Source organism: Rhinolophus ferrumequinum, chromosome 20 (genome assembly GCF_004115265.2).
Source record: "Rhinolophus ferrumequinum isolate MPI-CBG mRhiFer1 chromosome 20, mRhiFer1_v1.p, whole genome shotgun sequence".
Lineage (NCBI taxonomy): Eukaryota > Metazoa > Chordata > Mammalia > Chiroptera > Rhinolophidae > Rhinolophus > Rhinolophus ferrumequinum.
The window spans coordinates 425,567-532,791 of NC_046303.1; the positions used below are offsets into that span (position 1 = coordinate 425,567).

Consider the following 107,225-nt stretch of genomic DNA (forward strand, 5'->3'; position numbering starts at 1 on the left):
CTATCGAAATTACTGCTGTCAAATTGAAAAGCAGCTTGTTGGAACATACTCGGTGTGTACAGTGAGGGAAATCTGTCAGGCTGTAGGCTTGGGGAGGGTCCTGGGGCTACTGGGCTGTTGAGAAAGTAATGACCTGTTAAAGGTTTATAGTAAAGCTTAGTATGTGCAATTGACAGAATTGAATCTTGGTGAAAGGCCAGGTAGGGAAGGGACCTGGTGCTGTGGAGTGAGGGTATCTGGCTCTGTCTTAGTAACCTTGAAACCCCAGACCCCCTGGTGTCCAATCTGCCTTTGGGTTAGGGCCCCTCCCCGTAGTCTGAGCTGTGGAGACCCACTGCTCATGGTGATTTTCGAGGTCTGACATCCTCTCCGTGGTGCAAATGTGACCTGCCTGAGCTGGAAAACCTAGTTGAGATGAGGGCCCCTTGTGAGCTTTATTTCCTTTCAAGTGCAGTGTGCAAAATGCAGTGCTGGTATTAGTTGTGCAAAGAACAGCAACACCTCTGCTGCTCCCCTCCAGCAAGCTGATCCCCATTTGGGGGCTCCATTGTCCCAACCATCCTGTTGTGTAGATGTGTGAGGTTGATGCACTTGCCCAGCCATGCCTCCCTGAATTTCAGTCCTAAGTTGACTCGTTCTCTGGGTGATGGGGAGGACTGAAGAGAGACGCTGGTGACAATGCCCAGAGGACGTTTCATCAGCCTGACCTTTGTTCCCTTTGATAAACTAGTCCTAGCTGTGAGCTAGGAGATCAGACTAATCCTAGGTCTGATTATTGCTTTTATTGATCCAACAAATGTCGGGGGCACCATGCTGGGGACAAAGAACGATGAGGAACCGTGGAGGGAGGTTCCTGCCTCAGCTTCTGGAGGTGCAGGCAGACCAGGTGCTGGGAGTTGGCAGCTAGTCCTATGGTGTCAGCACATGTCATGTGGCCTAGTTAAAGGCACCAAAGGTCTAACAAGCAAAAGGCTTGAACAAGACCTGCATATGCAAAACATGGTTTCCAGTACCCTGTTCGCCCTTCATTGCTGCTTAGAGGCTGTTGCCAGGGCCCTAGGGAATACCCATAGGAAGTTCCGCACTGTGTGGTGCTTTGCCTGTCGTGTTCTTTCAGAACCGAGTGCAGTATTAGTCACATCTCACAGTGGGCACTTGGCTTCATGGGGTTGCCCAGTTAGGAGTGTGGACCCCAGGGTTTTGTCCCGTTTGTTCATGAGTCCCAGTGCTTTGGCTAGTCCCTGGCCCAGAGGAGACGCAAATATGTAAGTGAACAGCGTGGAACTTGAACGTAGATCCTGTTGCATTTCTCCCAATTTATGAACTTATTTTCATACATAAAGAAGCACGTATGTATTGGTTATCTACTGCTCTGATTATCCCCAAACTTGACATGCAGCAGTTACGTTGTGTGGGTTTTGGGAAATTTAGGACCCCACGAAGCCTATATGGATGCAGGTGCAGCCCTCCTGATAGCTGCCCTCAACCTCAGACCTGGATTTGGGCAAACTGCAGTTTTTCTTTGGCGACCTTGTGTCCCTTAATTGGTGAAAGCTTTAGTAGGACAAGGCTGTTGAAGAAATGTTACGGGTAGACTTGCTGGACGGAGGGGTGCCATAGACCTTCACTTTGTAAAGAAGGCAGGACCTGGAAAGCACAAGAGCCAAGTACATGACCGAGGTCGGCCTGCAGGTTCCTCTACCCTGACATTTCCAGGATCACCATTTCAAGTTTCCAGATGGGAGCTCTTTTTTCCCCCTTAATTAGATGTATTTATTGATAAATCACCTATATTATGAGGGGAACATCTCATAATGTTACTCAAGTTCCAATAAAGTTCAAAAATAATCTGAACAAGATGATGATTAGCAGCAGTGAGGCTGGTAAGAGGAAATGGGTGAATGGGTCAAAAGGCACAAAGTCCCGGGGCCGGCCCAGTGGCTCAGGTGGTTAGAGCGCCCATGCTCCTAACTGAAGGCTGCTGGTTCGATTCCCACATGGGCCAGTGGGCTCTCAACTACAAGTTTGCCAGTTCGATTCCTCAAGTCCTGCAAGGGATGGTGGGCAGCTCCCCCAGCAACTAAGATTGAACACGGCACCTTGAGCTGAGCTGCCTCCCGGATGGCTCAGCTGGTTTGAGCGCGGGCTCTCAACCACAAGGTTGCCGGTTCGACTCCTGCAAGGGTTGGTGGGCTGCGCCCCCTGCAACTAGCAACGGCAACTGGACCTGGAGCTGAGCTGCGCCCTCCACAACTAAGATTGAAAGGACAACAACTTGACTTGGAAAAAACTCCTGGAAGTACACACTGTTCCCCAATAAAGTCCTGTTCCCTTTCCCCAATAACATCTTAAAAAAAAAAAAAAAAGCACGCAAAAAGTCCCAGTGATAAAGCCTGGTGACTCCAGTTAATAATACAGTATTAGATATTTGAAAGTGCTAAGATCCCTCCTTACCCTCAATTCCAAAAATGCTGCAAAACTCACACTCTGGAGCATTTGAGATCTGACTCCCCAGAATGTCTTCAGTTTGGGTCAAATAAACTTGTAAAAATTCTCAAGGAAAAAAAAAGTCGCCAAGGGATTTTTAAAAAGTTCTCATCACAAGAAAAACAATTCTGTAACTAGGGTGATGGGTGTTAACTAGACTTACTGTGATCATTTTGCAATACATACAAACACTAAACCCTGACGACGTACTCCTGAAACTAATATGTTGTATGGCACTTACACCTTAAGGAAAAAGAACCAAGCGATAAATTCAACCACAGGCACCAAAGCAGTAGTGTTATTTCACACTCCCACTTCAAATCCCTCTTCAGTTGTCGTAACTCATTGACACATCACTCTTCATTCTCAAGACTTTGACACGTTGCTGCCGTGCACTGCACTTTTCCCAGATGCACCCCACTCTCCCAGGCCTGGTGCAAGTCCCTTCAGTTTGTTAAAAACATCCTCTCCTCTGAGGGGCCACGCCACACATTTGTGTCATGCCATTTAATACAAGTCTGGAATAATTGAACAAATTTTAGATGTAAAGTAATTAGGCTGGATCTGTTAAACCTTCTAAAGGAAAGCTTTCTTTTAGAGATACCTATTAGAGAAGAAATGATGTGATGGCTGGGACAGGCTTCAAAATAAGCGAGTGGGGAGGGCATAGATGAAGCAAGATGGACCTATTTGTGGGGGTGAGGCCCAGAGCATACGGCTCATTGCTCAGCTTTTTTCATTAGAAAACAGAATCCCGGGGACACAGTAGGTAGTCAGATCACTACCAAAAGAAAATCGATATTTGAAGCAATTATTTAGACAACTCCAGTAAAGAACCTTATTCTGTGTTAGTGCCTTCTCCCCTATTGCTACTTTGGCTTCTGAGAACTACTAAAAGTTCACACAAGGATAATTGTGGGTCCTCTCAATATAGAAACTTCTTCAAAATATGTGCCAAGATAATTCAATCAGAATCTGAAATTTTCTTCCTGTCCTGCCTTGTAAAGCAAAGAGCAAAAGTTCTTTATAGAATTCCAGATGCAGAAAGAATGACAGAGTAGCCCCAGTGGGCAGTTCCCAATGGAATCCTGGATCTAGACCATAATGACTAATGATGGCTAAAACTCTCGGGAAAAGCCGACCAGAGAACTTCACAGTGGATGGAGTGGGCTGGCAGCATCCAAACCCACCACCCTTCCTAACATTACATGATGAGAGACAGGCAGGAATTAGGAGCTCCCTGACATGACAACAGTAGGAAATACGTAAAAAGCAACCCCTCTAGAGCTATCTATAGAGTTTACAGGAAATACAGGGAACAGAAAAAAAATTTAAATACCATTAGGATACATTCAGTAAAATCCACACTTGCAGACAATTCTATAGGACAGGTAACTCAGTTTCTTCAAAAATTAAATTACCAAAAAAAAAAAAAAAAGATAGTGAAGAGACACCTATAGACGAAAAAGAAACTTAAGAATTATCAGCAAAACGTAAGATGTAAATCTTGTCTGGATCCTGGTTCAAAGAAACCAACTACAAAAAATACTGAGACAATCAGGGAAATTTGCAGACCAGCTGGATATTTCATATCATAAAATGTGTTGCCTTAAGACAATGATATTGTGGTTACGGTCTAAAATTGCCCATCTTGAGAGAGACATGCTAAAACTGGCAGACATGGAAATAATCATGCCTGGAACAGGATTCAAACCAATCCACTGGGAGGCGGGCTCAGGTGGGGACACAAGTAAAACTGACCACAGGGTAACTGTTGCAGTTGGAGGATGAGCACACAGGGGTTCATTATACTATTCTCTTTATTTTTCTGTATCTTTGAAAATTTCCATAATAAAATAAGTTTTAAAAATGAGTTTTGTTTTGATAGGGTTGTAGTATAAAACATTAAAACTTTTTTTTAATGAAGATTTCCAGGCAGAAAAATATAATTTTCTGATGGACCATTAACTGGTACATTAACTTAAATTTTACAACAGTTACTTAGAAACTGACAAAGAAAAATAATTTTAAAAATATTATACAAACTACTGAATGTTACTGTTATCAATAAAAGACCACTGAAAGTTGGAATTTTAAGCCCAAAACAGAAAACTGATCAATTTAACTTCAATTCTAGGTAAGAGTATGGGCTCTTAGGTCAGGCAAATCTAGATTTGTATCCTAGCTCTGCCATTTTTTATGAGTTCCATGTTTTCTGGCAAACCATTTAATTTCTGTGAGCCTGATTTCACATCTCTGAAGTGCAGGCAAAATTTCTGGATCAGTAAAGCAATCAGTACAGAGCCTGCCATAAATTTGGTGCTCAGGAAATCAAATAATTCCATTATCCTATTTCATCAATTCTAAACACTTTTTCATATTCTAACATCTCTGAAATTGGGCTGCATCTCATTACGGATAGTATATCATGGTTTAACTAGCAATTTTTCTTTCTTTAGTGGTATGTAAAATAACGGTGCATACTACAAATGAATAACACCTAAGATTCAATATAATACGCTATCAATCATGGTAAAGCAATAGTCCCAATTTCTATTTTAAGATTATTCCGAATACATAACCGATTTGAAATTAAAAAAATTTCGAAGTATGAGCAAAATATCTCCAACACATCACGAACAGAATAGTTTTGAGACAAATTATTTTTGTAAAAAATGGTTTATCAATTCCATTTTTGTATAAAACGTGGGAGAAACCTAGCCAATGCACATATAACTGCTGCCACATGAAAAGGTCCTTTTATCAAACTTCGAGTCTAAGAACGTACAAATGTTTCTTTTATCATGTCTGTAGTAATTGTCTATGCTTTTCCACTTAGCTGTTTTTAAAATTCCACGTGTCCCCATCATTTCTTCTGCCCTAGTTACAGTACAGTGACAGGGAGGAAGAGCGTTGGTTAAAACCACTCTCTAAGCAGTTTTCTGCTGTCCCTTCTTCCCGATCAGAGACTTGTGGATGTGTGGGATCACACCTGCGGTGGAATAAACGGAGAGACAGTGTTATTACAAAAGCTTCGAGCCACCTGCGTCTTACTACTCCAGTGCCTCAAAGGACAAAGAGCAATGACACAAAGAACGACATTTACTTAAGTCCCCTTTAACATGCTGATCCTGTTTAAGCATCTACACCAAGGGAGTCCCGATCTCGGGGGCTGGGAACCCGTCTCCTCTGACACTGTATGTAAACTGATATGATTTTATGTGCTTTCTTGAAGAAGAGATTTCATAGCTTTCAAGAGATTTTTCCCAATGTGATCCACAAAGGATTAAGAGACACCAACTTACATCTCACTTTCACTGATCCCGACTCTTTCAGTGATCTCAGCCCTGATTTTCAAAGGCATCACATTAATCAATTTCTCAAGATCATTTTCAAACATAGGTTAAACGGCATGGGAATTATTTTAAGTATCATATATAAACTTTAGATAAAGGACTTGCTAAAATAAAAGTCAGCTTTGCATATGGAAAAGAGTCTTCATTCAGATGATAATAAAAAGAAGCCTAGAATTGTAAGAAAACAACACTTACAGAATTTAGGTTTCTAAGTTTCCTAGTTGGCTAATCAAATGCACTGGATCACTGACCGAATTACATGTTATTAATAGAATGCCCAACAACATCCAGGCTGAAGAGGTGGGAGTACGTACCGCCCCCAGCTATTGTGGCCTTGATAAGAGAGTCCAACTCCTCGTCACCACGGATGGCGAGCTGCAAGTGACGCGGAGTGATGCGCTTTACCTTGAGGTCCTTGGACGCATTACCTGCCAGCTCCAGCACCTGCAGAGCACCAGCGACAGAACACATCAAACCGAGGGTGAGGGGCTTAAGGATTTGGTGTAGACTCGCAATTATAGCCGAAAAGGTCTCTATAGACAGCATGTATACATAAAACACACAACAGATATATAGAAACCAACACATCTTTTTTCTTTTTCATATTCCTATAATGCTTTTATAGAACTCTTCATTTGGCCTTTTTATATTTATTCTTTGCAAGAGCTAGAAACTTGAGCAAAAAGCTACTTCTACAGAAAGAAGTAAGGACAAGGGAGAATACCATTCCTTAGTCAAGATTCTGAATGTGAACATCTGGAAACAGCACAAGTTTTAATATCTCCGTGTAGTCTATTTCTGTATAGCCCTTACGGGCTGGAATTTATTTCTTAGCACATGTAGGAAAGATTAAAAATTTAAAAATTTCTTTCTTATTCAGTTCTTTCTTATTCACTGGGCCCTATAACCTGTAGGTGATAAGCTAGAAGCTCTTTATTCCTTATTGGAAATTTTCAACTAGAGGAATTTCAAAGTCCCAGCTGGCCCTAAAAATGCATTTTTTATTCATTTTCCCCCTCCACAGAATACAGGGCATTATGAAACCTTTGATGGAAGTAATACAGAAATAACTCCACAGAGCCTCCTCACTGGAACAGCTGGCAGGAATCCTCAGGGGACACGCCTCACCAGCCACCACTCCCCACTCCGTTCACTGTCCCTGGGACTCTGAGCGGCCTCCACCAGCATCTTTTGAAAGCTCCCCAAGTGACCCTAGCATGTGGCCAAGATTGAAAAGTGTTTACCTCTACTCAGGACTAAATTATTTTCTTTACTTCTACTAATGACTAAAACCCCCAACTTAAATATCAGAAAATATGATGACTGCTTACATAGGTTTACTGTCTAACCGTAATCTAATAAACTATAATCAAAGTTCCCAAGAATAAAGAGAATGGGAGTTCAGATGGGACTTCAACATTCTGAGCCAGAAGACTATGCCTCCACGAGCGAACAAAACGCATACATCTCTGAAAAGTCTGCAGCTAAACAAAAGCTGGCAGAGGGCTGCTAAGGAACAACGGGGAAGCGTGGTTCTCAACTAGAACCATACGGCCACTGATGCAGAATCCCTGGTTCATGACAGCCAAGTTGAAACTATTGGTAATTCAACGTTAAATCTCCAAGGGGACACGAATGACCGGGTGAGGTGAGATCACAGCAATGACAGTTCACACACAGGTTGAAGCTAAATCATTGAGTCTAGCTCACAACCACCTCTCTCTCAAGTGAAAACGTCCTTTCTGTTTCTGCTAGGCTGGCGGTCTCCACTACTTCCCTGGCCTGGAAAATAGTTGCAGGAGTTTCATGGCTTCCCATTTGTTTTCAGGGGGCAGGGGCGGGGTTGGGATGGAGGAAGTGGTGGTCCATGACCCAACAATCAAGAACTCTTGCCCAATTAACTTATCTTCCTAAAGTGTGAAACTGAGCAAGATACAGTATTTTATGTATACAACCAAAATGATTAGGTCTTTTATCTAATTTCATTTTCTATTTGTGATTTTTAAAAAATGTATCATCACATTGGCAAACTTTATTTACCCCACCCCAATCTTCATTACCTAAAAGGTTATCACCTATTGATTTTATACATACTTCAGAGTTCACTTAATAAACAGTACAGTATTTAAATCACTTTACACTCCTTTGTCATGTCACTTAAAAATACTGATCGCCAGCCCTTGCTTAACTTGAAAGCCGAGCGGACTCTGGTACTGGGTAACAGGCTAAGACACACCTACAACTGCTACGGAAGAAACCAAGGAGCATAAGTGTGTTTTTTGTTTGAAACCCTCATTCCATGGTTTCAGCCACTTGTGGCCTAGGCACCTGCTGGGTTTCCATGCGTAACAGACCCCCCCACAGACCTCCGCAGTGAGGTACTCCAGGATCGCAGCGCTGTACACTGCAGCCGTGGCACCAACCCGTCCATGGCTCGTGGTGCGAGTCTTCAGATGTCTGTGGATGCGGCCCACGGGGAACTGAAAGAGAGGCCGTCTGAGTGGGAGCACAAAAGGATCTTAACATCGCACTGCGAAGTGTAATCAAAGGCGAATAATAGGAGTAACACATGAAATGACACAATGTGGTTACCCAGATTAGAAGCCAAACCCATCTGGCAGTTAACAGTTCCACGGGCCTGTGTGTGGTGTCCTACGCATCAGCCCCAAATCTTCATGCCTGCTTTTACCCTCGTGAGGAAGGACTGTAAGTTAAAAAGCCACGAACCTCCATAGGGTCTTGTGAATGCATTTCTGCATAATATGGAGTGTCCTTATAAAATGGAGACAAGCTATGCTGTGCAGTCACCAGCTGCAATGCCGCATGCCCCACTAATTGTCTGTTGTCTGGTTAACTCCTTCACACAACGGCTTCTGCGACTGTCAACCTCCACCACCTTCCTTCGGTCCCAACTCCATTCTTCTTTCCTCAGTTTCAAGAGGTGACCTGAGAAAAACCAACCCCATTCTCTCCTCGTGACTCTCTACTTCCTGAGAATAGGTCCTTTCTCATTTCCAAAGGATCCTAATCCCACTTGTGTCTGTGTCCTTGACTATCCTCGACCACCTTTCTAATGGACCCTCCTCATGCTGTTACCGGCTCCATCATTCCAACAGCTCCAATTACTTCCTTCCACTGGCTCCTTTCCTTCTGCACACTTCACTTAAGACTTCTCCACACGTCTACAGCAACTGCTGCCTTACAGTCTAGATATCTCCTTGCCAAAGGCAAAGTTTAAAAGCAAGTACTGAAACCCTTACTTTCTTGTCACCCACTTTCTCCAAAACTTGGCTTCTGTTTACCATCATCCTTGAAGGCCAGCAGTGACATTTTAATGACCGAATCTATCGGCCACTTCCAGATCGCATCCTTAGGAGAAAAGGCATGATTTTTTTGTTGTTTCTCCTCCTTCCCTAAGTAATTCCCAGCCCCCTAAAAGCAGGCTGCATGCCTTTCCCCAGTGCGTCCTCAGTGACTGCCGTGTTGTCTGACACATAGGACCCCAAACCATTTCTTCTTAGGTTGCAAAGATCAGAGTTCTAATACTAACTCTGAAGTCTCACTACTCCCGTCTTCTCTGTTTCTGACTCATTCTGTGTTTCTGAGCAGCCCGCCAATGTCCTTGTGTTCCTTTCTCATGCTCAACTTAGGAACTACCCATTTTACAGAAGTGGTTTTAAATCTCTAATTCTTTGGTCATCTCTCTTGGAAAGCTGGATTAAAATCTACAACTTTTGGACATTTTCACATGGCTGTTTTGGTGGAAGTTCGGAATGACTCCACTTGAATTCTTCCAGCTCCTAACTTGCCCCGATTACAGACGCCTCTGTCCCTTCGGTTCTAACTCTTACAGAAACCTTTGACTTTCCTTTCAACCCTATGCCTCTCCTCCCACTTTTTGGGAGCACATGCATGAGTCCAATTCCTTTCCATCCCACGTTAATTCAAGTATGTATTACCTATTCCTAAAATCACTGCAATAGCCTCCATCTATCTTCCATCTCCCACTTCAAATGAAGGACCCTTCAAATAAATTCTAATTGAGATTTACATGATGCTCTAAAACATAGAATGTACCCGTAAGTTCCTGTCCCCCTTCCTTCAGTGCCACCTAGATCAGGTCATCCTCTTGCTAAAAAATTTTCAACGACTCACCACTGCCAAGAGGATAAAACCAAAACCTTATAGTCTGGCCTTCAAACTTTCCTGTTTAAAGTGTCTCTTGTATGTAGAGAATATTTCTTACTCATCCAGAAAATTCTGAGTTTGTGGATTAAAGGTGCAATTTTTCAAATATATAAAGTTTGAAAATATTTAATGTTTCGAATATATCATCACTCAGTCTAAAACTGAAACTATGGGGGAAATATTCAGAGGACTAAATGGGGTTCGCTATTTTACCCCAAATTCTATCTCATCCTGAAAGTTAATGCACCACTATGAACACTTTCTTCAAAAGAAAAAGCACAGAATACTCATTTCAATGTGATACAATTTATAAAAGAACCAGGAACATAATTATAATCTAGAAATAAAAGATTTTAAGAGAGCAAAATTACCAAATTCATTATAAGATCTCTTCATAACTGTTCTCGCTTGGAAGAAGAGAATACAAATTAAAAGCCAACTGTTTTATGATCTAAATTTTGATCAATTAATCTCATTATTAAAAGTCAGTCATACAAGTACATTTTTGTAATTAATGAAACATCTATTGGTCCTGAATTACAACATTAAAGAAAATAACTGAATAATGAATTACAACATGGACACGTTACCTGTAGCCCAGCTCTCTGTGAGCGAGACACAGCCTTAGCCTTGGCCTTCCCACTGTCCTTTCCAGCTTTGCCTCCAGCCTACGTGAAGAAAAGCTCCAGATGAAAAGCTGAAAATGCTATTTCAAAATTATTCAGGAAACAAAATTTTTTCTAGTTTTACTTTAGGTAGTTAAAAAAATACAGGTGATCTCCTCCCTCAATTTTATACAAATTAATAATAAAGTAAATATACATACAATATACATGTTATATACCATTAATTTATATAAAAATGAGGTCAAACCTTAAATACTTATTTAAAATGAACTTTATAAAAATCTGAACATATTTTTCAAATTTCTGAATGAAGAATCTTAAGTCAATATAACTTTTATGCTACAAATATTTCAAATCAAATAATTTTTTAAAATGTCAACATGTAGGGGCAGCCGGTTAGCTCAGTTGGTTAGAGCGCGATGCTCGTCACCCCAGGGTTGCCGGTTTGATCCCCGCATGGGCCAGTGCGAGCTGCGCCCTCCACAACTAAATTGAAACAACTACTTGACTTGGAGCTGATGGGTTCTGGAAAAACACACTTAAAATTTAAAAAAAAAAAAAAAAAAAAGTCAACATATATCACTTCCACAGAAATATTCAAAACCTAGCTCTTCCAGGAGATAAAAAAGCATGTGGGGGGTAAAATAGCCCTCAAAAAATTAAACACAGAATTATCATATGATCCAGCAATTCCACTACTAGGCATATATTCAAAGAATTGAAAGCAAGGACTCATAGCATCATTATTCACAATAGCTCAAGGGTCCACTGATGTATAAATAGGTAAACAATATATGGTACACATACAATGGAATAGTATTCAGCTACACAAAGGAAACTCTGGCACATGTTACAATATGGATGAATCTTGAAGACATTGTGCTGAGTGAAATAAGCTAGACACAGGAGGAGGAATATTTAACTCTACTTGTATGAGGTACCTAGTCAAAATCATAGGGACAGAAAGCAGAATGGTGGTTGCCAGAGGCTGGGGAGAGGGGTGGAACGGAGAGTTACTGTTTAATGGGCAGAGTTTCAGATTGGGGAAAAATGAAAAAGTTCTGGAGATGACTGGCAGTGATGGCTACGTGTTAATGTATTTAATGCCATTAAACTGTACACTTAAAATGCTAAATTTTATGTTATGTATATTTTAGAATTAAGAACAGGCTTTCAAACTTATACTCAAGGGGTTAAACAAATACTTTAAATTGACAGAAAAATGGTATATAAATGCAATGAAAATACAGCAGGTCCTCGAATAACGCCAACGTTATTTGTTATAACATCAAAAGACTCTTGCTTATATCAATCAGCCAATGGTAAAATTGGTTTCATTATTTGTTATGCATTGTTTTGCTTAAAGCTGCGGAACCTATCCAACAACCATTGAGGACTTAACTGTATTATGCAGCCATTTCAACAAATGAGGTACAGATGTGTGCTGATAGAAACAATCCACAAAACACATTTCTTGGTGAAAAAGGCAAGGTATGTACAAAGGCAGTGAGCTCTTGTTTATGTAAAAATGGGGCATTACAGTATGTGTACACATACATTTCTGGAAGGTCACAATAGTTACAAAAAGTTATTTGCCTCTAGGGAGGGAATACAACGGATCTGAGAAGAGGGAAAACTAATGTTCTCTTTTGGATGGTTTAATTTTACCACTTAAGTTTATTATTTCTTCACTGTAAAAAAAGCTAGTTAAAGAAAGAAATTGGTTTACAAGATTGGCTAGCAGAGGGTCTAAGTCTATATTTCTGAAGCAGAGAATAAGCTTTGAAATGGCATATTCCCTTTGTAATGCTTTCCTTAACATTTTTAAGCGAAAAATCATCCGTGTATAGTCCTCCTAAATCCATGTCTAAGTTGATTTAATGTTTATCTCTGAAAACTGTATGAGGAAAAAAAAAAGGCTGTAGCAGGTATTAGAAGCAGGAAAAAGTTTAAGAACTAATTCATATCTCCTTCTTACACTTAACAACATAGCAAGAGAGACTGATTTAACAGAGAGAATTGAGGATCTCTAGATTTCTCCCAGAAAGCCTCGTATATTTTAATAATTTCTATCTATATTGCCAAACAAAAGATACTGCATAATATTTTGATTTCTGAGGTCAGCTCAAGGAACAATATATTCTCACTTATTACTCAGAGATTTTTCACCTCTATTTGCCCTCAAACAATACATTTAACAACCTCTCAACTGGTGCATGAGTCCAAAATTATAATAGCCGTCTCTCTATGACTGAATTATGAAATAAGAACTAGTTATCAAAAGCCACCAACTGCAAAACACTCCAGGCTTCCCAATTTACTCTTCTTAAGCAATTTTACCCTTACTGTTTCAATCCATCATATTCATTTTATCTATTTGCTTTTCAAGTAGACATGAAACCAGTTTTTAAAAACCTCAATACATTAAATATTTCCAAGATTTGGAGGCTGCAGGTACACTTCTCAACAAAATCAAAGTTTTATGGCATCAAATATGTGTGAATATAAAATTGTACAGTAAATGAATAATTATTCTTTTCATAAAGTCCTCACACTGTGTACCCTCCAACTTTTGCATTCATTTTATAATCTGATGACTGACTGAAAAACAAACCACAAACACTACAGCAGTTTTGACTCTAGAAACTGAATCGGGATGAACCTGGGTTGAGCATCTTGGTAGAAAACGCACCTGTGGAGAGAGCTGGAGTACATTTCATTCAGAAAAAGCTGAAAACTGTATACCACGAAGCCAGTTCCGCATTACTTTGACACAAGCTCACTTCCCGTCAAGTTTAAAACCTTAAAAGCCTGAATGACAACTCGGTGCCTCCAGCATTTTCAGCTGCTGGTAAAGGGACTCCCAATCTATAGCACCTCGCTGGAGATTAAACGCGCGACACCTTGGAAACGTGCAAGGACTGGGACAAGCAGCAGCAGCATGAGCCCACTTTGCAGATGGGACGTAATCTGTGGAGGGGCCTCAGCACAGGCGCCGCCGCGGCAGAGACCCAGCGCGACCGCGCAGTGACGGAGAACGTGCCCGGAAGGCAGCTCCTGCCCACGAGCAGCACCGGCCACGACACCCCTCCTCTCGACTTCACAACAGCCGAGTCCCGCCGTCCCGGACGCTCTTCACCGCGAGCTGCGTCTCGGCGCCAAACGACCCCTCAGGACTCGGACTTGCTCGCAGGGCAGCGAGGGGCGGCAGGCCGCCCGGCCTCGGCCCGCCTCAAGCCCGCTGCCCGCCCCGCCGCTCTCACCATGGTCACGGCCGCTCCCGCCCTCGCTGCCGCCGAGCCGCCGCCGCTCCCGCAGCACCGACCGCCGCCGCCGCCGCCGCCGCCGCCGCCGCCAGAGCCGGGACAATAAACGGGGCCCGCCTCGCACCGCCCCAGCCAATGGCTGCTTGCCTTGCTGGTTTGAACCCCGGCAGCCGCCCAATCACGCATCTACTTCTAGCCCGATCCCGCCCCCGGCACCGCCTCCCTAACGGCTGTTTGTTTTTGCACACGGCACGTGGGGCGGGGCCTCCGGCCCCAATACAGACGTGCCTGTGCGCGAGGTGGGGGGAGAGTTCACCGGCCGCTCTTCGCTTGTGTCCACGGCCCGAGTCTGACGAACGGAAGTGAGGGCGGAAGGCTTGCGGAAGTTAGCCAATGGGAACATCACCCGCGAGCAAGGCGGGCGGGCGGCTGGGAACGACTGCGGGATTAGCCAATCGGGGGGCGATTGGGTGGTTTTCCCGCGCGTACTCGGAGGCGGCTCTCCAGGTTCTGAAAACTGCTTGGAAGGAAGCGTTGTGGGCGTCGCTTTTCCCGGGGGATTGTCACAGACTCCCAGGACGTGGTGTTAGGCGCACTCCCGTCGCGGCGGGCACTGATTCCCGGGCCGGCGGCCCTTCTCAGCACCATCCCGCCGGCTTTACGTTAGCCGTGGGGACGCCCAGTAGTGGGGTCGGCGTCCCCGCGGCCGTTGCGACATTGAGGGACCAGCGCGAGGGCGGGCGTGTCCGCTCACGGCAGTTCCCGCAGGCTGTCCCAGGCCGGCCCAGGTTCTCCGGTCGTGTTGTCACCCGTTGCGGCCTTAAGCCATTCCTTCTTTTCACGGTGTCTTGGCGCCCACGGGCAGGCGGCCAGCCGACCGCACGGAGGTTTCCCCGGGCTGGCATTTCAGGAGTGTGTCCTCAGGTGGGCGGATCCTGTCCTAAAGTGTGAATGATCTGACACGTAGGAAGCACCGTGGGGACGTGAGACTAAGGAGAGCCAACTGGAGTTCGAGGAGACGAGGAGCTGAGCTTCTAAGTTTGGAAAACGGCGAGTGAAGGTGGAGACGAGCGTGAGGAAGGAGGGTCCAGGGAAATCGGAGGTGTGGAGCCATGCGCCCAGATTAACGGGAAACCCGAAAACGAGGGAGAAGAATTAGGAGTTAATAGCGTAAGCTGTTAATAACCGTGTTTCTCCCTGCTCCTCTTGTGCTTCCGGCCTCAGCGAATGAAGTCCAAGAGACCTGGGAACCATTCCTTCCACAAATCGCCGAGTGGCTCCTGTTCGCAGGCACTGCACTAGATAGTGGGGACTCGCGGGCTAGCAACACAGACATGTCCCTGCCCTTCCAACCCTTTACGGCAGGGGCAGGTGTCAATGTAGCAAGCGTGTGTGAATCAGTAGGTGCACATGCGAGAAGGGAAAGGACAGAGAGCAGCAGAGGGGATATAATGCAGATGGGGTGGGCGGTGTCCAGAAGGGGGAAGAAAGCAAATGTGAAGGCCCCTGAAGCGAGAAAGACTTTTCCGTGTGAAGGAACTGAAAGAAGGCTAGTGTGGCTGCTGTGATTTTCACCAGATCCCTCCCACGTCATCTATTTACTCTCTCAAGTCTGGCTTTTTCTTTTGGCCATGTCCATTGCCACTGCTTTAGGTTAGCCTTTGTCATTTCTCTCCTGCATCACTGCAAAAGCTTGTTCAACTAATGCGCTATCCTTGTCCTTCATTCTATCCTGCACTCTTTCTAAAATACAGTTCTTAGTGTATTTTCCTTAACCTCAGCAACTTTAGGACAAAATCCAAATCCTTAGCATGGCAGAGACCCTGTATTTTCTGGCCTCTGCACGTCTCCTGTTTTGTCTGTCACCCTCCCGCACCCTAAACTCCATCTTGTTTTGCACATGCTTTTACCTTTGCTTGAGACAGCCCTCAGTCTCAGCTTCTCCCTGGCTGACTTTCCGTCATCCTTCAAGTGGCAGCAAAGACATCACTTTCTTCAGATCGTCTTCCTTGGACATCCCTGACATGGACGAAGTGCCCCACAGCCCCAGTGTGTTTTGCTGTCATCCGTCCTTATCATGCTGAGTTGTGTTGGTTTCCTCAGTGCACAGAAGTCTTTTTTAGGTCATCACCCTTCGCTTGGTACAGTACCAGGTACCCTGTAAATATCACTTGGCGAATGAAAGGAATAATACTAATACTTTTTTTTCTAATCTCTCATTTAATTATAAATAGATTGCTTTCAAGTTTATAGACGAATTGAGAAAAAATTTAATTCCAATTAACTAACACTTTTTTCTTTAAAAAGCCACTTAGATAGTCAATATCATCTATGGAAAGACTTGAGTTTGAACCCAGACTCCTCAGCTTACTAGCTGTGTGATCTGGGCGAGGTATTTAATATTACCAAGGCTTTTGTCATTTGTAAAACTGAAAATAGCAGTACCTACTTTAGAAGTTTTGAGTGAGCACTCAATTCAGTAATATATGAAAAAGTACTTAGCACTGTACCGAGTATATAATAAATAGCCAATAAATGTTAGCTTCTTAACAGGAAAAAACTAAAGATCTACAAGAGACCCAGCTTGCTTCCTTGTAGAAATTGACAAGACCATCCCAATGTTCATATGGGAATGTAAGAGAACTAGAATAGCCAAAATAATCTTGAAAAAAGAATGAAGTTGAAGGACACACTTCTTGATTTCAAAACTTACTGCAAAGCTGCAGCCTTCATGATGGTGTACTGATTGGTATAAGGACAGACATACATCAATGGAGTAGATTAAGAGTCCAGAAATAACCCCATGCACTTGTGGTCAGTTCATATTTGACAATGATGTCAAGAAAATTCAATGAGGAAAGCAGTTTTCAACAAATGGTGTTTGAATCTCTCCTTAAAGAGAATTTGCATTCATTCATTCACATAGAAAACGAACTGGCAGGAAATAACATGAAGTGCTCCCTCAGAGTGTGGCCTTTGAAGGCTGAGGGGTAGTCACAGTGTAGAAATGCTGCATTGGAAACCCCAAGAGTCTCCGGAAACTTGTGCCTGTCCTAAGTCTTGTCCACAAAAGAGAAACTGAGCTGACAAAGGTCTGGGAGAGCTCAGCATTTGTATCCAAAAGAGACTCGTAGTTCCCACTAGAAAAGGTGTGGGTCAGATGAGGAGCTGCGCTGATGACTCACTTGCCTGAGCAATATTGCCAGCTGGGTTTTCCCTGCCAGAAAATTGACAGCTGCTGGACTAGAACATTCCACATTGCTGACAACAGCTTTCCCTCCCTCAGAAGACTATTTTCTGCCATTCTTCCTGAAAACCTAACGCATTTTCTCTTTTTATATTACTTATCCTAGAGGTGGGGACCCTGCCTTTATGTTCTGAACTATGCATTGCATGGGACACAGTATATATTCATGAAGCCTTTCTCTGAATTCTAAGCCACAGCTTCAAGGTCAGAAGCAGCTAGATGTGGATAGGATCAGGACTTTTTTTTACACAAAAAGAACTCACTGTAGGTCATATAACATAAAAAAAAAAAAACCAACAAATTTTCTTATTTCTAAACTGAACAATAGTTTCATAACACAAAAGCTAAGGGTACCTGGATCCCTGTACCCAGTTGAATGAGTTCTCAGAGTATCACTTCGTTTAGTGACTAATTTTAAATGCATGTTGTTTACCTGAAAGGGAAATACACAGAGTAGAACAGACCTGTGACGTGTAACGAGCGAAGGCTCCATTCATCAGAACTCATGAAAAAAGGACGTTTTCTCTGAATTCCAGAGGCCCCCCAAGTTTCTGTTTTATGACTAAAGAAGATGAATTTGCCTGATTGAATGGAACCTAAAATAATGAAGAATTAAATTACTTCTCAATTTAATTTTGACATAACAGTGGTTGGCTTTGTGGCACAGTTAGTAATAAGATATGTACATTAGAAAATACCAAAGGAAATAGCCATCAACGTCCCTAACATGACTTCCCTGTCATTTAACTTATTAAGCTAATACAAATTTTTCCCAATATAGTACATCAATACATACCTTAATGTGACAGCCACATAACACCGTTGAGATTTTTTAAATTATCAAAAGGTTTGAAACGGCTGCATGCTAGAGTGTTCAGTAGTGCTTACCTTGAGGGAGTGGGTTTGCAGTGCTTACCTTGAGGGAGAAAGAGCACATTCATTTTTCTTACGGTGATTCTCTACTGTTCACATTTGTTGAAATTTGTGCATTTTTATAATAAGAGAAAGTTTGGAGACTGTAACTGCCAAAAATGATACCTACCAATTATGAGAGGTACTGAATAAATGAGGCAAAGGACAGGACAGTTTTGAGGGTAGGAGTCTAGGGGTCCTTGGAGGACTTCCTGGTAGCCCTGAAAGTGAGAAGAGGGAGAGCCTGTGTGACAGTTTGTCTGGGCCAGTCTTGTACCCATAGGTCTCAGTCCATGCTTACAACCTCCGTTGTATAAATGACCCTTGGGAATCCTGAGCTCCAGTTGAATAAATGGACCATGGCTCATTCCTATTTATTAACTTGGCTGTTTCTTGATTTGACACCAGGATGGGGAAAAATAGCATATAAAATAGCATAAAAGGGATGATATTCAGGTCCACATGGCTCCATGTCACTGATTTCATATTGCCTGGTTCTAGTCCCCTCCTGCACTGACTTTGAACCATTTGTGCTCTGGCAGGGGAGACATGATTTTAACATGCAGAGGGTGCTGGCTGGGTCCCAGGCTTTTCACTCTGATAGAAGACCATAGCATCTAATGTCTTGGTCACTGATACAGATGCACCAAATCAGCAAGTTTATTTTCTTTTTTTTTTTTTTTTAACTTCAGGGATCTATTTTAATTTTGGTCTCAGATACCATATCCTGAGAACACTGATGAGTGTGTCCCCCAGTTTCTACATCTGGTGGCCTTTCTGCAGAAAGCATCAGAACTAATGCTGAGCTTTGCGGGGTACCCGTGGCGCTGTCACGTGTCGTCTCAGGCTCCTAGCATCGGAGTGCTATTCTCTCCGTGGCAGTATGGTGCAGCAGGTGGGAGAACAGGTTTGGATGTGTGCTCACTCTTGCCACTAGCTAGTCTGGAGACCTGAATTGGCCTCGCTGAGAGGTCTACACTGTATCACGGAAGTCGAAGTTACATCTTAGAATTTCAACAGTGCCCTCTCTCCTGAGGAGAAGGCCTGGGTCAGGAACAAAGTTGCCAACCAATTCTGTTGCTTGGATTGAGGTCTGCTTATTAGCTCCGGAGACTGGTTTACTCAAGTTCCACCAGAAACCTGTTTGTCGCCTCTCTTGAGGGAATCGTGGGCGGGGAGAAGGAACACCTACTGAACCTGGCCAGAGCCCAGCGCTCGTGCCCACCAGCTGCAAGAGCTCGGGGTACACAGCTCAGCGGTGGAAACTCACCCCTCCCAGACCCTAACGTGTGATGAGTGATGCCAGAGGGAGAACGGAAAGCACACACCAGGGCTCTGAGTGGATTCTCTCACCTGCGCTGGGCTCACTTCCTCCCTGGGGTCTGGTGAAGCGGCTTCTTAGGATTTGAGATTGCTTTTACTGAGGAAGGAGGTATGTCTAGCAAGTTTGAGCTGCAGCCCATCCTACACCTGGAGACCCAGGCTCACATGAACTAGAACATTTTAACCTCAAATATACCTCTGTCCAATGGACCATAGTTCCTCCTCGTTATCGTGGAAAGCTTTCTCCTATTCTCTCGACCCACTAAATTGTCAGTTCCATTTGGACCACGGGCCATATCTTCCACACCGAGTGCAACGCCTGGCACATAGCTATCCCATAACTGAATGAATTCACAAATGGCCAGCAGGCACGTGGTTGTTCCAAAGATTTCAGTGCTCACCACCAGGTGGCTCTCACCTCCCTCAGGCCCGGTGGCTTCTCCAGGAAACCACACTGTTGTAGGACCTTAGGGATTTTTTCGTGTTAAAGACACTTGCCCAGAGTCACACCATTAGTTTACGACAGAGTCGGGGATAGAATATAACTCACAAAATATTCAAACTCTGAAGTCATACTCTGATTCCTTGAGGTCTGGCTGCTGCACCCAGAACTTCATGCGCAGTGACAACTTCCCATCAAGCTGAAAAATTCGGCAGGACCAATGCGTCCGGTGAGTGCAGTTGGTGACAAGTGGGCTAACGTCCCCAGATCTTTCGTGATTTCTGCAGCGAGGTTCCAAATGGGTTCTCTACCACCAGCAGCAGCCGCATTTGGAACTCGCTAGAAATGCAGCTTTTCAGGCTCCACGCAGACCAGCGGGACCTGCTCAGTAACTGGGGTGGCTGTGTGAGCAAAGCCCCGGGAGGGCACTTGCACACAATGACGCCGATTCTTTTTAGGGTTTAAGTGGTGGTGAAGGAGCTGCAGGAACGCAGCCAGCGGGCAAAGGCCACGTGCTGCCATGTGTTCAAGGGGTCCCCCGTGGTCCTGCTTTTCCTCTAGCAGATTCCCAGCCCTTCCTGCCTTTCTCTTCCTTGCCTGGTTTCCCCAAAAATAAGACCTAGCTGGACAGTCAACTCTAATGCATCTTTTGGAGCAAAAAATTAATATAAGACCCGGTCTTATAGTATTATATTACATTATATTATATATTATATTATATATTACATTATATTATAAAGACCTGATCTTATAGTAAAATAAGACCCGGTCTTATATTAATTTTTGCTTCCAAAGATACATTAGAGCTGATTGTCCGGCTAGGTCTTATTTTCGGGAAAACACGGTACACACAAGACCCCCAGGCTCTCATCCCTGATTCACATGGGGCAGCTTAACAAGGTGAAACACATAGAACACTGTGTCCATGATTCTGACCCAGTTGGTCCGGGCAGTGCCTGGGCGGCCTAGTCCAGGCTCTCCAGGTGCTTCTGAGGCAGCACTGAGAACCCCGCCAGATGGCCAGAGTGGTCAGTCACGGGAGAGTCACTGTGTGGGGGGTGGGAGTCATTATTTCATAGCGAGAACCTCTAATGGAGAGAAAACACAGGCACAACTGAATGACTAATCTCATCTCCAGCCCATCCATCTTTAGAAAGGCGTGATGAATCGTCCGTCTAGTTCAGTGGTTCTGAGGCTGACCCCTGGAGGACCCCAAGACTCTCAGGGAGCCTTAACAGTGTAACTTGCCCTGTTCATGTTAATTCTCACTTTAGTTTCCAGACACTAAATGACATGATAGCATCACTGGCAATAGCGGTTGGAATGTATACCTATTTTGATCTTTAAAATGGTTTCATTTCTAATAGGATATGTATCAATTACATAACCCCAAAAGACAGAAAGCTCCTTGCGGGGGGGTCTTCAGTAAACTGAGTGTAAAGGGGCTTCTGAGATGAAGACTGGGGACCATGGCTGGCATCTACAGACACAACTTTATTTTTCCTGTAACACTGGTGTAAGACTGGCCCAATGTACTACCTAAGAAGTCAGTTATGATGATGAACCATGAGGGAAGTTTCTTCACACCCACTCAAAATGTAAGGCTGAAAAGCCAGTTGAATAGGAAGAAACTAAGGAAAGCGACAAGGGGCCTGTCTGGAAGTGAACCAAAGCATGAAGCTCATTTGCTGCTTTGATTTACTCCACAGACAGCTTACTAACTAGAAAATGGTTATGGGGACCCAGAGGTTCTAGAACGGGCTATCGTTCAGATGAAACGTGCAATGGCTCGGAAGTCATTTCAGTGGGAAGTCAGCCAATTCCAGGCCCACGTGAGCCTCAGCAGATGGTGTGTGGCCTTTCCCTCCCCACCCCCAGGTAATTCCTCAAGTTAGACACCAGCACAAGATGGTCTCTTTTCCGCATACTTTATTTGTTACAAACATACAATTTTTAAATATAGACTGTAAAACTCCATTTGCAAAAGTCTGCTATTGTAAGGAGTACACACCAGCAGTAAGGATTCTTAAACTTTCTCTGTGAGTTTTTTCTGTCAGTTTTGCTAGTTAGTGGTAAATACGGGACCGCCACTTAGAGACCTGTCTGAAGCTTCTGGCCGTATTCACATCGCTCTTCTGAAGAAGCCCTGCTCGTCTGGACACTGACCCACGTGAGCCGCACCCTCCACGCAGTGGGATCAACAGACCATGAGACTCTGCTTTCAACAGTCTCCAGGAAGTGTGATTCTGAATGGGTTTGTTTGAATTGCCCATGCAGCTGTTTGTTAAAGTGCATTCTTCTTTTAAAAATAGGAGGAATAATCTTTACTCTTTAACCAAGGTACTTAAAAAAATGAACTTTTTGGTCTCTCAGCAGATATTCCCAAACTGATCCTATCACTACAAATTTCAGTGTTCTATTTACAAATATTTATAGGGTTACAGGTGGAGGGGACCTTACAAAATTAAAGGTGCGGCTTCTCTTGAAGCAGAAATCAGTCCTACAAATTCACATATAGGACACACTTGGTTTACAACACAAGTATGTGGGTATTTACAGACCGAGACGACCCAAAACCGCTGTAAAGTAACCTCCAGCCCAAACTCTACTTGTCCACATACATCAGGAAACTGTCTCCTGCTACAGAGATCTGCTTTGACATCATTGAAATCACAGCTATGGGTTCACCACTGGGAGGACATAGACCCCCGCCCCCAGAGCAAAGCCTCAGTGTGAGGAAGCCCTGGGAGGTGGCTGGCGGGCAGGTTCCTACAGAATGGAAACTGTTAACTGGAAACACCTCAGGAGACGGGTGGATTTTAAAAAAAGATCATGGAAAAACATCTGCATGAAGGTGCAAAAGGAAGAATAAATCCCTATTACTTTTTCAAGAACTTTAGAAAAAAGAAGTCCAAATCCACTAATAATCTTATTATCCAAATATTGAAAATCGTTGAAAAAACTCAAATATACTTGCCTGCCACCATAACATGCAAAACTGTCGACTTTGTGAGTATGCTCTGCATTCATTTAAAACCAGTTTCTGGCCTGGCCCATCCATTAACTTCTAGGAATCCAGAGCTTCTGGACAGAGGTGACAGGTGGGCTGGGAGAAAAGGGTTTATGCTTCATATCTGAACATAGTTTATAAGGAAACGCCCAAATTCCTACATACAAATGTGCTTAGTGATACCGTAAAATCCTGTTTATCAGTTTTCTTAGGACTCTCCCTGCGGTTATGTGTCCCTGAAAAAGTAATTTTAAAATGGAAAAAATATACTACTTGCCATGCAATTTCCAAATATACAGACTTGTGAACCAGCCTGCTGCTGCGACAGGGTAAGACTGGGGATGAGTCTGTCTCTAAGAAGGAAGAGATAGTCTAACTTAGTTGTCTTGACAGACTTAGCTGTGGAAGTTATTGAAGGTAGGATAAAAAAGACAGACTGTCTTTTGCAATATGCTCATGGACAATAAACTTGGGCAGGTCTATCGCTTTCTCTCCAACAATCCACGTATCTTCATGCGAGAGATGTGCCCAGCCCTCTTCTCTACGTCGAGGGAGATTTTACATATGACACAGGCAAAGTGAGACTTGCTCCAAGACCCAAAGTCTCATGTTAACTACACCGACAGTCAGTCTTTCTTTTATCAAACCTTTTGTTAGAATCACCTGTAGAAAAAAATGGTAACATTTGAGCTTCAAATAAAGCGCTGGCCTCCCTTTACTGAGTCCTACTGAGCAGTGAAACTACGACATGGCAGTTGCTGTTGTTTTAACAGGGCGTTACCTCTCCCAACTGGAATGTCTAATTCAAGAGGCAGGAGTCAGATTTTCAAGTGAAAAGTAAAACAATAAAGGTGATTACACTGATGGCATATTTCCGATTTCATTAGGAAATATAAAATACATTCATAAAGGTCTTACGTGGATAGACATACGGGTATCAGTTGGAAATTACTTAAGTTTTCATGATGCAATTTTATTATTTTCTAAATTTAATTTTCAGTACTGGCAATTGGATCACATTTGTTGAAATGAGTCTGTTAAATCCATCGGTAATGAAACTAAGTTTTAAGACTGAGGACTGGGAATGGTGACTTTAACTAAACAGGAAAGCTAGCTGTATCAAGAGAACGCACCATTCAGGGGGCTGCTCCTGCGAGCTCTCGACACTCCTTGGGTCTGACATTTGAAAATTAATGACTGTTTTTCTAGATTAAAAATGGGAAATGAAGTTACAATCTGCCATTTCTACCTTATATTGGAATTTCAAACGGGGCATCAACATTTTTTGTTTTTAAGGTAAATGTGGTTCTTTTCTACAATCCCTTCCCCCTCCCCCATCCACCTGCCCCACCCACACACCCATTATCCAGTTTATTCAATGGGAATAGTGACTGTTCAGGAAGATAGCTAATTGGCTTACAAGATTCTAAAACCAACTTTGAAAACTGATCAGCTCATTCATTGACTCTAATTTCAGCACTGTTGACAAAAAAAAAAAAAAAAAAAAAAGTTGCCTTAAGGCTTGAGGGAAAGTAACTAACTACACTGTGAATGCAGCACTGTCACTCTCCAGCCACTGCAATGAGCCATACTCTTCCTACCAGTCAGAACAATCTTCACAAGCAGCTTATCTACGGGGCCCAAGGAACCACGATCCATGTCACAGATTCCACGTCTCTCATGATCAAAAAGTGCTTATCTTGAGAAAAATGTTAGGGTTAAAATGACAACATACAAAGTAAGATCACTCCACATGTTCTCAATGAAGTACAAAATGGGAAAGAAGCAAAAAATAGATGGGAGGCTCTGCTCTCTGAACAAGCCTCATGCACGTGACTCAGGGTGTACTAAAATGAAAACTGCTTTTTAAGAGTTACAGTGGGATTTTTACACCACTATATATATTCTACAACCTGAGCTTGAACACCAAAGCAGTGAACTTTGTACTTATCAGAGCAATTCTGATACTTCCTAAAAATAGAAGACAACTCAATTGGATTACTAACTCCAGGATCCAAACATTACATTTCCCCAATCAATAAGGAGACACATTAGACACTAAGAGTGCTGCAGACGACTCGGCAACGAGTCATTTTTAAAAAGTCCCTTCTCTCCTCCCCCTTCTCCCCGATCAAGGCCACGCTATTTGCAAATGAATATCTACTGAGAGATCGGTTGTACACTGGACAAAGTATCATAACCAGGTTCAAATGAAAACAGAATCTACAGTGAAGAATACTTATGTGCATGGCTTACACACTCAAGCTTCTGAATTTCGTTCACCTCAAGAACAAGGTAGACACAAATGAACTGTCACCTTTTAATACCTTGTGCAGATCATTCTACCACCTGTAAAGCCAGTCAAGGTCATTTAACAAAGCGTCCTCAGCAACTTGAGCGCCTGAGGTGCGCAGCCGTTTACAGACCACTCAATATGAGGGCACTACTATAACCGCCTCTCTTGCCCACAACCCTGCATTTTCAGATAAGACAGAATAATTGTTTTGATTTGAGAAAACTGAAGCTTGAATCTCTTAAAAGACCTGCAATTTACTGCAAAGTGATCAAGAGGTAACAAAGGAAGCAGGAAGTTAATGGCTGCCCACACTGGAAGCCTCTCAATCATTTTGCCGTAAATAATTATGGAAAGTGACCTGACAAGCAGCCGTGTGACTATCACAGCTCCAGTCATTGTACCACCTACACGCCTCCCACAGTAACATAGGGTGTCTGGGTTTTGGTTTGGTTTTCGCTTTGATTTTTGGTGCCATGCAGATTTACACTGTGTTCGGTGCGGCATATGCACTGACAACTTCCTCTGCTGACTAGAACTACCATTCTACTTGAATGACAGGTAGGGACAATAGAAACCAGAAGGAATCCTGGGATCTCGTCACAGAGTTTTGCTCTTTCAATTCTGTTCCTAAAATTGGACTTCTCACTTCTGTAACTGCAGCAGTTTGAGAAAGGGACATTCCACCAATTATTGGAGAAGAATTTTACTTCCCTACTTCTCAGGAATATGACAATTTTGAACATGTCATTAGCTGGGCTGTTTGCCAAGGTCAAAATACAAGCCCTAAATCACTGTTCACAGCAGTGGTTGAAAACACTACATTTTCTGCCTGGATTTAACAGCGATCATTTCCTTTAATAAACCATATTTACGACCGGATTCTCCAAGATGGCCCGTTAATATCGCCTCGTTTAACAGAACACATCAGAAGTGCAGTCTCTGTGCTTTGCAGACTTCTATTGTCCCTAGTGACTGGAATGAGGATCAGTGAAATGCTACATCAGTCCTCAGCCCTCCTGCAGTGGGAAGAGAGGCCATCGACCGCCCCTGCAGGAGAAACAAACCTCTGAGATTGGTTAAGACTTAAAACCCACCACTATGACATTTATTTACCACTGACTCTTACATAGGCAGGTCAAAATTTTAATATAAATTACTTTTCCAACACATAGCTTATGCATTCTTTGCTCCTTTTTTCGGAGGATTCTCCAATTGATATCTAAAGATTTACATATGATATATTACTGTTCTATGGTCTAATGACTAAGAAAACTTCTCTGGTAACCAAAGCTGATTCCATATATGGCAGTGTTCTTGGCATATACTCTATACGCCTCAGACCACTTCCACATTCTTTCTGTTCAGCTAATTATAGCTTAATAGCCACTGGTAAGGATTGTGAAGACCCTGTCATTTCTACAGAATAGAAAGGCAAGGCTAGTTACTGCAATTCAGCCAGACAAAAAGAAAAGAAAAAAGAATAAACCAACCCCTTAAAAAGGAGAGGTACTGCACCTTTGCAAAACTGAACTGGCTCACTGCCACTGAGCAACAGGACCACCGCTGAAGCAAGAAAGCAAGTTGGTCTACACAGGAATTGTACATGGTTTGAAAATGAAGAAGTTATAGCAGCCAACTAACTGCTGCAACCTTAATTCTCATTGCTGCCTCAGAGTTTGAAACTTAAACAAGTTTCTGCAAACCTAATGCTAGTTTTCTCAGCTCCTTTACTAAAACTATTTAGGGTTTTGTTCTCCGCAGCAAAGAAATAAACACTCAAACACATAGGTAAATACAGCAGGACATTATTGAAAACAGCTGCCTTGTGGTACAAAATACAGTACAAGTATATGGATGTCATTAAAACATCGAAAATACTATTGCTCCCATACAATTTAGGAAACATTCTTTGCAACGGAGAAAAATTTTTAAAAAAGAAAAGCTTTAAAAAAAAAATCTGTTTAAAAAGTCTACTGTGGACGATGAGTAGAGAAATAGTCTGAAAAGGGCACCGATGTTTGTGGCTCTTCCACTTAAAAAAAAAAATCTAAGATTAACAGTATTCTGAATCATAGTCTAATTTTTAAAAAAACCTAATTTTATATACACAGTTATTTCCCCCCTCTCAGCCACAATGCATGAAAACGACCTTTTTGTATATTACTTATTTCCCAATAAATACAAAAAGATTGTATATATTGAATAATACCAAAATAAGATAATAAAAAGGGTATGCAATAAATTAAAAGGCAGCTCAAATAAAGGGCAGTCATGCAGTTAAAAAAAATACTAAGATTGTGGAGGTGGGTTACTTGCCTCCTGGTTGAGAAGGTGTCGCACAAAGCATACCTGAAACTTTGGAAAGAACATTAGCTCCCATTCGACTCAAAGTGAAAGTTACCTAGGTCTGTGACATTTCTAGGAATGAATACCTTTCGATGGGGTGGGATTAACTTGATTAGTAAAAACCATTTCTATGGAAAATCCAGTTAAAATATAGAAGAGGCGATCCTTGAAAACCCCAACTTTTATTCTTGAAAGACAGCTGGATAACCCGGCAAAAGACAGTTTGTTGAAATTTCAAGATGGTATAAAAATGCTTCCAGGAGATAAGTCAGCACATTCGTGTTCACTCCGGCTCCATGCGGATGGAGTTCAGCTTCCAAAGGGCACATTGCTGGAATCGCGCATCCATCATCTGCCAACTTTGATTGTGAGGTACTGATACAGTGGATCAAGTTCTTAAAAATTTATTTTAAAAGAATAAATGATGCTGGAATTCTGGACCTGAGGATCTTTAGTATCTGAACAAATCCACAGATTCAACTGAAGGTAGAGGAAGACTTCAGTTTTGGTTACTTCCAACTTTTCTGTGAGGATGTATATTCCATTAAAGCTCAGGCTTGTAGCCGCACTGTTCCTTTTTCAAGTTTTATGGTTTAAAATCCAGCCAACCAGTGGCCAAAACAGCCGAATTAGCCACAATTCACCGGCTCACACTGTGGAGCCACAGGGATCTGGCTGTCATTCATACCTAAGCCAGTTCTTGGTAATGACCTCCCTGTTTAGAGATCATGGGAAGAACTTTAGTGAGCAGCAACCAGTCCACTCAAACAGTTTTTTTCCTTGTGCTTTATGCCTGATTTTTCCTTGTGCCTATCTCAGCAACCTCCAATGTGAAACTGCTCTTTAATTTTCAAGAATTTTTGCCAACTTTTAAAATATTTTAGTAACAGATTCTAGTTCAAGGACTGACACCTGAATCCATCTGCAGCCTGGAAAACAATTCTGCGAAGACAAGACATGGGCCAGGGTCCAGGTAGCGTGCAAAACCATTCTGAATAAAATAGATACAATTTGTTGCTGTGTTCCCCAGTGACTCCTTGAATTCCTATTCTGCCCTGTCCGTGATGATTTCAAGTTGCATTCCTTTTCATGAAACCTGTACCCTCAGAACCAGTAACTACAAAGGCCTCTCTCATCAAGAATTCCATGAAGATCTAGATCCAAAATGCTCATTTCAAAGGAGGTGAAGGGATAGACACTGCAACAGTGAGGTCTGATGACATCTTTCCACCAAGTTCCCAAGTGCAACACATACTCAGCTGTTATCAAGGGGTAAGGGCACCTCAGAGGTGTTCCTTGGGGCCCGGTGTGATGTGCGAGGACCTGTCCCGGTCAGGACTCTCCTGATGGGTTTAGGAACCTCGGCTGGGAAGCAACAGAAGCTGACACTAACTGCTCAGCGGAAGAGAGCCGCTGTGTCCTGTCTTCGCAGGTTGCTGTCAGTTCCTTGCAACTTCCCTGCTTTTCTCTAATAGTCCGTGACTGTTCTCTTATGGTTATTTCTCATCATCAACTACGTTGTTTTAAATGTTTTCTCCCCGTGGGGCCTCCCCTGCTCCCCGGCAGGTGTCTCACTGGGGGTGAGCAGGAAAAGGAGCTCTTCAGCTGGGGGGGCTGGGGGACAGAGGTGGGGTGGGGGGCCCATCGGGGAAGCGGCGAGTCTCAATCCTCATCCCCCTCCTCACCCTCAGACTCGTCTCCGCCGCGTCGCTCATAAAGCTTATCCCTCTGCCGCTCCTGGATCTCCTTCATCTCATCCGCATACCGGCAAAAGGCGCCCCCGAACTTGCCCCAGGCCTTGAAGGGAACGGTGATGGCGTTGCGGTAGGACGGCTTCACCTCGCTCACGCGCAGGAACACGCCGTACTTGTTGCAACCCACGTCGAAGAAGAAGCGCTTCGAGTCCACCGTGATGGAAGTGCCCTCCGGGAGCTCCCCGTACAGGCCGCCCCCGGGGCCCCCCGCGCCGCTTCCCGGGCCGCCCGCCAGCTCGTCGTCGTCGCCGCCGTAGTCGTCGATGAGCTTGGCCAGGGCGTCGCGGAACTCGATGAGGCCCTGCGCGGGCAGCGCGATGGTCTGGCCGCTCTGCAGGCCGCCGGGCGCGGGGCCGCCGCCGCGCGTCACCGTCTGGCGGATGCGCAGGAAGCGGCCGCGCTGGTTCTCCTTGAGGTCCAGGTAGTACTTGCGGTTCTCGCGCACCAGGAACTCGCTCTTGAGCGCGCGCCGCGGCCCGCCGCCCTCCTCGGCCGCCGCCGCCGCCACCTGCTCGGGGCTGCTGGGGCCCAGCTGCGCGTAGTGCTCGATGAAGTCGCCCAGGTAGTCGCGGAATTCAGCGGCCACGGCCATGGACAGCGTGAGGCGGCTCTTGGAGCCGCCCGCGCCCACCTCGGCGATCTTGAGGAAGCGGCCCTTGGCGTTCTGCTTCACGTCCAGGTAGAAGCGCTTGTTCTGGATATCCAGCCGCTTCGAGGCCAGCTCCTGCGTCTCCTGCTCGCCGCCGCCGCGGGACGCGGGCTGGAAACTGCCTGGCCCGCCGCCGCCGCCGCGCTCGCTGCCGCTGTCGCCGTCCGCCATCTTCTCGGCCGCCGCGCCCTGGCCGCCGCCCGCCGCCCGCCGCGCTCGCGTCCCCGCCCTCTGCCCTGCGGCTTGCTCTCCGGGGCCCCCCAGCCTCGCCGCCGGCCCGCTCACGCGCTCCCGCCGCTCATAGCCGGCCGCCGCCGCCGCCCCCCATCGCCCCCGCGCTCCGCCCCGCCACTTCCGCCCGGCCCGCGTCCGCTTCCGGCGCGCGCCTGCGTGACGCCACCCGCCACGCCCACCGCGTCCTGGCGGCCGGAAGCACCGCCAGCCGCGGCGGCGGGGCGCAGGGCAGTGACGTCACGGCGGAGAAGGGCAGAGTGGGAAGGCCACAGGGACCGTGGGGGTGACGGGAACGCTGCGTGTGGTCGTGGTTCGGATTTTACAGATGTGCCCAAATTCGTCGAAGCGTGGGCTTTAAATAAGTGCATTTATGGTACCCAAGTTATACCTCCACACAGTTACTTTTAAAGAGAGAGGCATTCAAGGGGGGACGATGCTGGGGTCTTCCGCCCGCAAATAAAACGAAACTAACCCGCTAGGATTGTTGGGTAGTAATCCGTGAATCGTGTTTAGCATGGTACCTAAATTACGGTGAGTGCGCAATAAGTGTGCACTCAGCTTTAGTTCGTAGAATGCACACTGCCTGGAACATACATGATAACGTCGCTGTCATTGTCATTATTACAACCTCGGAAAAAAGTGGTAAAGGCCTGAACTAAGACGGGAATGGGGCACTCAAGGAAGGCCTGGACTTTCACTGAAACCTATTACAGGCACTGACAACCATTTTATATGTTAACTCAGAAGAATACATGTTTCATGTGTCATACTGTATGGAGAAACCGGGATGGGTTAAAGAAGTAAAAAACACGGCTTTCCATAAGGGGAAAGTCACTCGTCCTGGATCTGAATCCTATACTAGCTGTGTGATCTTGGGCAGTTGAGTTAATCTGTTTATTCATTTCTTAAATGGGAATAATAGTACCTATCTCCTGGGGTGTTACAAGAATTACATACAATAAAATGAATGGCAAAGACCTTAACCTACACAGGAATCAGGAGGACGGGGTAGAAGGAGCTATCACTACCTAAGTCATCAGGAGAACCCTACAGGAAAAACTGTTTACCATGGGGCTCTGTGGCTGTAACAACCCCTCCCCTTAACTTCCTCTTCCTCTCCGTGAAAGGGACTTACTGCTTTTTTGCTTTTTTTCTTCCTGTGACTCACCATGGGTACTCGTACTGGATTGCAATAGTTTCTTTTTCCCCCGAGTAAATCCTTTTTGGTGACAGAATGCCTAGTCAATTTTGTTTTATAGTTGATAAATGAGATAAAGCATATAAAGCATATAACCTGACTCAGAGGAAGCTTTCCCTGAGTATTAATCACCTCGTCTCCTGTTTCATAAAAAGACCCAGTAAGATTATGTTTGTAGTTCATACGCCTGATGATTGGGTGTTCACTCTACTGGGTGTTCACCGCCCTCAAACACCTTGTTATGACATGGGCACATTACCCATCTGATGTGAAAAGAAAGGCCCAAACAAAATTAGAATACTAGCTATCAGCCAAACACAGGAGAATCCAGGGGAAGACATGAAATTTTGGGGCCTTGGACATTTAAATCTTGGAGAGGATTTGGACATTTTGAATCCCAAGGGAAGGAATGTGATGTCAGGTATCACGTGGCCTTCATGAAAGATATCCATGCAGCTCCTTCTATAATTTCTTGCTAACCAAACTACTTCCCTGCATGGGGACCCCAACATTCACTTTATGGAAAGGACTCTCTACCCCTCTGTTCATTTCTTATCAGTTTGATTTTAACGAATCAAGTTCTATTTTAGAGTTAGATTTATTGTGTGAAGATTAATAAACAGAAACATTCTTTACATTGGAGTGGGGAAGGCCTGTATGGGGAGCTCTCTTGCCCTACCCCTCATCATCAATTATCCCAACCTGGAAGAGCCCTACTTTCCATTTCCAACAGGAAGATGTTTTTCTACCTTACTCCAGCAGGAAGAAGGAGGATCTTCTTGCCCTGCAACCACTCAGCCAATGAAAATCCACTATACTTCAAGCTCCCAGTTTCCTCGAATGGACTGTTTGTTTACAACAGACCCTCTGAACTTCTTTTTCCTCCATAAAAGAACATTCCTCTTCTTTATTCTTTGGACTTGCTGGTGATTTACCTGCCTTTAGACTGCATGAACCAAGTTGCAATTCTTTGTTGTTCCCAAATAAACCCATGTTACTGGAGAAATAGCTGGCTCTTTTTTCAAGGTCGGCAATTGCTTTGTTTCCTTTGAAATTTCATTCTTTGCTTTTAAGTTTAGAATCTTCTACCCTCTCAAATATTCATTTGATAGTCACATTTTTTCAGACTTTTTACTGTTTGATGTTTAATATATGTGATTATATCATATACTTATATTTAACTCTAGTTCATCTGGAATACACTGTGGTGTGTGGTATGAAGTGAAGGATCTAAAAAATTTCCTTCAAACGACCAATTGTCCCAGTACTATTTATTGAATAACCCTTCAAGCACAGATCACAACAGGTGGAGATGGGTGTAGGTTATTTTGGGCAGAGGGAACATTTGTTCCCAGATGGCTAGAAGTCTAGTTTAGCTGGAGCCCAGGATTTGTGAGGAGGGGGTGGTGAACAGAGTGGAGGCAGCTAGACTGGGGCCCATCAGAGAGGCCCTGACTTATAGGTGGGAGTTTGGACTTGAGTCAGGGGGAGTTCCCGGAGCTGTGTTAAACAGGAGTGTGACGTGATGCCTCTACTTTGTGCTTTGGGGAGGTGACCCATGGCAGAGGCCAGCATGGGTAGGCTCTGTTAGGAGGCAATGATGTGTTGCAGACACAAACCAGCAGGACCTGGACATGGCTGGTGGAGAGGCAGGGAGCATATGGGACTTTGAGGCAGGAGAAGGGTCAAGATTTAAAACCCCGACATGGGAATGTGAGAGAAGACTAAAGGGTGGTTTTAGAGAGAACGCTCTGAGTGACCAGCTCCCAAGGCTGTTCGGGGAGGACAAGTTCTTGTTGGAGGTGAGGGGCTTACTGGACTGAGACCTCAGAGACCCCTGCAAGTATTGGGTGCCCCTCCCCCACAAAGTTCACAATAAACTGCACACCACAGGACGAGCTGCTGTGTTACATTTTTGGAATATCAAAATTTTTCCCTGGAAGTTTATTACTTCTTGGTAGCCTGAGCACCTGCTGTGACTGCCTTTTGGCAAATCCAGCACAAATGAGAGTGGCTGTAAGTGTCAGTGTGTTAAATTTAAGGACCTGGCTAGACGCCCAAGGGACGATGTCCAAGCAGCTGTGCGACCCCAGACAAGCAGAGTCGAGAAGAGGGGCAGCAAAGGACATGCATGTTGGGAGCTGCCAGCAGGCAGGGTGGACTTGACGTCAGCTCCCAGGAGGCTGCGTAGAGAAGTCAGGGACAGGAGAACAAGATGGGGAGAGAGAAAGGCTGAGGGGGTCAGATGTTACAGTTCACGGTGGGCCCGCATGTGCACGTCCCACACGTCCTGGAAATGTGCCCAGAGTCACACAGCAATTCAGAGGTGTGGCTGACACTGCCGCTCGAGTCTCCAGCGCTAACTCCTGCTTTGACACTCTCTTTGGGGGGGGGCTGCGTGGAAGCCAGATGTCACAGTGCTAATGAGTGAATGTATCGACAGGAGTATGGTTTGAGGGGCAGCTGGGGTGACACAGGTGGAGAAGGACAGTAACTGGCAGAGGGAAGCATAAGGCTGCCCAGAGAGACCTGAGCCATTCGGGGCATGGTGCTGGGGGAAATGGTCATTAGTCGAGGGCCTGGATTCAGCATGGAGGGAAAGGGTCAGATTCTGTCTGGGGGGGATGACAAGGCAACCTTCTTCCTTCTTCTGAGACCAAGGTGAGTGAAGGCGAGCCACAGGGGCTCCTGATAGAGAGGAGAGAAGATGGGGCTGGTCCTGCTAAAAGGCTGTGTCCACCCCAGGGCCCGAGAGTGAGGCTGTGGGGTGAGGAGGGTGTGAGGCAGAGACTGTGAGGCCGGAGGGACGAGAATCCAACACGGCTGGGGCAGAAGCACCTGCTGCTTCCCGCCACTCGGGCTGCAGGAGCAGATGGGAGCAGCCCTTCCAGGGCTGGGGAAGTGGTAAGGGAGAGAGGGACTGCGGACAGTGGCCTCAGACAGCCGACCCCTTCTCCTGGTTCCAGGTTGGGAGAAAGAGGCAGCGTTCGGACATTGCAGGGCATGCCTTTCCCCCCTGCTAATCTTAACATTGAAACTAGCAGAGCAGTTCAAGAATAATACTTCTTTGTCCAGACCTCAAATGCTAACATTTTACCACATCTGCTTCATCATCTCTCTTTTTCTATTTTCCCTTCCAGAGCCATTTGAGAGTAAGCTGTGGACATGATGCCCCTTTACCCTTCAACATCTTGTCCCTAAAACGGGGCCATTCTCTTGCCTAATCAGGGCACAGTGATTGAAATCAAGAAATTAACACAGATTCAATACTATTATCTAATTGACAGATTTGATTCCGATTTTGCCAAGCGTCTGAACTATGTCCTTTGTAGTGAAAGATCCTGTTGCATTTAGTGGGCTGTGTCCTTTCTCTCTGACCCCTCAGTCTGTCTGTCTTTCCTAGCATTTTCTGGAGTTGACGTCGCCGGGGTGTGAAGGCCAGTTACTATGTAGACTGTCTCCCACTTCGGGTTTGGAGGTACTTCTTGACCTCAGGCTGAAACCCTCGTGCCCTGGAGAGCCTAGGGGTGGGGTGTGTGTGTGTGTGTGTGTGTGTGTGTGTGTGTGATCAAATCAGTGGAAACCACCAGTGAGCTGTCCTGCTGTGCATGATAAGAAGCTGTCCGACTTCTTGGGCTGTCCTGCCCCCTTTCTACCCAGGAGGACCGTGGACGTGGGAAGCAGGCAGGATGGGTTTTGGAGAAACTGGAAATGAGGGCGATCCCCATGGGCGCTCGCACCAACCTCCCCGGGTGCAGGTCGGCTTGACGCTCTGGGCACAGGGTGCAGCGGGTGTGTGCTGAAGCCGGCAGGAATGTTTTCTTGGATTTGTGTGGCTGGAAGCAAGTGTGTTCTTGCACAGTCTAAGGAGATTGCCTCACCCAGGCTGGGCAGAAGCCCGCACCTGCTGTATATTCTGGGACTTTTGTCTTCCGTGAGGTAGAAAATCAACTCTCTGTGTTGATTTTCGGGCCCCAGGGGCACAGTGGAGCCATCAGCTCAGGAGCCCCCCACGACTTGTAGCTCCTTTGGGCCTTGAAAACAACCTCCTGGGCCCTCGCAGAGGCTGGGAGAGGCTCTAACCTGTCCATCCCATCCTCACTGCACTCCCACGTGGCCCCCTGAGCCTCCAGAAGATATTGGTGTCCTTGGACCAGACCATCCTGCCTCGCTGCACTCCTGCTGTGAGAGAGGCTGAGGGGCGCTGCCCTGAGCACCACGGCGGGATGTGTGCACGCTCAAGCGCGGCTTGCCTACTCTGTGCTATTCAGGGGCCCACGGGCTCTATATTCTGTAAAGTTGAGTGCAGAGCACATGCTTGAAAAACCCAGATCTGCTTTGTCTTTCTCCGAGGAGTATGTTTGTTGGATAAGAGAATTGAAACCCCAACCCAACAACCTTAAAAGGACCAGGATCCCTAGAAACAGAGCTGTCAGAAAGTGTATCAGCTGTTATGGCTAACAGGTCTGAGGAGGCCATAACTCAGGTCACTAGTGTTTGCAGCCCCCAACTCCAGACCTAAGCAGCAGGGGGGGGGGGTAGCCTGTCCTCGGCCCAGTGGATGTGAGGGCCTCCGCCAGCTGCCCTCAGCTCCACAAAGCCAGCTGTGCCTACAAAGCCTTCAGGCAGGGCTTTTGCAGCTGCTGTGGGGAACAGGTGTACCCTTTCCAGGCGCCCCTGAGGTCACTTGTGGTCTCTCCATGGAGCCGGACAATGCTCATCTGTTCTGGCTTCTCGTTTCATCCAGAAAATCCCAGAGCTTCATCCTCCCTCTGGCACTTCCTAGGGACTCTGCTTCTGCCTCTCCCACACCTTCCAGAAGGCCGACTGGCTCAGAACTGGCCGCGCCAGATTCTACCTGCCCTTAACCCAGTTAGACAAGCTGGAGACGCCCAAGTCTATTGGGCACAAAGCAAGGCCGTGTGTCGAGGGACAGAGGTTTCCGGCCCAGCAATAATGACGGCAGCTTGAACTACAGCCACAGCCTTTAAAGAAAACTTTAGCTGAAGGAAATTACAAACCAGAAGGGGAAGGCTAGAACAAAGCCTGTGGGACAGGATTAGAACTGAGGTATCATCGTGAGCTCATGGATTTACTGCACAAACACACCTGTGTGCACATACACGTAGATATGGAAACACACACATATAAACACGAGATGGATATAGAAACACACAGATGTAGAAACACACACACACACACACACACACACACACACACACACACACACAAGGGTGTATTTATAAAAAACACTTCCTAGAAACAATGATGCCCCAGTAGCACCTGGATCTTGTTTTCTCAATATGATTCTCCAGTAGAAGGAACCAGAGCTCCTGGGAGAAGTGTCTGATTCCAGGGCCAGAGGAGAGAAAGCATGAGCTAAGCCTAGAATATCTTGTGTCAGAAAGTAAGTACTCAAAACATGATGGAAGATGTCAAAAGGACATCCCTGCTGGAAAATACGTCTGGGACAATTTAAGCATCAAATAAATAATGATAGCTGTCAATTGTAAGCCACTGACTAAAATGAGAATCCCTGTATCCCTGCTGATACAAATAATGAGAGAAGGGAGAACTCTTTTTTAACTAGGAAACCCAATAAGAAATAAAGAAGAAATGATGGAGTTTGAAAAACATCAGTTAGCCATTTTCATACTAATGATTAATGAGGCAAGAATCATCAATAGATATTAAAACCAGTGGGTGAAAATTTGTTGAGTAGAGTGAATATTCACCTGGTCTCAGAGACCCTCCCTTTAAGTACTTGTTTATTACAAAGGGGAGAATAGTAACTCTGCAAGGGAGAGGGCTGGCAACCACTGTCGTAACCGCACGGTCATGGGATGTCACCAGGGATGGGACACAACGACATCAGGTGTCTCCTGATAAGAGTGCCAAGGACACACAGCACCTGTGTAAGATTCCGACTGAAAATTCCGTGCCGCTGGCCTTGGGGAAACAGCAGAGGAGCTCATGCCGAAGAGGGGTCTGCAAAGCCACAGGCTGCAAACTAGTCACAGAATGCCAGGTGCGAGGGGTAGTCTGCAGGAACGTGGGGCAGTGTGGGATTTGGACATCTGTTTTCCATAAGGGCATTGTTGGTGAAATCTCAATCAGGTCTGTGGATCAGATAATATTGTGTTAATGTTAATATCCTGATTTTGATCAATGTGCTGTGGTTATACAAGAGAGTGTTATTGCTTTTAGGAAATGCTGGAATATTTAGAAGTAAAAAAGGCATCATGCCCTCAGTTTATACTCAGATGGTCCAGAAAAAGACCAGCACAGGTACAGAGGGGTTACTGACTGCTGAAGACCAGGGGCTGCATCTCATCTTTGTGTCTCCTTCACGGTGACCACTCAGTAAATATCTAATGGAATTAAACTGAAAAGAAGTATATGAGCTTCAACTTTCCAGGTCTTTTTGAGCCATTTTGTAAAGTGTGGAAACAGTACACGTCAGTCAATCACAACTGAGTTACAACTGGGCATCCTGGGGAAGTCAGTGTGTTTTTCCTCCTATTAAAAGTCTGCTGGCAGCCAGCGTGAGCTGCCGTGGGCTGCCCTGAGCTGCTATGAGTGGCCAACCGACGACCGACGACCAACTGCCTCAGCCGGGGGAGCACAAGGCTCATAATACCAGCATGGGCTAGGGAGCTGTGTCCCATACAACTAGACTGAGAAACCATGGCTTGAACCGGAGTGGGGAGTGGGGAGGCGGAAGAAGGGGAAAAGAACAAAACAAAACAAAAATCTCTTCTTTTATTTAAAAAATATGTTTTTATTCTAGAACATTTGGAAAATACAGAAAAGCAAACTAAGAAAATGTAAATGACTCAGAATGCTACCCACTACCCAGAAATATCAGTGTCTCTCCTTCTGAGTTTTCCTATGCAAAATTTTAAATGCAAATTTACACGTATGTGTGTGTGTACATATATTCATATTAGAAATGAAGACCATTCCAGGCACGCTGATGCATAACGTTAAGTTTTTATTTTATACTCATGTCACGCAGGGTGTCATGCAGGGTCTCTAGTCCCACTCCCTGCACAAGAACGCAGGATATGGTGAGGCCAAAAAGGAACACAACGGAGCCATAGGTAGGGGAGTCATACCACTATATTCTCACTGGCGGCTGGGTTGGAGACACAGGAGGCAGGAGCCACACTATCTGCAACCTGCCATCCACTTCTCTCTGTCAACCCACCTCACTTGCTAACTGAAATCCGCTCTTGCTAGCTCAACCCACCATCTTCTTGCTAGCTCCCATTCTCTGCTAGCGTAGCCACAGCAGTTATATTAGTGGCCAATGGCTCACTGGTTACAGCTGACGGCCAACTAGCCACAGCTGATGGCCATCCAATCACAGTTGATGGCCATTTACTACCTGAGCCAGCACCTTTCCACGTGAGGCCGCGAGCTTGGAAACTGCACTCCTGGCTCTGTCCCCACAATGCAGAATAAGATTGATCAAAATCTTTGGTTTATTGGGCAGCTGGATGGCTCAGTTGGTTAGCGCACGAGCTCTTAAAAACAGGGTTGCGGGTTCGATTCCCACATGGGCCAGTGAGCTGCGCCCTCCACAATTAGATTGAAGACAACCAGCTGCCGCTAAGCTTCCAGAGGGGCGGCTGGATGGCTCAGTTGTTTAGAGCATGAGTTCTCAACAACAAGGTTGCTGGTTCAATTCCCATATGAGATAGTGGGCTCGCCCCCTGCAACTAAAGATTGAAAATGACGACTGGACTTGGAGCTGAGCTGTGCCCTCCACAACTAGATTGAAGGACAACAACTTGGAGCTGATGGGCCCTGGAGAAACACACTGTTCCCCAATAAAATTAAAGAAAAACAATCCTTGGTTTATGATGTTTTCTTATTATTAGTCATTGCATGATGGCTCTCTTTTGATCATTTATTACTTTGTTCATTCAATAATAATATTTTAATAAAATCTCTTGAATTACCAGCCAACTCAAGAACTAGAACACAGACAATAATTTAAACCTATTATATGTGTTTCTTCCAGAATCTATCCCCCACCTCTCAGAGGCGACCAAAATCCTAAATTATAAGAAAATTTGGTGTTTATTTTTATTTTTTTAACTTTATAAAAAGGGTATCATATTTTAAGTTGTATTAGTCAGGGTTCTGAAGATAAACATAAGGGAAGAGCTGATATTGCATCTTGAGTCTAAAGGCATCTGGACACAGAACTTCCTTTTGCTCGAGTGACCTCAGTCTTTTTTCTTAAGGCCTTAAACTGCTTTCCCGAGGCCCACCCACATTATGGAGGGTAGTCTGCTTTACTCTAAGTCCACTGATTTAAATGTTATTCTCATCTAAACAATACCTTCACAGTGACACCTAGACTGGTGTTTGATCAAATATCTGTATCCTGAAGCCTGACCAAGTTGACACATAAAATTAGCCATCACATAAGTAGTCTCCTGGACTTGATTTATTTTAACTCCACATTATGTTATAAAGATTCAGTTTTTTTTTTTTTTTAATTTTTTTAGGTTTTTTTTTTAATGCTTCCCCCCTTCTTCCGCCTGCCCCACCCCCCGCACTCTAGTTCAAGCTGTTGTTTCTCACTCTAGTTGTGTAGAACACAGCTCCCTGGCCCATGCTGGTATTATGAGCCTTGCACTCCCCCCGGCTGAGGCAGTCGGTCTCCAGTCGTCAGTCGGCATTAGGAGCATGGCGCTCCAACCACCTGAGCCACCGGGCCGGCCTGCACTTTTTTTGGGGGGGAGTTTGTTTAGCTGGAGTTAATTCATGTTCACTGCTGTATAATATTCCATTGTTTAAAAATGCCACCACAATGTTCCATCTTCTGTCCATGGGCATCATGGTTGTGGCTGCTGTCACAAACAGGCTGGGGGACTCTCTGGAATTTGTTCCTGGGGTAGCTGTGTGGGACTTTGTCTCAGGTGTCCTCCCAGGGGTGGTTTTCTGAGCTGTCAGGCATGTGAATGTCTGGGTTTATAAGGAAAAGCCAACCAGTTTTCTCAGGTTGTTATTCCAGGTCCACTCCCCTCAGCCATGTTTAAGACACATGGTCCACAGTTCTCCAGCCTTGGGCATTGTCAGATTCTTCATTTTTGCCATCGAATGGCTGACGGGCACACCGTCTTTGCACCTTGGTTGACATGTCCCTGATTTCCAACCAGGAGGCAAAGGCTCTCTGCCTGCTTGTTGGATGTAGGTGTTTCCTCATTGGTGAAATGCCTAGTCATGGCTTTTGCCCATGTTTCAGTTGGGCTAGGGACTCTTAACACAATCAGTTGTGCTTCTGCTCGGTCACTGCCCACTGCCACCCACCTTATGCCTTGTCCTTGAGTGTGGATGGGCCTCTGAGACGTAACTGCTTTGCAGTGGATTGTTCCCTCGTTGCCAGCCCTGGTCTTTTGTCACCATGGGACTCCTTCACTCACTTTGTGTGCGCGTGGCTCTAGCTGCCAGTCTTGCCTCCATCTCGGACTCCATGTGGCTGAGACCAGCCCCTGGCTCCCTCCAGCCCCAGCCCCGGCTGTCCCCAGCGTTGGAGACCAGCCACACCATCTGCTTCCGAGCCTGCTGGCCGTGGCTGAATTTACCCACAAATGGAGCCCAACCCCACGGGTGAGCACCACGGCTCAGAGTCTTAGGCGTGCCTTCATTTCCAAAGCCCACTGCTCCTTGCCCAGGGTGGGGTCACTCTCTCTCTCACCCACCAGTGAGTGTTGTTCTGCGTGGTGGGACACGCAGGCAGATGTCAGCCCTCTTCTCCGCCTCCAGTTGCGTTGCTTCTTTGTTTAATGGAAGTTTTATTCAGGAGATATAAATATTTTTAAAGTATCATTTAATAAAATCTTGCAAAAAAAAAATCTTGCGAAAACATTCAAAGAAATTTAAAAGTGAAAAAAATTCCACACATTATCCTGTCCCCTCACTCCGTGCACCTGTTTCCCCTCTTTCTGATTCTCTGGTTCTTCCTGATTTCTAGCAACACTCATATCTCTTGCACATTTAAACTGCAGTGTGTAGTTACAGATAGCATATATCGACGACAAAGTTTTCTCCTTTTCCCCGGTTTATGTTGTTGTACATGTTGCCATATCTCTGTGCTATCTTAGTGATGACCAAGTTCAATGAGCCGATAGAACTGCCTTGAGTGTCAGGTGGTCACTATGGACGTCTTGCCAGTTCTGTTTTACTAGTTCAGTGTTACTAGCACTGCCCGATGGACGTTCTCTTTACTCTCCATCTGCAAGGTGGCACCAGGCACCCGCCTTTCCAGATTGTTCTCCGGCTCATCTGTGCTGCACACCGTGGTGTTAGCAATATGACAAAGTTATAAATATGACTTTTAAGAGATCAGAAACACAACCTTACATGGGGCAGCTTGAGAAGAAGATTGAAAGGCGTGGGAGAGAGAGTCTGTGACATGGGCTCCCGAGTACCCTGTGTCCCACACACTATGTGGCCTCGGGAACATTCTTCTGTCCCCTACCCTACCCACTCCTCTTATTCTACCAGATGGAGCTCAAAGCACTTCCTCTCCCATGTTGGGTGTCCATGTGCCACATACTGGGCTGGGTTACCCATGTATTGGTGGTTTAGGAGCGGCCAGGTCTCCCAGGAACTCCTGTGGACGTGCTGAGTGGCTCTAGGACACAGGAACGGTGGCTGGAGCTGGACAGGAGTCAAAAGGAAGGGCCCCTCCCACGGCGCATCGTTTGGATGGAGGGTGAGGCTGCTGGAAGTGTGTCTGCAGAACCCTGACCCTGGTCCAGGTGGGCTGGAAAGGGACAAAAGAAGAGGCACATTCACAGATGCATGTGGGGTGGGAGGCCGCGCGGTTGTAACAAACACCACAGCTGGTGCTTCTCTTATATCCTGGGGGCTGGAAGCCCCAGAGGTGCTGGTGGGCCGGTTCCTCCTGAGGCCTTGCTCCTGGGCATGTAGACACCGTCCTCTCCCTGTGTCCTCACATGGTTGCCCCTCTGTGCATGTCTGTATCCCAATCTCCTCTTCTTACAAAGACACCAGTCACATTGGATCAGGACCCACTCATGGCGTCATATTACCTCCGTCACCTCTTTACAGACTCCAGCTCCAAATGCAGTCACATTCTGAGGTCCTGGGTTAAGACTTCAACATGCGAATTTGGTGGACACCATTCAGCTCGTAACTGGCTGTAACTCTGGGAGCGCAGTGTAGTTCCGAGCTCACACCCCTGGGCCAGGGCCCCCACTGTCTGCAGGACCCACTTGGCCTGGAGCTCCCATGGCCTGGAGCTTCTGCCATTGGTTTTCACAGGTGGGATGGAGGGTAGGGGGCTACCCTGCCTTCACCTCTCCTAACTCACCTCTGCTTCAACCAGGCGCTCCCCAAACTCCCACAAAGGGTCACTGCTCCTTCCTCCACCTGAGAAGGCCCATCACAGTGAGACCCTCCCCCAGGGCCCTTTGTGTGTGTGTGTGTGTGGGGGGGGGGCACATCAGTTTCACCAAAGAAGCTTTCAACCAGGTTCCTGGGAAAAGCCAGGGTCACACCCCAGCACCCTGGAGCGTGATGGTTGTGGGGATCACAGCAGTGACTTCTGGGACCCTTTAGTAGAGGAGGGGTTGGCCTTCTCTCTGTGCCCCTCCGCTCCATCGGGTCTGGGCTGGGTGGGGGAGCAACCTCGGACCAGAGATGCCCAACAAGAGCCCAGCCAGCATTGAGCCTCTACAGTTTGCCATTCATGAGAGGCCCCTGCTAAATGCGGTGTTCCGGAAAGGTCCATGGGTAGCCAGAGGGGCCCCCCATGTCTATTTTATTCGGGTGGAGATGCCACAGGAGGTGTTTGCACAGAGCACCCGCCAGCCGGGGCTGCGCTGGCAGGAGGACCCCGCGCCAACAGGGCGCAGGTGGCGGAGAAATCGGGAACCAGGGCCGGTCAGCAGCAACCGCCTGCCCCCTGGTGGCCGGCCCGTGCCCTGTACGTGGCGCCTGGAGCTCCGGACGAGGCCAAAGTGAGGGACATATGGGTGGAAACAAGTGAGAACGGTGGGTGCGGGAGGTGGGGGGGGATGGGGGATGATCCCAGACTAAGGGTGATATTCAGGATCTTGATAGGAACTTGGAAGATACATTTGTCAGAAGCCCCTGGGGGAAGAGCTAAGATTCGAGGACTTACTGAATGTAAATTTTATGTCAAAATAGAAGTCTATAAATAGGCAGCAAACCTCGTCAGTGATGTGAATGGGACGGTACTGGGGGAGCGCACCTAGAGAAATGGGTGGGCTGTGGACGGAGGGTGACGGGCCCATCAATGTTGGCGGTGGGCTCTGGGCTGGAGAATTTAGGCCATTCACTGTGTGATTCTCTCAGGTTTGCTGCAGGTGTGAGAACACTTTCACAATAAAATGCTGGGGAAAGTCTTCCTGGACATGGCCTCTGAACTGGACCTCTCTGTGGGTACCTGAGATGGGTGGATGAAGTATCATTCCCTGGGATCAGGGGTAGTCAGGTCTGGACATTTGGGGTGCTGAGGAGAGTGAACAGGGAAGTTGATTCTGGTGGGGACACCCCCCGAGGCCCCTGCTCCCATGGAGCTTTGAGATGGATCCATGGGTGCCCACCTATCCCAGGTGCCCTCATGGAAGAAGTTCCCATAGGTGGGGGATCCCACTGCTGCTCGGGGGTGTACTTGGCACAGACCCCTTGGATGCGGTCACTTTGCAGCCTCCACTGTCCCCCCTGGGTCCTGTAGGCAGTGGGCCCACCATTGGCCACTGTGGTCCCACTGTGGTTGCTCCCTCAGGGGCCTGGCAGAGAGGGGGAAGGGCAATACGACACCCACCTGGTTTTAATGACAAATGCAAGTGGGAAACAATGGGATCTGCCATCCTTGGGGCTGGTGGGGCAGGTGTCCCCCATGCACCCTCACAGCACTCTGGGAGGCCCTAGCTGCTGCCCCCTAGAGGCGGGGTTCCCAGGGCCTGGAATGGCCACACCCAGCACCCACAGGCAGCAGCCGGGGCAGCGTGGACCCCCTAGTCAGCTGGCGGAGACTGCTCGATGCCCCCAGTGTGCACTGGACCCCTGGCCTCCCCAGTGGCCTAGTAGGAACAAGGACAGGAGTCCTATGTGAGGGGGAGAGGGAAACGGCCCATGCTGTGGGGACAGTCTGAAACCCGTGGGGAGGGATGGCAGCCTGGCGCCTAAAGGGCATCTTTCTTCTCAGACCAGGGCTCCATGTCCAGCTGTTCCCTAGGCTGAGGCCCCACCAGACTGGGCCCCCAGGCCTCCTCCTCCAGTTCAGGTGACCCCCCAGGAGTCAGCAGAGGACACTGGGGTGACATTTGCCAAGTTGGCACATCCCATGCACGTCCACCCTCAGACACAAGTCTCCTCAGCATGCAGGCAACGTCCTTTATTGCCCTGCGCTGCGGGTGGGGCCTCCGGGGCGGGCGGGGGCAGCACAGGCGGTCAGGCCGGCTCAGCCACTGGGCCACAGGAGGGTGAAGGCGCCACGGCTGCAGTGGAAATCTGGCTCCTGCTGCTCGGGCCTGGGCTCCACCGACACCAGGCGCCTCGCGCCGCGCTGGTTCAGGGGGATGCAGTCGGAGACACGGACCTCCAGGGCACGGCCCTTCCTGCAGTGGGCGGGCGGGAGGGAGGAAGGTCAGGCTCCGGCGCCACGGCCTTGGCTCCCCCGGACTCCAGCCGCCAGTCCTGCTCACCCCTGGCAGTGGGCGGCCAGCACGCCCACCAACTCCCCGACGCGGTTGTCCAGCGGTGGCCGTGAGCGATGCAGACACACCACCAGGTCATCCTGGCCCCGCGCGTGCAGCACCACCAGCTGGTCCCGCCCGCTGGTCACACTCAGCCCGGTCACCTGAGGGGGGCTCAGGGTCAGGGGGCAGGAGGCCCTCCTCCCGATCCTATGCCCACGCCCCACTGTCTGTCATCCCAGCTCCTCTTCCTCCCCCTGCCACGGAATGCTCCCGAGCTCCAGCCTGTGGGTGTGGAACACCTGAACAGCACCGTGGGACTGCGGAGCTGACCTCTGTTTTCTGTCCTTTCCATTCCACACAAGTAGCCGCACAGCCATAGGACCTGGGCCTGGACCCTGCCCCAGTGTGCTTTTTGCCCTTTGAGAACAGGATTTGCGGCTCCAGGCAAGCGTGCCACAGAGCCAGTAGGGGACCCGGATACACGTGGTGTGGATGCGGAGGCCCCCCAGGGGGGAACAGGTGTGGGGAGAGGGCTCACCTGGCAGGTCAGAGAATAGAGCAGGAAGGGGCAAGGGGTGGTGGTGGGGGGCAGCCATCCTGAGCTGAGGCTGTTCTAGAAAGTTCCGGACATCCCAGGTAGGCAGGAGGGCAGGGGCACACAGGCTCACCGCATCCAGGGGCACGGCCCGCATCACCCGGTACTGCCGGCTGGGCTCCAGCTTGTACAGGTGCTGGTCAGTGAGCAGGAGTGCCCGGTCCCGTCTCTTGTTGAAGCGGTTCACCTGTGGGACAGGCGCCCTTAGGGGTACCTGCCACCCAGCTCCCCCTCCCTGGCCTGTTTTCTCCCTGCTGGGTTGGAGCTATTTCCCAAGTCCCAGGAGCAGACGTGAGACCTTTAGGCTGAGCCGAGGCCACCGTGGCCTCTACCCACTCCTCACCTTTCGGACGTGGCTGGAGAAGAGCACGACCCTGAAGCCATCTTTGTCCCGAAGCGTCTTCAGGCGCTGAGCAAACATGCTGGAGGCGGTGGGGTTGTCGGTGGCCTGAGCACAGATGGGGGCAGCTTGGGACAGGGTCTTGGGACCACGCTCAAATAACAGCGACTCTCGGTGAATGGCACAGCTACCCTACACCTCAGGAAACCGAGTGAGGCTGTGCACCCGCCTCTGCTGGGTTCCCTGCAGGCCCAGCGCAGACCCCACAGCCTGAGGTTCCAGGCATCACGTCTGTGCCCTCCGGCCCTGCTCGTCAGGCCTGGACAGATGCTGAGCACGCAGGGGCCCGTTGCACTTGGCTCCTCCACAAGACGGCCACCTGGGCCGACCCTGAGCCCCTGAGCCTCTCCATCTCCTGCAGACCTGGGCCAGGGGCATGCTGACAGCACCCGCCCACGTGAGAGCCAAGGAGTCACAGGTGGGGTGCGGTGCCTGAGGTCAGGGGAAGGGGAGTGGGAGCAGGGTGGATGACAAGGTCCTCAGTAAAGTCCAGGACTCAGCCTTGAGCCCCTGTGTGGTGCCCAGTCCCTGGCAGCCCAGCACTCACGGAGGACAAGTAGTCTTGGGCCCAGGCCCGCCGGCAGCCCCAGTCCTGCCGTCGCTCCTGCAGAGCCCCCATGGCGGCCACCTTGGCCTTGATCTGGCCCATGTCTGAAGGGGGGATGTTCTTTACCAGCTGCTGGGCCCGCCACCTGGAGATGGACAAGCGCTCAGATGGGCCCCTGTGCAACCCTCATCCTTCCCCATCCCTGGTCCTGCCCCCCAGAACATACTTGAATGCCCTTTCATGCCCCTTCACCCACTGGAGGCCAAGCCTCTCAGCCTGACACTGGCTGCCTTATGTGTCCCCGCCACCCCTTCCATTCTGAGCACGCTGGTTACTATGTGCCCCTCTCCCTGGAGAACTCCCACTCAGCCTTCGAAGCCCAGCTCAGATGCAGTTTCTCCCACTCCCTACACCTGGCCCCCTACTGTCCCCTGCAGATTCCCCTCAGGAGACTGAGGCCTGTGTCCCCTCGGAATGCCCTGCGGCGTGCTGGGGATGGCAGAGCTCTGCCACCGACTGTGGGGCATGGGCAGCTGGCTCATGTGCACAGCCCCTGCTTTGCCGATTACCAAATGGGGCTCGTGTGTTTCGAGGCAACTCCGAGGGGTTCCGATGACCAGCTCCAGGTGTTCAGTGGGTGCTAGCTCAGTGGTAAAGAGCGAGGGGATGGCCCAGGGAACATACCTGCAGAACAGCGCGTGGCAGGTGTCCTGGAAAGGCTGTAACACAGCAGGTGGCAGTGGCCAGACAAGGTCGCGGCCATAGAGTGGGGGCTGCCGGGCCGCCTGGAACCGGCGATGTAGCTCTGCCAGGTGAGCGCGCACCTTGTGCCTCCGGTACCAGCGCATGATGGTGTAGACAGCTCGCAGTCGCCGGCAGCGCCACCGTGCCAGCGTGCCCCGCCATGCCTTGGGGGGCCAGGTGGACACTGGGTGAGACCCAACCAGGCCCTGCCTCACTCACCCCGTCCCCATGGCCCCCAACCCCCCTGCTCTCCTGTCTTTCCTAAAAACACCCTGCTGGTCGTTGGGAAACCCATCTGCCCCACACACTGGCAATGGGTGCTGGGTGGGATGGACCTGCCCCCTAGCACCCGGGAGCCACTTCCACCTGGCTGGAGGTTGGTTCCATGGGAGTGGCCCTGCTCAACTCTTGGAAAAGAGCTTCTCTGTTGATCCAAGCGTTTTAAGCTGAGACCTTGAACAGCTGGGGACTCCCAGGTGCCCCCAGGGAGAAAGTATGTGACAAGAGGGGTAGGAGCAGATGCAGCCCCTTTCCTGCCTATGAAGGGCAACTGCCAACTGTCCCCCTGGAATCTTGACCTAGTCAAGATATAACCAACCTCCCACTCCTAAGAGACCCTGAGATGGAGGGGCACCCCAAGAATCAAAACCCAGACCAGAAACTCTACAAGGCAGGCAGCCCAGCTGACCCACAGATTAAAACAGACTTAAGCAATGTTGTATGGGCTGCAGTGTGACCCCGACTCAGACAGGAGACAATGGGAGAAGCGTGGGTGTCAATGGGGACGGCATGACAGCAACAAATCATCAGGAACTTTCTAAACCCCGTTTCTATGATGACAGTGTCATGTCTTGTTCTCACAAACAATCCCTGTATGTTAGAGGAGGTAACAGAAATATAACTAAGTGCAGTGTGCCACTACTGATGGGATTCTTGGTTTTTAAAGATGCACTGGGTAATAGTGGGACACTTGTAGAAATTCGAATGCCGCCCACATGTTGGATACTGAGAGGTGTAGACTGTATTTCAGTGTCAGGTTTCCTGAGTGGCTCGTGTCGGTCAGCCAGGAAGTGAACGTCCTTATTCAAGGAGGGGCCTGCTGAAGTATTTAGGGCTGTTATTACTTTATGTGGGTCAGGAAATATACAAACGTATATACACAGGAGTACCGGTATGTGTGTGCAGAGAGAGTCAGAGACAGGGAGACAGAGACCAGGTGGGGAGCACACAGCTGTCGCAATCCAGGTGAACAGTGATCAGTGTATGAATCCTTCAGCTTTTCCGTAAGTGTGCAATGTTAAAAATAAAAAGCTACGGGGAGAGCGGGAAGAGCCCTTGTCCTCTGGAAAAACACACTGAAAATATAAGTGCAACAATTTGCTTCAAAATAACTGGGATAGAGGTGCAGGGATCTATGCCAAACCATACTGGTCACCAGGTGACAGGTGGCCTGGGCAGGGAGAGTGTGGGGATTTAGTTCACCATTCTGCATACTTTTCTCTAGGTCTGAAATCTTTCAGAATCAATAAAGAAAAGAAGACAAAAAGGATGGAAGGAAGCTAGAGATTCCTGAAAATCTTGTTTTGAGCACCTGAGTCCCCCTGGGCCTGAAGCTGGTGGCCACAGGACTGAAGTGACCTAAACCAAATCCACTTTTAGCTTAAGTCAGTTTCAATCGTGGTGTGTCTCCTGTTAGCCAGCGGGCTCTCCTGCCACACTGGAAGTGTGCCCGTGGGCCTGCCAGTTCCCCTTCGGACGGCAGACGACCCCCTCCCCCGCGATGGGCGCCCGAGGCCGCACCTTCTGCAGCAGTAGCACGATGATGGGGATGAGACGCGCACGGCTCTGCTCCAGCGTGACCAGCGTGCGGGGCGAGCGGATAAAGAGCTTGCTGTGGCCGAAGGCCACGTCCCCCTGCAGCCCGTGCTGCTCCAGGAGGGCACTCACGGCTGCCCGGTCAGAACCCAGCAGGTGGTTGGGCCACGTGTATTCACAGGTCATCTTGTACCTGTCACCGCAGGATAGGGCAGTGGGCTCCAGGCCCTGGGGAGTGGAGGCGTGTGGAGCCACGCCATCTGCCCCGCCCCACACATGCCACTCAAACCCTGACCCTGCCCACAACACCCAGACCACGCCCCCTCGCATGTCACGGAGGGTCCTCGCTGGCGGTCTTGCAGTGATCACAGAGCCGGCCTCCACTTGTGTCGATGTCTGAGAAGCTGCTTTCCCTTTCTGCCCCCGCCCTCCCTTCATCCCTTGGATTCCACACGGGGACACAGCCCACGGGGACGGGAGTCTGGCTTACCTGAGCAGAAATCGAGGGTAAGGTTGGCGGGAGGCGAAACCGGCCCTGCGGACCCTTACGTTCTCCAGCAACCCCAGGTAGGCGACCTGGTGGCGACAGTGGCCTTCGTCCAGCCTCGCAGCCACCTTGTCTTCATTGGGCTTGATGCAGCGCACGTAAAAGGGCTCCTGGGGCATAGAGGACGCTTGGGAGTCCAGTGTCAACCGCACAGCGACGGGGTAGGGAAAGCAGGTGAGCTCCGGTGTGCCGCCTCTATCCCTCCCCCGCTGCCATGGACTTGAGGAAGAGGCTCTTGTGGTGGGAAGGGGAGGCCCAGGGGCCAATGGTGGGTCAGGAGGAGACTGAGGCGTGAGGGGATGGTGGCCAGAACTGGCGGAGCAGGAGGCTGCCGGCCCCAAGCAGCAGGGAGCCGGCTGAGCTGTCTCTGGACAGTCTGCTCTTAGGCTGGTCCTGGCCTGCCCCGCCAGCCCCCTCTGACTGTGGGCTCCAAGCTCCATGATAACCTAGTGTGTCTCTGCTATTGCTGTGGCCGCAGCTTCCAGAAGGTAATGCCAGCTGCTGGCAGAGCCTAGGCTGGGCCAACCAAGTTCCGAGCAGAATCTCACCAGGCCTGTCCCCACCCAACAGGCAATGAGCCAGGGAATGCGGGCTCCAGACCTATGTTAACTTGAGCCTCCTGTGCACTGGTGGGTCCCTCCCCGCTGGAGTGGGGGCTCAGAACAGACAGGAAGCAAACACCTCCTCCCCTTGATGTGCAGAGGCAGTTGAGGGCCCGACTTGACACCCAGGCACAGATAGAAGGATCTGGAAGGATCCAGGGTGGGCTGGGGCTGGGGGGTACCTTGGAGGCCAGGTTTCCCACCAGGGCCACCATGGAGTTCTTGAAAAGCGTGCCGGCTGTCAGGGGGCGCTTGGTCACCTCTGTGATGTCTTGCTGCCCGTCTGGCCACATGGCCCGCAGGGTGGGGTCCATGCTGTGGACACAGGCTGCATGCCCAGCTGCCCTCAAGGAGGGCAGCCCCCACCTCAGCTTGGCCATTTGTAAGCTTCCTGGCCATCAGGCGGGGGTCAGAGCTGAGCGTCTGAGGGCCCTGCCAACCCGAGCCCTGGGCCGCTCACCTGTTGTACAGTAGCCGTTTGAAGTCCTGGAAGAGGGCATCCCTGTTCTTGTCGATGAAGCCCTGCACTGAGTACCTGGGGGCCAGGCAGGTGTGAGGTGCACGGGAGCCGCTCGGGCTCCTCCCACTGCCTCTGTCCTCACAGGTCACTTCTCTCCCTCCCCTCTTACTCCTGAAGGTGACTGCAGTGGTTGTGCCCATTGAATCCTGCTCTGGTGCACACGTGCTGTGTGACCTGGGACGAGTTACTAACCTCGCTGTGCCTCAGTGTACATCACACGCCCAGAACATTGCCTGTGTATCAAGGATTGAAGTAACAAACAGAACCCCAGGGTCATTGGTCTGTTTTGATCCTGTGTCACTGAGATCCCTTGTCATGTCCCTTGACTGCTAGAAAGCTCAGGGCCAGTCTCGGCCCACGTGCAGCTCTGCATAGGCTCAGGGCACAGGAGGGGACATCCAGTTTTCCTGTGAGGGACACACACATCACCTCACACCCTCTTTGGGATGAGCCACGTGACACGTTAATTAGTAACAATCATGCGATTTCTGAAGGACACCAGACCTGGGTGCTCTGTCTGTGGCCTGAAGACCAAGGGGCTTGTTAGAAATGCAGACTCTGGCCCATCTGTCCTTGGTGCTGACTGGCACCTTAGGAGGACGCCTTGCTCAGAATGTGAAAAGACTAACCCTGGGCTCCGGGCACAGGCCCCTCATGGCTACACCTGGGGTGGGGCCCAGATGTGGGCATTTTTCTAAAGCTCTCCATGATTCTATGATGCAGCAGGGCCGAGAACCGCTATCTTAAGAGCCCTGTGGTGAAGGGCATGTTTTCAGTGTCTTCAGACTGAGGGAGGACCCAGGGTGTGGTGGGGGCCTTACGTGACGTCCCCTGCATAGTGCTTGATCCGGAAGTCTCGGCCAAACTCCATGGTCTTGTCCGTGGGGCAGAGCTGGTGGGGGGAGGGGACAGGCCAAGGTCAAGGTACAGAAGGGGGGGTGTCTGCAGGAAGGAGGTAAACAGTCCTGCAGAGGAGGCCGGGCCACCACTAAGGCCCCATTGAGACAGGCAGTGTGGTGCCTGTTGGGCACGTGACAGCACCAGGGCAAGCTGGGGCTATGGGAACGGGGGAGACCATGGAGGGCGGGGCACCTGGCGGCTGGTGTAGTGCGGGTGGTGGCGGTGGTGCGTGTCCAGGGTCTGCAGGAAGACCCGGTCGGTGATGGTGCCCGCAGTGCTGCAGGCCTCGTCCAGCACGGCCAGGATGCCCCGGTGGGGCCGTTCCACGAGGTCCACAATGGTGGCGTTGTTGAAGTACTCCACCTGGGCGGAGCGAGAGGGTGGCTCCTGAGCCCCACCGGTGGGCCTGCCCCCAGCGGTCTGCTCCCCGCTTCTCCCGCCGGGCCCGTGGCACACAGGGGGCCCAGCACTCACGGTCTGCCAGGTGATGCCCTCCCGCTCATACTCCTCCTGCTCCTGCTTCAGGATGAGCTGGATGAAGAGCTGCTGCAGCTTCTCGTTACAGTAATTGATGCAGAACTGCTCAAAGCTGGGGGTGGGAACCGGTAAGTGTCCAGCCCCCACCCGCCGTGGGCGTTCACTCCGTGTGCAGTGAGGGCAGTGTGGCAGCCTCGTCCCAGCAGCTCCCCTGAAGCTCCCCCGCAGGGTCCAATGCCAGGCACCCAGTGGCCTCACTGTGGGGTGCCTCTCTGCACTGGGCCTCACCTTTACCCCCAGTCCCCACTTGTGGCACGCACGCTCATGGCGAGGGGAAGCGAACCAGTGATTTTGCCCCCTGGATGGGTGGCACCGCTGAGGCAGGCTTAGGGCATGAGCCTGGGGTCAGGGACCAGCTAGGACAGACACCAGACACTTGCTCCCCGGAACTGAGGTTGGGGGACAGAGCATGGGATACGGTGGCCGGCCACCCACCTGTTGACGGGGAACACTTCAAAGCCGTAGATGTCCAGCACACCAATGACTGTGTCCTTGCCATCCCTGCGGGGGTCCCGACCCCGCGCCTCCATGACACTGTTGATCCGGTTCACCACCCACTCAAAGAGCCGCTGGTACACTGCCTGGGGAGAGGCCAGGCTGCTTCTAGCTGCCTCTGGCCCTGCCTCCTGCAGGAAGACCTACTGACTGGACCCGCCCCACGGCCCGTCCCTGGAGTACCTTGGCACAGGCGTCCCGGGCGTAGCTGGCCTCGGCTGCGGTGTGGCCCTTCTGAATGACTTCCCTGCCTCCTGAGGCCACGGTGCGAGCCAGCAGGCAGCGCAGCACCAGCTCCTGGGGCGTGGCCGTCAACTCAGCCACGTGGCCCACCAGCCTGTCCTCAGCTACGGACAGGTGCCCCTCCTCTGTCTCCACAAACTCGATGTTTCCCTGGTGATGGAAGAACCAGGGAGATTCAGGCTCCACGTTCCCCCGGAGAGCCTGTATGCCTTTCCCCAGGGGACGAGGGAGGGAAGGGAGACAGTGGGAGGGGCACCAGAGCAGCGCAAGGCCTCCTGCCAAGACCATCACCTGAATGACCCCATAGTATCCTCTGGAAGCCGGCTGTGTGCCGCCTGCTCCCTGTGCCACGTGGTCCCCATGCTGCCTGCTCCCCCTGCTGCCCATGCCGCCTGCTCCCCATGCCATCTGCTCCCCGTGCCGCCTGCTCCCCGTGCTACCCAGGAGAGATCGGAGGCTCAGAGGAGCTGAGTAACCTGCCCACAGACACACAGCTCCTAAGTGACAGAGCACGATGCTCAGCGTACTGCAGCTTGGACTGCCCTTGCCTGGGCTCATCTACCAGACATGGACCAGGTACCTCTCAGCCTGACCAGCCACGTTCTAGACACACGGAGCCCATGGCACAGGGCCTGGTCTCGAGGGAACCCACAGCTGAAGCAACTTGGCTTCAGCAGAGGGAGGAGTGGGCCAGCTATGGCTGGGTTGTCAGGGGACAGTCCCCTCCTACAGGGGCGGCTGGGCGACAGCATGTGGGCGGTATGCCAGCCCTCGCAGCCAGGCTCACCAGGTGCAGTATGGCGGCCAGGATCCGGTGCACGGAGCCCACTTCCTCAGCACTGAAGCCAATCACCTGCATGGCCTCCACCACCGCCTGGTGGTGGCTCCTCTCCTCGCTGTCTGAGGCCTGGGGAGAGGGGTCAGCACCCCAGTGAACCCCGATTCCTCAGCACAGTGCACATGCTCACCCACTGCAGCCCGTCCCCGCATCGCGCCCTATTCTCATAACTGAATGCCTGCTGACTCAGGGCCCCAGCAGTCCCGCCACCCTGGGCCCTGCTGACGCTGTGACCGCCAGCACCCGGCCCTGCAGCCCTGCCCCACTCACACTGAGCCCTGCGCCCTGGCGGGTAAAGTTGTACAGGGCGGGGTTTCTCTCCAGGTGCAGCTCTCGCAGCTCTGAGTCCTCACAGCCCCGCAGTACCTGGAGGACACACCTGTCAGGCCCTCCCACACATGCCGGACAACACGGAGGACGTGTCCTTCCGTCGTCCTTGACGCAGCAAACCATGGAGCTCAGTGATGGTGTGGATCCTGCCCAAGGACAGGGAGAACCCACTTCAGGGCCAGACATGGTTATATACCGCATGTTAGGCAGGACTCAACTTGGTGGGTATGTAGACGCCACTGTGTCCAGAGTGAGCTCACCTCAGTGGGTCTTGCCCAGTGTAGACACCACTAATGTCCAGATAGAACTTACTTCAGTGTCAGATAGGGGACACCACCCGTGTCCAGACAGAGTCCACCTCAGGGTCAGCTAAGGTGAAGACATGGCTGTGTCCAGGGAAATCCTACCCCAGGGAGGACCGTGCAGAGCGGGGGCAGGGGATGGACTGCGGGCAGGTGCCCAGAAGGGCTGCCCCACTTGGCTGCCTTGGCTTACCTGATAGAACGCATGGAAGTTCCTCTCTCCCACGTGCTGCTTGAGGACCCGAGACTGAGGAGAGAGGACAGTTGGACTCACGCTTGGGTAGCAGGGACTCCCAGGGGACCCGCCCCAGAGCCTCAGGGCAGTGCTGGCAGTGGGGTGCTAGGCTTGGCCACAGAGGGAGCCCCGCCCTGGGAACCTGGGACGGCAGAAAAGGTCTGCTCCCTTCCAGGGCCCCAGGTCTTGGAGGCCAGCACGCCGGCACCCTGGCGGCCTGTGCAGCCCACCTTCTCCAGCAGGTAGCTGTGGATGTGCCCGCCCACGGGGTCTCCTTTGAAGTCAAAGTTGATGTCCATGTACTTTCCAAAGCGGCTGGAGTTGTGGTTGCGGTTGGTGCGAGCGTTCCCAAAGGCCTCCAGCACGCAGGTGGACTTGAGCAGCACGTCCTTGACCCTGCACGGGGCAAGGGAGGGCTACAGTGCAGAGACCTCCCACGGGGGCTGTACCCTCGTCCAGCGTCCCTGCCTGAGGCCTCACCGCACGCTGCCCCTCGCAGGCCATGGAACGGCCCTTCCCCCTGAGATGCTGGGAGACGTGCCTGCCAGGGGCCTGTGCTGGGCATGGTCACTGCGCCGCCTTCCTGGACCTGCAGTGACGACCTGGGTCTGGCTCTGCCTTTGACTCCCAGCTGCAGGTGGAGCATCTGCTGGCCACATGTGCTTGGCAACTTCTGTCTCCCCGAACCCCACCTCACCCCATGTCGACAAGAAGAGCGGGTTCCCACACAGGAAGCTGTGAGCAGCTGGCAAGCAGCCAGATGGCCCCGATTTCCGGGTTCCTAGCCTAAACCCCGACACATGGCAGGACACCCTCGGGCCCCCTGGCAGCCGGCCAAGTTCTCCACTCTGTCTGGTGCCCCATGAGCAGCCCAGCAGCCATCTGTTGGCCCTCCGTCCCTCGCTGCCTTCCGGTCCCTAGTGGCTTGGCACCTGGCACTCGTCTTGCCTCTCCTCAGTTGAGGTCCTGGGTGGGGCCACCTGGAGTCTTCCTGACAGCCGAGCCCTGGAACTTGGCCTGAGCTGGCTCAGTCGTGTGTCCTGCTCCCCGGCAGGCATGAGGTCCAGGGCCAGCCCTGCCCCAGCCCCACCTGCCCTCACCTCTCCACCTCGGCCCTCTGGCTCGGATTGGTGACGGCTGCGATGTACTGCATGATGTGCTTGCTGGCTTCTGTCTTCCCTGCCCCACTCTCCCCTGCCGGACAGACCCAGTCAGCATTACCAGCCATTCCCCCTCGACCAGTCCCCCGCACACCCCACCCTGGGGGCTCCGTTCACCTCCCATCTCTGACCAATGAAGACGATGGGTCCCAGGCAGGGAGGTACCTGAGATAACAATGCAGGTGTCCCTGGACCTGCGTTTCATTGCCCTGTAGGCAGCGTTGGCCACGGCGTACAGGTGGGGCGGCCGCTCATACAGCTCTCGGCCCTGGTACCTGGCGATGGCCTCGGGCCCATAGAGGGGCAGCTGCTGGTAGGGGTTCACGGACACCAGCACCTCGCCAATGTAGGTGTAGATGCGGCCCTTCTCGAATCTGGTTTGGGAAGGCGGGTCCTCAGCACCATAGGCCATGCGGGGCCTCAGGAGGCCCTAGCCCACCCCCAGGGCTGAGCACTGAGAGCGGGGATGGGGGTGGATCTGAGCGTTCCCAGAGCCCCCCACTGCAGTGTAGTGTTGGGGGTCAACACTGCTCTCCACGGGGGTCCTGATGTCACAGGAATCGTGACCCCCCCATTTTATGAAGGGATCAACTTGCCCAAGGCCACACTCAGCAACACAGAGCCAGTAGGTAGGGAGACAGGCTACACAGGGAGAAAAGGCCTGGGAGGCAGAGGGAGGGGCCTGGGTTGTTTCCTGTCTCAAGGCCTGGGCGGGGACCCAGAAACAGAAGGGGACCCCGCCCAGCCCCACCCAGATGGCAGGTCTGGAAAGGGGAGGGGGCCGGGGGCTGCAGGGGCGCTGCCCTCCCCCAGCACATCCGGACTTCTCAACCCTGTCCCCGTCCCCGCGGGGGTGCCTGTGACGTCCCTCTCTCTTGACCTTTTGCCTGCTCCTGGGCAGTATCTGGGACCTTCCTTTCCCTTCCCTCCCCACCATCCGGGTTCTTCTTCCTGGCTGTGTCTGACATGGGAGTTCCCTGGCAGCCCCTCTACACCCTCTTAACTGCTATCTGGGACCAGCTGAGAGACACTCTCGCGTCTACAAGCTGCGTGGCCCAGGGCTCAGTGTCCCACGTCAGAATGGAGGTGGTGATGCTTGCGGCAGGCTGGTTTGTAAGAGCGAGGTGGTCACGCTTAGCTCATACCCCATACGAGAGCTCACTTCTGTCCTCTGACTCCAACAGTCCTCTGTGCTCCAGAGGTGAAGCCAGCTCCTGGCAGCCACCCCATGTCACCCCGAGTCCCTGGTCCTTCCGCCCTCCACCATCCGCCACAGAAAGTCAGGCCCCAGGCCACTTTCCCAGCTGCGCCCCCAACACCCCACGTGCCCGACACACAGCTCAGCTTGCCGGCTTCCCTCAGAGGCCCTAGGGCTCAGCAGGGCCCCACGAGGGTGACGCGCATCTGCCCGGTCTGAGTGCCAGAAGGCACCCGTTGTGTGGGAGACGGGTCCAGGAGTAAGCTCCAGCATGGACCAGCCACCCTGGCCCTGAGAGGACAGTCCTGTCTACCCCAGGACCCTGCGTTCACTGACTGTGGTCAGTGGCGGAATATGCAGCCCCTGGCCCCCTGGAGACCAGGGGGAAGGGCCAGGGCCCTGGGCCCACCTGAGCTTCAGGTTCTCCATGAAGTCCTCCATGGTCACTTGATCCAAAAGCACAAAGTCCGGTTTACCGCACTGGGGGCCTTCCTCGTCCTCCATCCTGCCGCGGGGAGCGCCCAGTGCAGGTCCCCCACCGACAGACGACCTTCTGTGCAGAGGGCAGAGGGAGCAGGCCCGCCCACTGCCACAACGTCCCGCCACCTCCCCTGGGGGAACAGGAAGTGGGTTCTGGCCCGGAACGGCTGCCCTCCCTACTTGCCACTCCCTCCCGAGGGGCTCTGACCCGCTTCCTGGTCCCCAGCCTAACAGATGCTCTGGAAGGTTCTTGCTGGGCCCTTAAGGAAGTCCACTCCTCACCCCCAGCCGTGGACATGGTCCCCAGATTTCCCGACTGCACTGGTCGCAGACCTCAGCGCTGGGTGGATTCTATGGTAGGTATCTTGTACCTTCACAAAAAGTGAGAAGAGCCCCCGGGCCTTTGGAGCGAGGCCTAGGCTGCAGCAGTCTTTAGGGGTGGACACCAGGCCAGGATGTCACAGGGCCAGTGTCTGAACTCATCCTGCCAACGGCAGCCATGGCCCTGGCCCCACCCTCCGGATGTTTCCCAGGAGGTTCCTTCAGGTGCTTGGGGCCCACCCACCTGTCCCACCAGGAAGCCTCCCTCCTCCCTGCTCTTGGACCAGGCAGCACTTGTAGAAGAGGCTCGGGTTTGTCTCCAGACAGCATTCCTGAGCACAGTGTCCTCCATGCGGGCAATTTTCTCCCATCCGGCTTCCAACGGGGCCAGAGGCTTCCCCAGATTTGAATCACCCACCTGTGCCTTTGAGACCCTGCACTCAAAAAGCTAATTTATTTAAAAATTGTCTTTCAATCAACTCACTTTTTAAGCTTTGAAGTAATTGCTAGATACCTAAGTTAAGGGATTTTCCCCTCAAACACCTTGTAACGAATACAGAACGAAGCTGGAAAGGGCTTATTCAGGTGTTCCCTGTGCAGCCTGGGCCAGACCCTCTCGAGGATAGCGCACTGGGGCTCCTCTGGGAAAACGGGTTGTTTCACTGTCACAGCTCCGTAGCCCCCCGCGGAGGGTGCTTTTACAGGGCTTTCCAAACCTGAGAAGCTGGGGTTTCACTTCCCTAAACCTCCGGGCTGGCCATCCGGGTTAGTTAACGGTGAAAGGAGCGGGGCTGTTCCAGGGAAACCTCAGGGACTGAGACCAGAGCTTGGTGCCATTTACAGGAGTCACAAAGTGGTTCTTTGGGGTTTTTTTCTACGTAAAAATGTCAAGACCATTCTTAGGTCGGGGACTGGTCCATGGGTGGAGTTTGGTCCTGGCTGTGGAGCTGCTGCTGTGTGACCTTGTCCCCACCCACCCCCACTTATCTCTAGACTGGGATTTCCCTTCCTGGGTGTGGCTGCACCTCTGGGCGGCCTCAACCTTGCCTCAGGCAGGACAAACGGGCATTAGTCGTGCTGGGCCCAACAGGAGGATTCGGGAGGGTGAGGCCGCCCAGGGCTGAGGGCTGAGGGCAGTAGCTAGCTAGCATCTCTCCCCATCTCATCCAGATCAGGTCCAAGGGGCCTCTGCAGCAGACCCCGGTCCCCTTGTTTCTTGGCTCCCCTACACAACGCACACATTTAGTGTTTGCACCCCATCTCAAGGCACGCTGTGGGCTTCGCTGCAGGGAAGGGCCCCACCAAGGTGCCCTGAAGGCCTCAGCTCGTCCTCGGAAGGGGCTTGGAGGCCACTTCCTGCTCTCCCTGGCTGTTGGGAGGGGTGAGGAGGGCTCCCGAGTGAGTCTCGGTTCTGTTCAGAGATGAGCCTTGCCGTCCGAGTCTCAGGGTGTGGCAGCTGTGACTCAGGGCGCAGGTACCTTGGGGTATGCTGTCACTCACTTGTCACTAAAAACTGAATGTGAAAGTGGCCCAGTCAGCTCTGGCCTGCTGACACTCCTGCCGACACTGAGCTACCGAGTCTCCCCGAAAATAAGACCGGGTCTTACAATAATTTTTGCTCCAAAAGTCACACACATTAGGGCGTATTTTCAGGGGATGTTTTATTTTTTTCACGTACAACGATCTACATCTATTCAAATACAGTCATGTCATCTTCTTCTGGAACATCGTCATAATGACTAAATGTGCCCGTCTGGCTGACGATCTTACCTGGGGCTTATTTTTGGGGAAACATGGTAAGGGGGTTAACCTGTGGGTGTACCCAGCAGTGGGTTGTGACCAGGTACTTCTCAAATGAGATTACGTGAGTGCATCTCTTCAGAGGCCGCCCAGGTCTGAGGATGAGCCACAGGCCCAATCGGACCCCCACCGGTGCGGACAGCAGGCAGCGAAGCCATCCCGGGTGTCAAGGCAAAGCTCCTGACAGGCCGCTCTGCACCCCCGCCCCCACAGTTTACAAAGGCTCGAGTAGGAGCATGAGGTCACTAGGGCCCCTTCCAACTTGGCTCGAACTACCTCTGAGCAGGTCCTCCCCAATTTGTATCCAGTGTACAGAAAGGAGAAAAGCAGAGGCTGGATGGAAGCACACATTTCAAATCCCATTTATTAAATGTCCCTTGTTTCTCATTCAGATGTGGGGGGGGAGGGGCTGGATCCTCGTTCGGGAAGCAGACGACACAGCATTCGAACCTGTGGTCAGAATGTCAGTCGGACATGCACTCCAGGCCCCGAGCCACTCACAACCCAGCCAAGACCCAGGAGTTTCTGACTCCTCCTGGAAGGGGAGCGTGGGAGGCCAGGGACCCACCTGCTCAGGGAGGTGAGGCTCCAAGGCCTGGCTTCGGATCCTGCCGCACCCTCACTCGGTGTATCACAGGGATGGGTCCCCAACTCTCAGCACCCACTTCCCCATCTGGAAAACCTTGGAGGCCTCTGTGAAAATCAAGTGACGTAAGCGTGTGGCCAGGGACTGTTATAAATGCCAACTGCCACGAGTGACATTAACAGAACTAAAGTGGGGCCCACTCCCAAGGGAGACTCCGTGGCAGGCAGCCTGCCCTTTGTAGGATGACACACGACCCACCTAGGAGATTCCAGGGGAAAGGCTGCACGTCGAGTCCAACACCACAAAGGCAATCAAACCCCTGACAAAGAACCAGGGCCCATGAGCCTTGGTACCAGACAACTAACTGTCCACAAATGGTCTTGTGAGTTTGAAGTCAATCAGCCTTTCTGCAACTCAGTCACCTGACTTACCACAGGGACAGTCAGAACAAGTGGATGCTTTTGAAGGTGGGTTGGGGCACTCATGGAAAACTAACATATAAAACAAGTGAAGTGACCTGCTAGGCCAGACCCCACCTGCACTTACCACTGCAGACCCCCGGAACAGCCTGACAGCCACCCAATGGAGGAGTTCTTTTCAGGTGCCTTCCAGCTCTGACATGATGGGGTCTCTGGGGCTGAAACACTGAGGGAGGGACACACACACACACACACACACACCAAGTGTCATGTGCTGGGCAGGGACACAGAGCAGAGTCTGCTGGGGGGGGGGCACGTGTCGGAAACTATAAAGGGTTTGACCCCCCCTCCCTGCTGCTGACGAGGTCCGCCAAGTTCATGGAGGCTGACGCTGGTAGGAGGCTCCAGACTCGACTAGAGGCACAGGCAGCCGATTACCGGTCAGCAGGAGTCAGAGCACCAGCCCCAATTCCTACAGGGTGACACAAGGGGACCTGCTCTCTGTTCTGGGCCACCCTGCTCAGACACCCCAAGGCTGTCTGTCACTTGAACAACATTGAGAAGGCCTCCAGGGCCAAAGGGCAGTCAGCGCCTTGCTCCCAAGACTCACAGAGAAAGAGGTGTCTCTTGACGGCAGCCCCGCGGAGGCCGGTGTGTTCAGCATCTGCACCTGGACTGGAGAGAGATCTGAGTCTGCTGGAAGCCTCGACCTTCACGGGGGAAGGTGTGGTGTGACTCCACCATCCAGAGAGGCACAGCGGTGCTGCCCCGCCGTGAGCACGTGGCCACTTTTTCCATCCTGGCCCAGCACTGACTGCACCCAACGGCCCTTACACCAAAGCAAGGCCAAAGGCCATCCCTCCAACCCCAGCCTCCTCCCACTTGTAGATTCCACGCCCCACCTCTGGCATCCTTGGAAAGAGCAGACCAAAGGGTTAGAGAAGCCTCGCATCCACTCCTAACCTGCCAGTTTCTGGCTGGGCAGCCCTGGACATGCAATTCTGACAGTGGGTCTCCCACCGCTAGTGGACCTAAGACCACCTCATGGTGGTCCTCAAAGATTTAAACTCTTATAGGTGATGTAATACAGAATTATACACCTGAAATCTATGTAACTTTTACTAACAATTGTCACTCCAATAAACTTTAATTAAAAAAAGATTTAAACTGGGTTAGGAATTAAGAAGTGTGGCACAGGGCCGGCCTGGTGCCTCAGGTGGTTGGAGTGCCAAGGTCGCCAGTTTGATTCCCCCACGGGCCAGTGAGCTGCGCCCTCTACAGCTAAGATTGTGAACAACGGCTCTCCCTGGAGCTGGGCTGCCGTGAGCAGATGTGAGCAGCGGGAGGTCTGCGTGAGCTGCCGTGGGCTGCTGAGTGTTACTGTGTGTAGCCATGAGCGGCCGACGGATGACCAGCGACTGCCGGAGGGAGCGCAAGGCTCATAACACCAGCATGGGCCAGGGAGCTGTGTCCTACACAACTACACTGAGAAACAACGGCTTGAACTGGAGTGGGGGGGGGAGTAAGAAGGGCGGGGAGAAGTTTGGCACAAAACAGGAGTTCAGTAAACATTAGTGCTCTCCCCTCGCACAAGGTTTTCAGATCAGCACACACACTAGGATCATCAGCCACTGGTCCCGCTGCAGGATCTCACCTTTGGCTCTTTGGTTACCATGCTAACTGTAATCATTCTGCACCCTCAGTCCCTCAGGTCAGGGCTCAACCCCTCCCTGCAGGGGCCCACTTCTACCCCTCCCCTCCTCCCAGAGCTTCATTTTCAGGATACAGTAACATAAAACCTGCAATAAGCCTAGAATGTAGCAAACACCCAAGTCCAAAACAACTCCTACAAAAACGTGGCTGTTTTATGACCGCAGTCTCATTGCCATTTGCCAACTGTGGCTACTGAGCACCCGAAATGTGGGTGCTATGAAGGAAAACCTAGATTTTAACATTTACTTCTGTTTAACCGTGCATGGCAAGTGGTGGTACCACGTCAGGCAGTGCAAATGCCAAAGGGAGCAAACAACTGTCCGAAATTTCTATAACCTTGCTCTGGATGCGGCAGGGCAAGGCCTCAAACCGTTTCGAATTGTTCTTGCAAGCACTGTAGGAATGCACAGGATCACCACAGATCCATGCACGCTGGAGGCTTGCAGCCTACCGTCCCTCACGCCCGTAAGCCCTGAGCAGAGGGCTGTACTGTACTGAGCACCAGCGGGCCCTGAAGACAGGGCGCAGGTAACTGACAGATGGCAGAAGGAATGCACTCCAGACACAGACCCTTTCTGGCTAAGGGAGTGGGGGACGAGCCTCGGGACAGGCAGCTTCATCAAGCCGAGACGACAGCAGCTAACTGCACTCCCTGGGAGCCTGCAATTCCAGAGCAGAGCTTCCAAAACTTACCAGACCCCAGAAATATCGGTATCATCGCCTTACTGCACAAAATAGCTTTTTCTTCCATGTTCTTCTACAGCTCAGAAACCACACTTAGGGACCACAGACAAGATGCAGAAGCAGGTCCAGTAAAGACCCATGAAGTAGGGCGGAGGGTGCCCAGTCCTGGAAGGCGGCTCACAGAGCAACGCCCCGCAGACCTGCTGCGGAGGGGGCATCCCCCTACTGGAGGGGCGCGCGCTCAGCTGCGGCCCGCCTCGCGGCGCCCCTGCTTCTTGTCTCACGGGGAGGCCAGTCCCGCGACCCCATCCGCCAGCACTGTCCTTACCCCGCAGGCCGCAGGTGTCCTCCGAACCGGGCCCTCAGGGCCGGGCTGGAGACCCCTCCCGCGGGCCCACGACCCTCACCTGGTCTCAGCAGACGGCAGGACCCGCCTGGGACCCTCGATGGCCACGGATGAAGCGAACACGCAGGAGCGTCCTGCGGAAACACTGCCGCGCCGAAGCCTCCAGTCATGGCTGCCGCCATACACGCTGGGCACGCCACACACGCTACGCACTTGCGTCATCACGCAACACGCCGGAAGCCGCGCGCGCCGCACGGGGCGCCGAGCGAGCCCTGGAGCGTGGTTGTTGAGCATCTCCGTTGTCCCGGTCGGGACAGGAGCTCAAGTCCAGTGCTCGAGTGGGGTTGGGCGCGCCGCGAGCCTGCCAACCTGGGCGGGGACGGGGACCCAGGAAGGCGAGGAAGCGGGCCTTGGAAGGAACGGGGTCCGGGCGCGGCCCGGCAGCAGTCCCGCAAGTGCAGAGGGACGCTGGGTCTCCGTGTTCAAAGTCGGGGAAGGACCCCACCCCTTTGCTTTCAGAATTTCATTCTCTGCCCTTTTCGAGTGAACGCAAATCCCTAATGGCTAAGTAAACCCGCGGCTCATCTCACAACCCAGAAATGTTTCCCAAGGACCCTCACTTTGACCATGTCCTGGTGTCCGGAGAGGTTAAGAACCGCCCTTGTCACATGACTCCGGATTGCACAAGCTACCTAGTGTAATGGGTCGTGTCCACTTTGATTTCCGTTCGGCATCCTTTTAGCGCGTTGTCTGTGATGTGCATCACATTAACGCTTAAGAATGGGGTCTCAGTCATTTTTGTTCACTAGGTGGGGCCACCAGGCAGTTCGGGAGGTTGCTGGTAAGAAAGCGAAGCAGTGACCACGCAAAAGAAGGAGGCTGTTAGAAGGAGGCTGTTAGGGACCTCCTCCCGCCGAGGTGTAACCTTGAGGGAAATACTGTTTTTGTTAACCTTGCCGCTGGTCTCATTGGTGTCTGTCATGAGAGGCTGAATATACAAACAATGGCCAGACCGTTAATAAAACTAGAACTCTGACCCACAACCTGCAGCAGCCCGCCCTGGCAGCCAGCTTCTGTAAGTGACACTTGGGGGATACAGGCTGCTCTCCGTAGTGACAACACAGGAAGCCACACAGTAACTGTAACAATGCGAACAAGCCGAATGGCTAGGACTTGGTCAACACCTGACAGCTTCCTTAATTTTTGTTCCCACTTCCAGCTTAGGACCAATCAGAGAAAGCCAGACACGCTCCCCTAACCAATCACTCGGGATGCCCAATCGTACTTAGCCACCCAGCTCCCCGGGCGCACAGCCCCCATCAGGGCACCTGAGCCCCCTTTCTCCATCAGGGAGCTCTTCTCCTCCTCTCTCTGCCTTTGCCTCTCGCCAAGTGCAAGTGCTGGGGGCCGACTCCCTCACTATAGCAGGTTCTGTACAAATAACTTTTTTTCCTTCTTATCTGGTTGGTCCTCATTTATTTCCCTAACCATCACCTTCTGATCATTGTGGGCAGGACTTCACCTGTGCATGTGGGCTTGTGCATGCAGGAGCAGCCTGAGGGCGTCAGCCTCAGGTCAGGCTGTGAGAACAGAAAGCACACACGTGGGTCTCTGCCCCCGGTGCCCGGCACAGAGCTCCTACGTCCCTTGGAATTTCCTGAGTGACAAGAGTGTGTTTTGTTCTAATGAGGGGACTCCTGGTGGCCCCTGGATAGGGGCTGGTCACCAGAAAGGCCCAGCCATGGTTAGAAGCTTGGAACTTTCAGTCCTGTCCCCTGTCCCCCATCCTCCAGATGGAGTTAATAATTGATCATGCCTACGTGGTGATGGAACCGCCATAAAAATCTCAATAGTGAGGTTCGGAGAGCTTCTGGATTGGTGTACACATGGAGGAGCGGGTATAGTGGGCCCTTAGGAGAGGGTGAGAGGCTTCCTTCTCCTTCCCGCTTACCTTGGCCTAGGCATTTCTTCCATCTGGATGTTTATCTGTATGCTTTATCATATTCTTTTATAACAAACTGGTAAACAGTAAGTAAACTTTTCCTGAGTTCTCTGAGCCCTCTAGCAAATTAATGAAGCCGGGCTGGGGGCGGGGCAGGCGCGCTCTCGCGCCCCCCACGGAGTGGGGCAGGATCGGGGCCCACAGGCGCGCTCCCGAGGCCGTTGAAGGGCGGGGCAGGGCAGGCGCGTTGTCACCGCCCCTAAAGGTTGGGGGCGGGGTCGCGGGGCGGGGCCGCTCGCAGGGGGCGGGATCGCGTCGTGGGCCCGGAAGTGCGGGGTGCGGGGCGCCGGGCGCTAACGGCCCCTGGCGGCCGCGGGTGGAGACGACGGCCGGGCGGCGGGCGGGCGGCGCAGGAACGCGGCTCCGGCGGCCGCGGAGCCAGGGCGAGCATGTAGCGGCCGCGGGGGGCGCGGGGCTCCCGGGGCGGGCCGGGCCACGGGGACCGCTCGCGGCGACATGGAGGAGGAGGGCAAGAAGGGCAAGAAGGTGCGTCCTCCCGAGGGCCGGGCAGGGGGCGGGCTGGAGCCCAGAGCGCAGCGGCGGAGGGCGGAGGGGCCGGGGCTCGGGGGCACTGGCGAGGCTCCGTCCCGCAGCCTTTCGGTCTGCCGGCGCGGGGCGCGGGGAGGCCCGGGGAAAGGAGGTCTGGGCGCACATACTGGAGGTGAGCGTGGCGGGCAGGCCGGGCCGGGTGGGCGGCGCACGGTCAGGCCGGGTCGGGGCGGCGGGAGCGGGTCTCCGCGGATGGGTAGGAGGCGCGGCCCGGGACAATGCGGTTAGGTGGTCCTCTGCCGGCCGGCCAGGCGGGGGAGGAAGGAGCCACGCCTTTCCGCCCCTTCCGGCCAGTAACTCCCCCAAAGCCAGGCTCTCCACTTGGCCTGCCCCGGGGGCAGTGGCCAGGGCCGCAGAGGAGCTGGCCCTGCTTAGGGGCGGAAGAGTCCTCCAGGGTTGGAATCTTAGACACAATTGGGTGCAAGCTTAATGTAGGAACATTTGCTGCTTAGTGCCTTCAGATTTTTGATATGAAGTAAAAGCTGAGGCTGCCCACGGTCCAGCCTTGCACAGCCTGTTCCCGGGTTGGGTTTTGGTCTCCCGAATGACATCCAAGTGATCTCAGTGACGTTACATTTGGCAATTGGATTTCGGACATAGTTCAAGAGGCTCCTTAGTTTATGTAGTTTTTAAAATATGGCTTTAATTATGGGCCAGAGTAGTTGATAAAGAAGCTCAACATGTTGAGACTGAAATACCACGTGGGCTAAGTTACCATTAAAATGGAAAATGGGTTTCAAGAAATGTTGTTAGTTTTTCAAATACAGGCTTTATAACCTGCATAAGTGTCTTACCTATCATTTTCATTTTAATAAACGTGTGTGTCTGCACTTTCATGTTTAAGTTTAAAACAGACTTTGATGAGTCCTGTGACCTTCCCACCCCCTGCTCTTCAGAGCCGGCTGTATCCTTCACTGGAGTTACTTCCTCATCGCCCTGTTTTACAAGGCTCCCCACTTTAAAGAGCTGCACAACATCCAGTGCTGTTCAGGTGGTGCATGGTGCTGCTTCTCTCAACTGTCTTCGCTCGTTGTTCTATGTTATGAACACACGTATCTAACTTTAGTGCAGTAGCTGTTGCAGATACCTACGTACAAAGATGGTTTATGTTTGGAAAACAGCCCAAGGAAGTGATTCAGCCTCAAGCGTTAGTCCCCAGAGGGATGCTGCCCCCTGTAAAGGGGGAGAGCTGAGTTTAAGGTTTGTACCAAAGCTGGTAGAAGGCTCCAGAAGAAATTCAGTCAATTCCCTCCTTCCCTGTCTCAGACAGCCAGGTAGGCCAGGGCCCGTACATGGCGTGTCACCAGCACTCCTGGCCACCAGCCTTCTTCTGTAATGGTGAGCTCAGTGCCAGCACAGGAACAGCCCTGGCCACACAGCATCTTGCACACTTAGGCCAAACTCTCTTCCTACCTGCTAAGGAGAGTCACTGACACGTTAGCACCTACCCTTTCAAGTGGGTGCTAACCTGTCAGTGACAGGGAAGGATGGGATGGACTGAATTTCTTCTAGAACCTTCTACCAGCTTTGGTAGAAACATTACAACATTCAGCAACGTTGAGAGACAGACAGAGGCAGTAAGACATTCCTGAGTTTGTGGAATAGAAGTGAAAAGCTAGTAAAACTCAAGAATTTTGGAGTTGGGGACAGTGGAAAGATTTCCGCATAGAGAGGGTTACTGAAGAATTTCATTGTCTCTATTAGAAGAGATTCATTGTTTCTATTAGAGGATACATAGTTGCTTAAGCCAGGAGTTTTCTGTTTTCTCTGTATTCTGCCACTGCCCTAGCTCATTTTCCCACAGGGCCCACTGCTTGCCCTGGAGACTGCACGCCCTAGGGCATGGAGTCCTACCCAGTCCACAACTTCGCACACTTCACCCATTGCTGTGCCAACCCCACGCTGGTGGGCCCTTCCTGCTCTGCTCCCCCGTTCAGTGTGAGGTCAACTCCAGCTCATGAAATTTGGTGTTTAAGTTGTGGTGGACTAACCAGAGACACCTATTTTAAACCGTATACACAAGTTCAAGCTAAAACAGCAGGAGTAAGGACTTAATAGTTTTATGGAAGTCCAGGCTGGACATTTAAATGACCTTCCCAAAATGCAGTTTTAAACCTGTAAAAATGTGGATGGGTGGCCTCTTCGGGTCTTCAGACATTTGTCTGGGTGGTCATCAAGCAGTTACTCAGGCTGGTTCTAACGTGGCCTAATTCTTCAGGACAGGAAACTGAGAGCTGCCAGAGAACCAGCACGTCAGAGCGGTTTTCATGTCCAGTGGCCCCAAGTATGATCCTGTGCTTTCTCAGGCTACCTTGGCACACAGAATGGGGGTGACTTGAGCCTGTCATGCCCCGTGGAAGGAGCTAGGAGATGGCATGTGGGAGGAGCTGGCGGGAGGTGGGTGGGTGCTGGCATATCTGGGGGTGAGCGTGTGGACAGAGAAGTCTGCTGGATGCTAGAGGCATGGGCCTGCTGGGGGCCACTCTCCTGCACGGGTGTCCCTGGAGCCACTGACTGGTTGGTACCTTTCAGACCACAAGTCCTAATTCGCGGTTTGGAGCATAAAGCTGCCTCCTTACAAACGGACCGAGTTCCACGTGTTTTGACACCAACAGGATGTAACTCCTTTTGTAAGAAACCCGTGTACACTTGTGTGCACACTTGCATTGGACATGTAACATTTTATAGAAACATTTGACTCAGATGAGCAGCCCGTGGAAAGTGCTGTCAGGCTGTAGGTCGCATTGCTGGTGGCCGTGATTTCAGCCTAAACAAATTTAGTATTTTTATATCGATCTACCTTATTTACATTGTTCAAATAAAAAAGGGGTGATAAGCTACCCTGGAAATGTAGGATTGGATACTACGTATAAGGAATTATTACTAATTTCATTCAGTTTAATATTTGTGCTATGTTTTGTCAAGTTTTATGTGATAGACACACATGCTGAGACTTTTGTAGGCAAAATTACAAGATTTCTGAGATTGGTGTTACTTAAACTAGAAAAAGAAAGAGGGGAGATAGCTGAATGTTTTTGCAGTGGGTATTCATTATTCATCATTCTGTCTACTTTTATGAATTTTTGAATTTCCATATAAAAGGTGGGGAGAAAAGATCCCAGAGGTTATATATGGGCCTGGCTTCTCAGCTCCTGTAACTACCAAATCATCCCTCAGCCAGTGTCCAAGGGGCTGGAAGCTTGAGCTCGACCAGCGTCTTTTAAAAGTCTGTACTTTTAAAAGTCTGTAACTTCAGCCATCAGGCAGGCATGCTTTCTCCTTGGTGTGTACACGCATGTGTGTGTAAACATTTGCATAGCTGAAATGAAAGTGTAAAGAGACAATACTTCCTACAAGTAATGTGCTCCAATTTTTAAAAATTCTGTTTTGTTTTCGTTTTTTCATTAAAGAGAGTAGGTCATGACCTACTAAGTTGCTTTTAAAACTAAATTGACCCTATAGCCGGCACAGCCGTAACGTGGGTTAACAGAGTGAATTTGAGCCTCTACCTCGTTTTATCTTTGCTCTCGGATAGTTGGCACAGTGATTCTTGGGTGGCAGCGTGGAGCCCCAGGGCGAGGCGGCCAGAAGAGCAGGCAGGAGGTGCCAGGTGGAGACCGTAGGTCAGGCGGCTGGTGGACGGTCCAGACAGACTAGCAAATGTCACACTTGTTCCTGTGGTCGGGGAGTTACCATTTACATAGCGCTGTGTGTTCGTTAATTGTCAACATAAGGAACTGTCTGGTCCCTCTCAGTCAGATCCTGTGATCCAGGGACCGTCTCAGAGGAGATTTAGAAAGCACATCGGGACCTCGAAGTGCTTCTTTTACTGCTCGGAGCATCGTTTGAGGGGAGGGTGGTGTGGAGAGGGCCACTCAGCACTCTGCCCTGTGAGCTCAGGGACAAGTGGCTTCGTAGCCAGCAGGTTTGGTCCCCTTGTCACTTTTGTCAGCAGTGGCGCTCATCCACACGGCAGTGAGCCAGGAGTCAGCAGTCAGTGTTGTCGCTTTCCTGACCAGCGTGGAATCATCCTGTTACTAGCTGAGTGCCGGTGACATGCTGAGAACAGCAAGAAGGTGGCTGAGGACTGCGTTTCGTTGGAGAGTGAGCTGCTCACGTGGCGTTAGACGAGGGCCAGTGCTAGTGTTTCAGAGATGAGGGCACCTGCGATTTCCACACGAGACGTGGTGTGACCTTCAGGAGCAGGGGAGGTCGAGTGAGACGAGTGCTGGGAAGGCCGTGGGGGGTCTGGTTTGGGCCCTGCCTGCAGCTGGAGCCGCTGGGGGTTTTCATTTCTCCTTCTGAGGATGGCTCATCGGCAGTGTGCCGGCACACATGCTGGGGACACAGTGAGCTCGGGGGCCACAGGGCCTGCAGCGGAGCCCAGAGGACAGGGGAGGGGGACCGTTAGGAAGCGTGCTGTGACAAGAGTGCGTAAGGAAACTTTCTGTTGTGAAGAATTCAAGCCCAAGTGTAGAGAAAATCATGAGATGTCACCGGGCCCTGACGTCAGGCACAGTCGTGCCCCCCTGCTCCTGGTGCTGTGCGCCGAGCAGCGTCCCCCCAGTTCTGGTGTGGAAGCCCTACCCCTGGCACCGGCACCACAGAGTGGGTCTGTGTGTGGAGATGGGGCTTGGACGAGGTGAGTGAGGTTAAATGAGGTCACCAGGGCGGCTCCCGTCCCATAGGACCGACATCCTCGTAAGAAGAGGAAACGTGGACAAAGGGACCCCAGGGGTGTGCAGGCAGAGGGACAAGCTTGTGAGGACACAGGGAGAAGATACCGGCTCCAGCCCAGGAGAGAGACCTGCACTGACCGAGCAGCCTCCAGCCCTGGGAGGGGAGGAGTGTGTGCTGCTTGAGCTGTGGTCTGTTGTCCTCTGTCCCTGGACAAGGACAGCAGGTAACTCTGAAGCAAGCCCAGGCCGGCAGGCTACTGTGACAGGGTCTAACGTGGTAGTTGTGGGCTGGGACTGCACACGTGCTGGGACCTGGCCTCCATCTGGCCTAGAGCTGAGGACCTGGGCTCCACCGGGGCCCCAGACACGGGTGGACAGGTGACTCAGCGTGGCGGGTCACCCGCCCTTTGCTCTGTGCATGTCCAGGGTGCACTCCTGTGGGCCTGTCGTGTGGCCCGGGCCGGCCGTGCCGGAGCACAGTGGTTCCTTCACTGGGCTCTCAGGGTCATCCCTCCCTCTGACCCACCATGGGGACAGCTGCTGTTCCTCAAGTGCGCTGCTCAGGTTTCACAGGCCGCAGAGTGAGGAAGGTGAGATGTGGATGTGTCACTTTAGTAGAAATAAAAAGATTTTTCCCTTAGCTCTGTGCCAGTGCCAAAAATGTGACAGTTCTCCCCTAAGTGCGTCTGAGTGCAGTGGTTTGTGGGATTGTGTTAAGAACTAGGGCATTTGATCGCAGGTATTGGATGTGTGTGGTGAAAACAATCCTCTCTAATAAGTGGGAAGTGGGGATTTGGGCTTTTGTTCGCAGCTCAGGGTGGTGAACTGCGGTGTGGGTCTCGTAACCCAGGGGGCGGGAAGAACAGGTGAATTCTGCAAGTGTGTGGAAACCGGCAGTGTGATCCGCTGCGTTACTGGTCTTCAGGGAAACCCAGTGTGGGTGTCACTCGCTCGTGCTGGGAGGTGCTGTGTCACCTATGTTGTTACTTGTCTGCGAAGAAAAAGAGAAACTTATTTATTTGACTCTTTATTCCGTAGTTGAAAATTCTGTGCTAGTGTTTTCCAAGAATCTAATATATCCTGTGTGCCGTGACCATTAACTCTGTAGTCAGGTCTGGTTTACAATGTTACAAACAAACAAGAACAGCCAGAAAATGTCCGAAAAAGAAGAGCAGGAGGCAGCGACGCAGACCGGGTCAGGCTGTCATGCCCAGTGAAGCTGTGGGTTGTCCCGTGAGCAGGAACAGGAGAAAATGCAGGCACAGCACTGCTTAGGGAGACCGAGGGGCAGGAAAGTGGCACCCCACCACCCGGGGCATCTGATTAGTGACGGCCGCCAGCACCTGGGCAGGCGTGTGGAAAGGAACACAGTAGGTCCACCCTTCCTACTGCACCCCAGGACACAGAACAGACGGTTCAGAGACTTAGATAAAAGCAAACCAGCCATAGAAGTACCAGGCACAAAGGTGGGTGATTCTTCAGTGACCTGGAAGATGAGGACGCTTTCTTACCTATTCCTCAAACTCCAGAAGCAGTGAGTGCAGTGACCCAAGACCTGAGAACATCAGCACAAGCAAAGTGAAAGGACAACAGATCCAGAAAAATATTTGCAGCTTGTCACACAAGAGGTAAACGTCCCGTTTATAAGGTTCTTCTAAGAATAGAACGAGGAAACGACAAGCAGGAGATGGAACAGTTCTCAGGAGAAAACACACAGGTGGCTCTGGAAGGCGATGCTGGCCCTCGGACGAGGGGACACGCTGGCTCCCTCGCCGCTGTGGGTGCTGCTGCCTTGTCATCTCTTCTCGGGACTCCAGTAAGCAGCTTGGGGAGGGTGGGGGCGGAAACTGTGGTTTCGGTTCTTCCGGTTCTCTCACTGCTCTCTTCAGAGGGAGGCTCACATCTAACCATATTTTTCAACAAGATCAGAGCGAGCAGGTGAATGCACGGTGCCTGTTGGCAGAGGAAGAGAGGAACCAGAATTTCTCCCCAGAAATCCCTCCCCTGACAGCCTTCCCAAAGGGTCAGTCCATGGAGGACGAGGTGGGTGCGAGCTGGCGTGTGGAGAACTGTCTAGAATGATCATTTGGTTCCCCAGGGGCATCGTGAGCCCAGACGACCTGGCCCCATGGCCCCTGGTTTGGGAAAATGGGGGTGTTCCACTGGCTTCCGGGTCTGAGAACTGGGCTCTGGGTGGACGGTGGTGAGGTGTGCAGCTGTTTGTGGGTTGTCTGAGCTGAAGGGATGAGAGGCAGCAGGTGTCAGGGCCGCCGGGAAAGAGCAGTCTACACGTGGCCTTGTGCTCAGGACCCAAGGTCCGAGTCGGAGCATGAGTTGGGAAAAGGCCAGGAGAAAGCGCGTCCACAGCCTGGGAGGAGCACATGGCCCAGGGCAGTGTCTGTGGTGGGGCTCATATCGGGCAGGGCTGGGGGCTCTGAGTCCTACGTGTTGTGGGGCCTGTGCAGCTCCTGAGAAAGGCCTCTCTTGGTTGGCCGGGCTCCATCGCGAAGCGTCGTGCTCCTTCTGGGGTGGAGCTGGTGCTTCTGTCTTTTGGGGTCAAAGACCCAAAGATCATTATGGTGATGATGTACCTTGGGGCTCAGGAAATGTCTTGCTCAGTGACGGGTGAATGACTGTGTTATACGGGGTCCCAGCTCCCGCTCCCCACACAAGAACGCAGGACATGGTGAGGCCAAAAGGGAACAACAACACAGCCAGGGATAGGGGAGTCATACAACATGTTCTCGCTGGCGGCTGCGCGAGACACAGGAAGTAGGATCATCACGATCCACCATCTACTTGCTAACCGTGTCATTCGCAATCCGCTGTGCGCTTCTCTGCCAACCAACTGACCAACCTCCTAGCTCAGCCGCGGCAGTTATATTAGTGGCTAATGGCTAACTGGTCACAGCTGATGGCCATCTACTACCCGAGCCAGCACCCCTCCATGTGAGGCCGAGAGCCTGGAAACTGCTCTCTGGGACTCTGTGCCCACAGACTGCAAGCCTAACAGTGCCCTCAGAAGCTGTGATCGGGAGACCTCCGGTGGGTTAAGCCATCCACTTTCAGTTACTGCAGCCCTGGTTCTGTGTCAGAATGTCCTTCATGGTTCCTGTTTCGTTTTCAGCCAGAACTTCCCTTTACATTTCATGTGCAAAAGTAACACCAGCCCCAAACCCTAAGGTGCCCTTTTGCTCATTGTTTCTGGAAAAGCTGAGTCCATGCTCAGCTGGGGTCGTGTGTGGCCGGTTGTAGGGGCAGCTCCCCACGCCCCACACGCCTGCCGCAGCCGATTCCTCACCGTTGGCCTGGTCGCCCAGGCGGCACCTTTACAAACAGGGCACTTGGGGTGAAGCTCACCGTGGCGGCTCTGGGCCAGTGATTTCACTGTGGATGTAGTTCCTGTCCATCTGCTTTGGGCGTATGTCCCCTGTGTGACTGAGACTGCCGAGGGTGGGGACTGCACCTCATGCACCTGCAGGGCCTTCCCGATGTGTGGCCTGCATAGGCCTCAGACAAACGTTCATTAAGTGGCTTTTGCTTCTGCCCCGGCGGGGATGCTGTGGGGCAAGGAGGGGACTGCAGGGCTTCTCGCTGTTAAAGGGACACGGGCAGGCCTCCTGGGCTCACGGGCAGGCTTCACCCCGTGCTCCCACCCCCAACTCTTGCTCTGACATTTACTTTGATTATAGTATTAGCCCCCAGGGCCATCTAGACACTGACCAGGTGGGAGGTCGCCAACACTGGTCCCTGAGCCCGGAGCCCCCGAGGGCCTGGCAGAGGAAGCTCATGCTGTGTTCCTACATGAGGAAAGGCAGGGGACTTCTGCCAATGGCTACCGTCACGACCGTCCTGGCCACACCTGCCCCGCCCTCAGGTCCTGGGGCGAAGTGACCAGTGGAGCAAGATGTCGGATGATGCTATATTTTGTTGTCTGGGCAATCCCCCCCTTTCTGCGCTCTTCCCCCTCGCTGAGAATTGGCCCTTGACCTTCCAGGGGAACAGGTGAAGGCTCAGGCTCCCCGCTGGTGTGAGCTGGCCCAGGGAACCCGGCCACCGGCCTGGGCGTCTAGTGCTGTCCTCCACAGCGTGGCATGGCCAGCACCCGTTTGCAGGGGACAGGCTGCTTGTGGCCGCTTCTGCGTGTTAGCCACGGGCAGATGTGCAGCCTACGTGAGTAATAGCTGCATCCATTGCCATTTCTTCCTGCAGCCTGGAATCGTGTCGCCTTTTAAACGAGTGTTCCTGAAAGGTGAAAAGAGCAGAGACAAGAAAGCCCACGAGAAGGTGACAGAGCGGCGCCCGTTGCACACAGTGGTGCTGTCCGTGCCTGAGCGAGTGGAGCCCGACAGACTGCTGAGCGACTACATCGAGAAGGAGGTGAAGGTAAGGGCCTGCTGCCTTTCGGTTCCTTGGCTAGGCTTAGAGCTGCCCTGTGCGCGTGGTCTCCCGAATGCCGTCCAGCCTGTGCCGGGACGCTTGTGGATAGTCCCTCTCCCAAACTCATGACAGCCAATAAGTGAATACAGAGGAGCAGAGCCATGAGGTCAGAGAGAACAGAAAGGGGGCCCTGCGCAGAGCAGCGATGCAGGCCTGGAGCAGGCGGAGCCGGCTCAGCGCGCAGGGCCCTTTGTGTCCTGGCGGGGACCACTTGCACCTGGCCGGCATGAGGGGAGCGGGGAGGTGTCCTGGAGCAGACGTGGGGATACCTAGCACCAAGGATGGTGGGGAGACCCAGAGCAAAGAGCAGAAAATTGAGTGAAAGACTGTGTGTGGATGAGGATGGTGAGAACCAGGCCTCTCCTGCAAGACAGTGCTGGGGGTGCTTTTTCTGGGGGAGCTGAACTGCTGTAGAGGTGCTGCCTCCGTACTGAGACAGCCAGTCGTCGGGGTGGCCTGTGCGCATGGCCGTGTTGCCGGCAGCCCGGGGCCTGTGTGCATTTGGGGAAAACATTTAACCTGATGGTAGCGCCTAAGACAATCTCAGGAGGTAAATGCGAATGAAACAGCAACAATGTGGAAAATAGGGGGGAAATAAAAACATATATTCTCAGAAAGATAAGAGGAAACACTGTGAACGATGAAATAAAATCTTTAAAATGAAGAAAAGGTGGAGACAACAGCCTTTGGAATTACAAGTATCTTAATTGTACATCTTAAAAGTTCATTACAGGGAGGACGAGGCTAAATACATGGTGATGGCAGGAGGCTAGACTGGGTGGTGAGCACACAGTGCAGGACACAGGTGATGTGTTGTAGAATTGTACACCTGAAACTTACAGTGTGATTAACCAATGTCACCCCAATACATTTAATTTAAAAATTCATTAGCAGGGGCGAAAGGTGAAGTCAAGAAAATCATCCAGAAAGACTAAGCAAAAGACAAAGAGATAGAAAATTAGTAAAGAAAAGATGCAAGAGAGAAACCAGGAAGTTATCAGATCAACCCAGGAGGTCAGCATCAGACTCAGGAGAAGAAAGAACGGGGAGAAGGGTGGGAGGAGCTCACAGAGACAGGAACGCGAGCACCTCGCAGAACCCACCGAGGGTCGTGGCTCAGACTGGGGTCACACACAGTGACCCGGAAGTCAGTCCAGGAGCTGCGAGCCCAGAGCGCCTCCTGAGGAAGCTGGAGAGCACTGCGAGAGTGGAGGACGCAGATCGAAGCCGGGGCTCCGCGGTCTGGCCCAGAAAAGAACCAGTGAGGCATCTGGGAGGCATCCTGTCTTCTGACCCTCAGCTAGGCCACTGCTGCAGGCCAGGCCATGGACAAGGCCGTGGACAAGGGCACCCCCCGCTGTGCCCCGCCCAGCAGGGCGCATGCCCGCGGACACTTGTCCCTCAAGGCCAAAGCAGACGTTGCAGGGTGGCTGACCTGGGCTCACTGAACACGATGGCAGTTTTTTCTGGAAACAGTTTACGCTGCTGAAGCTGAAGTGGTGAGCTCACCAAGACCGGCTGCTGTGTTGTCTTCACTGGTACCTGGGCTGACCGAGCTGATGTGACCGGCAGTCAGATGTCCCCTTGGTTTCTCACATCCATCACAGCCATCCTCGGAGGCTGTGTCCTCCATTGCACAGCGCCCTGTGACATCTCCCACAGAGGGTGTGGGCTGCCCCCCACCCCACAGCACCGCAGGAGGGCCTGCGTGCGGTCAGGACCATGAGAACTGTCTGCAGGCTATCCCTCCTGGAGTTGTGACCAGTGAGACCTGCTGTTTCCTTTATTGATAAAGGTTGTTTTACAATAAATATTTTACAGCGAAAAAACCTCAGATGAGTGAGGACTCGCCTCTGTGAATGAGGAGGCCTCGTTGGAGGTCTGTCAGCTGAGTTTAGAGCATGGTGGCTCGGCGAGGAAGGGGACCAGAGCTGACTTGTGTCCTCAACCCTGGGAGGTGGACAGACCCAGCGCTGTCCTGCAGACACAGCCCCAGGGCGCTTTCATTTCGGCAAAGCACTAGGCATAGTATCCGCCATTTGAAGGAAAATACAAAATTAATTATTTTGGATGATGGAAAGCTAAGACTGATAGCTAATATACAGTATAATCATTATGATTTAAAAGGTTTTAACAAATGAAGTTATTAAGTAAAGCTAATAAGATAAAATTATTTTTATTGTGGTAAAATACACTTAATGTAAAATTTACCATCTTAACCATGTTTAGGGGTAAATTTCAGTGGCATTAGGTACATGCATATAGTTCTGCAACCATCATCTCCAGAACTTTCTCATCGTCCCTGGCCCCTGGCACCACATCTACTGTCTGTCTCTGAACTGACTCCTGCAGGAGCCTCCTGTACGAGGATGCACAGGATTTGTCCGTCTGTGACGGGCTTATGTCACTCAGCACAATGTCCCGCGGTCTGTGCTTGCTGTAGCCCGGGTCAGAGTCTCCTTCCTTTCTAAGGCTGAATAATATTTGTATATATAAATATACACACCACGTTTTGTTTGTCCTTCATCTGCCGATGCACACTTGTGTTGCTTCCGTGTTTTAGCCGCTGTGAGTTGTGCTGCTGTGAACCCTGCTTTCAGTTCTAAGGGGTAAATACCCGGAAATGGGATTGCTGGGTCATATGGTAGCTCCAGTTTTCATTTTCCTTCTTTTTTTTTTTTTTTTTTTCAAGAAAGCTTGGGGGGGTTTTCGTTTGTTTTCTTTTTAAATTTTTTTATTAGGGAATATTGGGGGACAGTGTGTTTCTCCAGGGCCCATCAGCTCCAAGTCATTGTCCTTCAATCTAGTTGTGGAGGGCGCAGCTCAGCTCCAAGTCCAGTCGCCGTTTTCAATCTTTAGTTGCAGGGGGCCCAGCCCACCATCCCATGTGGGAATTGAACCGGCAACCTTGTTGTTGAGAGCTCGCGCTCTAACCAACACAGCCATCCTGCCGCCCTAGCTTTAATTTTTCTGAGGAACCTCCATACCATTTCCCACAGCGGCTGCACCATTTTACATTCCCACCAACAGGGCATGAGGTCCCCATTTCTCCACGTCCTGTCCAACACATAGTGCTTTCTGTTTGTTTTCTTTTATGATGACAGCCATCCTATTAGAGTGAGGTGGTATCTCATTATGATTTTGATTTGTGTTTCCCTGGTGATCAGTGATGCTGAGCACCTTTCCATGGGCTTATTGGCCATTTATGTGTGCGTCTTCTTTGAAGAAATGTCTATTCAAGGCCTTTGCCCGTTTTGGAATCAGGAGTTTTTTGTTGTTGTTAAGTTCTAGTTCTCTATACATTTGGGGTATTAACTCCTGATCAGACATGACTTGCAAATATTTTCTGCCATTCTGTAGGTTGCTTTTTTACTGTATGGATAGTGTCTCGATGTACACAATTTTTAGATTTTCACGAAGGTCAGTTTGTCTGTTTCTTTGTTGCCCATGCTCCTGGTCCCACAGTTGTTGTCTAATACCCGTGGATGCCCGGTCCCGGCACTTGGCGCCCTGTCACTCTCCTCAGTCTCAAGGGCAGCATTCACCGTACTGTCTCGTTCTCTGATGGGTCGAAGAAGAGTTGTGCAGCTTTTTTCTTGTGATCACGGGATGATGACGACCTCCAAGCTCTTTACATGTCGAGCTGTGGTCGGAAGTCCAGTGTCACCCCTTTGTAACAGTGACCCTAAATATGCGAGTTGGTGAAAGACTGGGAAGTGTTGCGTGCAGGAGGTCTGTTCTGGGAAGGAATCAGTAACCATTACAAACTTATGACAACCCGTGTCAGTGGTAGAGACATGGCGTGAGCACTAGTGACACGTGCCGTGTCCTCTTTCAGACCTCCCACGTGCTGAAGGAAGACCTGGCTGAGCCAGGTGCTCGTGGCCACGTGTCACTTCGCCTCTGTTGGCAGTCCTCGCCCCGCTGCCTGCGCTGTGCATCTGGTGCGTGCGGTCAGGTTAATGACCTTGCAGGACTCATGATAGCGCCGACGCAGTGTGGCCGCAAGTGCGGCGTGCCCCCCTGCCGGCACCGCCTTCTCAGCACTCAGAGCCCTTCCTATGGGCCTTGCTTCACGGCAGTGGGCTGGTGGCAGGAGTGAGGCTGGCAGTGCTCCTGTGGATCCAGCAGGGCTGGCTGTGCCCCTCCTCACAGACTGTGTCTCTCCTCTCTCTCTCAGTACTTAGGTCAGTTAACATCCATACCCGGATACCTGAACCCTTCCAGTAGGACCGAGATCCTGCATTTCATTGATAGCGCAAAGGTAATCTGCCGCCGACCCTGACCGCTGACCCTCAACCTTCTCACTGCTGACCCGACCTCTGACCTCGGCCTCCACCTCCCAACCCTGACCTCTGACCCTTGCCTTTTCCCCCCCCAACCCCGCTCTCTGACCTGGGCGCTCATGGTTGTGTGGGCTGACACAGTACCTCAGGCTGTGGGTGCCCGTGAACGTAAAGTCAGTTCCGCGGTCTGAGCAGGAGCTTTATTCCCCAGACGTGCTCCTCATGGTTTGGGGCTGTTTTCAAACTTCACGTTTTCAATCAGGCAAACCCTGCACCACAGGTCTGAAAGTGAATGCGGAGTAGGCCACGTGGTGACCAAGGCCAGGCCCTGGGCCCAGGCCGGCTCCGTGTGCCTGATGCCCTGTGGTCGCTTCCAGAGAGCCCACCAGCTCCCCGGACACTTAACCCAGGAGCACGATGCGGTGATCAGCCTGTCTGCCTACAACGTCAAGCTGGCCTGGAGGGACGGGGAGGACACCATCCTCAGGGTCCCCATCCATGACATCGCTGCCGTGTCCTACGTGCGGGACGACGCCTCGCATCTGGTGGTGCTGAAGACAGGTGCGGACCTGGGGTGGGGGTGGGACCTTGGGAGGAGCCGCGCGCTCCCCGCTGAGGGGATTCAGGGTCTGCAGTCCTGGGTCAGCCGCTGCTGCCCACTGTGCCCACCGGACAGCCCTTCTGTCCCCCAGTCCTCAGGCACAGTGCTGAGTCCGGCCACTGTCACTTCGAGCCTCGCGGGCCTGTGCTCTGTCCAGCACTGCCCCCTGCAGGACACTGGGTGTTGTCCTGGTCGAGGCAGCAGGACTCTGGTTAGGCCTCAGCCCAACCAGCGTTTGGAGGTACAGGGACCGGCAAAGGTCACCCAGTTGGCAGATGGTGGGGCCAGCCTGCTGCCGGGTGTGTCTGAGTTGGTGCTCCTGCAGAAGCGTTCCAGGCCGAGGGACACGGCGGGGCTCTCACCTGTTCCTGCCCTGGTTTAGAGAAGGCCGAGCAGGGTGTGTGGCCTGTCCTCACCTGAGCCAGGCAGGGACAGCCCAGAGCCTGCTGTCGATCTCCCCACCTGCCCTAACCTGCTATGGTGTTGGCTTCTCAGCCCAGGACCCCGGCATCTCCCCCAGCCAGAGTCTATGTGCGGAAAGTTCCAGAGGCCTCACCACAGGCTCGCTGTCAGAGAGTGGAGTGGGGCCTGTGGAGGCATGCTGCCTGGTGATCCTGGCCACAGATAGCAAGGTGAGCAGGGCTGGGAACTGGGACCAGCCTCCCCCCCCCACCTGGCCGAGACCCCCAGGTCCCCCTTCCCACCTGGCCGAGACCCCCAAGTTCTTCTCCCACACCTGGCCGAGGCCCCCAGGCCTCGCCCTTGTCTCCCCTGCTGATGGTGGTGGCTTCTCCTGCACCCGAAGCTGTGCCCTGTGGGGAGATTCCTGGGATTGGCAAGTTAAAGCCTGAGGCCCCTTAGTTACGTGAGGACCAGCAGCCCTGGGGAGCATCTTGGTCCCCTTCTGGTTAGTGTCCACGTCTGTGAGACGATAGTAGCCGGGCCCCACCTGAGGTGGCTCCTGATCAGCATCCTTCCAGCCAGGCATTTCCTCCTTGAGGGGCACCTCCTTGGCCTGTCCGCACCAGCAGCCCCTCCAGAAATTGCCCGGAGTCCTAGGGCCCTGCTTCAGCAGCTCGTGTGTGAGGCGTGCTGTGGGGGATGCTCAGCCCCTCCCGAGGCTGGGACGGGCGAGGGGGTTGGCCAGCCAGGGCAGTGGGAGGTGCTGCAGCCAGCGTCCTGGTGTGGGCTGGTCACCCATGAGGGGCTGGGCCTGGGAGCCGCCCAGCGAGGTGCAGCCCTGTCCCCACGGCAGGTGGCCGCGGAGGAGCTGTGCTCCCTGCTTGGGCAGGTCTTCCAGATTGTGTACACGGAGTCCACCATCGACTTCCTGGACAGAGCCATATTTGACGGGGCCTCGACACCCACCCACCACCTGTCCCTCCACAGTGGTGAGTGCGGGCGGTGGGGCTGCTGCCACATGGGAGCCAGGTCCCCCGAGATGCCGCCTGGGCAGCGTCTTTGTGCAGGGACGTTGCCACTGCCCTCAGGTCCTGGGGGTTGGAGTCACCACCTTGGTTCCAGACGCACTGTTCACGTGCACCGCAGGTTTGGTGACGGCCAGCCTGGGCACTTCCTGCATAACGGGGGGCCAGAGCACTTTTTCTGGAACTGCCTGTGGCTGACTCACCTCCCTCAGAATGGGGGCCAGGAGGTGCTCCCAGTGCTGGGGCTGCCAGTGGCTGTGAGCACCCTGCTTCCAGACCACCCAGGCTCGTGGTCAGTGGGGGCCCTCCCAGGACAAAGGCTGCGGAGGGGGGCGTGGGGGCCTGAAGGCAGTACTCCCTCCACCTGCTGCTGCACGTGTGCTGCATGTATACAGCCCACTTCAGCCAAACCTTCTGCTTTCAAGTCTGTGTTTTCATGGAGGTTTCATGGCTGCTGTGTTAGATGCACAGAAGGGAAATGGGAGACCCTGTAGCTGCAGCCCAGGATCAGGGTCACCTTCTGTGCAGGGACATCCTGCCCTGCCCCCTCCCCAGGGCTCACGTGTCAGCCGGTAGCGCGAAGCCTGCAGAGTCCCCCTTTGTGTGTTGGGGGCTTTTTGAGGGGACCTGTCCCAGAGCTGGCTCCCCTGCCGCCTCCCGGCACATGTCCCCAGAAATGCTGACAAGGCGGGCAGTCTGTCCTCTGGTGTCTGGGGAGGTTGAGGCCCAGCGGCCAACAGCTGCCCCAGTGAGTAGCCTGTGGTTTATTGAGCCGTAAACATTCAGTTTCAGTGTGATTGGTTTGGCCCTATGCGTTACAATTTCCAATAGGGTCTTTTTTTAAATAAGATTTTTTTTTACTAAAATGTACACAGAGAGGAGCGTTCACGAAGCAAACACACAATGTATGCAGCTGGGGCCGCGTCAGGCCCTTTGCACACGCACACCCTTCGCACACACTGCACACGCTCACGCTCGCATCCTCTGCTGGCTTCTTCCGTGTCAGTTGTCCTGTACCACTGTCACAGGTCATCCAGATCTCACAGCTCAGACAGATTGGGGCTTAGAGTCCAGCGAGTCTTCCTGGCCAGGGTCAGGTGCTGCCGGGCTTGTCCCTCTGGCTCCTGCCTTTTCCAGCTTCTGGGGTTTCCTCCGTCTTCACAGCGGCAGGGGTGTGGGTATGACCTCATGTCCCTGTTGTGTCTGCTCCTTTGCCCCTTCTCCACAGTGGAGGGCCCAGCGGACGGCCCAGGACAGCCTCCCTGTTAGGTCAGCTTTGGAGCCACCTCCTTCCCCACTGCATGTCACCTAACAGTCTCAGGTCCCGGGAGTGGGCGCGGACGCCTGTGGGGGCTGCTGCTCTGCCCGCCACACTGACTTTGCTGCCACCGCCAGCAGCATCTCTTTTCCTCCTCTCATTCCCACACTGTCACCTGCCTCTCCGCTCACTTACATGGAACGGTGCTTCCGTGTCCCTCACGCTTTGTGCCATACAGTCCTGAGCTCACTGTCCAGTGTTTCCCGAGGAGTGGCTGTGTACCAGGCCCTTTGCTGTTCTGAGGGTGTCTGTTCTCGGGGAGCAGCCGTCCACACGTGGAGCTGGGCTGGGTCCAGGCTGGGGGTCAGCTGGCAGTTCCAACTGTGTTTTCTACCCTTGCCTGCCGTGTGACATGGGCAGGCACGTGACCAGTGATTCAGTTCCTCATCTGGAAGTGGCCCGTGGTGACCCTGGGGAGTGCAGAGAAGACCAAGTAATACAGGCCCTAGGACCCTGCTGGTGGGGCCCCCACCTACAAACGGGCCTTTTCTTGTCCTTGGCCACTGGGGAGCCCTCCCTGCCCCTCGGCCCAGGCCAGCAGGTGTGCGTCTCACAAGCCCCAGGAGGAGTTCCCCAAGGCCCAGACTCTGCCTTGTCTGGGCCTGCCGGTGCCCCCCGCCTGCGCCCCGCCTGCCCCCCGCCTGGCCCTGCACTGCCACCCGCCCCGACTAACCGCAGGTCGCTCTGCATTTCCGTAGATGACTCTTCCACCAAGGTGGACCTGAAGGAACCCTACGAGACGGACGCCAGCACCTTGTGAGCACCTGGCCCGCACCTCCCATCCCCGTGAGGTCCCCAAGGTCACACTGGTGATGTCATCACTCCTGTGAGACCCTGCTAGGCCCTGTCACCTTCCAGGCCCCTCTCTGCGTGGTTGTGTGGTCCTCTCACCGGGTCCCCCCCTCCACAGCAGGCCCCTTCCTGTCACCCACCCTGACCCCCAGTGCCAGCTGGGTCCTGCAGGGTGTCACAGGGATGGGCAGGGCTGGAGCCGCACACCCACGGCTCGTGTCCTTGCAGCTCCTTCCCCGAGTGCGTGCACACAGGTGTGTTGCCCTTGAATTTCTGTGTGTCCACGGTGCCCCACGCCAAGGCTGCCAGTGAGAGCGAGCTGAGTGCCACGGCCGCCGAGCTGCTGCAAGACTACATGCTCACGGTAGGCCGTGCTGCGGGACCACCTGCTGTCAGGCCTGCGTGGGGCCGCGGAGGGCCGGTCCCTGGGCCCGCACGTGTGTTTCCCAGAGGCCCCAGGCACGGAGGCCCCAGGCGGCGTGGGCGGAGGGCACAGCGTGGCTCCCCGTCACCTCTGCCCGCCTGCCCCCGCAGCTGCGCACCAAGCTGTCGTCGCAGGAGATCCAGCAGTTCGCCGCCTTGCTGCATGAGTACCGTGACGGGGCCTCAGTGCATGAGTTCTGCATCAGCCTGCGGCAGCTCTACGGGGACAGCCGCAAGTTCCTGCTGCTGGGTGAGCCCGCGGGAGGGAGGGCTCTGCCGGGGGGAGTGGAGTGTGCTGGGGGAGGGCACCACTGCCAGCTGGGGGGCCAGCCCTTACCAGGGCCCGACTGCTGGGGCGGACCCTGGAGGCGCTGTGCCTCCCTCCACTGACCCTAGAGAACAGGCTGCTTGACGAGCGTCTTGGGCTCCGCCCCCAACGGTCTCAGGACGCCGCTTGTGCCCTCATCCGCTGCTGCCGGAGGTCTGAGGCCCCTGACCCCAGGCCAGAGGGGCCTCCCACCTTGTTCTCACATGGGAGGCGCCTCCTGTCTGGAGGTGGGGCCCCCCCCCCCCCCCAGATGGGGGCGCTTCGCTGGAGGCCTCCATCAGCTTCCCATTGCCCCGCCCATCTCCTCCACCTGGAAACCTGCCCCCACAGGGCGACCACGGCACAGTGTCCCAGCGCTCCAGCAGCCCCACCCAGGGGCTGAGGGCAGGGGGCTTTTCTACAACAGGACGTTTTGAGAAGCACTCCTTCAGCTGGGGGCACCCATGCCCTCCCAGGGTGGGTGGCGGCCTTGGGAGCTCACCAGGGCATAAGGACACCTCTGGGCCTGAGCTCCCAGCTGTGTGTGCGGGCGCCTGCCTGCCAGGACGACAGGATGCCTTGGCTGGCGCAGGGTCACGCATACGATGTGTCCTTAGGTCTGCGGCCCTTCATCCCTGAAAAGGACAGCCAGCACTTCGAGAACTTCCTGGAGACCATTGGCGTGAAGGACGGCCGTGGCATCATCACCGACAGCTTCGGCCGCTGCCGGCGGGCCCTGAGCTCCACCTCCACCTCCAACGGGAACAGGACGGCAGGCAGCTGCGACGACCAGTCGGCCCCTTCCGAGGGGGACGAGTGGGACCGCATGATCTCGGACATCAGCAATGACATCGAGGCCTTGGGCTGCAGCATGGACCAGGACTCGGCCTGACAGTGCCGGGAGGGTCAGTGCCCGCCAGTCCGCCCTCCCCTTGTGAGTGCTGCATCTGGCCCTCTGCTGTGACGGCGACGCTGGTGCATGGACGGGGGCTACTTGAGCCGCCTGCACACGGCCTGCACCGGGCGAGTCCTGTGGGCCAGACCCTGGACAGCTGTCGCTTTTGCACATGACAACCCATTGAAACTCTTAGAGACTTTAAAAGAAGTTTACTGCAATGTGAATAATTTATCTCTGGCTGCCAGCGTGTTTCTGATCCTGGCAGGAGCTGGGTGTCCACTCTGGCCTCTGCCCAGGACCCACATGCCCAGGGCTGCCGTTCGGCTGATGCTGCCCAAGCCAGCCAACGGGGAGGGTCAGGTAGGGGCTTTTCCTTCCTGGATGTGGGGCCTGGAGCAGGTGTCCTGGCCACCTGTGGGTGTGTCAGGCCTCACTGTCAGGCACCGGGCTCTCTGAGGGGTGCTGGCTGGCCTCTGGCCCCACGCCCAAGACCCCGGTTCCTAGGTCTCACTGGCCATCACCAGTGGTCTCCAAAGCAAACCCTACCCTGCTCCCTGCCACCAGAAGCACCACCCCTGTCCTAAGCTTGTCATCATGGAGACCAGGGTCCTGGTCTTCTGGGAGGCTGGTGGGCCCCTGGGGCTTGGTCCCTCCTGTGCCCTGGGGGATGCGCAGAGGCAGTGGGAGTGGCTCTCGGGTGCAGCCTGGACTGTGGGTCCTGCCCCGCAAAGCACCTCCACCCTGGGAGACCCTGGCGGTGACTGCAGGACGCTGAGGGGAGGGCGGGCAGAGCCCCCCCTGCACAGAGGGACATGGCGTCCTGTGAGCCATCTGCGTGGACGGTCAGGAACTGCTCCTTCCCCTCCAGGGGCCACAGCAACACGTGGGTCCCCCCTCCTGTGTGGGAAGCAGCCCCCATTCTGTGTGTCCTTGTATTTTTAAGAAGAGAGGATGGTGACAGAGCTGGGCCACAGTGGGGCCACAGTGGGGCCAAGACCCTTGGGGTTAACTGCCAACTCTGGGCACGACTGCCTTTTCTGCAGCTTCTCTAGCCCCAGTGCCCCTGTGGGACTTCCTTACAGACCTCCAGTCCCCAGGCCACACCTTGGGCCACAGCTCAGTGACCGGACTGCCTACAATCTCTGGGCAAGTCAGTGCCCCTGGAACAGCGGGAATGAATCACAACCCTCGGACTAGGGGGAAGGTCCACCATCCTCTGGGGACACCGGGAAGACCACCACTGTCCTTGGGTGTTTCGTGGCTCCAGGAAGCGTCCTCGCCCCCTCACAGCCGTTTAGCCAGAGGCTGTTGGGGAGCAGCGGGAGCAGGAACAGAGAGGCGGAGACACCCATTTACTGAGCAGCAGAGCTGGGGGCAGGGATTGAGCCGGGGAGCGGGTCAGTGGCTACATGGTCAGCTCCTGCAGGAGATGCGGACACAGGCTCAGGCTGGGGAGGGGCCAGCAGAGCCAGCATCAGGGCGCCTGGGGCAGGCCTGCCACTCACCATGATGGCGTTGACGATGTCACTCTGGTTGTCCCGGAGGGCCCTCACGGCTTTGGCCCTGGACACGTTGGCCTGTGCCATCACCAGCTCAATGTCCCGAAGCTCCAGCCCAGCCTCGTCCACCTGGAGCGGCGAGCAGGAGGTGCTGGGGCTGCCCCTCCCCCGCCGGAGTCTGTCCCCCCTCCCATCCTGACCCTCACCTCCTCCTCGTCCTGGTCGTCGTCCTCCTCGCGCTCTGGCCTCACCCGCGGCCCAGGCGCTGACTCGGGGACCAGGATGGAGGGCTCCGCGGGCACCTTGAACTTCTCCGCAGCGGCTCTGTGCACTTGCTGGGACAGGTCCTCAATCTGCAGCACCGGGCGCAGCTGTCAGCCCCGCCCTCGCCCCGCCCCCGCCACAAGCCCCGGCCCCGCCCCGCAGCCCACCTTGGCCTCCCCGAAGACCACGTAGGTGTCCGAGGCGGGGCTCTTGAAAACGTCGGGCTTGGCGATGACAAATAGGATGTTCTTGGACTTCTGAATGGTGATCCTGGTGACGCCTTGGATCTGCCTCAAGCCCAGTTTGGACATGGCCTGGGGGGCATGCCAGACTCAGGCCTGGATGCCACCTGGGTCCCCGCAGAATGGAGGGGCTAGCAGGCCAGGGGCGGCAGCACACGGCCGGGGAGGGGGACCCCATGTGCAGAGCAGGGCGTTGGGCTCAGGCTGGCGTGTCCGATCACTGCATTCGCCTAAGGGCCCCCAGCGACGGGATTCGCCAGCCACGGGTGGGATGGGTCCTGGGTGAGTGGGTCGTCTGGCCAGCCTGGCTCCTCCCCAAGGGAGCAGGGCCCCAGCCCACCTTTCGGGCCTTCTTCTCACTGCGGCTTTGCTTGGCTTTGGCCACGGTGTCCTCGCTGCCACTGGCCGAGGCCTGGGGAAGGGGCAGTCTGAGCACCAAGGGTGTGTGGGGAGCCCTGGGCGCACCCTCCCCCGGGCAGCACCTGGGCCAGGCACTGTGCAGCCTGTGGTCCTGACCGGTCCTGCTCCTCCAGCTCAGCTGATGACTCCCCATGGCTGTCCGAGTGCTGGCCTGAGCCCGGAGCCCGGGGTGACTCTGGGGACAGGAGGCATGTGAGGATGCCCCGGCCCCACATCCCGCCACCTTCAGCCCCCAGGCAAGACAACGCCCCAGGCGGGACCCTCACCTTCCTCCAGGCTGTCCTGGTCATCCTGCTGCTCCGCGGCTGGGAGCCCTTGAGGACTGGCCGGGCTCTGAGACCCAGAGCCAGGAGGCACTTGGCAGGGGGGCGGGATCCGCAAGGCCGGGTCTTTGGCATGGGTATCCCCCACGGGGGCCACTTTGAGGTTGAGGAGGGGAGACTGGGGCTGGAGGCTGACCCGCTGCCCGGCCCCAGGGGGGTTTGTGGTTCCTGAGAAGGCAGCCACTGCCCACTGGGCTCCTGCCTGGGGTGGCGGGAGGCTGACAGCACCCCGGAGCTCCATACCCTCCACAGAGTCTTCCTGGCAAGCGCCGGGGACAGGGGACGCTGACGGGGGCGGGGCTGTCCCCATGAGGACACCAGGAGCAGAGGGCTCAGGGCCTGGGAGCCTGTCCTGGGGCTGCGGTGAGGACGAGCCAAGAATTCCAGGTACCGCCTGGGCCTGCTCTTCACTGCCTGGGCCTCGCACAGGCTCCGGCAGTGGTGGCGACAGCGGGGAGGGCGGTGGAGACGTGGGGGCAGGCTCTTCAGGGCAGCCCCCACCTGGCCTGGGCACAGCCCTTGATGGAAACTCTGGGCAAGAGCCCAGCTTGGCCTCTGAGGCCATGGTGGCAGGAAGCTGGGGTCCCAGGGTGGCTCGCTCCTCCTTTGCTGTGCTCGGCGGCTGCACCAGGCCAACCTTGGGGCAGCCACTTCCAGGACTCTTCCCAGTGCTCTGGGGTGCTGGCTTGAGGCCTCCAGCCCCCTGGTTCTCAACTCCTGGGGCCTCCTTCAGGGGCAAGCAGGGCTCAGCTCTCCCTCCACAAGGCAGGCGGGCATAGGAACAGGCCACTCTGTTGGGTGCCAGCAGGCCCTCAGCTGCTTCCTCCCCACCAGAAGTAAGTCCAGGGGCGTCCAGGGCTTCTGTGGGGGGATGCGGGGGGCCCAGGATCTCCAAGGCTGGCTTGGGGGGGCCCAAGGCCTCCTTGGGGAGGTCTGGAGGGTCCAGGGCCTCTGGGGGGGGATGTGGGCAGTTCTGGATCTCTGCATTGGGCTTGGGGGTGTCCAGGGCCTCCAAGGCAGGTTTGGGGATGTCTTGGGTTTCCAAGGTGGGTTCAGGGGTGTCTGGGGTCTCCATGGTGGGATCAGGGGCATCTGGGGCCTCCATGGTAGGTTCTAGGGGTTCTGGGGTCTCCAAGGTGGGTTCAGGGGTGTCTGGGGTCTCCGAGGTGAGTTCAGGGGTTTCTGGGGTCTCCATGGTGGGATCAGGGGCATCTGGGGCCTCCATGGTAGGTTCTAGGGGTTCTGGGGTCTCCAAGGTGGGTTCAGGGGTGTCTGGGGTCTCCGAGGTGAGTTCAGGGGTTTCTGGGGTCTCCATGGTGGGCTCAGGGGCATCTGGGGCCTCCATGGTAGGCTCTAGGGGTTCTGGGGTCTCCGAGGTGGGCTCAGGAGTGTCTGGGGTCTCCATAGTGGGCTCTAGGGGGTCTGGGGTCTCCAAGATGGGTTCAGGGGTGTCTGGGGCCTCCATGGTGGGCTCTAAGGGGTCTGGGGTCTCCGAGTTGGGTTCAGGGGTGTCTGGGGCCTCCATGGTGGGCTCTAGGGGGTCTGGGGTCTCCGAGATGGGTTCAGGGGTGTCTGGGGCCTCCATGGTGGGCTCTAAGGGGTCTGGGGTCTCCGAGTTGGGTTCAGGGGTGTCTGGGGCCTCCATGGTGGGCTCTAGGGGGTCTGGGGTCTCCGAGATGGGTTCAGGGGTGTCTGGGGCCTCCATGGTGAGCTCTAAGGGGTCTGGGGTCTCCGAGGTGGGTTCAGGGGTGTCTGGGGCCTCCATGGTGGGCTCTAGGGGGTCTGGGGTCTCCGAGGTGGGTTCAGGGATGTCTGGGGCCTGCACAACGGGCTTGGGGACATCTGGGATCTCTGAGGCGGGCTTGGGGGGACCTGTATCTCCATGCGAGGCCCAGGGTGTCCCGGTGTCTGCAGCTGGCTCTGGGCCACCCTGTTGAGTCTGGTCCAAGGCTGGAGGCTCCAGGTCTCCAGTGCCACCTGAGTTCTCCTCAGGCAGTGGCTTCAGTCCCAAGGTCTGGTCTCTTTCCCACTGGGCTGTGGTGGCCATGGGCTCAGTCCCTGGGATGTATCCTGCATCTGTCTGCAGGGCCCGAGGGTTGGCTGCAGTGGCAGGCCCCTGGCCCGAGGGCAGGCCTGCATCCTGCAGGGACAGACGTGTGGTCACCACAGTGAGAGGGTTCTCTCCACCCAGCGGGGGCACCTGGCCTGCATCTTCCTCCAGGTTCTGCTGAGCCTCTGGGCCGGCGTCAAGGCCCACCTCCCACTGCGTGGTCCAGGGAGGGGCTGGGGACTCCAGGCCTAAGGCAGAGCCAGCCCCCTCCTCCAGGGGCTCAGGTGTGGCTGTGGCAACAGGTGCTGTTCCTACGGAAGAGCCCACCCCTCCCTGCTGGGCCTGAGGGGTCACCCCTGTGAGGCCTGGGGCTTCCTGTAGGGCCGCAGCGGACACCCGGCCTGAGGTGGGGCCCGCCCCGGTGACCTCGGTGGCCCAGCTGGCCTCTCCCTGGGAGACGCCAGGAGAGGCCTCCTCCTCAGGGCCATCCGAGAGCCGGGTGGGGGGCTGCGCGTGGGGCTCCCCGCTGTATAGCCTCTCCTCATCCGCCCCTGCGTAGGAGGCCGAGTCCGGGTCGGAGGAGGCGGCTGAGCTGTCGTCCCAGAAGGCGAAGGCCTCGTCCACGCCCTCGGTGATGGAGAGGTCAGACAGCGACTGTAGGGAGGACGCGAAAGTGCTGTCATTGTCGTCCTCGCCTGCCAGGTCCCCGCCAGGGGCCTCCTGCTGCCCATGCTCCCCTTCGGGGGCTAGAGGCGTCACGTCCACAGCCTCCACCTGGAAGATCAGGCTGCCCCGGAAAGGCAGGAGGGCAGCTGGGATCATTGGGTCATTGGCCAGAAGGTCCAGCTCAAAGAAGTGGCCCTCCTGGTCCCAGGAAGAGCTGCTGTCCCCTGAGAGGCTGGACTCTGGGGATAGGGACCCTGGGGACCCCACATGGGGCAGCTCCTGCTCGTCGGCCTCGGATCCTGGTGGGGAGAAGCCCCAGGCTGAGGGCACGTCCAGCCCTTCATCTGGGGCCAGCAGGCTCAGGGAACAGGACAGGGATGAGCCCCAGCTGTCCCCATCCGCTGTGACGTAGGAGCCCGAGGGCGAGGTGGGTGGCGAGTCCCCGGGTTCAGCCTGGGCATCCCCGGGATTGGGAAGCAGGGGTGCAGCGGTCTCACTAGGGGTGGAGGGAGGCGTGAAGTAGGAATCGGGGTCCAAGGCAGGGAAAGGCACAGCAAGGTCACCCTGAGAACACAACGCAGGGGGTGGGCTCAGGCTGGCAGGCCCACCCTCCTGGTCCCTGAGCTCTGGCAGGGCTTCCCGGGACGGCGGGGGTGCCCCACATGTCTCCTCGCCCATCACAATCCGGGGTTCCAGGGTGCCTGGGAGAGGCCTCTCAGTGGGCTGGACCTCGGGGGGCCCTGGGCTGGGGCCACCCTCTGTCGGGACTGCCCAGGCCGAGGGTGCCCGGTGGGGCCCTGCATCCCAGCTGGCTCCCTCAGGTGGGGGCCGGGCACCGGGCTTGCTGGGCAGGAATGTGAGAGCCAGGGCGCTGGGCCCGGGGGTCAGGGCACAGGGCTCCAGCCTGTCCCTTCTCGGGGTGGTGGCCGCAGCCACGTCGCAGGACCGATCTGTGGAGAGAGAAGGGTGTGAGGGGGGCTGGTGCCTGCCCTGAGCCCAGGTGGGCCCACGGGAAGGGAAGGGGGTGTCAGCAGGGAAGCGAACTGCTACCTCTGAGGACAAGTTCCAAGAGCTTGGACCATGGGGAGTACCCTAGGGTCAGGGTGTGGGGTGACACACACGGGACCCTGACTTTTGTCTGAGATGCTGGGCAGTGATGACACCGCCCTGTCTCCTGGCACAAAGTCTGCCACCTCGTTGGGCTTGGCAGGACAGACCCTCTAGTGACCTCCAGGTCAGAGGGCTCCGGGGCCAGGGGGCCTGCACTCTGCTCGACCCTGTAACATTCCAGTCCCAGGCATAGCGTGTCCCGTGCCTCAGCTTGCTGTCTGCCAAGTGGAGTATCACATGGATTCAAGGTGAAGCTTCCAAAGGGGTGCCCTACCCCAGGTTGCCCACTTGCCCACAGCAGTGGCAGAGCCTGAAGCCCTTGGGCCACACTGCTTGGGTGCTGGGGTGGCCAGGGGGTACTGAGAAGGGGGTTCTTTGGGTCCACTGGGATGTGATGAACACCCAAAGCCTGGAGGTGGGTGTGTCGGGCAGGCTGGGTGCCCAAGACTGGTCTCTGGGCCCTGAGCCTGGCGAGGTACCCCTGCTCACCCGAAGTGAACCTGTGTCCAGGGCAGGGTAAAGGTGGAGCTGGGCCAAGGCTGGAGTGGAAAGTAAGCTTAAAGGTCAAAGGTTTTAGCGACTCATTCAAGGGCATCAAGCAGCCTGAGGAGGGCCAGCCCCACACCCTGCGTCTGGGGACCCCCCCGCACCTCCTTTACTGGACTGCAGAGGGAGGCCAGGTCCCTGGACCCAGCACTGGTCCATCCTCAGGTGACATCTCGCCCACAGCAAGATGCCCTTGACCCTCCCAGAGACACACATGGCTGACCTGTGGGGCCACCCTGACTGGTCTTCCCAGGCCAAGCACACGCCCTTGGCCTCCACCATTGCTGACCTAGCCTCTCCAAGGACGTGGGCCTGCACACCCGGCCGCTCCTCCCCAGGGCTTCCAACCGCCCAGACCCACAGTGCTCCTCTGGCTGCCCCAGGCGCTAGCTCCTTTCCCACTTCTCCCTCCGGGACCAGTCGCCTGCCCTGAGCGGCCCTCAGGCATCTGGGGGCAGGGCAGGTGTCCCCAGGGGCCGGGGGTTGCAGCTGGGAACCCGCCCAGGCCCGTCAGGCCCGCAGTTCCACGCAGACAATGGAGTGCACGGAGCCCGGGGCGGTTGCAGGCCCTTGCGTCCAACCTGCTTCACACGCAGTCCTGATGGGGAGCCAGGGCAGGGGTCAGCATTCAGGTGCATGGAAGGTCAGGGCGCCGAAAGGACCGGCGAGGGCGGGGGGTGGCAGACACAGGAGACAGGGACAGAGGGGCGGGGGAGACGCACGCGGCGCAAAGCGCGCGGCCTCACCTGTGCGGGACCCAGGCCCGCCTGCCTCTGCCAGCAGCAGCTCCGCGCGGGTCGCCTCCCCGGGCATGGCCTGGCCCTGCGCCCGTCCCTCAGTCCGGGTCCGTCCGTGCGTCTGTCCCGTGGAGCCTGTGCGGCCACCGCCCCTCGCCCGGGGGATGGGGGGGTGTCAGTGGATGACGTCAGCGCCGCCCCGCCCGCTCGGCGCCCCGAGTGAGCGTGCGCGGGCGCGCCAGGCACTGCGGAGCGGTGCGCAGGAGGTGGGGGCTGGGGGCGGCTCCCTCCCTTCACCCGGTGCGCCCTCCTCCCGCCTTGCGCGGCCCTGCCTTTCCCGCAGCATTCCTCCCACCCCCTTACGGGAAAAAGGTTCTCAGTCAGCTGGAAGCTGGGCCGACCCCAGGGTGGCATCGCCCTTTAGCCGGGTCGGGAAGAGGCGACGGGTTGCCAGAATTTGGGGTGCTGGGGAACTTTGGGGGAGGTGGCGGCGCAGTCCCCCTTCCTTGGCTCCCGGCCCCCACCTGTACGGGCCGGGGGTCCCCGCCCAGCCTGATGCCTCCATCCAAGAGGTGAGCTGGAGACGCAGCTCCGCACTGATTGGCTGCTCCTCGCACGTCAGTCTCCATGACAACCACCTCTCGACTCCATGGCAACCAGAGCCGGTGGGAAAGGATGGTCCCCGGGGCTTCCTGCTGCCCCACCCCTCGGCTTTTGCTCGGTGATGGAAGAGGGAGAAACACACCTTCCTTCCTTCCCAGAAGAGCCCCTGCCACGCCCCCAAGGACGCCGGCCCTCCCTCCGCGAGCCTCTGAGATGTGCGTGTGCCCGAGCACCCGCCCTGTGCCAGGCTCCGGGAGACAGACGGACATTGTCATCACCCGAGCTGGGTGGGGGCGGGGCAGGGGATCAGAGCTGCCGTTGTTGGCGGGCATTCTCCATCCTGTCTTCTGCTGGCTCCACCTGGAGCCCACGGAGCCAAGGCCTGCCTGCTGGGCTTCTCTCTGCTACACCATGGGGCACACCATGCCCCAGCCTCCACCCGCACCCTGCTCCTCCTCTTTGGAAATCTGTCCATCTACCCCCTGACGGGCCTCCTGCTCCTCCCTGCCCAAGTGGTTCTAAGTTGCCTCCTCCTGGGGCCCTTCCCCATTGCCTTACTGGGTCCCCCTTAACCCCACTGCTCTGCCAGTCGTCTACCAGCTGGCCATCATATCTGGCCATCATCACACCGACTTCCCAGAAACCTAAAGCCCTTCAGCAGGGCCTGGGGGAACGCAGTGGCATGGGCTAGCTTCCGCTCCTCCGAGTAATCCAACAGTAAATGCTGGAAACAAGCGGCCCCCCAGGATTGAAGGAACAGCAGAGCAGCCCACCCAACAGAAGAGGACCCAGGCCCGGCATTTCCTGACCCCCAGCCTACTACCAGGAGGAACAGGTGGGTGTACTCCTCCCAAGAGGAATTGCAGTCCTGCCGACAAATCTAGGGGAGCCTGGCAGAAGGATCAGGGGAAGCGGCCAAGGGAAGCACACTCCTTCCCCACAGGGCCCAAGCCACCCCACAAGCCAGAGGATACAGGGGAAGTGGGGGGGCACTGGCAAGGGGAACCCCAGGAAGCACTCTCCCTCCCCTGGGGGACCAGATAGTCCCCCCACACGGCCCTGAGGCATAGGACAGCATCCAGGCAACAGAGTACTACTCACAACAGCAGAATATATCCATTTTTAATGCTGAGAACATTTCCCAAGCCATAGGGCCATAAACAAACATCAACATATTTAAAATAACTGAGATCAGACTCTGTGCTTAGACCACAATGGACTCCAAGTGGAAACCAGTGACAGAAAGACAATGGGAAAATCTCCAAACACTTGAAGTAACACACTTCTAAATAACCCACAGGTCAAAGAGGAAGCACCCCAAGATAGTAAAAACACAGAACTGAATGAAAATAAAAATAAAAAGTATGTGGTCTGGAAGTCTGAAGAAAGAAGAAACCCCACGTGAAGAATTAGAAGTAACTTGTGTGGAAGGATGTGGAAAACACTGGGTGGTTTAGCCAGAGGATAATTAAGGAGTGGTGCATTTAGATTCTCTGGTTTTTACAAATTTGAATTGCAACAAATCTTTTTTGATGTGCTATTTCTATTTTTAGCAGCAAATACATTTGCATAGGGATCATATTAAAATTGGTGGCATATTTGAGTACATTTACAAAGTATGTGCTCTGCAGTCTAAGTGTGGCTGAGGGGTTATTTACAGGACATCAGAAAAGAAGGTCTCTAATCCCTCATCTAAGTTCCTACCTCATGAAATTAGGAAAAGAGCAAAAGAAACCAAAACAAGCAGAAAGAAGTTATATAAAGAACAGAAATCAATGACATTGAAAACAGAAAAAGGAAGTCAATGAAACAAAAAAATGGTTCTTTGAAAAATCAATAAAATTTGATAAACCTCTATCTAACAAGAGTGACAAATAAAGAGAAGATACAAATGACCAGTATCAGGAGTGTAACAGGGGCTGTGACGGTTGATTTTACGTGTCAACATGACAGGCTCAGGGGAGCCCATTATTTCTGGGTGTCTGGGAGGGCATCTCTGGAGAGGACAGTGTCCGACTTGGTGACTGAGCACACCTGCTGGGAGCCCAGAGGTACAGGAAGGTGACTTCGCTCTCTCCCTCATCCCTTCCCACGTCCATCTCCTGCCCTCGGACATTGGAGCAGCTGGTTCTTCAGCCTTTGGACTTGGGACTGAATTATCCCACCAGCTCTGGCCCCCCTGGGTCTCCAGCTTCCTAACAGCAGGGTGTGGAGCCAATTCTTACATTTATCTGTATATGTGCTGTTCTTGTTTGCAGAACACTGACTAATAATCGGGGCCATTGCAAGGATACCAAGTGAATGCTACAAACAATGCTCATAAATTCAACAACTCTGAAGAAATGAATCAATTATTTGAAAATTAAAATCTGCCAAAATTTAAGCAAGATGAAATAGATAATCTGAATAGTCTTAGAACCATGGAAGAAATTGAATTTGTGATTTAAAAGCTTCCCAAAAGAAATCTTCAGGCCCTGATGGTCTCATGAGAATTCTACCAAGTTCTTAAAAGTAGAATTTTAAAAAACCCTCTTTGGGAAAATAGAAGAGGGAACACTTTCAAACTCATTTTATGAGACAAGAAATACCCCGATACCAAAACCAGGCAAAGATAGTACCCCAAACACTACAGACCAATCTCTCTTATGAGTTTACGCACAAAGATTCTCAATAAAACATTAGCAAATCAAACCCAACAATGTATAAACAGAATTCTACACTGTGACAAACTGTAATTTATTCCAGGTGTGCAAGGGTGGTTCAACACTTGAAAATCAATGCCACCCTCCATACCAACAAGCTAAAAAAAAATTATCTATCAATACAGAAAAAGCATTTGACATAACCCAACAGCCACTCAGATTTTCAAAATCTCAGCAAGTTCACGTAAACTTGACGAAGATGGTGTACAAAAGCCTCACAGCTAACACCATACTTGATGGTGAGACGGAACGGCCTCTGCCTGGGAATGAGGCAGGGATGTGTGTGCTCTGCTCTGCTCGGTGCCTGGGGTCCCCAGTCTGCGGTGCAGGCAGAGCCAGAAAATCAGAGAGCTGCTGGAAACAAATGGTCTGAAGGGCGCACAAGTGGAGCAGTGCTACCCAAGAGAACCACGTGAATTTATGAAGAAAGCAGGATGTGGTACTGACATCAAGAAAGTGAAAATACAACACATCGAGAGAACATATTTGCAAATCATTTACCTGATAAAAGAGACTTGTTTCTAGACCACATAAAGAACTCTTAAAACTCAGTAGTAAGACAACCTAATGAAAAACTGGACAAAGGATCTAAGTAGGTATTTCTGCCAAGATTATGGACACAAAGCACACGAAGATAACAAGGTGTCATTTGTCATCATGGAAATAAAACCCACACCCAGTCAGACATCACTTCAGACCGAGACGAGAATGAAAGCGTGTGCCTCACACCAGCAGCCCTCAGGGAAACACGAGTGAGAAGCACCCGCCACCTGTCAGAGCTCAGGCACAGCCAGGCCAGCCCTGCTGCTCCCTCAGCTGCTGGCAACGTGGGGTGATGGCAGTGACTCTGGAGAAGTTTGGCTAATTCTTAGCTCGACCCCTGAACTTCACATAAGCTGGCAGTATACCTCAGACAAATGAAAACTGGCTCACAGTCAAAACGCAGTGACACGTGAGGGACCAGAGGTGCACGCAGTAACCTGGATGAGCCCCCAGAGAACTGTCGGTGGAGACCCAGCTTGTAAAGCTATGCGCTGACTTCTCCAGAGAACATTCTTGAAATTACGAAATAGAAATGGAGGAGACTGGCGGTTGCTGGTGGCAAAGGACAAGGGGCAAGTGAGGACAAAGGGCGGCGCAGGTCCTTATGGTCAGGTGAGACGCGTGTCCCACCAGCGTCCTGGGCGAACTCCCAGAGGAAGCTGCTGAGGGCACGGGCACCTGCGAGCACCAGGGCAGTCGGTGGGGACAGGATAGGCCGGCGCGTCCTTGGGGGCACCGAAGGCCCTTGCCCTCATTGGTCCTCCCTTCGGAATGCTCTCCCTGCTTCCTCATCTAGCCTGGGAGTGGTGTCGCCAGCTCCAGAAAGCCATTTCTAGCTGCCCTTGCCCCGCCAGCCTGTGCAAATGATAGGGACTCGCGTCCAATGGCTTCCCCTCCACCCGTGGCTTGAATGAGAGGCACCACTTGGGAAGGGGTAGGGCACAGCTGGGATGGGGCACCGGGGTGGGGAGGCGGCCCTTCTCCTTGGCTGCTCTCCCTGTCCCCTGGGCCTGTGGCAGCGCCCAACCTCCCCTCCATCCAGTGCTGTCCTGCCAGCGGGAGTCTGGGGGAGAAACGAGAAGGGGAAGCCTGCTTCCCTCCAGCGCCAGGCAGCACTGCGGCTGGGTGGCTCCTGTAGTGGGGACAACACGATGACACTCCAGTCTGGGTGTGACGAGTGAGGTCTCCCCCACCCCGCAGTGACAGCTGGGTGAGCTTGTCTTCTGCTCCAGAGCCAGTGCCCTCATGCCAGCTGTCAGCACAGACCATGAGGGTCCTCCCAGGACAAGGATCACACCTCAATTAGAACCCCAAGCCAGGCACTGACACCCAACTGGCTTCACGATCCCAGGACTCGGTCTGTGCTGGCTGCAGGCCCTCAGCCACAGGCAGCTGTGTGTGTACACAAGAAGGGTCCCCTGTGGAGGGCAGAGAAAAGCGGGGGCAGCTGGGGCGACAGGGTGGTCAGGAAAGGAACCCCCTCCCCCGCCGATGGAGGTGGAGGACACAGGGCAGAGCCTCAGGCAACTACCTGCCCGCCCGCCACAGCAGACAGGTGCGCGAGAGCAGGGTGGCTGGCGTGGGGTTGTGACAAAGCGCGGAGGCCGCCTGGTGTTGAAAACCAAAACTAAAGATTTATTACCCACGGGAGGGCAGCCTGCCGCTCAGAGCTGCTGGCCCGCCCCCTCCTGGCTGAGGCCTGCCCCGGGGGGGCACCTCCTGCTGCCCAGGGCCCACGCTGGGGCACAGGTCACTTGGCCAGCTCCGCGGCCACTGCTTTCCGCACTTTGTCCTTGAGGTAGGCGCCTTTCTGCCACTCAGACTTGAGCTCCAGCCACTCGTAGTAGGGCACCTGGGGGGAGGGTGATGGACCAGCGTGGGCGGGACCCCTGCTTGGCCAGTGGTAGCCACACCACAGCCCTGGCCCCTAAATCCCGAAGGACGCACAGAGCTGGGGTGGGAAGGGCGCCATGCCGGTCAGGGCTCAGAACTGTGTGGCACCCAGAGTGGCTTCGGATCTTAAAGGCGGCCCATAAAGCCACTCACAGTGCTGTTGTTGAAAGGGGCAGGAGAGATGACGAAGGGCCCCCAAGGGACAGCACCCAGAGGGCACACTGGAGGGCTGCCTCACCCGAGGCCCCGCTCACACTTGGTCCAGTGACCCTGGAAGCGCCCGTCCCTCCCGTGTCAGGCAGAGCCCAGCCGCAGCACTCACGTCCACCACCAGGAAGCCGGCGGCCAACACGTGCCGCCGTGCCAGCACGAAGCGGCCCAGCAGGTCTTTGCTTCGGCTGTTGAAGTTGGGGAACTCCCAGCACAGGAAGGCCAGCCTGGGGGGGAAAGGGGTGCTGGGTGCTGGGTGCTGGCTGCTCCCTGCCCCGCGGGAAGGGCCGTGCCGGAGAAGTGACGAGTCAGGGCCCGGAGCAGAGTGTTACCCACCTCTTGGCCCCAGGGGGCAGCGGCTGACTCCCAGAGGGTGGGGCAAGGTGGGGGGCCACAAACTCCCTCAGGGGCAGGAACTGGCCGTCGGTGTCCAGCAGCACCTCAGCGTCTGGGGGAGGGGGCACGGCATGGAAATGTTGGGGACATGCCCCAGACTGCAGCCGCAGCCCCTGGCCCTGTGCTTAGCCCCTGGTGTGGAATGAGCCCCCACACCGACTAGGTCGGAGAGTGGGGGAGCCCTCACCCAGGACCCAGCCGTACTGGGTGACCACCATGAAGCTGCCCCTCTCGGGGGTCCCCAGCAGCCCCATCAGCGTGTCCTGCAGCTCCTTCTGCAAGGGCGTCACCTTCCTGTTGGCCGACGGCCTGGGGACCGAGGCTGAGGCGGGCAGCAGGGGGCCCGTGTACTCAGGGTGCTCCAGCCGCGCGGTGCTGTTGACATGCAGCAGTTTCTGCAAGGTGCCCTGGTCCTTCGGGGACCCGCTGCCTATGGGGGGGTGGGGCACACAGTGAGCAGGGCGGGGCCACCTGAGGGAGAGGACGGAGCAGCAAACGTGGGGGTGCCCCGGCCAGCAGGTATTCCCCGTCTCTGCCAGGCAGCAGGGCCCCAGCATGCCGGTTCTGAACTACTAGGGGGATGGGCTCACCCCACGCAGGAGGGACGCTCCGCTGCTCACCTAGGAAGCGGGTGTGGAAGTCGGGGTGCAGCACGGCCTGCAGCTCGGCCTCCCGTGCCTGCTGCAGCACACACAGGGCCCATAGCACGTCCACCTGCAGGACTGGGTCCAGGCTGGTCAGCTGCGACCCCAGCTTCTCGTGCACCTGGACGGGGGCGGGGGTGGTAGGGAGAGTGCAGAGGGGGCTCTGAGACCAAGGTGGTGATGGCAGCAAGTCCGGCTGAGGCCCTCTGGTCAGGCTGGGCCCCCAGGAAGGTTACCAGGAAGCCTCCCCATCCCCAGAACCAAGCTGGACAGAGAACATCCGGATGCGCTTTCCCAAGGTCTCCCCACTGGCAGGGGCCTGTGTGTGGCACAAGCTTGTAACTTTGCGAGTGGGCCCAGGATGGGGGAAGGTGTTCCTGGCCCCAAGAGGAACCGGAGGGCTGGAAAGGGAAGCAGCTGCCGGCTGGGATGGCGCCCTGTGGGCCAGGGCCAACCTGGTCCACATGCGGGGCACCCTGGGCTCTGCCAGTGGGCCTCTGAGGGGGACCACCAAGGTCACTGGGCCTCAGCAGGGCATTAGGAGAGTTACAGGAAGCCGACCTCGAATGCCTGCTCTGGGCCACACTGCCAGCACGCTGGACTGCACGTGATGCCACAGACAATCCAGACACCCCACCCCCACCCCTGCAGGGAGAAGGAAGAGGGGACAGGGGGGTGCGGAGATCGTACCAGGCTGAAGAAGGGTTCCTCCTGCTCTGGACGGAAGTTCAGCCGGGCGAAGGCCAGGAGCACATTGCACAGGTGTGGCAGGCTGATGGTCTGGGCCCTGCTCAGGACGTGCTGGGCCACGGGCAGCAGCGTGAGCGCCCCGCACCCCAGTCCCCCAGCAGCAGCCACCCACAAAGGCCCGGGGCCCCAGGAAACCGTCCCCACACGCTTCCCATACACACTAGGCAGGAAAGCAGCCAGCTCCGATGGACGCCTAAGTGTGGGCCTCGCCTTTCTTCTATTCTGTTTCGGGGAGCTCAGTGGGTTCTCAGCCTCACTGCCTGCAGGGTTCCCCACTAGCCGCCCCAAGACGGTGGGACTCAGTTCTTACTTAGTTTTCTCTCACTGAGTGCCACTTGTCCAAACAAGGCAGAGTGGAAACCCCAAGGTGTCACCGGGGGCATGGTTTTGGCCAGTGGGGCTGTGGCGCAGCGTGCACCCCGCTCACCTGGGCAAAGGCCTCGAACAGGGGCAGGTTGAGCCACTTGAGGAAAGCGAAAGACTTGGCGCAGCGGGCCACCTCGCCGGACGTGAGGCTGGGCACATGGGGCAGCAGGTCGGCGGCCAGGCGCTGGAACACCTGCGTCTGGTGGAAGCCGAGTTTGCCTTGGACAGAGCAGATGGGGGAGTTACCAGGTGCCTCCCCTCCACAGGCGCCGGCCTCTAGGTCTAGGGGCTCGTTGTCTGTAACCAATTTATCCCTGAAGCCCAGCAGAGGGTTCAGGGCCCATGAGCCACAGTTTTTCTGTGGCAGCCTTTTGGGCCAGTGTCCGCCATGGTGGGTGGGCACTGAATTTGACACGGCTGCAGCCAGAGTGTCCCGCCCCGCCCAGCGCAGGGGCTCACCGTAGGCGTAGGCCAGGTCCAGGAGAACGCCTTTGGTCAGGGGGAAGGGCTTCTGGACCAGGTGGTACGAGACGGCCCGCAGCAAGGGCACCGACCGCCGCTTCTGAGCCGCCAGCACCACCAGCACCTTGCGCAGCTCCTCAGGGCCGAACTGCTCCACCAGCTCCAGGCACTGTCAACCACAGCCAGCAGGGTCAGCTCGGTGGCCCGGGGCCCAAGGGTCCCATGCAGTGCAGCCCCTGCGAGACAGCGACTGCGCCTGAGCTTACTAAACATGGGCCCATCTGCGCAGGGCCCAGGGCGGCTTGTCCGCAGCCAAACTTATCCCCAGGCCCCAGGGCAGGGGACCCAGGGCCCATGAGCTGAGCAGTTTGCTGTGGCAGCCATGTGGGCCAGCCCCCGCCACGATGGGAGCGGGCACTGAATTTGACTTGGCTGCGGGGCTGGGCTGGGGCCCCCCCAAGAAGCACTAGCTGCCCGCTGAGCCGTGGGGCAGGCCCAGGCCAGGCCTGCTCCGGGTTACCGCGCGCGGTCACTGGAGGACGACGAGGGTCGGGTGGAGGCTCTGCTCTCCCGCGGCCCGGCCCCAGTACCTTGTCCTCCAGGCGGTTCATCAGCGACTCCGAGAGGTGCCCGGTCTTCACCAAGATGGCCACCAGCGTGCGGCCGTCGTCGATTTCTGCCCAGCGCCGCTCCAGGTGCAGCAGCAGCTCAGCCAGCAGCTCCTGGGAGCCCCGCTCCTGCATGCAGGCGGCACTGGACTCAGCCAAGAAGGCCAGGTGCTTGTACTTGAGCCTGCGCATTCTCCAGCGGACCTCCTGCTCCACTGACCGCAGCTCCCTGGACGCCGCCGGCACCTCCAGCGCATACAGGCTCCGGAGCAGCTTCACGAGGGTCCCGTGCCAGACTGCAGTTATCTGGGGGGGCGGGAGGGGGTCGGGTCACAGGCAAGGTCACACGTGGGAGCCCGCGGGGCGTGGGGTGGGTGTAGGGACCGGGCTGAGTGCGGAGCCTGGCTCTCCAGCCTCCAGCAGCTCCCGTCAGAGCTGCCTGCTGTCACCTACAAGTAGGAACTGAGTGATGATACTGCTCGTCTCCCTAACACAAACCCGACTGATGTCGCTGGTTACACGGGCTGGCCAACCCCGCCTGGGGCTGCAGGCACAGCTGCTGAGTCCAGAGCAAAGTCTGACCAAAGCCTTGTGGGACTGCGACTTGGGGTCACGGGACCTGCAGGCCTTTAAGGGTGACTTTTGTCACCCAACCCATTTTTTCACTTACGACAATGACCCTTTTTAACTATTAAAAACACACTGACATTTCTTCAACAAAATCACAAATGTTGAGTCGAACAAGGCCCAACCACTAAGCCCCCTCCTCCAACACGGCAGCTGTGACAGTTCCCTCAGCTCGGTGCCCAGGTGCCTGAAGCTGCACACAGCCCTTTGCCCTGAGATGTGTGGGTAAACAGACGCCCGCCCACCCCAAACACCCCGGCTTTGGGTGACGAGCAGCTGGCTGGGCCGCCTGCTGCCACCACCAGCTCTTGGGCGATAGAGCACGTCAGGCTCCAGCTCACATGGCATCCCCCAGGTCTGTGTGAGTGGCAGAAGCAGAGCCTGCACCCAGCAGTCTGAAAGCAGCCCTGCCCTCTTGCACCCCAGTGCCTCCCTGCCCCTTGGTCTGCTCGGTTTCTGAGCAAGGTGACCCCGCTGTTCCCGGCAGGGTTTCCAGGCCTCAGAGCGCACCCCCATGGAAGGGGGTGCCGCTCTGCTGTTTGCTACATGTCTCCTGGCCCCTAGCCTCAGCCACCTGGGAAATGGGACTGTGCCACCAAGGGGGAAGTGAACCCCACACACCAAACGCGTGGGGGACAGACATGCTGCTGTGTGAAGGGCTGGGAAGAAAACAAATTCTGAATTGAATCTGAGTATCACACGAGACCCAGGCACCTGCATCTCTCTCTGGAGATTCTCTGGACAGGAGAAGAATTTTTCAAAGAAAGCTTGGTCACCCTTTACATCGTAAATACTTTGTTCCCAGTTTGCTACTATCTTAAACTTCTGGTACAATTTTGGGCTCCTAAAACTTGCTCCAATCACGTGTGTATTCAATAAATAACAAGCAGAACTACAGCCTCAGAAGGAGAGGGGACCCAGTTAAGGTATCTCAGCAGCTGTATTTGCCCTCATCTCCAAGCTCCCCTGAGGGTCTGACTAGGTAGACAAAGCCCAACCCCGCTCAAGTTGCTGGGACATCCCATCAGTCACCCCTGCACCCCCTCCGGCTTTGAGTGTCCCCACGGTCAGCCAGACACTGCCGGGGAGAGTGAACACCTCACGAACGGAGAAGAACCAAGGTTGTTCCCTGCGCTTCTGATCACCGAGTCGCAGCTGCCGGCCCATAGACAAGGACAGCAACATTCATGTCCCGGGCAGCGTGAGGGTTAACACACAAAGCCCGCGAACGGGCTTTGAGATCCAGATGGCTGCTTGGACCCTAGGACACCTGGGGTCCAAGCCTGCTTTTCGACTAGTCGGGACCCACCTGACTGTTCACAAGATGCAGCAGCTGCTGAAAGCGGGCCTCCTGCAGGAGCCGGGCTTTGTCTGCTGGCTTGTCAGACAGCAGGCGCGACAGCTGGATGAGCGCGAGCGCCGCATGGTGGTGGTGCAGGCAGTGACCCTCCCCAACCAGCTCCAGGAGCTGCTCCGGCACAGTGGCCTTCTCGATGAGCGAGTCCACCTCCTGGCGCTCGGGGTAGGGAGTAAACACATGTGGCTTCTCCACATGCTGCGACAAGGGGCCTGGGAGGGGGGAACTTGGAGAGGTAGCTGAGGAAGTCAGAGACTTATGGGCCACCCTGGCAAGTGTCAGTCGGCCGACTGGAGATGCCGTCGGGACCAGACAAGTGGCGTCTCTCAGGAGGCACGAGCATCGCTTCACCAGGCGAGCCGCCATGATGGCCTGGGTGGCAGGGAAGTGGGACTCCTAGCAAGTGATTCCAGGGCCCTGAGGAGAAAAAGAGAGAAGGCACTTCCTGAGTCCCAAACACGAGACAAGAACGTAACAAATGAGACGGAGTCACAGCTGCAGTCTCCATAAACCAGCCCAAACCTTTCTGTTTATGCGCACATGCCAGCATTTTCCGAAGCAAAGCTCTCAGAGGGTGTTTTTCAGAATGTGATGTAACCGAACAGCAAAACTCAGACGCATGACAGCCAGGTTCCCAGTCCCCGCATTGCTGACGTCACCCAACAGCACCACTCAGACTCGACGCTCCGCTCTCTTGAATGGGAGTCTCCCACACACGGTGCGGGCAGCTGCATTTCTAAATGTTAGCGTCCTCAGGATTAAGAATTAGGAGTGACAACGGGACAGGATATTTTCTATCAGACTGCTTCTGGAAAACCCTGGACATAGGCTCCGTATCCCACAGCTTCCACAGGTATTTTAATGCACAGTGAGCTTCGCCAGACAATCACCCACTTACTGAAAACACACGCACACACGGAGGCACTTCAGACCCGGCCCAGAATCACCTCCTTCTGCGTCCTGCAACACACGCCCCATTCTCACCAGGCCTTGCCCTTCCTCACGCCCGGGCCAGGCGATTAAGTGACCTAGGTCAGGCACGTGACCAGGGCATGATAAAACGTTGACCCGGGCCTCCCTCCTGCCAACGCAGAGGCGCCTGATCTTCCATTTCGGAACGTGGTACGTGGGTGGCACCTTGTATGTCTCCACGAGCGAACTGCCGCAGCTGTGACAAGCTCAGTCGGACTCCCGAGGCTCAGGACGGGGCAGTACCGGCCCAGGCCAACCCGCCCGCCCCCGGGACGCACTGGGAACGCTCCCGGCTATCGCCCAACGAGCGACCTGAAACCCGGAAGTCGGGCCTCGGACGCAGAGAGCACGACCGGCCCCGAAGCACGAAGGCCCCCTGCCCGAGCCCGGCCGGTCCGGGGGCCTGCAGGCCGCCACGCGGGGCCGCGGGAGAGGCGGGCGTGCGCACCAGCGGGCGCGGCTCCGAAGCAGGCCAAGCCTGGGCCCCCGGCGCGTGCCCCCCGACCCCTGGGTCCCGGGGCCCCCGGCGCGCGGCCGCCCGCTCCCCCGGCCCCGCTCCCCCGGCCCCACGCTCAGCCCCCTCCGCCTGCCCGGACACCTACGCCGCCGCCACCGCGCGCGCCACCGCTGACCTCCATGCGTCCCGCACCGTCCTCGGCACACGCGGCGCGGCGCGCTCGCCTACGTCACTCGGAGCGCCGCCGGAAGCGAGGCGCACGGCGCGTCGCCCGGCCGGAGGTGACCCCGGTTGCCCCTTTCCGGTCGGGCGCCATCTTTGTGGAGGGCGCGGACTGCGGAATGGGAAGGGAGACAGGTAGGGGATGGGCATGCGGGGGAAATGGGAGGGGAGGACAAGGAAGAGCGCAGGACGGGCGGATGGAGGCCTGTGCGCCGTGCGGCCGGCTCCGGGCCTCCCACGGAGCGCGGGAGGCGGCCCTGTGGTCCGTGGTGCACCGCCCCCACTGGCCTCCCAGGCTCTGCAGCCCGGGGTGTGGACTTGCCCGGGAGTGGGCGGGGGCACCTGCTGGCAAGGTGGCCACTGCAGACCCTGGAGCCCAGGTTTGGGCCCCAGGTGGGGGTCTTTGTGTGGAAATGTAGGCACACGTTGCCTAGATCTTGCAATTAAAAAAGAAAAAAAGGAGCCATCCTGGTGACTCAGGTGGTTCCCCTGCTCCTAATGCCGGTGCTGGTTGGATTCCCGCATGGACCAGTGAGCTGCGCCCTCTACAGCTAAGCTTGTGAATAATAGCTCTCCCTGGAGCTGGGCTGCAGTGAGCAGCCCGAGGTCATGGCTGCCATGAGCCGTGGGCAGCCGCTGTGAGTGCTGACCAGCGACCGACTGCCTGGGGAGGGGGGAGCCCAAGGCTCATAATACCGGCATGGACCAGGGAGCTGTGTCCTACACAACTACACCGAGAAACAACGGCTTGAACTGGAGTGAGAGAGAGAGAGAGTGTGTGTGTGTGTGTGTGTGTGTGTGTGTGTGTGTGTAGGGGGGGTGGAAGAAGGGAGGGATAAAAAGGATTCTTGGATTTTCGTGTGCAACCTTTGATTTTTAAATAGACAGTCATAAAATAATTGATAGGGCCGGCCCGGTGGCTCAGGCGGTTAGAGCTCCATGTTCCTAACTCCGAAGGCTGCCGGTTCGAATCCCACATGGACCAGTGGGCTCTCAACCACAAGGTTGCCAGTTCAATTCCTCGAGTCCCTCGAGGGATGGTGGGCAGCGCCCCCTGCAACTAAGCTTGAACACGGCACCTTGAGCTGAGCTGCCACTGAGCTCCTGGATGGCTCAGTTGGTTGGAGTGCATCCTCTCAACCACAAGGTTGCTGGTTCGACTCCTGCAAGGTATGGTGGGCTGCGCCCCCTGCAACTAGCAATGGCAACTGGACCTGGAGCTGAGCTGCGCCCTCCACAACTAAGACTGAAAGGACAACTTGAAGCTGAACGGCACCCTCCACAACTAAGATTGAAAGGACAACAACTTGACTTGGAAAAAGTCCTGGAAGTACACACTGTTCCCCAATCAAGTCCTGTTCCCCTTCCCCAATAAAAATCTTAAAAAAAAAAAAATAATAATTGATAAAGAGGAACTGGGACTTTAAGCAA

General features: G+C 53.9%; 6 protein-coding genes and 4 non-coding genes across 17 annotated transcripts; 2 read left to right on the top strand and 8 right to left on the bottom strand.

Moving 5' to 3' along the window:
- Positions 1–5,147: 5,147 nt before the first annotated feature.
- Positions 5,148–13,980, bottom strand: LOC117012383 (histone H2A.V). Its single transcript, XM_033088610.1, has 5 exons — positions 13,921–13,980; positions 10,622–10,699; positions 8,210–8,323; positions 6,158–6,287; positions 5,148–5,479 (listed from the first exon to the last, which is right to left on the bottom strand). The coding sequence occupies exons 1-5, from the start codon at positions 13,921–13,923 to the stop codon at positions 5,418–5,420; spliced, it is 387 nt and encodes a 128-aa protein (XP_032944501.1). The 5' UTR covers positions 13,924–13,980; the 3' UTR covers positions 5,148–5,417.
- A 13,299-nt stretch (positions 13,981–27,279) lies between these two features.
- Positions 27,280–30,103, bottom strand: PURB (purine rich element binding protein B). Its single transcript, XM_033088181.1, has one exon. The coding sequence runs from the start codon at positions 30,071–30,073 to the stop codon at positions 29,162–29,164; it is 912 nt and encodes a 303-aa protein (XP_032944072.1). The 5' UTR covers positions 30,074–30,103; the 3' UTR covers positions 27,280–29,161.
- A 1,399-nt stretch (positions 30,104–31,502) lies between these two features.
- Positions 31,503–31,603, top strand: LOC117012604 (small nucleolar RNA U13). The gene has a single exon (XR_004421208.1). It is a non-coding gene; the product is annotated as a small nucleolar RNA U13 (small nucleolar RNA).
- A 13,097-nt stretch (positions 31,604–44,700) lies between these two features.
- MYO1G (myosin IG) lies at positions 44,701–57,655 on the bottom strand. Of its 2 annotated transcripts, XM_033088854.1 has the most exons (22): positions 57,464–57,654; positions 56,022–56,230; positions 55,797–55,890; positions 54,927–55,092; positions 54,655–54,708; positions 54,100–54,195; positions 53,779–53,898; positions 52,932–53,141; positions 52,689–52,834; positions 52,191–52,305; positions 51,909–52,079; positions 51,638–51,708; positions 50,757–50,831; positions 50,479–50,611; positions 49,638–49,804; positions 49,133–49,340; positions 47,273–47,496; positions 46,589–46,733; positions 45,985–46,089; positions 45,715–45,828; positions 45,053–45,207; positions 44,701–44,965 (listed from the first exon to the last, which is right to left on the bottom strand). In XM_033088854.1, exons 1-22 carry the CDS (start codon positions 57,556–57,558, stop codon positions 44,809–44,811), a joined length of 3,030 nt encoding a protein of 1,009 aa, XP_032944745.1. In that variant the 5' UTR covers positions 57,559–57,654; the 3' UTR covers positions 44,701–44,808. The 2 variants fall into 2 exon arrangements, with proteins under 2 accessions (XP_032944745.1, XP_032944747.1); XM_033088856.1 differs by lacking the exon at positions 53,779–53,898 and having other exon boundaries at positions 57,464–57,655.
- A 5,032-nt stretch (positions 57,656–62,687) lies between these two features.
- Positions 62,688–62,819, bottom strand: LOC117012596 (small nucleolar RNA SNORA9). The gene has a single exon (XR_004421200.1). It is a non-coding gene; the product is annotated as a small nucleolar RNA SNORA9 (small nucleolar RNA).
- A 2,926-nt stretch (positions 62,820–65,745) lies between these two features.
- Positions 65,746–85,156, top strand: CCM2 (CCM2 scaffold protein). 2 transcript variants are annotated; one of them, XM_033088778.1, is made up of 10 exons: positions 65,746–65,891; positions 74,846–75,019; positions 79,254–79,337; positions 79,737–79,920; positions 80,456–80,592; positions 81,216–81,351; positions 83,404–83,461; positions 83,726–83,861; positions 84,032–84,170; positions 84,845–85,156. In XM_033088778.1, the coding sequence occupies exons 1-10, from the start codon at positions 65,862–65,864 to the stop codon at positions 85,117–85,119; spliced, it is 1,353 nt and encodes a 450-aa protein (XP_032944669.1). In that variant the 5' UTR covers positions 65,746–65,861; the 3' UTR covers positions 85,120–85,156. The 2 variants fall into 2 exon arrangements, with proteins under 2 accessions (XP_032944669.1, XP_032944670.1); XM_033088779.1 differs by lacking the exon at positions 65,746–65,891 and having other exon boundaries at positions 75,002–75,019; positions 79,640–79,920.
- A 1,248-nt stretch (positions 85,157–86,404) lies between these two features.
- Positions 86,405–93,642, bottom strand: NACAD (NAC alpha domain containing). 3 transcript variants are annotated; one of them, XM_033088770.1, is made up of 9 exons: positions 93,507–93,642; positions 92,992–93,117; positions 87,817–91,539; positions 87,613–87,725; positions 87,471–87,542; positions 87,056–87,202; positions 86,831–86,977; positions 86,631–86,753; positions 86,405–86,545 (listed from the first exon to the last, which is right to left on the bottom strand). In XM_033088770.1, the coding sequence occupies exons 2-9, from the start codon at positions 93,056–93,058 to the stop codon at positions 86,531–86,533; spliced, it is 4,407 nt and encodes a 1,468-aa protein (XP_032944661.1). In that variant the 5' UTR covers positions 93,059–93,117; positions 93,507–93,642; the 3' UTR covers positions 86,405–86,530. The 3 variants fall into 3 exon arrangements, with proteins under 3 accessions (XP_032944661.1, XP_032944662.1, XP_032944664.1); XM_033088771.1 differs by lacking the exon at positions 93,507–93,642 and adding an exon at positions 93,346–93,494; XM_033088773.1 differs by lacking the exon at positions 93,507–93,642 and having other exon boundaries at positions 86,834–86,977; positions 92,992–93,491.
- Positions 93,643–98,439: 4,797 nt separating this feature from the next.
- On the bottom strand, positions 98,440–105,914 carry TBRG4 (transforming growth factor beta regulator 4). 4 transcript variants are annotated; one of them, XM_033088775.1, is made up of 11 exons: positions 105,718–105,911; positions 104,096–104,560; positions 102,142–102,465; positions 101,549–101,720; positions 101,151–101,308; positions 100,664–100,774; positions 99,950–100,094; positions 99,517–99,759; positions 99,270–99,381; positions 99,046–99,160; positions 98,440–98,682 (listed from the first exon to the last, which is right to left on the bottom strand). In XM_033088775.1, the coding sequence occupies exons 2-11, from the start codon at positions 104,507–104,509 to the stop codon at positions 98,581–98,583; spliced, it is 1,896 nt and encodes a 631-aa protein (XP_032944666.1). In that variant the 5' UTR covers positions 104,510–104,560; positions 105,718–105,911; the 3' UTR covers positions 98,440–98,580. The 4 variants fall into 4 exon arrangements, with proteins under 4 accessions (XP_032944666.1, XP_032944665.1, XP_032944667.1 ...); XM_033088774.1 differs by having other exon boundaries at positions 104,096–104,561; positions 105,706–105,911; XM_033088776.1 differs by having other exon boundaries at positions 104,096–104,559; positions 105,703–105,911.
- Positions 101,381–101,511, bottom strand: LOC117012593 (small nucleolar RNA SNORA5). Its single transcript, XR_004421197.1, has one exon. It is a non-coding gene; the product is annotated as a small nucleolar RNA SNORA5 (small nucleolar RNA).
- On the bottom strand, positions 101,852–101,988 carry LOC117012595 (small nucleolar RNA SNORA5). The gene has a single exon (XR_004421199.1). It is a non-coding gene; the product is annotated as a small nucleolar RNA SNORA5 (small nucleolar RNA).
- Positions 105,915–107,225: the final 1,311 nt, after the last annotated feature.

Coding starts and splice junctions, on each gene's coding strand:
- MYO1G (XM_033088854.1), bottom strand. CDS start 57,558: ATGGAGGACGAGGAAGGCCCCCAGTGCGGTAAACCGGACTTTGTGCTT. Junction 54,196..54,654: donor ACTTCCATGCGTTCTATCAG/GTAAGCCAAGGC, acceptor TGTGTCCTCCAG/GTACTGCGGGGCTGTGAGGA. Junction 46,734..47,272: donor TGCCACGCGCTGTTCTGCAG/GTATGTTCCCTG, acceptor GTCCATCTCCAG/GTGGCGGGCCCAGCAGCTGG.
- LOC117012383 (XM_033088610.1), bottom strand. Junction 8,324..10,621: donor CACAGAGAGCTGGGCTACAG/GTAACGTGTCCA, acceptor CCTCTCTTTCAG/TTCCCCGTGGGCCGCATCCA. Junction 5,480..6,157: donor GGCCACAATAGCTGGGGGCG/GTACGTACTCCC, acceptor ATTCCACCGCAG/GTGTGATCCCACACATCCAC.
- PURB (XM_033088181.1), bottom strand. CDS start 30,073: ATGGCGGACGGCGACAGCGGCAGCGAGCGCGGCGGCGGCGGCGGGCCA.
- TBRG4 (XM_033088775.1), bottom strand. CDS start 104,509: ATGGCGGCTCGCCTGGTGAAGCGATGCTCGTGCCTCCTGAGAGACGCC. Junction 102,466..104,095: donor TGCATCTTGTGAACAGTCAG/GTGGGTCCCGAC, acceptor CCGCCCCCCCAG/ATAACTGCAGTCTGGCACGG. Junction 101,309..101,548: donor GGACCTGGCCTACGCCTACG/GTGAGCCCCTGC, acceptor GCTCTGTCCAAG/GCAAACTCGGCTTCCACCAG.
- NACAD (XM_033088770.1), bottom strand. CDS start 93,058: ATGCCCGGGGAGGCGACCCGCGCGGAGCTGCTGCTGGCAGAGGCAGGC. Junction 91,540..92,991: donor CGGGCCTGGGTCCCGCACAG/GTGAGGCCGCGC, acceptor CTCTCTCCACAG/ATCGGTCCTGCGACGTGGCT. Junction 87,543..87,612: donor CTGCACAGTGCCTGGCCCAG/GTGCTGCCCGGG, acceptor CCCCTTCCCCAG/GCCTCGGCCAGTGGCAGCGA.
- CCM2 (XM_033088778.1), top strand. CDS start 65,862: ATGGAGGAGGAGGGCAAGAAGGGCAAGAAG. Junction 75,020..79,253: donor ACATCGAGAAGGAGGTGAAG/GTAAGGGCCTGC, acceptor TCTCTCTCTCAG/TACTTAGGTCAGTTAACATC. Junction 83,862..84,031: donor TGCAAGACTACATGCTCACG/GTAGGCCGTGCT, acceptor CTGCCCCCGCAG/CTGCGCACCAAGCTGTCGTC.